The following is a 143,848-nucleotide window of genomic DNA, read 5'->3' on the forward strand; positions in this document are numbered from 1 at the left end:
CGGTCGTTATTTTAACGACTGCCTCAGACTGCTAAGTGCGTCATTAGATGTGCCCCCCCCCACCGTGTCACTTTATACACATCCACTACACACAGAATCAAGCTGTTCATCTGCCACTGTGACCACCAATAACTTCGGAACAAGTTACCTGCAAATTATCAAGCGAAAGTTAAGATGCTTTAAATTAAAACCGAGATGACTGCATCAAAAAGTATACAAAACATTTTGAACAGACGCTCTTTCCTTGACAGACTGACCAGGTTGAAAGCTGTGATCCCTTATTGAGGTCACTCGTAAAGATGAAGGGGAGGAGACAGATTAAAAGGAGGATTTTTAAACTTGAGACATGGACAAGACAAAATATTTAAGCCTTTTAACAGGGTATGTATGGTAGGTGCCAGACGCACCGGTTTGTGTCAAGAACTGCAACGCTGCTGGGTTTTTCCACACTCAAGTTTCCCATGTATCAGTAACGGTCTATCACACAAAGGCCATCCAGCCAACATGACAACTGTGGGGACCATTGGAGGCCTTTGAGGGCAAAAGGGGGTGGTGCAACTTAATATTAGGAAGATATTGAAATCAAATTTCATGTTCAGTCAATTGTTTTCTTTGGTAGGCTACGCTGTGCAAATATTTTTTATATTGTGGCGCAATAAGGTGCCAAATCAATGCAATTTAGTGCATCATTATAGGGTAAGTAATAGAATAAGCCACCTCAATAATTGCAGTCATAAGGTGATCTGTCTAGGAGCTGATCCGTCAGTGTTGTAGAATAATTATGTTAAAAGGTTAAGATTTGAATGTAGAAATCTGAGCAGAGCAGCAGCTCAGTCTTTCGAACCCGGAGTATCTACACATGCGCACTTACGGAACACACTTTTTGCGTGGTGTTTTGGGAAACGCATGTTACATCTTCGGCGGTTGTAGGAACAATGCATATTTATTTATTCTATATTATTTGTATTTTTTTTTTTTTAGATACTCGTAAGCCTACGTTGTATCGCCATCAGGAAACCGGGCCCCGCATGTTATCACTAACTAGTATCAATATAAAAAGGACTATTTTCTAGGTTGACAGAACAAGTAAAAGAAACGGAGAGAGCCTGAAGAAAGAGTAAACGAGACATGTTTATTATTTAAACTATCACTTAAATAAAAAAAGTGCATAGAAAATAAACATGATTAGAAACTTTTCTTTTTACAGTTATGTACAATTGTGTTTCCTAATTATACATTCAACCTTAAGTAGTTTGCTGTTTGCTCATGTGGTTCAACTTTCCTTCATTTCTGTGACACATGAGAGAACACTGATGTACAACTAACAGGGAAAAAAATATCATTATTCTCATGAGGAAGTGTTAATAAGACAAAGGTCTATTCAAGGCATAGGAAGAGAGCCGTTTAACCATTTCCAAGTCCTACCGCCAACTCCCCTTGATGCCACTTCTCATCTCAGGCTGATAAGTTCTATACACAAGGAACAATTATAAAATTACAAATACAGTTCAGTATTTTTACCCCACCAACTTCTTTCAAGCAGGTTCCAGCAACTACCTTGACCTGCAAATAAATTCATGGACGTTCCAATACACAAAATAAATAAATAAAACTTATTTTCATCATCACTTTCTATAAAATAGTACATAAGTACAACCAAAGCATCCGAAGAGGGGTGGTGAGGGAGACATGGAAGAGGGTAAAATAACATTTTTGGGTGGGATTCGTTTTTTCCTGGTCTCCACAAACTCAAAATCATACCACAATCAAGTAGGTAGTCTAAAATCCCTGTAAAAAAAAAAAATGTACAAAGAATAAAAACATTCACTACAATCAAAACACAAAATAAAATGGCTGACCTCAAGAAGTTCAGAACCACTTTATGCATCATTACATAAATACTGTTTATTTTTGAGAAGAAAAAAGAAAGAAAAGAAAACGGCAAAGCTCCTGCCAAAAGGAACATACACAGGCGCAGGACACCTGGTACTGGATATCAATATACAAAACCGTACATTAGTTATTCTAAACTGATACTGTAACACAAAACCATTAAGAGTACATTGAACACTGCTATTAACCATTATAAACCTGCTGTTTGCTACTGTAACTAAGTTTGTCCATTCTGTATATTGTATAGATACCGAAGTACGTGTTAATATTTTGATATAGATCTATTATAATTACAAGTGAAGGACAAGTGGCGTGGTATTATGAAGTCCAAGAAACAACAAGAGTCTTGCCATTTAAAAAAACACTTGACTAATGGGTTGTTGTAAAAACATCGGACACGTCACTGCTGTGGATCTGTAGGAGTCAGAAGCCTTTGGGATTAAGTAAAAGGATTACCAAAGCCATCTTCGAAGTCTGAGTTTATTCAGTGTGACCTTTCGATGTTAATTTAGAATGCTGTCCCTCAAATCATTTCCCCCTCTGAAATGAAACAAACTGTCCTGTGAGATCATCTTTCAGTCCGGTCTGTGTTTTTTTTGTTTTTTTTTAACTAAAGAAAACAAGTGGTTGATATCAGAAATCACCACAATTCCGTTTTTGTATATACATTCATTAAAGACACAGCAGCAGAATTCAGCATGACCCTGTGCCTCACCCTAAGGCTAGCCAGGATAGGAGGACAGCGAGAGCTGAACCAAAACTGTATCCCTGAATTAGCTGGCAAAACCCAGGCTGCAAGGAGGTGGAGGAGAGTGTTGGCCTCCAGAGTGGTCCCTGCACTCTGAACGTCCCTAACACACTTTGGGAGAAGGTCGAGCAGAAGTGCACTTTGCTGGGGGGGGGCACAATTCCTAAGGGAGCTTAAACAGTATCTGTGCTTGTGGTTTTTAAACATAGGAACCCATTGGGTTTACAAGGAGTAGAAAGTTGTTTCCCCATGTTAAGTCAGTGCCTCTGTCACAGTTGAAGTGCAATGTGTTGGCAAAGTTATTGTTTCACTTCACAGCCTGGGCAGGGTAAGGGTTGGCGAGATTCTGCGACGGCCTTACAAGATAAAGTCAACAGAGTACGAGGAAAAATGGATTACAAACCAAAAACATAACAAATAAAGTTACTGGCCTGAAGTGGCTCACTATAGGACAACTCGAGCCAGAGTTGCACAAAGCAGCAATTTGGTGAGCTTTGTTCGAGGTGTGCAAGGAAATACACACCTGTCATCAACCTAGCCACTTTTTGTACACCGATGTCCCACCAAAACTGGGACTACTACTGTCAATTTACGAGTCAGAGTTCTCTAAACAAAGCATGCTCAGTTACAACAAAAGGCAAAGCAAGAGATCAAGCGAGCGGACGAACCCCTACATCGGTTGCATTGTGGTCAATGGTAAAGCTTAGCCTCTAACCTTTCCTAACTTAATCAGCTTCTACCCAGCTTCTAAAAAGCTTTCCATGTGTAGCCGGTCTCATGTAAATGCCATAAAACATTTGACAGTATTAATATGAAGGCAACACTGACAGAAAGACATGGAGGTACAATCCATGGGGAACCTTGGCGCACTGATGTGGCTATGATTAGTGTCCTTGACCGAAGGCGTTAACTGTGTTTTATGTCCTTCAGTTAACAGATTTTGGAGCGCGTTTGATCCCTAAAGGGAGACGTTGAAATTTGTAGAGAATTTTTTTTTTAAAATTTTAAAGCTGAAAGTGAACGAATTACGCACAGCGAGCAGCCCCAAGTCTGAATGGACTGGCTGAAGCCTCCACGTAGTGTGGAATTAAGGCTGGGAAAAGGAGTTCAGACAGCTATTATAATAAACCAGCACTCAAATGGACTCCCTCAAGTGCATATAATAATGCCATGCTGCTAACAGGCAGTCATTAGAAATGTCCTTGATTAACAGATTGGCAAATAGAGCTACTGGTGGACTGGGCTCAGCAGGGAGCGACAGCTTCAGTCTTTGGAATCCAAAAAGAAACATTCAGGCTACAAAATAGATGTAAAAAACGCCAACGAAAAAAAAAACAGCTTGGAAAAAAGGCAGCTCAATAAAAATAGAGCACAAGCGTTAGTGTTTGAAAAACCTCTATTTCCTACAAAAAAAATGGCAATAAAATAAATACGATTTCTTAAAAATATAAATACAATTTCATAACATTAAGTGCTATTCACTATTGAGTGCTTTTTAGTCGTTTGTATAGAAAAATATACATATTATTTACATTCTCAAAGCAAGCGTGATATTTTTCTGCCCATAAAAAAAGGGACAGAAGAGACTTCAAACAAATTGGTTCGACACAAATAAAAAGACAATTCCTTTGCAAAAGTAATTCATGAAATAGGCCATAATAAGAATCATTTCGATCTTAAAATGGGATTAAAGGGAAATCAGATTCAGGGGGTGACATTTGGTTCTCATTGCTGTAATTCCGGACTCTGTCCTAACCTAATTTCAAAAGACAATGTGTGCATACCTGCGATACAAATCGACGGCTCTGCCTTTATCATTTTCCTATACAAAACCAACAATAACATTTACTAAAGCAAAAAAAAAACTAAATATAAGTTCACCCCTCAGCTGTCAGTCCACCAGAATCTCAGCGTAGCTTGCTAGTCACGGTCACAACTTTATCCAATTACCACCGACCGACTTCGACAACGTCTCTACAAGTACACTCGCGGTTATCATTAATTAACAATAACAACATAACACTTGAAAATAAATAACCTACAGGCTTCTTTCTATCGCTTTGACTACAGCTCCCTCTAGTGTTTCTCTTCCTAACACATCTTGCGACTTGTTGCTCTGGACGGGCATAGGAACTATTTACAGTGGCTGAACACACAGTGAAGCAGCCCCAAGCAATTCTTTATGATACTCGCGAGATACTCAGAAGGCTGCACAGAATGCACATTCCGACAGGCAGATGTGTACAAACAGATGAGGCCAAGAGAAAAGCGTTGTCTGATCAGTTATAATACGTCCTGGTTCTTTTTCTAAAATGCAGAGAAAATTCCCTTCCACAAATTGCACTTTGGTGTTTAAAATGGAACGTACAAGGTGGCAATTATTGTTGTGTGAAACATAATCAATGGATTCTATGCTCACACAGAATTTAGATATAATCTAGAAAAATAATGTGAGGTCATGTTCAAATTCAGAATGAAAGGGCAATTTGTGTATCATTCAGAGACAGAAAACGTCGCTAACCTCAGTTACCATTTCCTTGGACTTCCCAGAGTCTGAAACCATCCGATCCAAAAGTAAAACCAAAGGAGGCACAACAATAAGGTTGTTCTCTTTCAAAAATGTTCCTCCCCAAAACAGAGACCTGCTCGTATCAAACTTAACCGGGTCCTTAGCACACCTTTCTTCCCAAGCCTTACAGCAACAAGGGAGCGCATCATTCTGAACTAAGACCTGGCAGTGCATGGATGGCTTCGTGCTCGTCGAGGGGACCGCTATGGCAGTGGGAGAAAGACCGCTAACACCACTCCCATCACACATCAGAGTGGGGGGCTAGTTGAGGAACGTCCGGCACTTCTTGGTTCCGCAGTTGCATGGAAGCTTATTGCCCGGCTCCTCGATAGGAAACTTGTAGTCGTAGGTGAGCTCCTCGCCGCGGTAGATTTTACGTGTTGCGAAGATGACGATGTGCTTCTGCCCGTCCACGTTGATGACACGCGAGTAGCAATTGGGCTCGCACGAGTGGTTGATGAAGCGGGCAGCGTTGCCGTGCACGGTGGCGTCCACCACTTCATAGTCGTCGATGCGGAACATGTAACAGCCAACACCCTGTAGAGGAAGGGACAGGAAGAGAAGAGGGTGAGAAGCTATTGGCCCGAGGATTGCAGTCAACAAAACCCATTATCAAATGACTGAAGAGCCTGACCGGTTAATAGGGTGGTGTTGAAACATGAAAACCACGTTCAGCAGGGCCCCAACACTCAGACACAAACACCTTACGCAGAACAAACATGCCTCTGACAAGTAGAATAAGGACCCACGCAAGATCTAGTCATGACAGTTCTATGTGCAACATTTGCCTATTGACCGTGGCCCTGTAAAGACTCAAAGCGTATGAGCAGAGGACTGTGTTCCATTGAGGCCTCTCTTCTCACCTTGCCGTCGTAGTACTTCTCCCGTTTGTCGGTGAGGACAGAGCGGATGACGTTGCCCGAGTACTCGATCACCATCTCCCCCACGTCGATGCTCCTCTTGCAGAACAGACCTCGGCCGTGTATGGCTGACCTGTGAGGGGAGGACACAGGGGCTCGGTGACCGCTGGTTCACCAAAGGGTTTCACCTTCTAACCCCACTCTCTGGAACAAGCTATAGCAAAGCTACAGTAGTCGTTCATTTTCTTTTTAAAACCATTCCACTGAATTTGGGATTCGTGCTCCTGACTGGCGCAGCGGTCTGTGGCACTACATCTCAATGCAAGAGGCGTCGCCACAGTCCCTGGTTCGATTCCAGGCTGCACATTCGGCCATGATTGGGAGTACCATAGAGCGGCGCATAATTGACCCAGCGTCATCCGGGTTTGTCCATCATTGTAAATAAGAATTTGTTCTTAACAGACTTGCCTAGTTAAAAATGTAAACCCCCCCCTCCCCTCTTAAACGTTACGTAGCCAGCGTTTTCCTAACCTGTAGACCCCCACCGCCTCCTTGGAAGTTCTCTTCAGGTGTCGGAACCTCATGGGCATGGGGAGGTCCATGCTGGTGGCCCGGCTAAAAAACAACAGTAGCACAGTGTGTTAAGAGTTCCAATGAAGGAAGGATGGTCTACTAACACCGTGAAGCTCTGACCGGTGGATACGGGGATGTTGATCAGAAAACCCAGAGGAAAGACTACAAGTCCACTGTAATGATGAGATGGAGGAGAGAGAGAGATAGTCCTCCTGATTTACAGAAGTTAAAAATAAACAGGAATTGTGTAGCAGGGTGGAGTGACTCACCGAGCAGACTTGAGCTGCACCTCCTCATCCTCCTCGTGGGGGTTGTACTCGGGAGGCTGGCGGTGCTTGGAGGCCAGGAAGTTGAACATGTCAAACACAGACCTCCTGTGGCGAGGAACAACAGACAGGTCAGATGACGCAGGCAAATACAACTCAATGATGCAGACTCTCTAAAGCCTAGGAAGGACCTCTCCCAAATAGTGAGTTGAGATTTGGTAACGGGTATACACAATTACCAGCTCCAAAACATCAGTTAAGAGAGCCAGTGTACTAAACGGCTCACAAGATTTGCGTTTGCTGAAGTAGAATGCATAGATCACGTATCGACCTGGATTTCTTCAACAATCAAAGGAAAGCTAAGAGGCAGGGGCCCAGTTCAAAAACTGTAGAAATGCATCCTTCCTGAAGTAATCATTAGACATGATTCATCAGGTGAACGTAAGGTCTCCGCCACATGGTATTCACCTGTCCAGTCATGACTCAGTGATTACTTTAAGGACGGGATGAAGGAAGGATGCACATGGAGGCTGGTCCAGGCAGCCTCTTGTTATAATAAAGATAGAGAGTAACTGTACATTTGTCTGGATACCAATCTAACACCTTGCACTTTTTAAGTATTGGAAGAGGGCTGTGTGTGACTTAGCCACCCATCTTCTGGGAGTGTCCGTACCTGTGGTTGAGCTCGGCGCGGGCCGAGCCGTGGGGGTTGATCGGGGGCTCGTCGGCCTCCTCGGGCTTGTGGAAGCGAAAGCGGTAGTTGCGACAGTGCCTGGAACCATACAGCTGCTCCAGCAGGAACACCACAGCGTCGTGGAGGACCCCCAGCATCCGCAGACCGTTCACTCCTGAGAGAGAAGAAACAAACAAAAAGAAAAGAGATACGATCGAGAGAAAGATAACACAAAAAAGGAAGGAGTGGAGGACGAAAGGAAAAAAAAAAAAAAGTTAGTGATGAGTCACCATTTCATTCCTCAAAAGTTGTTGAACCTGCAGAAACAAAATACAATCTGATAAAAAAGGCACTTTACCTTCAAAGGAGAGCTCTTTGAGTCTGGCGTTGGAGCGGGCCTCCTGGACTTTATCTGTCAGGGACTTCCAGGCCTCTGTGGGACGGAGGGAGAAGACAACACATGTCAGCTTAGTGTCTCATCTCTGTGTAAGTATTAAAAATACACAGTTTACTTCAGCTGTATGAGGATTTTGAAATAAGAGATCTTTCCTGTTACACATTCACTTCAATAACTTTAGCACCATTTTCTGCCATCGAGTGTCATAACTACGCTACATGGAAACAGAACAAGAAGATTAGAACTGCGTGGACCTTCGATACTCTCGCAGCGGATCTGGAAGCCGTCGTCGCTGCAGATCTCAAAGAGGAGTCCCTTCTTGGGCTTGCTGTCCATAGAAGAGTCCCTGCGGCTGCCCAGTAGAGAACCAGCAGTGGTCTCGCTTTTCTCCTCAGGGAACTCACTGGTTTTACTGGTTAAAGAAGGAGGTTCAGCAGACTTGGCAGAATAATCACTGCAAATAAAATACATTTTGAAATTAAATCTCATTATCCATTGACATGTTAATAGTACTGAATGGAAGGGCTGACAAGCTTGCGTTACTCACTTTTTGCTGGTGCCCCTCTCTCTGGGCTTGCCTGTGTCCATGGGCTCGGGAGAGACTGTCTCTCTAGACCTGCAGTGGTAGAGGGAATTCAAATATGGATAAGCAGCAGGTGGCAACTGTAGTATGTTAAAGTATAGTCCTAGTTAATTATTTAATGAGTTATGTGAGAATATTACCCAGGAACGGAGGTGGGCCGGTCTCCCTGCATCTCCCGAGGAGGCTCTGCCAGCCAGCCCTTGTGTTTCTTCCCGCTGGCCTTGTCTGGACTCTGCCTCGTCCGCTTGGCTTTCTGCTTGCCTTTCCCCGAGCACGTGGATGCCGTTACGGCAGCGCTACACTTCAGCTCTTGTTTCTGCTCTGAGGAGGACCTGGATTTAGGCATGGTGTGTGAGCTTTGAGAGCTGGAACTCTGGGAGAGCACTCCGACCAGGTGTCCCTTGTCGGAATCCTGTTGGACCGGGCTGGGGGCCGGAGCCACATGTTGTCCACTGGCATTTGGCGGGTGCTGCTGCCGCTGGAAGACGCCACTCTCCGGGTCCACCTGCTGTCTGACAGACATGCTGATGGTCTGATGGGAGGGAAGCACGCAGATGCTGCTGGCAATGGAGGTCTGGGCGGGGCTGCACAGCTGGGACATCAGAGGAGCTCCAGACTGGAGCAGGTTGTGTGGGCTGGCTTTGAAGAGGAGGCTGCTGATGGGTCCTGTGATTTCGGTGGAGCTGAGCACCGGGGTGCTGAGAGAGACAGAGCCTGGCGTGATGAGGCCTCCGGGCCCGCTGGGCTGAGCCATGGACACCATGTTCAGCACTGCTGACTGGTTGGGGTTGAGCCCTGAGACTGTGCAGGGAAGCAGGTGGGTGGAGGAGGCGTGGCCCAGGATGCCAGGCTGCCCACTGGGAAGAGGCATCCTCTGCTGGATGGGTTCAAAGTACATGACTCCTGATTTGGGTTTCTTGATAATGTTGGGGACTTTGCGGTGAGAAGTGGTGGCGGCCGTGGTCAGGGTGCCCAGCTCGGACTGGGCCATCTGTGGCGAGGACAGGTTGATCAGAGTCATGTTGGGTCTCACTTCAGACGGGCCCAGGGTGGGCTGGCTCCTAGAGCGGGCCAGTTTTTTGGTCTTCCGTGGCTGGAGACGGGAGATGGGTCGCTTCTTGCCGTGTCCAGATGCGGGCACAGCCGAGGACGTGGAGATGGAGGCACTGGACACGATGGTCACGTTGGGGGCCAGGTCATGCCTCCGTCCGGCCTCGGTCACCAGAATCTGGGGCTCGTGGGAGGGCAACCCAATCAGGAGGCCAGAGGTGGTGCTGGGAATGCCAGGCTGGAAGCCCGTCTGGGTGGTGCCGGTGAAAGTATGGATCTGAGAGTGATGGGGCATGGTGCCCAACACTTTACCCCCAGCAGGAAAGATCGGCTGGGAGGTGGTTATCCCGGTGGTGAGCCCTGTGGTTAGAGTCATGGTATCCATCACTCCTGTTGCGCTGGACGATGGGGTGATCTGGATCTTCTGAGTGACACCATTGGGGAGCGTCTGTAGGACGTAGAGGGGCTGCAGATGCTGGTTGACCACAATTAGTTTTTCCGGGCCTGGTTTTAAATGGGAGGTGGTCTGGACGGCCGTGCTGGCCACATGGGAAGGTCCGGGGCTGACTGAAGATGGAGCAGGGATGTACTTCTGTCCCTGGAGAGGCAAGGTGGGTGAGCTGGGTAGGACTGGGGTCCCAGAACTCCTGGTCAGATCCTTGTTACCTGCTTCTACAACTTCGCCCAGGGAGGGACTGGTGATGTGCTCAAACTGCACCGGGGTCATGTGACCTCCTCTTACCTGAGATTCTCGGCTACCTCCACTTCCTTCCTGCTGGCTCTCGGGGGACATGCCGGCCCCTCCTTTCTGCTGCATGTCCTCGCCTCCTTTCTCAGTGATGGTATCGTCCGAGGCTGCCAGGGACAGCATGGTGCACTCTGAGCCCTCTGAGATGAGGCCACCGTGGTTCTGGTTGTTGACCGTGGGGCTGCGAGTGGTCAGGACAGAGAGGTCAGAAGGCAGCTCCAGAGGTAGACCGTACGGCTCTTCCACCGAGATGGATGTGTTCACCCTGCTCTCCACGGGCTCAGTGCTGGCCAGTGGCTGGGGGAAGTCCTCAAAGAGGATGTCTTTGCGGCGGTTGACGCCCACCCCGTAGCCCCCGTCCAGGGAAAGGAGCTCAGAGGAGGCGGCCTCAGGCTGCTGCCCCAGGGCCTGCATGGAGGGCGTGTTGAGGACAAACTCCATGATGTCCGAGGGCAGGATGTTGCCGCAGTCGTCGCTGTTGTTGTTGTCCGAGTCCGACTTAAGGTCAGTGTTAAGTGAGAGCTGGGCCTCTAGGGGGTCCTGTCCCTGTGACGACTTCACCCCGCCCAGAGGGAGGGAGTTGTCCTTCTGGCTCTTCCTCCCTTCTCGGATGTTGTTGCTGCTGCTACCGCTGCTCCCAGCCCCTCCACTGCCATGGTCTGCCTCCTTCCCAGAGTCATGCTCCAGCTTCTCCGTGTGCCTCTCTCTGCCCTTCCTCTTACCCGTACTCTTGTGGGAAGAAGTCGCCACAGTGGCCGTGGTGGTGGTGTTTGCGCTGGCGTCGCTCTCTGAGCTGTCGTCAACGCCGTCCAGCTGGCCGATCTGCTGGTGGCCCAGGAGGCTCCGGGTGGGAACACCCTCATCCACAGCGGCAACAACCCTCTCCTCCTCCTCATCCTTCAGGAAGCTCTGCAGCTGAGAGCCCCTCCCCAGGCACTGGCCCATCCCCTCGATTGAGGGCATCACGGGGCCGGGGTTGATGATGGTGCGGGTGAAGTTGTAATAGTACGGATCCTTGTTGGAACACTGGCTGAATCTCCCTTCCTCTTCTTCTCCGCTGTCCCCCGAAGAGGTACTCCTATCGTCCGCACCGTCCACCTGGCCTTCGGCCGAGCGCCTGCTGCCTCCAGCCTTCCTCTTCCCGGGCCCGTCCCCGCTGCTGCTGTAGAAGGGGATATCCTGCTCTCCATAGGAGCGCACTCCGTAGAAAGGAGTCAGGCCGAAGAACATGTTGGAGCGGGCTCTGGCGCTGCGCCTCGGGTAACGCCGCTTGGTTGAACCCACGCAGTCGCTGTCATCTTCGTGATGTTTATCCCTGTCGCCACCTTCCTCCTCCAGCAGGGCATGGTTGTCCCGGTCGCTGGTCCCCTCGTCCTCGGTGCAGTGAGCTAGGAGGCGCTTCTCCACGCAGTCCTCAGGGTGCAGTGGCGGGCTGTTCGACTCTGAGCGTGTCGGCGGTGAGAAGAGCATGGAGCAGGAAGACTTACGGTGGGGGGGTCCCTCCTGGCCCGAGGGACAGATGGAAGTGGTGATGCAGGAGTCAGAGGAAGAACTCACGGTGTTGGTCCCGTTAGGGTCGGTCTTCAGCGGCGTCAGGGACGCCTTGACTATAGCCCGCTTCTTGTCTCTAGCGGCGATGTCATTGGCTGTTACTCTTGCTTGAACCTGCAAAGCCCTCATGCTTCTCTCTGAGGCTAACCTGGGCTGCTTTATGGCCTCTAGGCTGGCGCGGTTCTTCTCAGGGCTCGAAAATCTCTCCCTGCTCTTTGCAGATCGCCCGCTTCCTTGATTCTCCAGCTTTTCCACCTCCTGCTTGCCAGTGGCTCTGGTGTTGTTGCTGAGAGTCGCAGCCTTGCTGTTGCTGTTCTGAGAAGTTGGGGTTGGAGCGTTAGTGGTTCCACCAGTCTCTTTAGCATTGTTGGGGTTCTTGTTGCTGTTCTGATGAGTCTTCTCCCGCTCTTTAGATGCCTCTCTGCTGTCAATGTTTTGGACTTTGGAGTGCTTGTCTTTGGTAGTGGGGGCCGCATGGCTGGAGGGGACAGCCGGGGTGGTTTGGGAGCTCCGTTTGACGGCGTCCTCCTCGGCCATAGCCTCTGAAGACCACAGGGGCTTCATGGCAGCGGCAGGGGCTTTTCCCAAAAGATAATCCTGGGACTTCTTCCCGACGCTTTTGTGGAACGGAGGCTGGGGAGACCCCAATTTTCCAGCATCTTTAGAAGCTGGCGCCAAGGTAACACCTCCCTCCTTGGCCAGGTTACTACTACCACCACCTTTGTCCTTGGACAGGGTCGTGGTGACGCGGTGGCGGGAGAGGAGCGTGACGCCAGCCGACAGGTCTGGGTCCTTCCCGTCCTGCTTCCCCTTCTCTGCTTGGGAGTTGCTGCTGCTCGCCCTTTGGTGCCCTGTCAGGACACCTGTACCTGGTGGTGGGGAGGCCTGGCTCGCTCCTGTCATCTCTGGGGCCATTGGGGAAAGTTTAGGGTTCTCACACATAGCCTGCTTGCCAGGCACGCTTTCTTTCCCACCGTCTGTCTTCATCTCAGAGATGCTGTGGCGGCGTCTGCTGTGTTGACCTCCAGGGCTGAGTGAACTAGTGTCGCGGCCCTGCGTTCGGACGCCACTGGCAGGTAGCTTCCCCTTCTCCCTCAGACCCAGGTCTCTGGAGGAGGAGAGGGGAATGGGTGAGGCGGAAGAGGAGAGCCGGGCCAATTGGTTCATAGCGGCCTGTGAAGAGGAGACCACCTTCTGTCTGGGCTGGGGGGAGAGGGAGGAGGTGCTGTGGCGACGGGAGCCGATGTTCCTCAGGCCGGAACTCAGAAGGGGGTCCCCCACCGTCACAATCTCATGGGCAGACTGGGAGGTACCATCTGCAAAACAACATGGACACAAACATTTGACCATACTGCATGTCTCCACGTGTGAATGGTAGTTTACAATGACAGTTTGAGGCAAATTGGGGTAAAGAGTTTGAAGATACCTGGGGATGGAAGTGGTCTGGAGCCAGGGGAGCGCTGGCACGGGGGGTAGCTGGGGTGCCTGTTCCGTTTGTAAACTTTAGGAGGATTTGGGCTGGAGGGCAGCAGGGACAGGCGATCGGAGGGCTTCAAGGAGTCAAACGGCTCGGGCACAGGAGACGGGACTTTCTCTGTCAATGAAAAGTTGAATGCAACCAATTCTTCAGAATACTGCATTGTTGAGAAAGAGCTTGCAAGTCAGCATTTACCATTTATACCTGCTGTACCCATAACAAATGTAATCAATGCGTTTACATGCCGGGCTACATACTAGACCAAATGTAGTGCAGGGTAAATTTGAATAATTAATAATGCAGTGATTCTGCATTCTGGCTCACACCTGAGATGGGAGTTAAAGGGCTGTGGGAGATGGTGCGGTTCTCCTCTGGAAGAGCACTCTTCAGGTCAGGCTCCACCACAGAGGGACGACACACCAGGATCCTGCAAGTGTAGACACAGCGCTTCCGGGCATCTAGAGTGCTCCAGTACACCCTGGAACACCTGCGGTGACAGAAACAAACCAATGAAAATCAGTCATGTTGCATTGACTCCTTCACATAAGCCGTGCGCACTGTGTGGTACTTACTGGTAGCCAACGGGGAAGAGTTTGCGCTCGCAATCCGAGAGCTCAGTCAGCATTCCAAGGCAATCGATTGTCATGGAGCCTGCAATGGAAGAAAGGAAGAGTTAAAAACCCTTAATCCAAGGAGGCTATTCAGAAACATGTTTGTTGGGCCAGCTAGTGTCTCAAAAAACTCCAGAGACTCCTGGTCATTTCACTACTAGCAGCTGATTTACCAAATTCAAGGGCTTGATGAGCAGTTGAACATTTGAAGCCGGTGTGCTGCCTAGCTCTGGAATAGATCAAATATGATCAGATAACGGTTTGGGACTCGACCATAGAGATCTCTATATATGGCTGTGAGGGGTTTATATGAACATACACACACCTATCATCATGTGGATGTTCTCCGGCTGAAGGCCTGTCAGGAACTTCCGCCGCAAGCTGATCCCCTCCAGGTCTACCAGGATCCTCCGCGTGACCTCGAAGCCAGACTCGGACACCACCTGGGCAAGGAAGTCATGCATTTCAAACAAAGTGCCCACAAGTGCACCCTTCTCCTCACTGCGACCTCATTTTGACCCAAGCAGGAATATGGTTTCTATAGATAATGGTTGGGCTAAATGCATACATGTTGTTTTTACCTTTTACGAGTAAGCCAGAGCATAATTTTTTTTGAAAAAGACAATAAAAATGGGTAGTTTATCTGTAAAGTTTTCGTATCTTATGTTCTAGATGTTTGTTTGTGATGCTGCAGGTGGGTAAGGGAGGTGGGCTGGAGAAGATAAGGGAGGAGTTCAGCTTTGCATCTCACCTCTCCTTTGATGAGGTCCCGGTGGCGCTGGCAGTAGACTTTCTTGTCCTCCAGGAAGACACAGTGGCGCTGCCGGGCGCACATGAAGTGGTAGTTTCTAGTGCAGGAGGTCAGGCAGCAGCCCACTGTTGCGCCGGGACGCTGGCAGTTCTCGCAGCGCTGCCGAGAGGAAAACAAACGTCACAAGACAGATAAACTACATTTTAGTAATAATAAATATACCATCAGTCTATTTTTAGCAAGAGGGCATGCATAATAGAATTTGATGCATTAGGATCCCCATTAGCTAGTCTTATTGGGGTCCGACATAACGAAGACACAGACAAAATACTTCACAATTTACATCCATTTAAAATCATTAACATGTAGTGTGTGTGCGGGCGCATCTATCAGTTCCACATACAAGTCAGAACATACAGATAACAAGTAGGCCACATGGGGGAGAGGCGTTGTGCCGTGAGGTGTTGCTTTATTTGTGTTTTGAAACCAGGTTTGCTGTTCACTTGCACTATATAAGATGGTACGTTTCCTTGAATTTGTTCTGGACCTGGGGACTGTGAAAAGACCCCTGGTGGCATGTCTAGTGGGGTAAGTGTGTGTGTGTGTGTGTGTGTGTGTGTCAGCGCTGTGAGTAAGTTGACTACGCAATTTCAAACAGTGTTTCTTATATAAAAAAAAAAACAAGTAAATCAGTCAGTCTTTCCTCAACTCTTAGCCAAGAAACTGGCTTGCATAGAAGACACATGTGTAAGTGCAAATTTACAAGTACAATAGCAACATATTTTCAAGGGAAACATACACTACACTACATGTCGAACATCTCACTCCAAAATCATGGGCATTAATATAGAGTTGGTCCCCTCTTTGCGGCTTTAACAGCCCACACTCTTCTGAGAAGGCTTTCCAATAGATGTTGGAACGCTGCTGTGAGCACTTGCTTCCATTCAGCCACAAGAGCATTAGTGACGTCGGGTGATTAGACCTGGCTCGCAGTCAGCGTTCCAATTCATCCCAAAGGTGTTTGATGGGGTTCAGGTCAGGGCTTTGTGCAGGCCAGTCAAGTTCTTCCACAACACTCGCGACAACCATATCTGTATAGACCTTGTTTTGTGCACAGGGGCATCGTCATGCTTTAACAGTAAAGGTCTTTCCCCAAACTGTTGCCACAAAGTTGGTAGCACAGAATATTCTACAATGTCATTGTATGCTGTAGCGTTAAGATTTCCCTTCACCGGAACTAAAGGGCCTAGCCCAAACCATGAAAAACAGGCCCAGACCCTTAATCCTCCTCTTCCAAACTATACAGTATACAGGTAGTGTTCTCCTGACATCTGTCAAACACAGATTTGTCCGTCGGGCTGCCAGATAGTGAAGTGTGGTTCATTACTCCAGAGAACGCCTTTCCTCTGCTCCAGAGTCCAATGGCGGCGAGCTTCACACCACTCCAGCTGACTCTTGGCATTGCGCATGGTGATCTTAGGCTTGTGTGAGGCTGCTCGGCCATGGAAACCCCTTTCATGACACTCCAAACAGTTATTGTGCTGATGTTGCTTCCAGAAGCAGTTTGGAACTTAGTAGTGAGTGTTGCAAGTGACAGGATTTTTACACGCTATCCGCTTCAGCAGTCCCGTTTTGTGAGCTTGTTATGGCCTACCACTTCACGGCTGAGCTGTTGTTGCTCCTAGACATTATCACAATAACATCACTTACAGTTGACCGGGGCAGCTCTAGCAGGGCTGAAATTTGACAAATTGACTTGCTGGAAAGGTGGCATCCTACAACGATGCCATGTTGAAAGTCACTGAGCACTTCAGTAAGGCCATTCTACTGCCAATGTTTGTCTATGGAGATTGCATGGCTGCATGCTCAACTTTATACACCTGTCAGCAACGGGTGTGGCTGAAATAGCCAAATCCACTAATTTGAAAGCGTTTCCACATACTAAATTAATATACACTATATATACACAAAAGAAAGAATATACATATAGTATGAATATGTATTTAGGATCATAAGTCTTACCAACTGTTTCCCTCGGATCACGGCCATGTGGACGTTTTTCAGAGAACCATCGTCATCCTCAAACACCTCGGCTGACCACAGGGCACAGTTCACGTGGGTCCACTCGTTCTGCCCGATGTACAGCAGCCTGCCGCCCTCCTGCAACCAGACACACAGCAGACGCACAAAGTACTTAGAAAACACCAAGATATATTTCAGTAACAGGGAATACGACCAAGAGCTGTACCACAACTAATAGCGACTGTTTAGCACAACTTTTACTTACGTTGATGTGATCATCTCCGTACTTGAGACACAGCACACACTGGCGGTTGTCGCTGACGCCAGGGGGTGGGAGCAGCTCAGGACTGTCTTCACGGCTCAGGTCTGAGAGAAATACAAGAATGTCAAACACATCAGCGTAATTTCCTGCAACTGAAATGGTATCAGAAAGTGTATCAATTGCATACTTAGTGTAGGAGTGTATCCCAAATGGCACCATATGAATAGTGCACTACTATGGTCCCGGGGCGTTGCCCTTGGTGTTGCCCTTTACTTGTGTTGAGTAGACTCACCGTGGAGCATAGGGAGTGGTGGAGGAAGTAGAGGTCTGTGCGGAGGGGGGGAGGTGGGGGAGTCTGGCTCTACATGGGTCTTGGAGCAAGGGGCCGGAATGATCTTCTTCCTGAGGGGCTGCTCAGCACGGGCGATCTCCTCGCGCTCCTGCCACTGGGCATAGTTGTGGTCCAGAGAGTGGGACAGCACGGCATTGGGGAGGAGGCCACTGCTGCAAGACAAGTATAGACTCAGACCCAGTTTGAATACATCCTTCCTGCCATCCACCCTTGAAGAAGTGTTAACATTGGATTGGGGAAAGCAGGTTTTCTACTGCATTGATTTCACCAATTTAGATCAGTGAACACAGTACTTCACAGTAAGAATATTTGAACAGGGTCTAACACATTGAGTGCAATAACTGCACAGGTCACACACACACAACCTGTTTTACCCCAAGTAACTCTACCCCAAAGCAGTGAATTCGGTCGATATTCAAGAGCATAAACGATCCAAAATGTAAACCCATTTCCAAACCGCACCGTTTATCATCTTCTGAACGACTGACTAATTGGGTTAACAACTTTAATGAGCCAAAACACAAAAAAGTCCAGGTAGCAAATAAGAGCCCATCAGATATTTATGTAGTAGGTTCCGTTTAACTAATATACATGGACTCTAATTGAACAATTATTTGTTAGTTTACAACTGTACAATTTATGCTCCCCACATAAAAACCGCGAGACTGTCATAAAGGTCTGAACCCAAGATGGTAATTTTGATGACTCACATGGTGAGTCTACTGTAGTCGATTGTACAATGTAAGCTGGTGCACACAAGTTGTACTTCATGTTTTAGTGAGAAAAACAGCTGTGAGGATTTTTCTACAATATTCACAGCTGACATAATTACAATCAAAGACTAAAATAAAAAATAACATTTTATTAATTACATATGGAAAAATGTATTTGAGTCAGGCCAGCAGCAGATGAAACAGAAAGTGAATTGTCACATGGCCAAAGCATTGCATTCCGGTTTAGCCCACCATCCGCACACCGACACAGTTTCGGCCCCAGCTACTGCGCTCAATACAGAAACGACTCATTTCCTATAGGCTTGTACCATCTATATTATGACAGCACCAGCAGTTAGCTACCAACAGCTGGCAGACGTGTTAAATTGGTTATTTTAGTGTTAATTGATATTTCGATAGAAGACACGAGCTAAATGCGGTAGCTTTACAGCTAGCATAGAGGTTGTAAACTAGCTCTTTCACTTACCCGGTGAAACCTTGAACAATTCTCTGTCTCTGCTGGCTGTTTGTAACACTTTATAAACCACGTTGTTGGTAGCGACAGCATCCACTTTGAAAAAGCAATGTTTCGCTAAATATTTCAATTAACAATTGCCGGTTGAACAGAGGGACTAAAATGGCGCGTCAAACGATTGTGCTACCGCAGAGGAGTGTTCAAAGCTCATATATCAAAAAGGGACACGGGGTGGCCCCTTTCTCACAATGGAAATGGGAGCATGCACAATGCATGAGCTATGGAAAGATGATATCCAGGCACTGGGGAGAAAGAGGAGAGGAGAACATAGATGGACTGGGCTCAGGTCAGTCAGTGTCATTTGTTTGCACAGATGCTCCCGTGCCTTGTAGGCCCCTATGTATCAGAGAGTACTTGAAAAGTTCACTTAAAAATTGGATTAAAACCTTATGGTATCAGGCAAATAAGAAGCCATCTCTTGATTCATCCAATATACTGTTACACATTAATTGAGTTAGTCAATATGAATCATCAATGCGACAGGCAGCATGTGTACCGATCTATTGGTCTTGTGTAATCTCATTGATATGTTGCTGTTCACACTCACTTGGTGGAGAATTTGTGCGTTTCCCAGAATCGGGACTCCTTGACTTTGAACCAAGGGAACACGCGCTCCATTTGCTGCAACAGAGACAGGGGGGAAATAGATGTTAAAAGGCCCAGTGCAGTCAAACAGATTATTCTGTGTTTTATACACATTTCCACACTATGATGTTGGAATAATACAGTGAAAGTTAAGCTAATGTCCTTTTAGTGTAAGAGCTATTTGAAAAGACCACCTTAAATGTAAGCCTGTTTTGGTGGGATGGGAGTTTTGGCCTTCCATGGTGACGTCACCATGCAGTAAATTAGTTAGACCAATAAGAAAGCGTTCCAAACCTCTGCCAATAACAGCTCATTTTCCCCACTCAGACCACTGACAGTCATAGCAAAATGTATGCTTGAGAAATTGCTCTTTGCTAATAACCTATTGTTGACCATTTTAATTGAAAACATAGTAAGGTACTTTATTGTTACACAGAAATGATTTGATATTGACATAAAAACAGCTGCACTGGTCCTTTAAAAAGGTTCAGTCTGAGACCTGGGCATTTGTTCAATAGTTGAAGAATGAATATAACTTGTGTCAAGAGCTTAGCACCACTGTCTTACCATACCCCAAAAATCACTCAAATGGCAAAAGAAAACAATGTATAGCTTCAAAATATGTTTATAACCATCCTGCAAATCTTGTGTAATGTCAGTGCATCCATAGCAATGTCTATTAACTGGAGAATTACATCTCACCTGCCGTTGGGCTGAAATAGACTGAGGACTCTGGCTTTAACAGCTATAGCTGCATACCAAATTGCACCTTGCACAGAGCCGTATGGCTCCTTGTCAAAAGTATAACCCTACTATTTGGGAAGCAGCCTGTGTCTACCAGTGGATTCAATCAGGGTGAATACTACTACTACTACTACTACTACTGAAGCTGAGCAAGTTCTCCATAGGCGGATTCCTGTAGGCTCTCCTCACCCGGATAAAGAAGGACTTGACCATGCTATTGGCTTTCCTGTTCTCTATCAGCCCGCCGTCTGAGTTGATGGCCGTCTGGATGATCTTCACTATGTCGTCACTGAATTCAAGCTGAAAGAGAGAAAACATCACACCGAGTGACACACTGCCTTCTATCTCATACCTTACACACACACACACACACCCCCCCCCTCCCCTCCCCTCTCTGAGAGTGAACTGCGTTTGAACTGAGCGAAGAGAGTTCCCCAGGGCTGAGCAACCATGCCCCTACTCGGGTGTCTGGATGATGTGGCTGTGTATTCATACACACATAGCTAGTGTTATCACACAATGCTGGGCGGATGCTGATAGGATGAAATAATTGAAATGGACTGAGACGACACAGTTTGAAAATATCAAAGCTTTCGCAGCGGGAAGTTGATTGAATGCGTTTCGAAGGCGTGAGGTTGTGAGAGTACACGAGTGGGATGTGATTTCAGACTCACCACAGACTTGTAGCGCCCCGCGTCCAACTTCTTCTCCACCGACTCCAGGTCCAGTGGGGAGTCATTGGGGGGCGCGACCTCGGTCAGGACTGGGGGGTCTGGCCCCTCGGGGGAGCGTCGGGTGGGTAAACTCTCCGTCTCAGGGTTCAACTCAGGCGGCTTCATCACAGCCTAACGAGAGATGGAGATGGGGGGGGGGGTTTACATCTGTTCATGTGCTCTCTCCTTACACTTTACAGACAAAACAAACAAACAAGATATAATCTGTAGGGCCAGGTGTTTTTCATGTGACCAAAAAGGACAAACTCTAGGCCCTAGTTAAAGCTGACATTCCAGGGCCAAGAGGTTTTCCTGACCCTGTCACATGAGCAGGAAAAACTTGGCCAGGTTCTACCAAACAGCCAGAGCTTTAAGTCTTTCCCAACCAATCCCCTTCTCACAGATATCCCCTCTCCTCACCTGTCTGTAGCGGAGCAGGTGTGTGGAGGTGCGGGAGTTGAGCAGCGCGGTGAGGACCCGGCGCACCAAGCCCTGCAGCTCCTTCTCCAAGGCCGTCCTCCACTCAGCCGGCTGACGCTTCGTACAGCTGGTGCAGGTGTAGGCCACGCTCTCTGGCAGATTGGACAGCAACTCATACATCTCGTCTAGTAGTGGGAGACAAGGGAGTAGAGGGGGAGGTTGACTTTATACTCATTTATCGGTTGGTTATCGGTCGATTCTCCGTATCAAAAGTGTTGACAACGGGTCCATGCGAAGTAAATTACTATGGAAAGACATTTTACAAGTGTTTTTGGGTATATCAACAGAAGTTGAAATTGATTAACACATTTAAGTAGTGAACATACAGCAGCCAAAAGAAAGAATGGTGCAGAGTTCAAATCTGTATTGCTTCATAACAGGAGAGGTGTTGAGAAACAGACAGACTGAAAGATGACATTGTTTCCAGTGAGTCGAGTTGTGAAACAAGAGCGCCCGCTAACCTGTGAGGTTCTCACACTTGGAGTGGACCCAGTGGTCGCATCTCCCACACTGCATCATCTTGCTGTCGTAGTCGTCGTCATCATAGCACTTATCGCAAAGGGGGCAGAAGTTACCTGGAAAACACAAGTCATTGTGTCATAGAAAGCTACCACACACACACACACTCCCCCCAAAACCTAACTCTTTTCATAGTACTGAGACAGATGCCAGGGTCGTGTTCATTAGGGACTAAAACTAGAATGACTGACCGGGCTACCTGGACTTTGCCAACAAGAAACGTGTGCTCTTAACTTTTTATTTTTTAATATAAACTCTTAATTTATAGTCCTGCTTGTGAGTTACCTTTAGCAAAGAGTTTGGCACAGTCATGACATCGGGAGAAGTCATGTGACCACTGGGCGTCCCAGGCCTTCCCAGGTTTTGTGGCTCCACAACTCTTACAGCGCACACACTTGGTGCAGATCTGGACACAACAAGGGCACAGAGGAGAGACAATTCATGACAAATGAATATGGCTAAACAAAAGGCAGTCGATATGAAATAAACGTTAAATGTCTCCAGGGTGCAGTTACTGTCTAAACCTTACCCTAAAAACGTATCCAATTTTCATCCCTACACCTAGCCTTAACGTTTGGGTCTACTGGCCCGAATATACACGAACAAAAACAAAAATACACATTTTAGTGCTTGGATGAGGAAGGATGACGTGATGCATACCCAGACCCGTTTCTTCTTGGTGGGTCTGGTGGGATGGTTGGGTCCCAGGCACTCAGGGTGGTAGCTGTTTCGGCACTTCTCACACTCCAGAAGTTGCTGCTGGGGAAGAAGAGGTGGAGACAAGCAAGTTAGCAACTTAATTACCCTGGCCTAAAATGTAAATCTCTACCTCTTGGTGGAAGACATTGAATAGAGCCAGACAAAACAGGGATAGTGATAAACCAAATAAAGTATTCTCAAACTCCCAAATCCCTAATAGCCTTTGTTACTCAGACTCAAATCGTTTGAAAGGGAGAGCCTTACTTTAGTCTTCTGGTGCTGGAGGCCACAGGTGTGGCAGAAGCGACAGCGGCGACAACACCAGTTCTCCCACTGCTCCTCCAGAGGGCGCTCAGTCTCCCCCAAGCAGAAGAGATGGAAGGGCTCACAGCACACCTGGCAGAAGACAAACTGGAGGAGGATAAGAGGGAGGACAGTCAGTGCAGCACAGTCAGTACGGTTGAAATTAATCAAATGGGTACTAAAGTAGGATATGTGGTTAGAAAACAGGTATTGGACATACCGATGGGGGGGCTGCAGGGGTGCGTGCTACACGGTTATAAACTATAAATTAACTATCTAAGATGTGCCAAATAAATTATATCCAGCTCGGGCTCTAGCTATGCATTTAGTTTGCGAACTTGCTAGTTAAGTGGCTAGATCAAGCTTCTTGGTTACAGCGGAGACAATCAATCCACTCCTTGATTAAGATCCATGTTGCAAAAATTGCTTTGGTAATACAGTATACCCCGGTATGAAAAATCGGTATACCGTCCAACCGTAGTCGTAGCCTTTGATATGTCATATGTTGAATGCTTGAAGTGGGCCCGCTGGTGCTGTCCGGTACAAGGCCAGCGTGTTCTCACCTTTGTTGTTATGTGTGAGTGAGAGGGTGTGCACAGGAGTAGAGAGAAAGAGGCTCTCGTGACTCACCTCGACGTTGCCACTGCTGGCACAGAGGAAGCAGACGACCCGTGGAGTGATTGGCACAGAGGTGAGGAGGCTGAGGCCGCCCGTGGCCCACACGTTTTCCACATCATGGTCCTTTTTAAAATCTACTCTGATTCTGTGCACTCCGTCGCTGGGCACTTTCTGCTTGGCGGTGCCCCCAGTCGAGGGAGTGCTCAGCAAGTTTAAAGTACTGGTCTCAGGTTTGGTGGCTAACGGCTTCTGCTGCTAGGGAGAGGGAAGTGGATGAGAGAGGGGTCAGGGATGAAGGCCAAGGGAGCATGCATGGGACTTATGGAATATAAATTGTATATCATTTTATTGTCCATCCAATGATAGACATTTGCCTTTGGCATCGCCTTACAAAAAAGGAACTGCAGAACATACCTTCTCTTTTGGTTTGGTGGGTTTAGGTTGTGGCGGGACAGAGCAAGGAGTCTGTTTCTTCATTTGCTTCCCTTCGGGTGCTGAGGGGACACAGGTTATAAGAGTACCAACAATAGCTACTATGCCATTTAGAGCAAAACAGTGCTTTTCAACAGAGAAATGCAATTATATTATTTCATAGTGTTAACAGCAGGATATACTAGTGTGCAAGGGAAAATACAATGGAAAACAGCTATTTTCTAGCTATTTCACAAAGGGGTAATCCTAACCATTACAATATGGCTCCTCCTACCTGTGTCTGTGATGGGTGTGGCCAAGCACTGCTGCTGGGGCTTCCCCTTGGCTTCTGTGGGTGGAGACTTGGGAGCCCCTCCTCCCTCCTTTTTTGGAGGCCCCTGGGTGGGCTGGGGCCTCTGCTGAGGGGGCTGGGGTGTTGGTGGGGAGGGGGAGCTCTGGGGTGAGGAAGAGAAAGGGGAGGAGGGAGGGGTGGGCTGCTGAGGCTTTCGTTCCTTCCTACTAGCAGCACCCGTGGGTGCCGTTGCAAGATGTTTCTGGTCTTGCCCAAGGGTGGTGGCGCAGCTGGGTGTCTGGGGAGGCTGGTCGTTTGGGAGGGTAGGATTTTCGGCTGGGGGGGACTGCAACTGTGGCAGCGGCTGTTTATGCTTCTCCTCACCTGGCTTCGGGGGAGGGGTTTCACTCTTTTTGTGAGGGGGCTCCTCCTTCAAAGGGGGTGGGGCCGGTTTGAGACTAGGCTCAGCGCTTGTTGGGTCCTTGACGGGGTGTAGCGCCTCCTTTTTTTCTGACAGTTTGTTCTTCTTGTCTTTTTTGCCTAAAAATACAAATGATGCAATCCCGTCAATTACGCTGAGAACTGAAGACATTGTGGATTTATGGAAAAAGGCTTTATTAAAGACACTGACCTTTCCCTTGCTTCTGGAGAAAAATCTTAGAAGGCATCCACTGCAAGTTCTGACACTTTCGGACCCTGTGACGTACACGCATACAGTCAGTCACATATTCAATATTGTGGCGTTAAATGAGTGAGACTGTGGAATCGCTCAACTCAACATAACGGGATTCTCATACTTACTTGCAACACTGCTTCTTGATATTGCGGCCCCCGAACTTGGGCTTGTCCAGGCAGTTGGTGCAGACTCCGCAGTCCTCAGGGACCTGGCAGCCAGGACACTGCCCGCAGCGCCGCGACCGCCGCCCCTTCCTGGGCACCGCCCCTCCCTCCTGGATAGTCTTGGTGTGCCTCATCACAGGCTTGATGGGAGGGGACTGGGGCTCCGCCTCTTCCGAACCCGCCACTGAAGATTTGTCTATGGTGGGGAGACATTTGCAGCACACTATGGTGACACTCAAAATGTCCCAATTGGAAAATCACTCTACTACCAGGCCAGAAACATATGAAACAGAATAAGGTATGGCCCTTACCCTGAAACGCCATGACGTCATTGATGTGTTCGGGGAGCATTTGAGTATGCGAGTGGGTCCTACTTCATTACAAATATTCAAAAAGGGGGCGTGCCCATTTAACGTGGATCTTACCATCATTCCCCATGGAAGACAGGATCTTTTCTCTCTCCTCCCACGGCAAGGCACTGAGGGTGGGCATGTCGTCGGGGAACACGGCCCGGTTGCGGCCCAGGGCCACAGCGGCACGCCGACACACGTGCTTGATGCGCGGCCCCCGCACCGACGTCTCCGAAGAGTCGCTCTCTTGGCTCTGGCAGAGCAAAGCCAACGATATCAACACAGTATAACCTAACTTGATCGAGTTGAAGTGCCCAATTTCTGGGACTGTGTATTTCCAAGTACTTTTTAATTTAAAAAAATACATCTATATTAACTCTTATAAATCAGTCTCTGAAGGGGCAACTAATAGGGTTGTATCGTGGGAACGGAAACAAAATATGAAGCAGACTTAGTTGATGCAAAAAACACAGCCTTCTGTTATCACCCAGTGACACGTTAATTTTCCAAGCTATTGCCCATCTATACAATATCTTACATACAGCAGGTTATTAAAGGACTGTAGAGTTCAGTCTGCTTCAAATTTATTTTTGTGTGGTGGAAAATCAGGTATCATGACAGCTCTAATCTGTAAACCATCTTTCTCTAGGCCCTTTTCCCTCGACAGATACACATCTTTGTTTTCTGAAGGAGAGTACTTCAGCAGAATTTGTGCACGGCTGTCTGCATAATGTACAAGGTGGCTTGGCAGAATTCCCCTTCTATAACCCCCTTTCAGGGAGATTCCAGCTATCAAGTTTCAGTCTGTGTTCAAAACACTCGCAATGCTATTTATGGCAGCAAAGATTCTCAGAATCATGTCAAATGATTTTATCGTGGTTATGTTGAGACAGCGATGAGACAAAATAAACCAACCGAAATAGCATAGTCAGCGAAGGGGAGAGGAACAGGGGGAGAAAGAGGGGAACTAACCTGAACTTTAGGATGGTCTGGAGACTTCAGCGACTTGCTCTTCTCGATCTTGAACAACTGCGCTTTGGCCTTCTTCAGCAGGCCTGCCACCCGCTTGTCGGCCACAGGCAGCTTCTCGGCGTGCGCCAGCATGGAGCCCAAGGATGGGACCGCCGGGGGCTTCTTGCTGCCAGTCTGCCCCAGGGGAAGGCCTGTCTGCTGGGCAGGGGCACTTGTTTTCTCCTTCTCCCCAGGCTCAGCCTCTGGCCCCCTCTCCGAAGGCCGGGTCTTTTTGGAGGCGCGGCCCTTGGTCAAGATAAGGGGAATAGAGGAGTGGACTGCAGCCCTTTCTACAGGTGCTGCCTCTGTACCCGAGTCCACGGACACAGACTTCTTCCTCCCAGGTGTCTTTTTAGGAGCAACGGAGGTCAGAGACTCCTCCCCGTCCCTCCCCTCCACGGCAAACAGGCTGGGGGTCGTATTAGGAGAGGCATCTGGAGTGGTCGCCTTCCCTCTCCTCTCCCAATCTTTTCTACCTTCCCTTTTGTTCTCTTTCTCACGCTCTCTGCTTTTCTCAGTCTCCCTTTCCAGCTCCTTGACTGGAGCCGAGTCCCGGGAAACCAAGGTGCTCCTCTCTCTCCCCCTTTTCCCGGCACCGCGGCCCGTCTCCTGGGGGCTGGAAGTGAAGAGGGGGAAGAGTTGGGAAGAGGAGGAAGAGGCGGAGTTGCCACCTGTACCACCACCAAGGCTCCCGGCTGCTCTGTGTCCGTCAGAGGAGGAAGGCCCATGTGAGGAGAGGCCCAGGGAGCCCGGTGAGAAGGTAGTGAAAGGAGCAGGCGTTAAGGCACTAGTGGGCAGAGAGCTGGAGGAGCTACAGGTGCTGCTGGCACCAGTGGAGACAGAGCCTGTCAGCAGACACAGTTCAGAGGGGGCCTTTCCTGACGGGGCCCCTGGCTGGCTGCTCCGCGTGGTCATGGAGTGTGAGGGAGACCGGGGCTGACCACGCAGGGGTCCCAGGGTCTTCCTCCTCCTGCGTCTCACCGACCGGCCCGACTTGGGGGAGGACTGGAGGGGAGACAGCGATCCCGGGCTGCTCCCCGATGACGACTGCAAGGTGACCGACTCAAAGATGCGCGAGTGCGCCTCGCTGGGAGTAAAGCGTGGGGCGCGCAGCAGCGGGCTGCGCTTCTGGAGCGGTGACTCGAAGCGGGACGAGGGGTGCTGGTGGTGGTGGTGGTGCAGTGGGGAGAACAGACGGGTGCCCGCTCCGGACCCACCGCCTGGCGCGGGGTACCCCGCTGGAGCAACCCCTCCGGCACCATGGGGCATTAGACCTACGTCTTGGGCCGTGAGAGGGGGAGGGCGGAAATTGTCAAAGATGGGCTTGCGGATAAGGCCCTCCTTGGCGTACTTAGCGGAGGAGAAGTACTGCTGTTCGGTGCGAGACCGTGATGTCCAGCGGAAGGTGGGCTCTCTCAAGATGGACCTTCGCTTGTCCTGCAGGCTGGAGAGCACCAATGACGGGCCTTGGCGAAACGGGTGGGGCAGGATCCAAGGGGAGTGGGGGTGATGCTCCGCCGTAATGGAGCCTGACTGGGCCTGCAGCGGGGGACTAAGGAGAGGGGGAGGTGGGGGGGAAGAGGAGGCGGTGGAGGCAGCCTGTTGAGAGTTGGACATCAACACTCCTGTGGCTGGACTGATGATGGCCTTCTTCCCTCCGGTGGCCAGGCTGCCTCTTCCCCTTGCCCCAAGGCTGCCCCTGCCCACACCATGGCCTCTGCGGCCCCGCCGGCCCCTCTCAATCAGCACCCGCTGCTCCGGCTCGGGCTCCGACAGCGGCCTGGAGGTGTGCAGCAAGTCCCCCTCCCTCTCTCCCTGGGAGGACGGGGAGTGGTCTCGCTCGGACAGGGCCTGAGTGCCCTCCGAAGCCTGGGAGTCGCACGACGAGTCGTCCAGGCTGGGGCTGCTGGAGCGGGACGACTCGCCCGACGAGAGCTGGGAGGAGTGCTGGGACATGGCGCTGGAGCCACACGAGGCAGCGCTGCTGCTGAAGCGCCCGTTGCTGGTGCCGTTGTTGCAGCGGTTGTTGAGCAGACTGGCTGCCATGGCCGTAGCACTGCTGGCTGCGATGGTGGCGGGGGGAGGGATGGTGTCAACCGGAGCTGCGGTCACGGCTGTAGCAGCGGCGGTAGCAACTGCAGCTGTAGACGCCCGCATGGGGGAGGAGGCCAAGGCAGGCTGGGGGGCAGCGACAGGGTGCGGGACAGCATCAAACCGTGCCATCTTCATGTGGGGGTGAGGGGCCCCGAAGCTGCCCTCGTCCTCGATGAAGCGCTTTGGGGTTTTGATGATGCGCAGTGAGACGGTGCTCACCACGGGCATGATGAACTGCCTGATGTTCTTCAGCTGCGTTCTCCTCCTCTTCCGGATGCCGGCCTCCATGCCTGCCCCCCCCTGGCTTTCTATGGCCACCGCCTCCTTCTCTAACAGTTTCTTTTTCTGCGCACCTTTCTTAGCGCGCTGCAGCAGCTGCTTGGCGATTGTGGTGTCAGTGCGTTTGGAGGGGGGAACGATCCGTACGGGGTTAACGTGGCGAGGGCTGGTTCTCAGGTTCAGTGGCCTGCCCAGCTTGGAAGGAGAGGATTCGGCAAGCGGGCTGGAGGGCGGGGAGGAGCTGTGGACGTCGGGGCTGTCGTCGTCCTCAGCAACGTGGGGCACCCTTAGCTTAGACTGCTGTTGAGGAGTGTGGGGGTCCCTATACGTGTCCCGGCGGACCCTGAAAGCCTTTTGTTTGGTTTCATCTGAACCAGAGGCCTGGGCAACAGCGGCGGCTGCCTCGGCTTTGCGGCGCTCGACAGAGGGAGGCCGTCCTCGTCTGCGCCGAGGCACGCCGGACACCGGCAAACATTTCCTGGCGATGGCCTTGAGCCGCGACTTGAGCGGGCTCAGTTTGACCTCGCGCAGCCGCTTCAGTTTGGTCACCTTGGACACGCGGCTCGCTTTGAGAGGCTTGGCCTCTGTGTCGTGCTGCACGGAGCCCAGAGGCGTTCTCTTTGTGGCCTTCCTCTCCTTCCCGTCCTCGGCCCTTACCTTGCGGTGTGCAGCTGTGGAGGCGTGCTCCTGCCCCACCTGCCTGCTGTCATTGTTGTTGGCTGCATGGCTGCGGGCCTCCCAACTCCTCTGTGTGACAGAGGCTGGAGGACGGCCTCTCCTCTTCTCTCCGGAGCCAGGCGGCCTCCCGGGCAGCCGCTTGGCCTTCTCCGCAAGCCGTTCCTGGCCCTCAGGTTTCCCCAAGACAGACGAAGGGGAAGGGCCGGCGCCTGCGCCCCCTTTCTGTGCAGTCAGGGCTCGTGGGGGTCGGCCTCTGGGCTTCTTCTCCTGCGTGGGAGTAACTGGTATAAAACAGAGAAACAGAATGGGTTTCAAATAAGTGGGGCTACAAAACACTACTTCTAAGAGAACGAGATATTGATTGTGATTGTGTGTGTGTACACACACACACACACACACACACACACAAAACTATGTGAACACCTTCTACTAGATGTTGGAATATTGCTGCAGTGACTTGCTTCCATTCAGCCACAAGAGCATTAGTGAGGCCGGGCACGGATGTTGGGCGATTAGGCCTGGCTCGCATTCGGCGTTCCAATTAATCCCAAAGGCGTTCGATGGGGTTGAGGTCATGCTCTTTGCAGGCCAGTCAAGTTCTTCCACACCGATCGACAAACCAGGCCTAATCACCCAGCAGTGCCCTTCACTAATGCTCGTGGCTGAATGAGAGCAAGTCCCTGCAGCAATGTTCCAACATCTAGTGGAAAGCCTTCCCAGAAGAGTGGAGGCTGTTATAGCAGCAAATGGGAAACCAACTCCATATCAATGGCCATTATTTTGGAATGAGATGGACGAGCAGGTGTCCCCATACTTTTGGTCATGCAGTGTACATAAATAAAATCATCTCACCTGCCAACGTCCTTGGCGGACTCTGTTTTCGTCGGTGTTCACTGACTGTGCCAAACCCTCCAAATGCTCCTTCCTATGGAGGGAAAATACAAGAAACACATGAAATATGGCCAAAATGTTTTCTGAAATACTTCAACTGAATAAGAGAATGAATGTATTATTTTTTTACAGGTCAAAGTGATGAGTGAATAACAGATTCAGAATTCAAAAGGCTCCACCCAAACCACAATGTTCAGGCCTAGCTCTACACTTCAGTCATCCCATACTGAAACTACTCAAAAACAAGGACAGAGTTTAGTCCCCTTGACAATAACGGCAGTCCAATCTCACATTCGCCTGGCTGCTTACTCATTCCAGTTGGGTTTCAGTCATTTCGTTTCTCTATGCTTTCCAGATTTGCTGCCTAAAGCGGATGGAGAAGGCTCAGTCAGAATGCTAGACATTCTCAATTTGAAACTGTCCAACTCAAAGCTGAGTAACAGACGGTGCCGCCAAAACCACAAGTCAGCGAAGTGTGTTTAAATAATTTCTAACTTGTTAGTTTGTACTACCATGTGGGTTTTAGCTTGCTTGAGCCTGCTAACTGAGGAGTGTTAATTTACCTGTTTCCATACATTTCATTTTAAAACATCTATTTTACAAAGGAGTTGTTTAATCTAACTGCTTAACGATTTATCTGTGCATGGAATTGTTTGATTTTTTAACAAAAAAAATTATAATCCTTAAAGGAAAATGCCACGGGCACTGTCAGATGTGTGGAGACATTTTACTGCAGTTAATGTAGAAGGAAAAGCTGTGTACATTTGCAAATACTGTGACAAATCACATGTGAAGAATGCAAAGATGCATAATCTGGCCAAGTGCTTTTTTTTCTGAACATAACTGGAAGATGTTCTAGCCAAGAGGTGTTTTGCAAACATATGGGCATTAATTCACTCGTTCCAATTTATTCTGTATCCCGAGAAGGTACCAAACAAATTAATCACATCAAGAATAGCTGGGATACTAGCCTGGGGTTCTGTTACATAGAGGAGAATGTCACCTGCATATAGTGAAATCTTATTTAGACTATCTTTAGTATTATAGCCGTGTATTGCTGCATGAGATCTGATCACCTGAGCAAGATGTTCAATAATTAGAGCAAAGAGCATAGGCAACAGCGCATAACCCTGCCTTGTCCCTCTGAAAAGGTTCAATCGGGGCGACAATAATTGGTTAGTGAGTATTCTCGCACAGGGGTTCCTATATAAAAGCTGGATCCAAATTATGAACCCATCTCCAATATTACATTTCTGTAGGACCTTGAATAGATAGGACCACTCAACTTGGTCAAAGGCCTTTTCGGCATCAAGAGATATAACGGCAAGGTCCATGTTAGGTGACCCCTACGAATACATAATGTTGAAGAGGCGCCTGAGATTAACAGAAACGTATTCTTCAGAGATAAAGCCGGTCTAGTCCGAATGGACCAATTTGCCCATTAAAATGCTAAGCCTGTTAGCCAGAGTTTTTGCACAAATATTTTAGCCTGTATTAAGGAGAGATATTGGTCTATATGACCCTACCTCTTCCGGATCTTTACCCTTCTTATGTATAACTGTAATGAACGCCTCATCCAAAGTAGGTGGGAGAGTTCCATCCTCACTGGCCTGAAACAACATTTTGTGCAGGTAGGGAGAGAGCATGTTTCTGAATGTTTTATAGACTTCACCAGGGTATCCATCTGGGCCCGGGGTCTTGCCACTCTGTAGAGATTTAATTGTTTCGCAAATTTCTCCAAGAGATATTTCCTTATTCAGGAAGTTGGAATCTTCCTGGTTCAGGGCAGGGAGATTACAGTCCCTCAAAATTTTTTGCATAATTAGGGGTTAGGATCCGCTTTAGATGTGTATATAGAGTCTCGTAAAACTTACGGAATCTGTCATTGATGTCTTTGGGGGAAGAGAGTAATTCCCCAGATACAGATTTAACATTGTGAATCAGTCGGTCACTCACATGTTTTCTAAGTTGTCTGGCGAGTAATTTGTGTGGTTTGTCACCAAACTCAAAATATATTTGCTTGGCATAGAGAAAAGATTTAGCAATTTTAGCTGTGAGAACCTGATAAATTACCTCTTTAAAATTGGAATATTATGTTTCTCCATAGATGGATGGCTAGCTAGCACTTTCACTATCCAGTAAGTGAATTTGTTGTTCCAATTTCTCAGTTTTGCCTACTCCTGGCAGCCTGAAAGGAGATGATAGAGCCTCTCAAATAAGCCTTCAGTGTTTCCCACAATAATGCTGGGGAAGTCCGTTGTCATTGGTATCAAGGAAAAATTTAATTTGGTCTAAGATGTTCACAGAATGTTGGTTCTGTGAGGAGCTGAGGATTCAACCTCCAGACCCTCTCGTTTGGTACGATGTCACCCAATCTCAGGGAGAAGGTGAGTGGACTGTGGTCAGAGATTATAATGTCATGATTCCTCACATTACAGGTATAGGGGAGTAATTTCACGTCAACCAAAAAGTAGTCAATTCGAGTGTAAACATTGCGAACATGAGAGTAAAAGGAGTATTCCCTACCCGTAGGTTTAGAGATCCTCCATATATCAAATAGGTTTGATTTTTTTTAATGTAGGTATTCAAGAATTCACTTGAATAGGAGGTAGGGGTACCCCAGGTAGAGAATCTATCCAAATATTGGTCTAGCACAGTTAAGGTCCCCCTCAATGACCAAGTTAGTATGGGAGATATCTGGAATCAGGGCAAGGACTGTTTGACCCATAGATATTTAGTAGAGTTACAGAAGTAGAGTGGATCTCTCCTATTACGATCACATAACGACCCTCTTTATCAGCAATAGTAGTTTTAAGTAGAAAGGGAATTCCTTTCCGTACCAGAATCACTGTGCCTCTCGTTTTGGCGGAGAATTTAGTGATACACTTGCCCCACCCACCTATATTTAAGTCTGCTATGAGAATACTTTTTCAGATGGGCTTCTTGCAAATATATAATATCAGACTGCTGCTCAAGTGGGCTAGGACCTTGCCTCTCATAATTGGATAATTTAAACCCTTGACATTCCCGGAAGTAAATGTAAGCCCCGCCATCCTCTCATTTGTAGTTCCAATGGTGGCCTGCATAACATGTAACTCAAAAAAGGTAAGTGAGGGGCCTCCCGGGAGGCACAGTGGTCTAGGGCACTGCAGTGCAGTGCTAGCTGTGCCACCAGAGACTCTGGGTTCGCGCCCAGGCTCTGTCGCAGCCGGCCGCGACCGGGAGGTTCGTGGGGGCGACGCACAATTGTCCGGGGTAGCCAGGCAGCCAACCAACGGTGTTTCCGCCGACACATTGGTCGGGTTGGAGGCGCGCTGTGTTAAGAAGAAGGTTGTGTTTCGGAGGAGGACGCATGGTTTAGACCTTCGTCTCTCCCGAGCCCGTACGGGAGTTGTAGCAATGAGACAAGATACTAATTACTAACAACTGGATCCAAAATTGGAGAGAAAACGGGGCACCAAACCATCACGATCAGTTTATGTAGCACCTACACCCGAGCAGTATCCAACTGACCACTGACACACCCCCCCCCCCCCCCCTCAACAAATTGGAGAGGAAAAAATAAAAAATAAACTGGCCGATGCCAGAACTATGCACTTTCGACCTCAAACAAGAGGTAAAACAAAAATAAAATCCCAACTGTACGTAGAATCTCACAATTCTAGAAATTCTAAGGAGTATCCCACGAATAAAGTGTTCAATTAGCATCTAATAAACCTAAACAGAATAAGTTGCAACTTAAGTGTCATTTTAGGTAAATCCCTGAGATAAGCATAGCAAGCATAGCAAGATTATATTGCTAAGCAATGCTGGTCTAAACATAAACCATCAGCAACCTCTTCTGTACATTTACATATTGTGGGTTAGGAGATCGGAACGAGGATTTTCCTAAATTTAAAAAATTTACCCCCCCCCCCAATTCCAAAAATAATTAATTACATACAAGTATAAAGGTTTATGTTTCTGTCTCCATATGATATGGTAAATATATCCAATGCAAAAAAAACATCTACATTTAAATTTAATTAATATGCATATAATATCGTTAATTTCCACGGAAAGTTTCCACCTCTGATTATTCCCCAAAATGTGCAACCCTACATTTCCAAAACGCAGACCATACATTAAAATCATGTTTTTATCTGCATTTTAAACCATTTCACCTGCGTTTTATATTTTATTAAGCCATTTCACCTGCGTTTTATATTTTATTAAGCCATTTCACTTGCGTTTTATTAAGCCATTTCACTTGCATTTTATTAAGCCATTTCACTTGCATTTTATTAAGCCATTTCACTTGCATTTTATTAAGCCATTTCACTTGCATTTTATTAAGCCATTTCACTTGCATTTTATTAAGCCATTTCACTTGCATTTTATTAAGCCATTTCACTTGCATTTTATTAAGCCATTTCACTTGCATTTTATTAAGCCATTTCACTTGCATTTTATTAAGCCATTTCACTTGCATTTTATTAAGCCATTTCACTTGCATTTTATTAAGCCATTTCACTTGCATTTTATTAAGCCATTTCACTTGCATTTTATTAAGCCATTTCACTTGCATTTTATTAAGCCATTTCACTTGCATTTTATTAAGCCATTTCACTTGCATTTTATTAAGCCATTTCACTTGCATTTTATTAAGCCATTTCACTTGCATTTTATTAAGCCATTTCACTTGCATTTTATTAAGCCATTTCACTTGCATTTTATTAAGCCATTTCACTTGCATTTTATTAAGCCATTTCACTTGCATTTTATTAAGCCATTTCACTTGCATTTTATTAAGCCATTTCACTTGCATTTTATTAAGCCATTTCACTTGCATTTTATTAAGCCATTTCACTTGCATTTTATTAAGCCATTTCACTTGCATTTTATTAAGCCATTTCACTTGCATTTTATTAAGCCATTTCACTTGCATTTTATTAAGCCATTTCACTTGCATTTTATTAAGCCATTTCACTTGCATTTTATTAAGCCATTTCACTTGCATTTTATTAAGCCATTTCACTTGCATTTTATTAAGCCATTTCACTTGCATTTTATTAAGCCATTTCACTTGCATTTTATTAAGCCATTTCACTTGCATTTTATTAAGCCATTTCACTTGCATTTTATTAAGCCATTTCACTTGCATTTTATTAAGCCATTTCACTTGCATTTTATTAAGCCATTTCACTTGCATTTTATTAAGCCATTTCACTTGCATTTTATTAAGCCATTTCACTTGCATTTTATTAAGCCATTTCACTTGCATTTTATTAAGCCATTTCACTTGCATTTTATTAAGCCATTTCACTTGCATTTTATTAAGCCATTTCACTTGCATTTTATTAAGCCATTTCACTTGCATTTTATTAAGCCATTTCACTTGCATTTTATTAAGCCATTTCACTTGCATTTTATTAAGCCATTTCACTTGCATTTTATTAAGCCATTTCACTTGCATTTTATTAAGCCATTTCACTTGCATTTTATTAAGCCATTTCACTTGCATTTTATTAAGCCATTTCACTTGCATTTTATTAAGCCATTTCACCTGCATTTTATTAAGCCATTTCACCTGCATTTTATTAAGCCATTTCACCTGCATTTTATTAAGCCATTTCACCTGCATTTTATTAAGCCATTTCACCTGCATTTTATTAAGCCATTTCACCTGCATTTTATTAAGCCATTTCACCTGCATTTTATTAAGCCATTTCACCTGCATTTTATTAAGCCATTTCACCTGCATTTTAATAAGCCATTTCACCTGCATTTTATTAAGCCATTTCACCTGCATTTTATTAAGCCATTTCACCTGCATTTTATTAAGCCATTTCACCTGCATTTTATATTTTATTAAGCCATTTCACCTGCATTTTATATTCTATTAAGCCATTTCACCTGCATTTTATATGCTATTAAACCATTTCACCTGCATTTTATATTCTATTAAACCATTTCACCTGCGTTTTTTGTTGTTGCTTCGATAGAGTGATTAGGGACGTGCAACTATACTTTTCCCTTAACAGAAAATACATTAGTGGAAAACATTCGGCAGAAAATAGCTTCGTTTTCATCAGGGGCGGCAGGTAGCCTAGTGGTTAGAGTATTGGACTAGTAACCGAAAGTTTGCAAGATCAAATCCCCGAGCTGACAAGGTAAAAATCTGTCATTCTGCCGAATGTTGTTAGGCGGTCATTGAAAATAAGAATTTGTTCTTAACGGATTCTTAACGAAATTAAATAAAAAACATGAGAACAGAAGTGCAAAGCTATTTGGCCATCAGCCACATAAGTAAACGAGCTTACAATAAAAAAGCAAATCCAATGGCCAGGATATTTCTAATGTTACCAAATTTTATTTGTCACATGCACCGAATAGACCTTAGTCAAATTCTTACTTAAAAGCCCTTTTAACCAACAAAACATTTAAGGAAAAATAAGAGTTGAGAGAATGTTTCCGGTGCAGAACAGAAGTTACAATAAGAAGCATTTAAGATCTGTGTTTACAAAACGCAGCAAGATATTTCTTAGCCATTCTTTTTTTTTTTTTTTTTTCCCCGGGTGAAAAACTAAATTCTGCATTAACAGGACCCCTGTCAATTAAGGGCTTTTTAGTAGCCTATACCTCAAAAGGAAAATTGCCCATATGCCCAACTAGATAAATGTTGCATGTAGCATATGATGGTCACAGACAGTTATAAGGCTACACAGATGTATTTAATGATGTCTATGGCACCGTTGAGCATGATATTTGTTTTTCATCACTTCCAGGAAGTCCCATCAGGTCACACATGTAGCCTTAGCAGTAGCAGTTGCTAGGCTGCCTGACATCAGCTGTGATGTCACCCACTCAGTCATGTAATCTTTGAGAGGACCTGATGGTACTCATCTCCTGACAACAGACACACACTTACTTATTTTAATTTCCTCAAATGTTTCACTCTCGCCTAATGTTGAGGTAAGGCACAGTGAACGAGGCCATCTCTAGCGATAAGAGTTACCTGAAGGCAATAATTCCAAAGCTACGCAGACAGACCATTGCTTGCCAATTGGGGTTTTAGGCTGGGTTTCTGTACAGCACTTTGAGATATCAGCTGATGTACGAAGGGCTATATAAAATACATTTGATTTGATTTACTTTTGACCAGGGCCCATAGGGCTCTGGTCAAAAGTGGCACACTAGATAGGGAATAGGGTGCCATATGGTTCCCTTGTCTACAAGTATACATGATGATGGTGGACCTAATCAGTGCAGTCTCTACAGTGGGGTGTGGGATGTTTTATATCAGGATATAAAACGAGTCACTCATATGACCAGGAAGTGTGTCCTTGGATTGATTCAATTAAAGATCTGCTCAATTGGAATTGGACAGAAATTGAATATTATTCGGTCTCCAGGACCCTCCATTTGTAATTACATCTGGGACACAGGATGAGTGTGTAACAGTAATTATAGATAAAACAGGAAGCAGACAGAGTCAATGTCCTCCAACACCAAGGTGGGACCCCGCTCATCAACCGCAAAATGACTAAGTTTAACAGCAAACTTCAATTTATATAGCACAAGTATTGTTGTTTATGACTGTCAGTACTACAGACCATTAGACTTGGGCAACTGGGCAAGTTGAGAGGCCAAAGATATCTCATACATGCAGGTCAGACACATAGGCCTTAGATGCCCACCTTTGCATGCCACCGTAGCGAGGCCTTAACCCAACTAGCCACAGTCCATAAAGCATCCCCAGCCAACCAACCCCGCAGGGCTGGTGAGATGATTAATATCTCAGAGTTCCTCTGGAAGTCTTTAGTGTCACTTCTCGTGCCAGAGGGGTAGGGGTGTGTCATTTCATAATCTTTATTTATAGCAGAATATGGGGCTGCAGTTTAAGTCCCTTCGGCCCCATTTGTAGAGCAGCTGCTGTCGAGGAGTCCACACTAGTCTTAACTCCAACCTGAATAGCACTGCCAACTTGTTAACGTCCCATATACTATTAATATTGTGATCAGACAACATTCAGTCAGCAGCAATTTCATTTGGAATACAGCCTAGATTTTTGGTGATGACGACAAGTGTCGATAATTTGCAATATTTTAGCAGTCGCTAATTTTGTTAATCATGTTGCCCTCTGATACCAGAAACTTTCAATCTAGCCAGCTCTTACTTCAACTCTGACACTCTGTGCTAGAGTTCATACAGGCAGCATCTCTCAGAATCTTCTCATGCAAGTTGCTATAGGTGTTGGTTGGAGAGTGCTAAGGGGGCGGAACGTGACACAGAACGGAACGCGAGTAGCTCGATGACATCACACACACACTCCTCCCTCCACGTGAACCACACCGCAAGATGTAAACAGAGCCAAAACAGGAGGGGGAAGGAGGATGGGCAGAAAAGCATGGTGTGTGAAGGGGGAGCAGCATCTTGACCACCTGGTACAGCAACTGAGCCTGTGCATGCTTCCAGGGGGACTGCGAGCATGAAAAGGGGATGAACACGCTCGCACAGACGCAATCAAAATCCCAATCTAAACAAGCCTCCCCCACACACACACACACACACCTCTCACTCCCCCATGCAGCCAGCCATGCGCGAGAGACGTACAAACTCGCTCCATGCCCACGGGCAGGCCGGGGAGAGCAGTGTGCTGCAAAACCAAAAGGGCCTATGGGCTCGCTAGGACAGGGGTGGCAGGTAGCCTAGCGGTTAAGAACATTGGGCCAGTAACCAAAAGGTAGCTCCCCAAGCCGACTAGGTGAAAAATCTGTCTATGTGCTCTTGAGCAAGTCCTTAATTGCTCCTGTAAGTTGCTCTGGAGCATCTACTAAATTAATCAAATGTAAAGTGTAGTAAACAAAGAAGCAGGCCAGGGAGAGAAAGGGGATGAAACCTAGTCAGAAGAAGGTGACAAGAAAAGCTTGTGTAGTGTACTCAAACTGTCCATATTTTTTTACCCCCTGCTTCCTTTTGTTTCCCCATCCACAACATGCAAATTTTAACCTACACTACCACATCATGCATTGCCAAGCTTTTCCTCATAGATTAGTTCAGACAGAGCAACAGGTCCGACTCATAGCGGAGATGTTCATGTTTCGGTCTGCTAGTTGGGCCTGTCCCCTGCAAGCGCAGAACCATCAGACCGGATGTAGAAGTGGTTTGAGGTATTCTGCTATGCATCACTAGTACGTGGGTGTATATTTGGCGAGGTGAGAAGCCCAATTATGATTGTTCTATAAAAATCAGATGATAACCTGAAAAAAATAAAACCCCAGTTAGTGATGTTCAGCTAAATGTTTATTAAAATGTATTTGCCTAGTTTCAAAAATTTAATTTCAACGATAATTTTAAAGACCAGGCAAAGAAGAAAGGTCCCTGTAGTAGCTCCCTTTAAAAAGCAAGGTAAATAAGAGTCACAGACAGCTGCTCTGCTCATCAGGGCTGCTGATCCACACACACTCCCTGTAACCTCCACATCAAGTAGAAAAACTATTCATTAACTCTCAGCCCTGGGATATTTAAAAGCGGTAGAAATCAGCTCCAAACATCCAGGGATTCTAAATGTCTAGAGAACCTCAAGTCCCCTTTAAATACAAGCACTGTTAAGTTAGTTTTAACTTTGATGCTTTCCTCATAATTCAAAACAATTCATGCGGTATAATCTTGTGAGACATCTGCCTTTTGCCTGTCCTTGTATATCAGGTGATGTACATCAGACTGTCCTTGTACATCACTGCACTAACCTGGGACTGTGATGTTTAAACCCAAGTCAGTGGCGAGAGACATCAGAAAAAAAATATGTATGCCGAGATAAAATGTGCAAAGAAAGTCTCGAAATTGTGAATGTGGTCAGGGAATAAGGTCACGATCACAGGGAGAACTCAATCTGTTTATTTAACAATTGAGATTGATGCAATGAATGTCGGGCAGAATAAAAACGGCATGATATTTTGTACTTCACAACTGTATTATTTAATGTAGACTATAAGACTAAATCCAACCAAAAACCAATTAATAAAAAAAATGGCCTGGAGCTGGGTATGGACAAATTGGCCTAATGATCATATTCTCATGATAGTAATTTGGAGCAGCCAAATTAAGGGCTAGAGGCTTCACTCCGATTTACATTCGATACTCCATCCCTCCTTTGAACTTCAATTGGGGAGATCATACTGTATATGCCCTTCCGGTGACACATTCCTACTAACAGGCCACTGGGGAATTCCTCTCAGGTGGCTCTGGCCAATGACTCACAATGGTGGGCCTCTGAAGAATTTGACAAACTCAAGAAAGAAGAGGAATTCTGAGTGTCCCACAAAAAACGTGATATTAGTCTCTCTCGGGTGCCAAAACACTAGGTAAAAAAAAAAAAAAACATTGGTTCACATTTGCCCACACACACACTGACAAGGAGATGGATCGATGGCTCATGTTCCCAACACCTCACTCCCACGGGGCAGGGAGAGGCAGCTCCAACCGGCACCCTAATAAAAACAAAGATGAGGACAAACCTCCTGCGAGGTGGAATAAGGGACATAAAGTCTGGGGGACCAGCCCCAAACAGACACACAATTGACGGCTTTCTCACAGCTCTGAAAGCAGAGGCAAAAATCCTTTGGTCGCCTGCTAGAGCAGAATAAAGCCGTGGATGGGAGGGCCTGTGACTAATTCTCCTCCCAGCATAGTCCCTGGGGGAGGAAGCTTCGCTCGTCCCCTTTGATATCCGTGCCTGTGCTCTTTCAGCCGTCTGCACTTCATGAAAGCTGGAATAAAAGCAGACAAAGCTCTGCCATATAAATAGGGCAAACACCTGCTGGACCCCTTCCTCCAAACACAAAATTTAGCAAAAACCAGTGGGGCAAAGTATTCCCTCTGATAACATCTATTCAGCTGCACTTGTGTGAGGGATTGACATCGGTCTTAATCTGAGCCAAGAGAGAGACTGGTTCAATTCCAAGACAAAACGACAGCGAGACTGATTTTTTTGGGGGGAGGGCAAACAAATGTCCCCAAAAATACAACTATGACAAATGGGCGCTTAAATAAACAACCATCATTTGACTGGATCAATAAAATAAATTGTTTTTTTAACAGTAAATTCAATAGCCTACAAACGCTGCCATTTGAACAACAATGGTCTACAAGCCCTCTTTTGAGGGATTCCAAAAGGCTTGGCTAATATATTCCAAAGTGGCAGCTGTCAGAAGAAAAGTTGAGCTCAGACAGCCCCTGTGTGGCTGAAGTGGATACGGGTCTGCCTGGAAGGAGGGGCTCAGCGTCCGGCTGCTCTGTGAGCTCAGCATGCTGTGATGAGCCAGAACAATCCTGCCCAGGCGCAACATCCACTCTGAATGAAATCACAACTCTGTGTCTACAACTTCCACGAGCGACAAGTTCCACTGGGATTTTGGCCCTGTCCCACCGCATCCCAGATAGTGCGGTTCCCCCCCTCTTTGTGTGTCTTGGGATAGAGGGAGCGGGACATGTTAATCCCCCTTCCTAAAAAGTGTTAGCCCAGGCAGGGGGACTCATTTTTTACATCAAAGTAAATTACATTAACCTTTCTGGTAATCTACTAGTGATGGTACGATGTGTACACACACACAGGACAGAATAGGCGTTTCCAGTTTCACAATAGGTCTTATGATAAATGGCTCATTGAAATCACACACATGAGTAATGGACTGGAGAACACTCAGAATATGATCTAAACATCAAATCTGAATAACACCAATATGTACTCTAATATAACAGTACGTCTTACAACGTTGATAAAGTGGTGAGTTAACCTCCGTGTCCCGATCTACAACACTAGGGTCTACACTTTATTCATGAAAAAATAAAGATGGTAGTGCGCTAAACCGAACGCACCCCCACAATCACAAGGTCCGTCAAAAAGGCTCCTTATTGTAGCTTGCGAGCTCACAGTACTAGAAAGATTACATTTGGAGTAACACGCATCAAACATACATGATACTGGCGAATCCTTCAGGGCACCAACAATTGTAGTTCGCTAGCACGTCATCATATGTCCACAATTCCGACATTATTTTGGTACTACGCACTGTGTGTAGAGGGGGGTCGGGGGGAAACATGTCCACCTCCCATTTTCCTATGTATCAGCGATAGCTAGTTACGCGTAGTAAGTGCGTAGCGTGGTAGAGGTTCATGAGCTAAACACTTAGCCAAAATGTGCGAGTTCTACTACAACCTAAATCCATCACCTAGCGAGCTAAACAGACCATTAGTCAAACCCAAATCGCTAATAACGTCGTTTCCAACTAGCGCCTAGCAACTTTAGATGCGTGGATCAAGGCAGTAAGATGAATACATGTTAGCTAGCTGATCATTTAGGCAAGGTAAATAGCCTCGTTCTAAGGTTAGCCAACATTAGCATTATGCACTGACACCTCGCAGCAAGCTAGTGACAACCGTAGCTTCTTGAACGTGTCAATATCGGCGTTTAATGCTAAGCTAACTAACGCGTAACGTTACCACGCTAGGGCAATTCAAACGAGGTGGGTATAAATGACGTTAGCTAGCCAGGTGCCTTAGCAAGTATCAAAAACATTAAGTTCAGGTTCCTTGTCCTCCCCAAGTTGACATGTTTTGTTTTCAAACAGGAGCCTCGCTCGCTAACCGGGAGGTCACATGCGACTGTAAGTCAATGTAACACTAACATCACAGACAGTTAAAAAAAACGGAGATAACGTTAGCTAAATAACGATGAAGTTAAAGCTGTTAAGCTAGTTATACTGTAGCAAACTGGCTCGTAAGACCTAATACTGAAATCTGAAGAGTTGATTGTGATATATGATGCTCTCTCTCTACAAGTCACCACCCCACAATTAAGCCAACGAACGATGGCTTAGCTTTGGATCCCATCCTTCAATTTTCGCTTCTGTGGCAATATTGGACAACCAGAGAGTCAATTTATTCACTTTGGCCAAAGTGTGGCTAGAAAGAGAGCAGGCTACTTTTAACTCTTTGCAACATCAGCACCGTTAGTGCTTCTCGGCTAACTAACGTTACTAATCCTGCACGGGCATCCTTGTTGTGACTTGTGTGGTTCATCACTGTAAAAGGGGTAGTAACAGCAGCACATGGATTGAAGCATGTTGATGGGCTTGATACCCAGTGAGGGGATGAAGGCCAAACAAAAAGTTGGCTTATTGGCGTTGACAAGTTAGGTCACACTCCTAACACCGCATACAGAGGCAGCATCATCCAACTCCTTGGTACTAACGTTACTGTTTAACATTGCTAGCGAGTGTGGGCACTTAAATGTTACCTTCCTCCTTGAAGCTATTTAACGCTAACAACCAACCACAATCAAGTTGGTGTTTCGCTTACCTCCCCGCTGCTTGAACCACTCGACTCCCCCAAAACATCCCGAAATGTCTGCAGGTTGCAACCGATAGCAGATGAGACCTGTAACGCTGCATCAAAGCCGGGCCCGAGCCCAGCCGTGTTCGGGTGGGTCCCAGTGCCACTTCGGAGGGAGGCCGTGACCCGGATTCGGCCCGCTCTCCTCCCGGTGCCTAAGTTGCTGCTCCCTCCGGGCCGAGCGGGGAACCGCCACCGACAGCTGTGCGCCATTTTACACTATGCCTGTCTGCCCTAAGATCAGAGAACTCAGTGGGCGTGGCCCTGAACCAGCATTTCGCATAACCCCCAGCCACTCACCAACGTGAAAAACATCCGTAACCATGTTGCGGGGTGGGCATAAAGTGGCCCCGAATACGCATTTCTTCAATGTTCCTAGTCAATGAGTTTATAGCCAAAGCTTAACTAAACACGTTCCAGGGCCGTGCCGGAAAAACACATAACAGTTCTAAACTACCGACGCTTGATCAATCTCAAAAATCGGATTAAATTACTGAATACTTATTGACTCAAGACATTTCGGCTCATTAATTTGTAAAAAAAAATGCCACTTTGACATTATGGGGTATTGTGTGTAGACTAGTGGCACCATTTTTTTTAAATTCATTTTAAATTGAGGCTGTAACAACAAAATATGGAAAAATTCAAGGGGTGTGAATACTTTCTGAAGGCAAAGTTTAACTAAACACGTTCCAGGGCCGTGCCGAAAAAACACATATAACAGTTCTAAACTACTGACGCTTGATCCATCTCAAAAATCGGATTAAATATTGAATATTTATTGACTCAAGACATTTCGGCTCATTAATTTGTTAAATAAATAAATAAAAGCCACTAAAGAGAACAGTCGATGTCAAATATTCAGTAGGGATTTCATCATAACCAATACAATGAATAATCAATCCAGTCAATGTATTTGTTCATAATAGAAAAGTCCACAATATTTTCGAAAGAGGTGCCATACTTACCATACCTGGCAAATAACTAGAAACAAAGGGGCAATTGCAACGAACAACAAATTATATGGTTTAAAATCATATCCAACAAATCAACAGGGTTCAATTAATCTCGCCTGGGCGCCCGTGTAGGCTGTTTTGACCGGCTAAAAGTTTATTGCGTTCAATTTGGAACCGGCCTGCCTCCTGGGCCTGAGCCAGATGCCCCTGTCAGACTTGTACCTTAAACATGGTTGCTTTTGACCAATAAACATTCTTGGCATACAGTGGCAAGAAAAAGTATGTGAACCCTTTGGAAATACGTGGATTTCTGCACAAATTGGTCATACATTTTGAACTGATCATCTAGGTCACAACAATATACAAACAGTCTGCTTATACTAATAACACTCAAACAATTATACGTTTCATGTCTTTATTGAACACACAGTGTAAACATTCACAGTTTAGGGTGGAAAAAGTGTGAACCCTTGGATTTAATAACTGGTTGACCTTCCTTTGGCAGCAATCACCTCAATCAAATGTTTTCCGTAGTTGCGGATCAGACCTGCACAATGGTCAGGAGGAAATTTGGGCCATTTCTATTTACAAAACTGTTTCAGTTCAGCAATATTCTTGGGCTGTCTGGTGTGAACTGTTCTCTTGGTCATGCCACAGCATCTCAATCAGGTTGAGGTCAGGACTCTGACTGGGCAACTCCAGAAGGCTTATTTTCTCCTGTTGAAGACATTCTGTTTCGGGTCGTTGTCCTGTTGCATCACCCAACTTCTGTTGAACTTCAATTGGCAGACATATAGCCTTACATTCTCCATCAGGTTGAGGTCAGGACTCTGACTGGGCAACTCCAGAAGGCTTATTTTCTCCTGTTGAAGACATTCTGTTTCGGGTCGTTGTCCTGTTGCATCACCCAACTTCTGTTGAACTTCAATTGGCAGACAGATAGCCTAACATTCTCCATCAAAATGTCTTGATAAACTTGGGAATGCTGTGCTCTTGCAGTCATCTTTGCAGGACAACCACTCCTAGGGAGAGTAGCACCAGTGCTGAACTTTCTCCATTTATAGACCATTTGTCTTACTGTGGACTGATGAACATCAATGCTTTTAGAGATACTTTTGTAACCCTTTCCAGCTTTATGCAAGTCAACAATTCTAAATCTTAGGTCTTCTGAGAGCTCTTTTGTTTGAGGCATGGTTCACAATGCTTCTTGTGAATAGCAAGCTCAAATTTTGTGAGTGTTTTTTATAGGGCAAGGCAGTTCTAACCAACATCCCGAATCTTGTCTCATTGATTGGACTCCAGGTTAGCTGACTCCTGACTCCAATTAGCTTTTAGAGAAGCCATTAGCCTAGGGATTCACATACTTTTTCCAATCTACATTGTGAATGTTTAAATGATGTATTCAATATCGACAAGAAAAACTAATAACACAAATTATTGTATTTAAGCACACAATGTTTGTCTTTTGTTGTGACTTAGATGATCAGATCAAATTTGATGACCAATTTATGCAGAAATCCGGATAATTCCAAAGGGTTCACATATTTTTTCTTGCCACTGTAAATGCATATAAATCAGTGAAGGATATTCATATTGCAACACAATTTGGTACACATGATGCTAACACTGTCAGATCTGACAATTGGCACACATGCTCAGGGATATGCCACGCGATATCTCAGACACCACTGGCCCCATTTTGACGAAACTTGGGTGAATGAAGGGATTTGGCATAGAGATTCGTCATCTACAAAATTACACTGTTTGGCCCAATGGGTGCACTACATCATTTGTGGGGGTGACATGTTAACTGTTGCCTTGTAAAGTTTGATATGATCTTACACCACTTAAAATTGAAATCACCCCCTGATACTGTTTGCTAAAACCTGAAAGTGACCCGCAACGTTCAGTGTTGATTTCCCATAGGGCCTCAGAAAATGGTTAAAACCAAGGTAATAGTGATCTTTGTAAAATTACACAAGACTCATGATAAACTGAGTAATTTGGTTGGTCAAGTACACGCTTCAACACACTTTTTTTATTGGTCGACATTTGTTTTCTATTCCAATTTTTGTACAGATACCGTCGAACAATGAAAAAGTGTGTGTAGAAGTGTGTATTAGAACAACCAAATCACTAAATGGCTGTACTTAGCTACTCGGAACAAAATTATAAACGCAACATGCAACAATTTCAAAGATTTGATTACTTTACAGTTCATATAAGAGAATCACTCAATTGAATCAAATTCATTAGGCCCTAATCTATGGATTTCACATGACTGGGAATACAGATATGCATCTGTTGGTCACAGATACAGTGCCTTGCGAAAGTATTCGGCCCCCTTGAACTTTGCGACCTTTTGCCACATTTCAGGCTTCAAACATAAAGATATAAAACTGTTTTTTTGTGAAGAATCAACAACAAGTGGGACACAATCATGAAGTGGAACGACATTTATTGGATATTTCAAACTTTTTTAACAAATCAAAAACTGAAAAATTGGGCGTGCAAAATTATTCAGCCCCTTTACTTTCAGTGCAGCAAACTCTCTCCAGAAGTTCAGTGAGGATCTCTGAATGATCCAATGTTGACCTAAATGACTAATGATGATAAATACAATCCACCTGTGTGTAATCAAGTCTCCGTATAAATGCACCTGCACTGTGATAGTCTCAGAGGTCCGTTAAAAGCGCAGAGAGCATCATGAAGAACAAGGAACACACCAGGCAGGTCCGATATACTGTTGTGAAGAAGTTTAAAGCCGGATTTGGATACAAAAAGATTTCCCAAGCTTTAAATATCCCAAGGAGCACTGTGCAAGCGATAATATTGAAATGGAAGGAGTATCAGACCACTGCAAATCTACCAATACCTGCCGGTCCCTCTAAACTTTCAGCTCATACAAGGAGAAGACTGATCAGAGATGCAGCCAAGAGGCCCATGATCACTCTGGATGAACTGCAGAGATCTACAGCTGAGGTGGGAGACTCTGTCCATAGGACAACAATCAGTCGTATATTGCACAAATCTGGCCTTTATGGAAGAGTGGCAAGAAGAAAGCCATTTCTTAAAGATATCCATAAAAAGTGTTGTTTAAAGTTTGCCACAAGCCACCTGGGAGACACACCAAACATGTGGAAGAAGGTGCTCTGGTCAGATGAAACCAAAATTGAACTTTTTGGCAACAATGCAAAACGTTATGTTTGGCGTAAAAGCAACACAGCTCATCACCCTGAACACACCATCCCCACTGTCAAACATGGTGGTGGCAGCATCATGGTTTGGGCCTGCTTTTCTTCAGCAGGGACAGGGAAGATGGTTAAAATTGATGGGAAGATGGATGGAGCCAAATACAGGACCATTCTGGAAGAAAACCTGATGGAGTCTGCAAAAGACCTGAGACTGGGACGGAGATTTGTCTTCCAACAAGACAATGATCCAAAACATAAAGCAAATCTACAATGGAATAGTTCAAAAATAAACATATCCAGGTGTTAGAATGGCCAAGTCAAAGTCCAGACCTGAATCCAATCGAGAATCTGTGGAAAGAACTGAAAACTGCTGTTCACAAATGCTCTCCATCCAACCTCACTGAGCTTGAGCTGTTTTGCAAGGAGGAATGGGAAAAAATGTCAGTCTCTCGATGTGAAAAACTGATAGAGACATACCCCAAGCGACTTACAGCTGTAATCGCAGCAAAAGGTGGCGCTATAAAGTATTAACTTAAGGGGGCTGAATAATTTTGCACGGCCAATTTTTCAGTTTTCGATTTGTTAAAAAAGTTTGAAATATCCAATAAATGTCGTTCCACTTCATGATTGTGTCCCACTTGTTGTTGATTCTTCACAAAAAAATACAGTTTTATATCTTTATGTTTGAAGCCTGAAATGTGGCAAAAGGTCGCAAAGTTCAAGGGGGCCGAATACTTTTGCAAGGCACTGTACCTTACAAAAAAGGTAGGAGCGTGGATCAGAAAACCAGTCAGTATCTAGTGTGACCACCATTTGCTTCATGCAGCGTGGCATATCTCATTTGCATAAGAGTTGATCAGGCTGTCGATTGTGGCCTGTGGAATGTTGTCCCACTCCTCTTAAATGGCTGTGCCATGTTGCTGTATGATGTTGCTGTATATTGTCAGGAACTGGAACACTCTGACGTACACGTCAATCCAGAGCATTCCAAACATGCTCAATGGGTGACATTTCTGGTGAGTATGCAGGTCAGGGAAGAACTGGGACATATTCAGCTTACAGGAACTGTGTACAAATCCTAGCAACATGGGGCTGTGCATTATCATGCTAAAACATGTTGATAATGGCGAATTAATGGCACAGCGATGTGCCTTCAAATTGCCATTGATAAAATGCAATTGTGTTTATTGTCCTTAGCTTATGCCTACCCATACCATAAAGCACTCTGTTCACAACATTGACATAAGCAAACCGCTCGCCTGCACACTGCCATACAAGCAGTCTGCCATCTGCCCGGTAGAGTTGAAACCGGGATTTATCTCTCCAGCGTGCCAGTGGCCATCTAAGTCGGTTATGACACCGAACTGCAGTCAGGTCAAGACCCTGGTGAGGATGACGAGCACGCAGATGAGTTTCCCTGAGATGGTTTCTGACAGTTTGTGAAGAAATTCTTCAGTTGGTCAAACCCACAGTTTCATCAGCTGTCCTGGTGGCTTTATCTCTGATGACTCCCTAGGAGAAGAACCTGGATGTGGAGGTCCTGGGCTGGCATGGTAACACATGGTCTGCGGTCGAGACCGGTTGGACGTACTTCCAAATTTTCTAAAACAACGTTTTAGAGAAGTAGTAGAGAAATGAACATTCAAAAGGAGAAATGCTCACTAACAGGGATGTTAACAAATTTGTGCACAACATTTGAGGGAAATACGCTTTTTGTGCATATGGACAATTTCTGGGATCTTCAATTTTAGCTCATGAAACATGGGACCAACCCTTTACATGTTGCATTTCTATTTTTGTTTAAGTGTAACTGGATAGTGTTAATTAGGAAGTACTTTCTTGTTCAGTGCCTAATACCATTCAATTATTGTTATGTTATGGTAACTTTAGTATGTGAGTATTAGGAATAAATGAGTGACTGTTGGCGTACAAACATCTACCAATTAATAACCATACTTGGTACTGGAAAAAGTAATGCAAACTCTTGTTGAAAGCTTGATACTGTAACACATCAAAGCTTTTTATTTATTAGACATACTGTACATTCCAAATACATTTTGACATTTAAAATATTGCATTATAATTTCACCCTGGTAATCATTAAGTTGATAGATATGCCATATACAAATGCATGCTATCAAATGGGTATTCTTTCCCAAGTTCTACTCATTTCTTTAGCAAATCACAATTTACTTGAATTAAGTCTCAAATTCCAAACAAGAGCAACTCACACAAGTTTGTAAATAACCAAAGCAAGTGACACCCTGTCTCCTCCACGGTCTATACCATCTCTTGTTTAGGATATAAGACATATCCATTGACGGCGCATTTAATATCATAAATGGAACAAAGACACAAAATAATAACTTGAAAAATGTCTGGTCTCATTTGATGAAATTAAAGCAAGGCTGGTGGTTTTAGGCACCGATTCTTTCAATGAAGATTGGTTTAACCACATTTTATTTTATGGGTATTATATGCTTGCATAACACATTATTTTAATGGTAAATGCTAAATAACATCAGATAATCTTGTTTAGGTTCATAGATGGATGGTGCATATAGACTATGGTTACTATAGAGACAAGGGGAAATTAATAAGACATTATTTTGTTCTGAACTACAAGTTTTCAGTATACTTTGCCTACTTTTAAAATATAAAACATTTGGCAGAGCTGATGATCATTTAGGAATTGCTAAACGACTATTTTCCAGTTAGACCAATGGTTCTGACCAGACTGCAACCACTGATAGTAAACAGTATATTCTCTGAAGCAGGGGGCAGAATTCCAAACCACCATAGAGCATATCAATGTAGCAGTGCAACTCAGTTTTCAATTGTACCACTACCTGCTCTCCTGACAGTTTCTGAGACCTGGGATCTTCCATTGACTGGGGAGGGTTTTTAAGTGACATGTGCGCTGCATGAGAGGGAGATAACAGTCTCTCATGTGGTTTGAAGTCCGAAGCTTGAAGGCAAGCACACATGGATGAGTCAAAGCGGAGCATACTACTGTCGGTAAGGAGGTGAGGGAAGGTATGGTACAATCATAGTTTATTTGAGAAGTTCCCAGGGCTAGCCACTAGGGCCCATCTGTAGCCGCTCCTGCTGGGCCAGCCACTGTAAGATCTGTTGCTTCAGCTCCTCGTTGGGCCGGATCTGGTCCATTGTGAGTGGGCTGCGGTTGAATGGGTCTGTCTGATCACTGTAGGGAAATTAAAATTGATACCCGATATCTTACAAAAAACGTGATCTCGGGCCATATGTTTTAAGCATCTCAGAGTAAGACTGCTGATTTTGCATTTTAGATCACAATGAATAAGACTACATGGACAAGGGGAGACCTGATCCTAGATCAGCACTCCTACTCTGAAATGCTTGATGCATACAGCCCCTGGAATAAACCAGCAGCACGTAGACATACTACTCCTAAAGGAATCACTCACCTGAGTAAGTGCCGTGCTATAGTCGAGCGATCGACCGTGACATTGGAAGAGGGGAGCAGCACAGGGTCGAGCATCAGCGTGGACATAATGGGGTCCAGGAACTCGTCCGGGGCGTCCGCGTATGTTTCCTCATCCTGTAGCTGTCGGTCTGCATGAGACTAAGACAGGAAGTAGTTATTCATTTAGGGTTATGCTATGGAGAGGGCATAGTGGTACAGTATAATATGATTTTATACTACTACAGATCTAACCTTTATTTTGTCAGCAAGGAGCCCGAAACCCACAATAACTTCTCCGGGCTTGTTGATCTTCTTCAGGACTCGGACAGTCTGAGAGAAGAGCGTGGGAGAGTAGGAGCGCCCGTCTTTTGGGACAGTGGCACAGAAATTCTCTTCATCACTGCCAAAGAGAAAACAGACATTGTTAGAATCACTAAAAACCAAATAGCCACCTCATATGCCACACATGGATTCAAATGGTACTTAACAAAGTGTACAAACTAATTTAGCTTTGCCTGACTGTGCTTGCCTGGCACAATAGAACCAATGGAACCATGCAAAACATGCAAACCCGTCCCACCTGGCACTTCAGGCAGACGCTCAAAGTATTTGAAGGATTTCAAATACTATCAGTTTTGCACATCGAGAGACTGACATTTTTTCCCATTCCTCCTTGCAAAACAGCTCGAGCTCAGTGAGGTTGGATGGAGAGCATTTGTGAACAGCAGTTTTCAGTTCTTTCCACAGATTCTCGATTGGATTCAGGTCTGGACTTTGACTTGGCCATTCTAACACCTCATTCCATTGTAGATTTTACTTTATGTTTTGGATCATTGTCTTGTTGGAAGACAAATCTCCGTCCCAGTCTCAGGTCTTTTGCAGACTCCATCAGGTTTTCTTCCAGAATGGTCCTGTATTTGGCTCCATCCATCTTCCCATCAATTTTAACCATCTTCCCTGTCCCTGCTGAAGAAAAGCAGGCCCAAACCATGATGCTGCCACCACCATGTTTGACAGTGGGGATGGTGTGTTCAGGGTAATGGGCTGTGTTGCTTTTACGCCAAACATAACGTTTTGCATTGTTGCCAAAAAGTTCAATTTTGGTTTCATCTGACCAGAGCACCTTCTTCCACATGTTTGGTGTGTCTCCCAGGTGGCTTGTGGCAAACTTTAACCGACACTTTTTATGGATATCTTTAAGAAATGTCTTTCTTCTTGCCACTCTTCCATAAAGGCCAGATTTGTGCAATATACGACTGATTATTGTCCTATGGACAGAGTCTCCCACCTCAGCTGTAGATCTCTGCAGTTCATCCAGAGTGATCATGGGCCTCTTGGCTGCATCTCTGATCAGTCTTCTCCTTGTATGAGCTGAAAGTTTAGAGGGACGGCCAGGTCTTGGTAGATTTGCAGTGGTCTGATACTCCTTCCATTTCAATATTATCGCTTGCACAGTGCTCCTTGGGATGTTTAAAGCTTGGGAAATCTTTTTGTATCCAAATCTGGCTTTAAACTTCTTCACAACAGTATCTCGGACCTGCCTGGTGTGTTCCTTGTTCTTCATGATGCTCTCTGCGCTTTTAACGGACCTCTGAGACTATCACAGTGCAGGTGCATTTATACGGAGACTCTGAAGTACAGATTGAAGAAACAAGCGAATTTCAACCCAAATTACTTGAGCCTTGTCTTAGCCTTGAAATATTGCAGTTTTGAAACGTACCCCAGGTTAAGGTAGATGTTGCAGATATCGGAAACTAGTTGTTGGGGCTTGAAGTCAAACTCGCTGAAGTCTTTCACCTTCAGGGCGCCCATCTTGGGTCCGACCAGGTGCTGCAGGAAGTGGTTGAGCATGGAGATGATCCTCTCGGCCATGAAAGGGTGAACAAAAATACCCTTGATCTCTGGGATATCATGGAGAGGGAGAAGCGAGTATGAGTTTCAATATATTCATATACACTGTGTGTACAAAACATTAGAAACACCTGCTTGACAGAGACTAACCAGGTGAATCCAGGTGGAAGCTATAATCCCACTTGTTAAATCCACTTCAATCAGTGTAGATGAAGGGGAGGAGACAGGGTAAAGAAAGATCTTTAAACCTTGAGACATGGATTGTGTGTGTGCCATTCAAAGGGTGAATGGGCAAGACAAAATATTTAAGTGCCTTTGAACGGGGTATGGTAGAAGGTGCCAAGCGCACAAGTTTGAGTGTGTCAAGAACTGCAATGCAGCTGGGTTTTTCATGCTCAACAGTTTCCCATGTGTATCAAGAATGGTCCACCACCCAAAGGACATCGAGCCAACTTGACAACTGCGGGAAGCATTGGAGTCAACATGGGCCAGCATCCCTATGGAACGCTTTCGACACCTTGTAGAGTCCATGCCCTGATGAATTGAAGCTGTTCCCGAGGACAAAAGGGGTTGCAACTCAATATGAGAAAGGTGTTCCTAATGTCTGTATCGTCAGTTGTACAACACAATGCCATCAAATATAAATTATTGCCATTCACCTTTAACAGGGCAATCTCTTAATTCTGCTTATGGTTTCACTAACAATGAATTGGACAACGATATCAACAAAAATACACAAACACCCATAGTGTGTGTAGCTCTAGGTAGAGACGTATGTCCAAGACGTTATCCAATCATTGCTATTCATTCATCCTCCTTCTCCAACTAACCTGATGTGAGGAAAGCCAGTGTGCCGATGGTCTCGTTGGACATGATGTTATGGAAGCGTGCCAGCTGTCCCAACATCTGCAGACTGGACTCCTTCTCTCTGAGGGCATCAGGAGCCAAGCCCTCCCACTCGCCATGGTCCTTCTCCAGCTGTAGTAGCTTGATCTTGCTCAGGTACTACCACCGACAAGGACCAGGTCAGACAGAAGTAGTGACAACATCTGACACAGTTGAAATGTAGGATCTTCTTGTAAACTAGAGGACATCAACTAGATTCAATCGCGGGCCAATTTCTTCTTGAGCGGATGGCAAATTGCAGATGGCAAATTGACCACAAGAAGCCCAAACATATATAATATTTGACTAAAACATAAGCATTTCAAAACTTCGCTTACGAGTATCTCTTTAGTATGCGTGGGAATACTTTGGAGCAGATTTCCAAAATGAAAACCAATTGTAGCTGATTTGCTGGTGTTTTTACAGTCTTTTATTTGCCTCCGCCCCCCATAAAAAAAGATGGATTAGTAGAGGCTGTTAAGGTGAGGACGACTTATAGCAATGGTCGGAATGAAATGAATAGAATGGTATCAAACACATAGAAATGTGTTTAATACCGTTTGTTGGCTCCATTCCAGCCATTAAAATAAAACCGACCTCCAATTTAAAGTGGCACCAGCCGCCACTGAGATGGCTATAAGTCAATACCAGGAATGTCCTTTTCATAAAACGAGAGCTAAACGCTGACAGTTTCTCACCTGTATAGCTTCGTCGAGTAGGAAGATGGCGTCGTTCATCAGGAGATTCAGATACCGCAGGAAGAGTGGAGGATTCATGGCTTCGAGGTTCTCGGAAGCATAAACAGCAAGACTCTGAAGTAAACAACATTCCACATAAGCATTTTGGTACATAATGGTGCAGAACTGAAGAACAATACCGTGTGTCTTCAATAAGGACGACTCCACATGTGGTACCATCTAGGTAACTAAGAAAGAAAAAGGGAAATGAGCTTGCCTTAATGCTCTCTCTGTAGCTCTCCTTCCCCCACATGTACTTGAGGATGGGATACATAGGTCTCCTGTAGTTGAACTTCTGTTCAAACTGGTGAGGATCACCTGAGGAGAAAAGTCAATAACATAAGTGACATCACGCATGCACTTGAGCTTCATCACAAAGGTTTAGATTCTAGCACGCACAAACGCATGTGCGCAAGACACAAACACACACATATGCCGCACGCACACACTAAACCCACCAGTGAACTCAATGTCCACAAACACAGCGATGAGCGCCTCGGCCAGGTGAGGGGCGTGGCGGTAGGAGCAGAAGACCCTTTGACGCTGGAACATGACTGGCTGGGCCGAGCCGGCCGATGCCGGCTCCATGTGGGGCATCACCGCCTCCAGCACCTCCGCCAGCTTTGCCCGCAAATGAGGGTTCTTCATCCTGGGTACATGGGTAAAGGGTAACACAATAGGAACATAGATGAGTCCAAATGGTAGACACATAAAACCCTTTAGGAATATCACATCCAGAAGAGTGACTGTGGTAACAGCCGATGGGGATCCACAATTGAGATAAACAGACCTCAAGGCATTGTGTGTACCAGGACACATGGATATTATGCACAGAGGTGTAAACATGTGGCCGGGTACTGTGCATGTGTGCGTGGATGAACTCAAGGCATCTCCCTCTCTTTCCCCTACCTCTCCACGTTTCCCATGAACACAGTGATGAAGTTGAGGACCTGCTCCAAGCTCTCGGCAGAAGACTCCAGGACCTCGTCGGCGAAGCGGCGGAGGAAGACAAAGAAATCTCCCAAGTTCTCCGCAAAGAACTCTGCAGACGTACAAGAATCCTTGTGATAACCAACCCCTCCTACTAGTCATCCTTTTAATACACTCTCCACCAGAGGAGGCTGGTGGGAGGGGCTATAGGAGGACGGGCTCGTTTTAAATGGCTGGAATGGAATCAAACATTTCCATGTGATTGATGTGTTAGGTGTTTCCATTAATTCCATTCCAGCAATTACAATGAGTCCAACCTCCTATAGGTACTACCACCAGCCTCCTCTGCTCTCGACATATGTGTTATTCTCTCGCAACTCTTTTATAGCACTGTCATTTTATAGCACTGTCAACAGCCGCTACAGACGAGCGGTTTTCTCCATTGTACTTGTGCAACCACCGCCACAACGCCATGTTCCGTTTGTTTCTATGGCAGCAGCTGTTATACAGCTAAGCCTAATCAGACTTGTCTGTGCTAATGGTTCTCACAGGTAAAGTAAAATGATACAAATGACTTTGCTCGTGATGCGTGCCCCTCAAATGATACAAATGTAACAACAGCCTGAGCTAACTGGACTTGAAACAACGATACAGATGTAACCATGTGCCATTCAATGTTTTATCTGAGCGGCACTGGTGCGCCCACTCCACAGGTCATGTTAATAAGTGAGTGTTCCAAACAATTATCAAGATTAGGAAAACATTTGCGGCACACCTGAGAGTCCCTGCAGTGGCACACTGGTTGAAAACCACTGATTTAGCACCTCTATTGTACGCACTGACTGCAAGCCAGCATAAGAGCATCTTTCAAATGACTGAAGATATGGTGTCAACTTTGAAATGACTGCCAAAAGTTGAGTTCTTGATGGCCTGTGCTCCTCATGGGGCGATTGGTCTAAGTAAGTAAGGTTGACGGAAAGTTTGACCTGCAATGACTGTGATACTTGGTTGTCTTTCCTACCTTAGTTAAATGTCTTGACTGTAAGTCGCCCAGCTAAATAAAATCAAAAAAGTAAAATGACAGAGGGAGGGAGGGCTAGCTACCTGGCATGTGACAGAGCAGGCTGTTGTGTAGCGGCGGCAGGGGGAAGGAGAGCTGGGCGTGCTCGGGCCCCTGGTTGCTGAGGCCCAGTTGAACCAGGAGTGTGGCGCTGGACGCCTGCAGGTTGAGGCAGCACTGCAGCATGCCCGGCTGGGTGGCTGCTGCCTTGGTCGACAGGTAGACCGTCATGAGGCGCTCGAACTGCTCGCGGAGCTGCTCGGCCGCCGGCCCGCCCGTGAGCTGGGCCTCCCGCCACGTACCCTGCAGCCGGTGGAGCGACTGGTTCATCTTCACCATCTGCTCGTGGAGTCTAGGGAGAGGCAAGGAGAAGACACAATACAACTTTAACCATATGTTAGAGCGAACAACGGAAATTTGTCAAGGTCCAGTTCACAACATTAGATACAGTACACATGGCTCAGCTGTTATGAAGGATTACACTATGAGAATGGACCTGACATGATTCCCTATTCTACTTGAAAGACAATCATATCTATCCTATAATTTGCATTATATCTGAATGTTCTCTAACGTTGCACCCTTCTGAACAGGGCCAGTTAGTTACCTGTGGAAGCCTAGGTGCAGGGTCATCTGGGTGAGGATGAGGTTCTCAGTGAGGAGGCTGTATGACTGGGCGTACTCCACCGACTGCTGGGGGGGAAGGGGGACGAGACACGTCTCTTTGTCCAGACCTAATAAAATAGAGATTTTATTATGTAAAAAGGATATCCAATGACCCAGACACGCATGCACGCATATACACACACACCTCTGGCATGCACGTTGCGGTTGCGCCGCTCCTCCTCGCTGAGCTCCTTGAGGGCGCAGTAGGTGGGGTTGAAGGTGAGCAGCTTGGGCGAGCGCGGCCGGCAAAAGGGCTGGCACAGCTTGAGCAACGCGGCTCCCAGGTTGAGGAAGAAGGCATCTGAGGCATACATCTGGAAGAAGATCTCGGGCATCTGGTTGGCCCAGATCTTGGCGCGCCCGGCATTGGCCTGCAGGCAGCCGCCCAGCCAGGAGAGCAGCAGATGGCGCGTCTCACCTGACTGCTGCAGCAGGTTCTTCAGGAGCTGGTGCAGCTTGTCATGAAACTGGTCCATGAACTGGGAGGAAAGGAGAGCAGAGTAAGTGAGCGAAGTTGAGTGGTCGGAAATCCCGCTCATTACTCATGGAGCAAGCTCCGGCACTCCATGTCATTTTCAACCACTTCGCTAAAAACCGTTCCGCGCTCGCTGCTATTCCAAATTCGCTCCATTCATTAAAATCACAATTTAACCAACACCCATCTAATTTCGTGACTATCTGGATCTACCATTTGGTTTTGAAGTATTGAAACCAAACCATATGATTTGAATGACAAGTAATTTAGAAGCGCTCACCATTTCAAATAGGCTACCTGTCTATTAAACAGCATATAAAACTCTAAATAGATCAGGATCCAGACAGGGAGCTTAAGAAGGAACGAAAATTAATTATTTAGGCTATATTATTTCAAGGCTATAGCCTACAAAGAAATATATTGTGAAGCATTTGCGAGTACGACACCATAGGCTGGTAGGGACATGAAGCTCTCAACATTTAAACATTTGTTGTATTAAATCATTATAGTCTATAAATTGTGCATATCGGCTCTGACTTCTCTCAAATTAAATACAAATTTGATGAAAAATGGCTTATTAGGCTCAGTGTAATTAATTAACAAAATGAGTTTGGCCAGTCTGTGGCTTCAGGCTCATGCGATGGTGCCTGGAGAGCAGACCAGCAGCAGAGAATACCCTCTCCACACCTGCAGAGCCACTGGGGATGCTAAACACCCTTTTGGCCACTCTTGCCAGGCTGTGGATGAGATGGAGTTGTTTTTTTCCTCTTCTATTAGGTAGGCCTATAGGTTTTTAGGCAAAATAACCCTATCAAAATGGAAAGCTCCTCGAAAGTGGGAATATGCCAGGATTATTGCGCCAAAATAAATTATGGATATAGATAATAGAACAAAAATTAACTAAACTTTTAAGAGATCGAATTGGCGTCACGAACTGTATGATTGATTCTGCCTGCGGAGTTTTCCAGTGGGGGGTGTGCGAGGAAAACCGGTGGAGCATAGGTCGGCGCACAATTGGCCCAGCATCATCCTCGTTAGTAGAGGGTTTAGCCGGGGGGGGGCATTACTTGGCTCATCGCACTCTAGTGACTCATGGCGGGCCGGGCGCCTGCAGGCTGACTTCAGGTTGTCAGTTGAATGGTGTTTCCTCCGGCACATTGGTGCAGCTGGCTTCTGAGTTAAACGGACGGGTAGTTGCAGCAATGAGACAAGATCGTAACTGGATCGCAATTGGATATCGCAAAAATTGGGAAGAAAAAGTGGGCAACATTCTTTTTTGCAAAAAAACTAAAATGAAGGAGGATTTGACCCCACGGGGTGAGATCTTGCGTGGAGCCTCAGATCGAGGGAGATTATCAGTGGTCTTGTATGTCTTCCATTTCCTAATAATTGCTCCCACAGTTGATTTCTTCAAACCAAGCTGCTTACCTATTGCAGATTCAGTCTTCCCAGCCTGGTGCAGGTCTACAATTTTGTTTCTGGTGTCCTTTGACAGCTCTTTGGTCTTGGCCATAGACTGGCTAGGCCACTCCAGGACCTTGAAATGCTTCTTACGAAGCCACTCCTTCGTTGCCCGGGCGGTGTGTTTGGGATCATTGTCATGCTGAAAGACCCAGCCACGTTTCATCTTCAATGCCCTTGCTGATGGAAGGAGGTTTTCACTCAAAATCTCACGATACATTGCCCCATTCATTCTTTCCTTTACACGGATCAGTCGTCCTGGTCCCTTTGCAGAAAAACAGCCCCAAAGCATGATGTTTCCACCCCCATGCTTCACAGTAGGTATGGTGTTCTTTGGATGCAACTCAGCATTCTTTGTCCTCCAAACACGACGAGTTGAGTTTTTACCAAAAAGTTATATTTTGGTTTCATCTGACCATATGACATTCTCCCAATCTTCTTCTGGATCATCCAAATGCTCTCTAGCAAACTTCAGACGGGCCTGGACATGTACTGGCTTAAGCAGGGGGACACGTCTGGCACTGCAGGATTTGAGTCCCTGGCAGTGTGTTACTGATGGTAGGCTTTGTTACTTTGGTCTCAGCTCTCTGTGGAGTTTGGAGTGTGACTGTTTGAGGTTGTGGACAGGTGTCTTTTATACTGATAACAAGTTCAAACAGGTGCCATTAATACAGGTAACGAGTGGAGGACAGAGGAGCCTCTTAAAGAAGGCTCCTCACAGGTCTGTGAGAGACAGAAATCTTGCTTGTTTGTAGGTGACCAAATACTTATTTTCCACCATCATTTGCAAATAAATTCACTAAAAATCCTACAATGTGATTTTCTGGATTTTTTTCTTCTAATTTTGTCTGTCATAGTTGAAGTGTACCTATGATGAAAATTACAGGCCTCTCTCATCTTTTTAAGTGGGAGAACTTGCACAATTGGTGGCTGACTAAATACTTTTTTGCCCCACTGTACCTATTCAGCTTGATGGGTAAGGTGTGGCCATTTTGTTTGTTTTTACCCTACATTTTTTTACCACACATACGCCAGCACCCACACACAACCCACCTGTAAATGAATATTTGTTAGCGGTTAATACGCGTGTTTGATTTATTGTGTGGGGTCTTTTTATTCTGTTTTCGTGGATTTTTCACGGGTTAGAAATGATGCAACTTAAAGGGTACACAAATGAACATTTCTAATGTCAGAGTTTTGGTTGCACACATATAAATTATATTGATAACAAATGCACTGAAAACCCCAATGTAAACCTAATACACAAAATATCTTTAAATAATGTCTGATTTACAGGGAAACAAACACTCACTTAATAGGGCTGCCTGACCTCTGATCTGACTTTCTGGTGAGGCCTGATCACCCTCACTAGAAAGACTTGAGACATTGGGTGAGATTTAAAATCGGCTATGTAAACACTAGATAATTAGGAAGAAGGGTATAATTTATTAACAGTCCTATGTGTGATTCGGAACAAGAGACAGAGAGAGAGATGCCCCTGAATGAGGGACACCTGTCTCTAGTCTATTTTACCATTACCTTATGGGATACAATTAAGTTAAGATGGAGTCATCAAGGGTCGTAATTCTAATTTGATTTGTTATTTTGATTTAACAGGCTAGTGTTTTTTTTGTGATGCATGAATCACGGTTAGTCATGTGTTTCAAAGGGAGAATTACCAGTCCCCCGGGGCTAAGAGGATGGAATGTGATGGACATGTTTATGTTTGTGCTTTTCTAATAACCAATTTCTGTGTTCATGCAAGTGACTGATTGAACAAATCTTCACTATCAGTATCTGCAATTTGGTAGTACACCCAGAACCTTGTTTTGAGAAAGGGATATCTCAGTTTCAAGGTCTCAGCTTAGAGAGAAGAAGCCTTGTGAGGTATTGGTCGGTCACATGAACGACGCAAACTTAATGATGAATAAGCTAAATCATGAAAATATAACTATAAGAGAACTAAATGGGACTTCCCCGGGTAGAGCTGTGTAATTGGTGCATTGAGTTGGTTGGAACCTCTCCACTCACATACTCTGGACGGGAGGTAATCACTTAACAACGCTGTAACCTACACTTGTTGTTCTACTGGTGTGTTTATAAGATCTTGTGGTGAACTCTCCGGACAAAGCCCCATGTTATGTTGTCAGTGGATCATTTCAGCATGCCATTTCTTGTTCAATTCAGATTTTTTTATTTTTATAAATACCCCTGAATACTATGATACCCTGTTTTTGTCTGAAATGGATCAAAATGCTGTTTAAAACAGGGGTGCTCAAACTTTTGGTCTTGGTGTGCCAAAATATAATCTGAGTAGTGGGCCGCGGGCCGAAGAAATAGACATGATTTAGAAATATAAAAAAGGTAAACAATAGTTTTTTGGGGATCTTTAAAACAACATCTTCGTAGTAAGCAATCATAAAATCAAACTTAGAAATTACTGTGAGGGAAAAATGATGTATTCACCTTATTTGTTGGCTCTGTAACAATTATTTACTTAACGAACAGTAAGATATTTCTGTCTTGCAAATGCTGTGTTTTATGCTCTCCACTCTAGCACCCTGCAGCTAGTCTGGGTGTTGAGGACATGGGTTCTACTAGAGATATCTTGAAGCAAACAATTGACTTGTGTTGTAGTAAGTAATCATAAAATCACACTTAAAAAATTACTCAAATTGTAGCCATATAACTTGACACCAAACAACACATTCTGATTACCAGTATTAAAGATGCATAAAACATTATTGAAGCGTGGTGGCACAGAAACTTTTACCAAGTTTATATGTTCATAAGGCTAATAACTTGAATATGTTTCAAATGACTTAAATATGCACTACGCAGAAATCGCTACGCCATTTACTGGTTGCTAAAATTGCTATGAAAACGCTATGAATGCTATGAAATACATTTAGCATAATCCAAAATATTGAATTTTCAGCTGGTGCACAAAACCGAAATTAAAAGACGCAAAAATGAAATTTAAGACCGGGAAGCATAAAAGTAGTGCACATAGAACATATATACCGCTTCTTTATACCGCTTTCAATGAGAATGACAGATCTATAACTTACATTTCTATGTTAATTTGGTTGGGTAGCCCAAAAATATTTAAATATGGGAAAGGTGTTGGAAAGTTCCGGTAAATTTCAGGGAAGCTCATCAGGCAGAAGCGATCTAGCCTTTCGGGGAGAAACAAAACATTTTAGTGCCCGCCCTCTTGGCAGTGGATAATTGTTTATGCATTGTTAAAGTAAAACTTTCAGCAATTATCCACATTTTTAAAAGTAATTTCATGCAATTCTACTCATTTTGCCATGGGGTGGAGAGAAAATATTGCAGTTTCGAAGGTAATATCCTCAAATTCTACACATTTTGCTATGAGGTGATTTTGTATTTATTTTTTCAGTTTAAAGCTAATTTCCTGCAATTCTACACATTTTGCCAGGACTTATGTCATGTTCACATGATATCTGAGGTAGAGTGACTCAAACATAAGCTTAGACTAAGTTAGTGTCTGACCCTTAGAATCTGTCTGACTCTTGGCAGTAAGCTGGATGTAGGCCTAAGTGGGGTTTTGGAGACACAGAAGATGATACGGTTAGGGGTCCATCCCAAATAGTACCCTATTCTCTATATAGGGCAATACTTTTGACCAAAGCCTCTATTTCTAGAGCCCTTACCTGGTGTATGTTGGATTCCTGGACCTTCATTTCCTGTGGACTGGAGCGTGACGGGTTGAGGAAGAAGCCGTGACCCTCCACCACCCCCGGGGTCTTCAGCAGGCAAGAGATACTCAACACAGTGCCAAGGAGGGTCTTCTGATACTGAAGCCCATTGTTGGGATCTTTGGGTTGGATGTGCTCCACCAATACCTGGAGGAAGACAATTTGAAGTATATTATATTAGCAAAGAGTAAACTACTTTTGAGATCAAGGTTGTCCATCGTAGACATTTGAATGCAGTTGTTAAAATAATAATAATCTTGTTATAAATAGAACAGCATAGAATATAATCAGGGTTGTAGAAAATAGTCCAGAGGAGTGATGACAATGCATTACGGCCCCTGACCGTAGCGATATCTTTTTGCCGGCTGAAGTAGAGGAGCAGGTCCAGGTAGGAGAAGAGTAGCAGCTGGCAGAGATCCAAGTCTTTCACACGGCCTTGGAAGATATCGAGCACAGGCCCGATCACCTCGCTGAAGGTGCGCACCTCCTGGTCAGCCAACAGGCCAGCGATCACCTCCTCCACGAACTCCACCACCTCCTCCAGCTCTGCAACCCACAACAGAAACCACACTTAATGTCAGGGTACTTCTTGGCTCAAAAAGGGGCATAGGTATAGAAAAGTAAAAACCCTGTATAATAGGCCTGTTTAATGCAGAGAATATACTGTACTTTACAGAACCATACATGTACAGGGATTTTCCTGGCTCATAAAAGGGTTTAGGCATACAGTACCAGTCAAATGTTTGGACAGACCTACTCATTATAGGGTTTTTCTTTATTTTTTACTATTTTCTACATTGTAGAATAATAGTGAAGACATCGAAACTATGAAATAACACATATCATGTAGTAACCCCCAAAAAAGTTAAACAAATCTAAATCTATTTTAAATTTGAGATTCTTCAAAGTAGCCACCCTTTGCCTTGATTACAGCTTTGCACACTCTTGGCATTCTCTCAACCAGCTTCACCTGGAATGCTTTTCCAACTCTTGAAGGAGTTCCCACATATGCTGAGCACTTGTTGACTGCTTTTCCTTCATTCTGCGGTCCAACTCATCCCAAACCATCTCAATTGGGTTGAGGTCGGGTGATTGTGAAGGCCAGGTCATCTGACGCAGCACTCCATCATTCTCCCACTTGGTCAAATAGCCCTTACACAGCCTGAGGTGTGTTGGGCCATTGTCCTGTTGAAAGACAAATTATATTCCCACTAAGCGCAAACCAGACAGGATGGCTTATCGCTGCAGAATGCTATGGTAGCCATGCTGGTTAAGTGTGCCTTGAATAAAATGAAAATCACAGAGTGTCACCAGCAAAGCACCACAACACCATCACACCTCCTCATCCATGCCTCATGGTGGGAATCACACATGCAGAGATCATCCGTTCACTTACTCTGCGTCTCACAAACGGCAGTTGGAACCAAAAATCTCAAATTTGGACTCATCAGACCAAAGGACAGATTTCCACTGGTCTAATGTCCATTGTTCATGTTTCTTGGCTCAAGCAAGTCTCTTCTTATTATTATTGGTGTCCTTTAGTAATGGTTTTGTTGCAGCAATTCGACCATGAAGGCCTGATTCACACAGTCTCCTCTAAACAGTTGATGTTGAGATGCGTCTGTTACTTGAACTCTTAAGCATTTATTTGGGCTGCAATTTCTGAGGCTGGTAACTAATGAACTTATCCTCTACAACAGAGATAACTCTGGGACTTCCATTCCTGTGGCGGTCCTCATGAGAGCCAGTTTCATCATGGCATTTGAGGGTCTTTGCAACTACGCTTGAATAAACTTTCAAAGTTCTTGAAATGTTCCATATTGACCGACCTTCATGTCTTAAAGTAATGATGGACTGTCGTTTGTTTTTGCATGTTTGAGCTGTTCTTGCCATAATATAGGGCTATCTTCTGTATCCCCTACCTTGTCACAACACAACAGATTGGCTCAAATGCATTAAAGAAAGAAAGAAATCCCACAAATAAACATTTAAGAAGGCACACCAGTTAATTGAAATGCATTCCAGGTGACTACCTCATGAAGCTGGTTGAGAGAATGCCAAGTGTGTGCAAAGCTGTCATCAAGGCAAAGGGTGGCTAGTTTGAAGAATCTCATACTTTTTTGGTTTCTACATGATTCCATTTATATTCCATAAATAAAGAAAATCCCTGGAATGAGTAGCTGTCCGAACTTTTGACTGGTACTGTATATTAGGAAAAATAACAGATCAGTAAAGTATATTCTCTGAATTGTACAGGCCTCTTTCCCACCATTTTCTGGACACAAACCACACAACAACAACACATAGCAAAGTGAGGATATTGTACTCTCATAAATGCAGATCGACAAGTTCAAAGCAGTAAACAGTAACAGTTATTTCATCAGCAGGGGCAAACTAGCCTAAGTTACAGCACATCCTGTCTTGGGAGGCCTCAACAGTTGATACCTGAGCAGCAGACAACACCATTTTCTTTGGCTACTGAGATAGAACAGAAGAGGGATCCTCAGACAGTTGGGCTGCTTTAATCATTGAATGGACTCACGGGCTCCGCCGACTCCCTCCAGCAGCAAATCCAGTAGCTGCTCATACACGTTCTGGTTGATGTAGATCTCGGGGGTGAGCAGGACTGTGCGCGTGTTGGACACCGTCAGGTTCTTACAGCGCACCGCATACGACAGCAGCTTCTCCGGTACTTTGGTGACCTGGGGGTGTGTAATGTCAGGAGGGAGCAGGGAGGTTAGGAATTTGTCACATCATTGTCAGCGATGGAGCACAAACTAAACATGCTTTATTTTGCCTATATGCAGACTGAAATGATCTAGAAATAAACAGCAGATTTATCCTTAGACAGGTCATTCGTTATGTTCAGTAAAACGATTTACCTTTTCACACTATTGTGGCAAACCGAACTGTGCAGGCTCTGATATTTTCATTTTACATTGTCCTATACACCATGGTTTAGGCACTGAGTGTAGAAAACATTAAGGGCACTCGACTTCCATATCCCGCTCAAAAGCACTTAAATCTTTTGTCTTGCCCATTCACCCTCTGAATGCCACATGTCCATGTCTCAATTGTATCAAGGCTTAAAAATCCTTCTTTAACCTGTCTTCTCCGCTTCATCTACACTGATTTTTTTATTTTAACCTTTTTTTCTACCCAATTTCGTGGTATCCAATTGGTAGTAGTTACAGTCTTGTCTCATCACTGCAACTCCCATACGGACTCAGGAGAGGCGAAGGTCGAGAGCAATGCGTCTTCCGAAACACAACCCAACCGCACTGCTTCTTGACACAATGCACATCCAACCCGGAAACCAGCCGCACCAATGTGTCGGAGGAAACACCGTACACCTGGCGACCTGGTCAGCGTGCACTGCGCCCGGCCCGCCACAGGAGTCGCTAGTGCGAGATGAGACAAGGATATCCCTGCCGGCCAAACCCTCCCTAACCCGGACGACGCTGGGCCAATTGTGTGCCGCCACATGGGCCTCCCGGTCGCAGCCGGCTACGACAGAGCCTAGGCTTGAACCCAGAATCTCTGGTGGCACAGCATACACAGTGCTCTTTCCATGACGGACTTGCCAGGGGAATCCAGGTGAAAGCTATGATCCCTTAGACCACTGATGATGATCCCTTAGACCACCGCGCCACCCGCGAGGCCCCATCTACACTGATTGAAGTGGATTTGACAAGTGACATCAATAAGGGATCATACCTTCTTTCACCTGGATTCCCCTGGCAAGTCTGTCATGGAAAGATCAGGTGTTTCTAATGTTTTGTACACTGTGTATGCCTGTTACAGCACACTTTTCCTGACTGAATTCTGGCTGGCAATTCGTGGAGGAAGAAATTGGGAATGAGAGTGAGTGCTGTGTATGTGACCCCACCTCTTCCTTGGCTCTCTGGTAGCAGGCGTAGAGGAACGGTATGGCGCACTTGTCCCCAGCGTCTCGGTCAGCAGAGAGATTCACAGCATTACACGAGGTCATGTAGATGAGGTGGTTCCCTGGCTCCAGCATCAGTAATCTGTTGAAGAGTGCCTAATACAGGATAAAAAAATAAAAAAATAGTCAAACTAAGCCAACATTCTGTGCTATGAACATTATGTACTTATTTACTGATCTCTGCTCCCTGTGGATCATAACGTTCCTATGAACATTGCACGCTATGTATTTTTCACTATACCATCTTCTTAGAGCAGACGATGAACTGTGTATATATAATAGACCTAGTCCCCTGAAAAGCCAGCCAGGAAATCGTCATGAGAAGAGGACACAGTACGGTATGCCGTATGCGAATCTCATGGCATAGAGGTCAACTGAGCTGACCAGCGAACAGTTCGCTACCATCATTCCCAAAGTCCAATCCTATTGTACCTGCTCGATGTTGTCCATGTCCAGCCAGTCTTGCCCGTCCATCTCTGCGGCCATCTCCTCCAGGAACACACAGCGTGGCGGAATCCCATTGCCTCCTCTCAGACTGGGGTCACCTGAGGTCAAACAACAGACATGTTGAAGAGCAGACTTAAGACCATTTTACTTTTCACTTACAGCAGAAACGGTCATTCATGACTCATTCCAGTATCCAGTTAATGAGTATTAAGTTGGGGTGAGTCATTTATTCTTTACTGGACGGCCCTGAAATGGAATACTAAGAGGCCAGCGGTCCAGCAGCACCAAAGAGCACGAGCCGATTAGATTTAGACTAGAAATTGACAGAAAGGGGCTCCATCATCGGGGCACTTTCATGCCAGTCAGTGAGGGATGATGAGCAGAGGAGGATGACAGTAATCGGGGACCTGTAGACTCCCTTGATGACACAGCCTCTGAGTCAGTCAGTTGGCTGATGCTCTCCATCTAATCTAGTACAGCCACAGAGAGATGTCATGAAGAAAAGACTGCCAGGAAGGATGGTTGTACTGAATTCCCTTACAAAGGAGTTTAAGAAAGCTGTAATCACACATTAACCACGTTTCAAAAAAAGCACCTCAGATCAATCAACAGAAAACACAAGGGAATAAAGGAGACAGTCAGAATGGGGATGTTGATGGGTGATGAATCGGGCCGTTGCTTGAGTATGGGCACATAAATGGTTGCCTGGGAAACAGACTGATTTGCTTTACTTCATATCACTACGCTACATCAGATAAAGCCAGCCAGGAAACAGTAAGGGTTGTTTACATGACAACAAGATTCAGTAAACTAGAAGAAGGGACAAGTGGCATCACGCTGCTACTCCAATGGGGGGGAAAAGTGCCTTAAACAAAGTAGAAATAGTGTAAAAACCCTAATACGCTCCAATCTAACTTCCCGCACTTACTGTTGTCTAAGGTGATGAGGAAGATCCTCTGGATCATGTGGTTGATGTTGAGCTGTTCGCACAGTTCCTGCCGCGACAGAAAGGAGCGGCTGATTTCGGCCACCGAGTCGTCATTGTCCTCGATGCTGTCCGAGTTCTCCGACTCTGACTGACTCCCCTCAGAGTCCTCCGCTGCAACACATGACATAAGCCAGCAGATATATGAAACCGTATGAGGTCATTGTCGAGCATCAAGCCAGTGAGCGAGCCGCATCATATCAGTAATGTTTAAGTTAGACACAGACCAAAATGAGTAACACAGTGGAACTATTAGAGCTGGAGTGGCCAACCTTGGGGAGCTATAAGGTTTGCAGGCCTTTATTCCAGCCCAGCACTAAAACGCCACCGATTGAGATAATCAAGGTCATGTCATGCAGCCGATTAGTCAGGTCACGTGTGTTAGAGCTGGGCTGGAGCAAAAGCGTGCACGCTTTGTAACTCCTCCTTAGGAGGGTTAACTCACAGGGTGGTTCACCATGGTGCGAAGGTGGTTTCTGGCCCGATGCAAACTGCTTTGCGTCGGCGAGGGAGCTGAAAAGGGCAGCGAATGGGTTGCGGGAGATGTGTTGGTTGTTGTTGCCCTGGTCAGTCATCTCACTGGAGCATAGACTCCATCCACAGGTGCTGGCACCAGCCTGGACAGAAAGTTACACTGTGGTAATGCACTGGACTAGATTAGTTCAAACAAATCTACAGAAGTTGTTTCAAGTGTTAAACGCCGTGTCAGTCTGTGAGGGCAATCTGGGGATGCAAGGGAACCCAGATTCTAAAATCCAGAACCTATTTTTCTAACTATCCACTCCTTATATTATACTCCGTGGCAAGAAGTGGAACGATAACTCAAACAGAGCGGTACCCCTAGGCTAAACCCATACAGTATGAATTTTCATTCAGACCTGAGGAATAACAAGAACCCAATGTTTTAATTGATTTAATAACACTTTCTATTGAAAACTGTGAATCACAGAATGACTGATTAGCTTATTGATAGGGCTCTACAGTGCTACCATTTTGGAGGCATATGATCTTAAATATTTTGCTGTGCTACATGGAATTTGAATTTGGTAGAAACAATAGAAAAAGAAAAACTAGAAAAACTAAATCACCCAGGTAATAATTGTTGTAATGATTTCTTCCCTGTCCCGCTGCCCGCCGCCTTAGTAGTATGCAGACATGTAGGCTATATCCCAACCTTTAAAAAAAAAAAAAATTCTGGTTCTCCTAAACCCTGTATTTTGTGGCAATTGGTATAATTAAAGGTGCAATCTGCATATACTACATCAATTTTGTTTTACTTATAAATATATTATATAAACCCATTGATTCTTGAAAAGTATAACAAATGACCCATGAGCCCCATTAGAAGCCAAAATATAAGCCTGTTTTTCCACATTGTTTGTAAACAAGGTACATGTAAACAAACACTGTATAACTTCAAACCATAGTTAAAACAATAATTTGTTTATCATGGGTGGTAAGTCGAGTGTGGTTACATTTCTCCAGCAGCATCTCTCAAACTTTGACAGTAACCGTGGCGGGGCATCTTCTTTGTTATTGTTTCTACTACGGATTGTCCCTTTAATACCTGAAATGTTTCTTTGCGCTCCTATCATTTTTCAAATTTGGCTCACGTGTGCACCCTGTAAAACATTTCACAGTAGAGTCCTGAATGAATGAGGATGTTTACGGTTTGACTGAAATAAGGCAGCATAGACAGACTGTCAACAGATGGACGTCTTCCATCTTACACTCTCATTTGGCGTAATGTAACATTATTACCATCATCTTGCATAGGAAAGGTTCTGTCAACTTCAAGTGTCGGTGAACTAACATTGACACCTGTCAAACGCGCTCGTTAGTAAACATAGCTAGTTAGATTGCTGACTAGCTAGCTATAGCCTGGTTGGCTAATTAACGAGTTGTCAAGTGATGGTGACTTGATGAAGCTTTATCACAACAAACGAATAAAGGGTGTTCCGTGATGTTTTATTTGAAGGGAGGGCACATAGCTAGCTACTGTTACGCATCTTTAAATACCTAGAATCAATTACAGAAATGATTCAATAAGCAAGATGATGATGATGTAGCTAGTTGTCAGTGAATCACCGGTTCCGCTCAAGTAGTTAGCTAGCAGTCGCTCGCGTCGTATTTAGCTGGCTATCTTGCTAGCTAACGTTAGGCTAGCAGCTGGACTATATTACATTAGCCAGGTAAATTGTTAAGACCGCTGTACTTTTTCAGTTAAGGGGCAAAACCCGACTCTTTTGACAAATGTCAAACACAAAAATATCGGAGTATTGTCATACCTGAAACAACAGCAGATACGTGTATTTCAATTAGCTAGAAATGCTTTATTTCCTCTACTGTGATTCTGGCACCGCTCTGAAAGCAGGCAGGATAACTAAGTACTTCCGGGTCACGTATTTTTTAAATCTTTCAGAATGAAAGTTCCACCCTGTAAACTTTGTAAATAAATAATTAGTGCGAAAATGATGGATCATTTGAACAATTATCTATACATTTTATACTAGTATCATACAAATAATAATTAAAACGTTTATATAAGATATGATGTAATTTATTTGTTTATTTGTAAAAAAAAAAAAAAAAAAAATGTCAAGCTTAAATGGTCAACAATGTTTTTGTGTGTGTGCAGGGCCGGCGTTATGGATTTAGGGGGCCTGGCCCGCCCTAGCGTACCTCCTTGTCGGTCCAAATCAAATATTGAAATATTTATCATTTATTTGACCAAGACGCGCGCCGACAGAAAGAAGAATCAAATCATATTATTTATTGGACGCATACACATATTTTATTGGTCGCGAAACAGCGCCCCTTTGTACCAGAATCTGTAGACCATGTATCTGATTCTGTCTGGACCAAAAGAGTATGACATGTCATACTATTTCTGGCCAAACAGCATCAGATACATGAACTACGTATAGTAAGATTTGAGAGGGGCGCTGTTTTGGACAGAAGGAGAATCGGAGGTGGTAGGTGCGGTGAAGTTATCAGAGACCGAGGTATGCACCGAGGATCAGAAAAAATAAGTCTGTGTCTGTGACAGTAGGAGTGAAGTTTATGGAAAAAGTGGACTCTTGCCTTTTGGCTGATCCATTTGTGGTTTCACGGTGGGTGAAAAAAATAGTTGGGTCATGTGGAATCGGTGAGGGTAACCAGAAGTGGTCTAGTAATCAACGTCAACAAAACTAAGGAGATGATTGTGGACTTCAGGAAACAGCAGAGGGAACACCCCCCTATCCACATCGATGGAACAGTAGTGGAGAGGGTAGTAAGTTTTAAGTTCCTCGGCGTACACATCACAGACAGACTGAATTGGTCCACCCACACAGACAGCATCGTGAAGAAGGCGCAGCAGCGCCTCTTCAACCTCAGGAGGCTGAAGAAATTCGGCTTGTCACCAAAAGCACTCACAAACTTCTACAGATGCACAATTGAGAGCATCCTGTCGGGCTGTATCACCGCCTGGTACGGCAACTGCTCCGCCCACAACCGTAAGGCTCTCCAGAGGGTAGTGAGGTCTGCACAACGTATCACCGGGGGCAAACTACCTGCCCTCCAAGACACCTACACCACCCAATGTCACAGGAAGGCCATAAAGATCATCAAGGACAACAACCACCCGAGCCACTGCCTGTTCACCCCGCTATCATCCAGAAGGCGAGGTCAGTACAGGTGCATCAAAGCTGGGACCGAGAGACTGAAAAACAGCTTCTATCTCAAGGCCATCAGACTGTTAAACAGCCACCACTAACATTGAGTGGCTGCTGCCAACACACTGACTCAACGCCAGCCACTTTAATAATGGGAATTGATGGGAAATGATGTAAAATATATCACTAGCCACTTTAAACAATGCTACCTAATATAATGTTTACATACCCTACATTATTCATCTCATATGTATATGTATATACTGTACTCTATATCATCTACCGCATCTTTATGTAATACATGTATCACTAGCCACTTTAACTATGCCCCTTACACTTGGTAGTAGTTTTTGAATTGTTAGCTAGATTACTTGTTGGTTATTACTGCATTGTCGGAACTAGAAGCACAAGCATTTCGCTACACTCGCATTAACATCTGCTAACCATGTGTATGTGACAAATAAAATTTGATTTGATTTGATTTGAAATAATTGTTTGGGTTTCTGTCGGGCAGAGGGAGAAGGCGTTCGGCGTTAGACGAATGGGGGAAAGAAAAGATAATTGTTTCGCTTTCAAGAAAAGGGCACCAATGAAAGGAGTGATAACTGGGGTAGCAGTGAATATAAAAGTTGACCAGTAGAGGGGAAAGGTTCCTGGTGTTTGTAACATCCTTTGCTTCACTGAAACATGGCTCACTGGAGAGACTCTATCCGAAGCGGTGCAGCCAACGGGCTTCTCCACGCATCGCGCTGACAGAAACAAACATCTTTCTGGTAAGAAGATGGCCAACGTGACATGGTGTGATGAAAGAAACATACAGGAACTCAAATCCTTCAAATCCTTCTGTTCACCTGATTTAGAATTCCTCACAATCAAATGTAGACCGCATTATCTACCAAGAGAATTCTCTTCGATTATAATCACAGCCGTATATATCCCCCCCCAAGCAGACACATCGATGGCTCTGAACAAACTTTATTTAACTCTCTGCAAACTGGAAACGATTTATCCGGAGGCTGCATTCATTGTAGCTGGGGATTTTAACAAGGCTAATCTGAAAACAAGACTCCCCAAATTTTATCAGCATATCGATTGCGCAACCAGGGGTGGAAAGACCTTGGATCATTGTTACTCTAACTTCCGCGACGCATATAAGGCCCTGCCCCGCCCCCCTTTCGGAAAAGCTGACCACGACTCCATTTTGTTGATCCCTGCCTACAGACAGAAACTAAAACAAGAGGCTCCCACGCTGAGGTCTGTCCAACGCTGGTCCGACCAAGCTGACTCCACACTCCAAGACTGCTTCCATCACGTGGACTGGGAGATGTTTCGTATTGCGTCAGATAACAACATTGACGAATACGCTGATTCGGTGTGCGAGTTCATTAGAACGTGCGTTGAAGATGTCGTTCCCATAGCAACAATTAAAACATTCCCTAACCAGAAACCGTGGATTGATGGCAGCATTCGTGTGAAACTGAAAGCGCGAACCACTGCTTTTAATCAGGGCAAGGTGTCTGGTAACATGACCGAATACAAACAGTGCAGCTATTCCCTCCGCAAGGCTATCAAACAAGCTAAGCGCCAGTACAGAGACAAAGTAGAATCTCAATTCAACGGCTCAGACACAAGAGGCATGTGGCAGGGTCTACAGTCAATCACGGACTACAGGAAAAAATCCAGCCCAAATCCAGCCCAGTCACGGACCAGGATGCAGCCGAGGTGAGTAAGACTTGTGTTAACCCTCGCAAGGCTGCAGGCAGACTAAATAACTTTTTTGCCACTTTGTTTACATACTCATCTCATTTGTACATACTGTACTCGATACCATCTACTGTATCTTGCCTATGCTGCTCTGTACCATCACTCATTCATATATCCTTATGTACATATTCTTTATCCCCTTACACTGTGTACAAGACAGTAGTTTTGGAATTGTTAGTTAGATTACTTGTTATTACTGCATTGTCGGAACTAGAAGCACAAGCATTTCGCTACACTCGCATTAACATCTGCTAACCATGTGTATGTGACAAATAAAAATTTGATTTGATTTGATTTGATGCTCGTCGTTTGATGCGAAGCAGACAGGGTGGGGAGACAGAAGTGTCCTTGTCTGTTCTTTAGAGTTTTGAAGTTGTCTTTCCCCTACAAAGTGAAGTTAGGATATATAAGTTATCCTGTATGAGCGCATGTGCCGAATACATTACGATGTTACAGGTGTCAAGCTTATGGTCATGTGGCAGCAGTGTGTAGGAGGGAGGGTGCAATGTGTGAGAAATGTGCAGAAGGGCACGAGACAAAGGAATGTGTAGTATTGGGGAAAGTAGTGGAATGTGTTAATTGTAAGGGTGCCCATGGAGCTGGGGATCAGACATGTCCCGTGTGGGAGAGGCAGGTTGAGGTTTCCAGGGTTAGAGTAGAGCAGAGTTTGTCATATGCTGAAGCAGTGAAGAAAGTAGAGGAAGATGGGTTAAAGGGGAGAAGTGGTGAGAGTAGTAGAGACATACCAGTACAGAGGGAGGAGTGGTGAGAGTAGTAGAGACATACCAGTACAGAGGGATAAGGCAAAAAGTGATATAACTTTCAGGAAGATTGGATTTTTAGCATTTATAGCAATGGTTATCAATTGTACTGCAGGGAGGGATCAGAAGTCTCAGAAAATGGAGGTTGTGGTGGCAGCTGCAGAAAGGTATTTGGGTGTGTGAGACTTGACATCAGAAGAGTTACAGGGTGTTTAATTTTTTTTTGTTTATGTCCCATCCTTTCAGGATGATGGCATGAGGTAGGAATAAATACATTTAATTCGTGGAGCAGGGTGGTGTTATTTTTATTGTATATACTTTTGAAATTAGTGAGTGTAGTGTTAGATGGTAGGATATTTTATTTAGTACTTTTTTATTATTCAAGCAAAGAATGAAGGAGTTGTACTCCAGTCTAGAGGGTGGCGGTAATGCAACGAATTGAAAGCCAACCACCGTTAAACCTCTTAAGAAGAAGAAGGGCGCTGTTTCGCTCATCCGATGCTTCCTACGGTAAGAGAGTTTTAGCAACGAGGAAGAGGCGAAGCGAGAGAGCTCAGTCTCGCCAAAATCTGTCCAGAATACGCCCAATGCGTTTGTATGGGCATAATATACAGACCTAAACTTGTCGCCTGCCTTCCCACCTTTGGGACAACTACAGCTATTGTTAGGATGGAGACATAAGCATCTTGTCATTACAGATCTCTGGTTTCAGCCTCTTGCGAATTGGAAAGGAAAGTTAGCGAGTGCACTGATAAGGATGCGGTCTTCCCTTAAAGTAAATTGATGTTTTGCCAAAATTATATAATTACTCCTGTCTAAATAAAAATATTCAAAGTACTTCACCAGAAAGCATGACTTAGTCACAGAGGATCAGTAGCTTTTAAAAAAAAAAAATAGTGTGCATTGCAATATGTCGGGCTGATTGGGTTGCAGCTGTCAGTGAAAAGCGTCTAAAATATGTGTGAAGGTAGTGTGTCTTGAGTATAATTTGAAATGTTGCAACAAAAAGACGGGGAGGGGTGTGTGGCGAAGATATGGAATGGCTCAGGAGTCTCCCGCCAATTTTTTGCAATTTGATCGTAAAATGTTATCAATTTCACATTACATATAGTATGTATACCAGTAGGCCTAGTAAATGTACCGTTAATCACCCATCATTTGGTTACATTAATTTCTATTAATGCATGTATTAATTAGCCATTTACAGTTTTCATTCTCAGTGAAAAGTTGTTTGCGGAGTTCACAACCTGCTACACTTGCGAGAAACAAGTTTTGGTGTATTTCATAACCATTGAGTTTTTGTTCTGATTTGTTAATTGTCTTTTGTTTGGAAGCTCCATATGAGCATGTGTCTGGTTCCTCTGCCCTGATAACTTTGAGAGAGCTCCTGTGCCTGAGCATACATAGAAGTAGGCCTTCCTGGCCTGCTGTATGCAAACATCAGAAAGTGCCCAAATACCAATGTCTGATTGTCTTAACTCGCCATAAACTGAGCTTCAGTAATGTTTCTTCACCTCACTGAAAGTCAAGTCTGTTTTTTTTAAACAGCCATTGAAAAATGACAGTTCCTCAGTATTTAAAAAATATTTCCAACACTCCCAGCCTTGATAATCACCAAGCCTTGGTGTGAAAGAGCTAAATATCATGATCTGATGATTCCATATATCCAGTGGAAACATTTAAAACAGCTGTCTATCCTGTGCTCGCTGGTGTGGGAAACGCGCAGTGCCTGAAATAGGCTTGTTGATCCAGTGTTGTAAGTTTGCTAGAGACAGATTCAGGCTGGATCTAGTTGACAATTTGATACAATGTTTCATTATAGCAATAGCTCAAGTCAAGATGAATAGAAAAGGGAGGCAGAGTAGAGAGATGAATGGGATTGAAAGAACCTGAATTTGCATCAGGATATTTGACTGTTTTTATTTGTCAGCTTTAGCCCTATGCATTTTACTTAGTTGACATGGAAGTTATAGGCCTACTGATGCATTGGCCTATAGGCAGGCTCTCTGGGAGTTCTATGCACTCACTCCTTTAGCTCCACAGTGTGTACATTTTTATCTAAGTAGTCAGTTAAGAACAAATTCTTATTTACAATGATGGCCTACCAAAAGGCCTCCTGCGGGGACGGGGATTAAAAATAAGAGCTAACACGTTATAGCAATGTGTTCATATGGCTGAGGCTGGTGCTCTAGCCTTGGTTGAATTTGAACTTTGTATTATTTTAGTTCAGTTTTTTTTTTTTTGATTAAACACATGACAATGATTGAGAAACCAAACGGATGGCGGAGATGAAAACCCGGATGATGTTGGGATCAGGAACCACCAGCCTGCTGAGGGAAACATGAAAGGAGGGTGAGATCCGGTAGTTGGTGGGGAGCTCTAAAGGATAGGTTACTTCATTGACCCTCAAGGTTCCCACAAACCGAGGGCTCAGCTTCTGGCAGGGCAGGAAGAGCGGGAGGTTCCTGGTGGAGAGCCAGACGTGATCACCAGAATGGAACACGGGAGCCTCACTGCGGTGGCGGTCCGCTGATCCTTCAGAGGGCGGTCTCCTTAGGAACCTCCCCAGCTCCTGGTTGGTCCTCTCCACCTGCCTGTTAGACTGAGGCCGGCACCCAGATGTGAGGCTGACCGTGCCCCCCCCCCCCCCCCCCCCCCCCCCAGCTTCTCTATAAAGGCTTTCCAGACCCGCAACGTGAATTGGGTTCCACGGTCAGAAACAATGTCCTTAGGAAAGCCATAGGGCCGGAAGACTTGCTGGAATAGTGCCTCAATGACCTGGAGAGCGGTAGGTAGAACAGAGCGAGAGAAACCCCCAGGCTTTAGAGAATCAGTCAACAACCAGAATAGTGGTAAAACCATCAGAAGGGGGGGAAGAGACATTAAAGTCAATGAACAGATGTGACCAAGGCTGCTGAGGCACAGGAAGTAGTTTCCCTGCTGGGGTGTGCCGGGGAGATTTGGATTGAGTACATACCAAACATGAGTTGACATAGTGTGCGTAATTGTGCCGGATCCCAATAGTCGCATATCCAGGGCTTGGACAGGAAAAAGGAGAGGAGAGCAGGTATGAAGTTCGGTTAAGGGAGGAGGCGAGGACCTGGTCGAAAAAGTTCCCTGCGGCACCGGAGTCCACTAGAACTGTAGAGAAAACTCTTGCCAGCGAAATGGGAACCAAAAAGAGTTTGTCGGAAAACGATGATAATGGAATACTTACGCCTACCCTGGGAGACGGAAGGTCACAGGGCCGTCCCTCTGCTCTAGTGGACCCCGAGTTGGGACACCATTGAAGCTGGTTCCCCTTCCGGCCGCAATAGGGACAGCTGTCTACGGCTAGGCCATTGTGCCGCCGAGATGTGTGGCCCCTTTACTCCATGGGTTCAGGCTCTGCTTCAGAACAGCCAAAGGAGGGAGGTGAGTGGCTAGGTGGACACCGGCACTCCCGAAGAAGGTTATCCAGACAGATGGCCATCGCGATGAGAGCATCCAAGGATATATTGTCATCCCAACTCCGTCTGGACCTCCTCACGCAGTTCACCGTGGAATAGAGTGCGGAGCATCAGCTCATTCCATCCAGGAGGAAACCACGGCATTGCGATTCAGTGCCATCATACTTTTCCAGAAGGGACAGTCGGGCATCGCTGACCTGGGGGGGATGGCTGGGGGACTAGCTCACAGTGACGGCCCGTGGTAGGAGACCCTCACTGGTGGTGTCAAGGCGGTAAAGAACGTGGAGGACCTCCTTCATGGTCGTACCCAGTAGAGCCAGCTGGTCGTGGTGTTGGTGGAGTAGATGACCCTGTTCCTCAACCGTAGGGAAGATGGTGTAATCTTCCACTGCTTCCATAATTTCTGAGGCAGTATTATGTAATGTATACACAGAGTCAGGAAGCAGAAGGTTTAATAATAATTAACATTACGAAAATGTGACTCCTGTGGTGGGCCGAGGGCAGTGCACGCTGACAAGGTTGCCAGGTGTAGGGTGTTTCCTCCGACAAATTGGTGCAGCTGGCTACCGGGTTAAGTGAGCATTGTGTCAAGAATCAGTGCTGCTTGGTTGGGTTGTGTTTCGGAGGATCACGGCTCTCGACCTTCGCCTCTCCCGAGTCCGTACGGGAGTTACAGCGATGAGACGAGACTGTAACTACCAATTGGATACCACGAAATTGGGGAGAAAAAAAGGGGTACAAAATAAACACAAAAAAAAGGTGTGAGTTCTTGTTCAAGCTGCGTTCTACCACACCTGATTCTACTAATTATCTTATTAGTTGAAAAGTGTATGCTAGAACTGGGCTAGAACAAAGGCTTGCACACCCTGTGGGTCCTTAAGAGCAGGTTGGATTAATAAGTACTAGTTCATAAGTGTGATTATTGTAGGTTTGGCTTTAAATCGGTTTTTAAATACATTTCAGTGTAACTAGTTGAGTTATTGTTAGTGATATATGTATTTCCAGGAGCTTGCCCGATTGTTTTTTTTTTTCAGTTTCTCCAACATCGGCTTAAATTAGTTTCTGTGTTGTTTTTTTCCATTCCCTCTGGAAAAGAGGTATTTCAAAGTAGCGTCAAATAAAAACTAGCATTGACATTATTTCTGTTTCCATGTGTCATTATTTTGCCTTTACTACATTACAGCTGACCTTCATTTATGTTCATCAACACCTCACTTAAAGAGCATAGCCAGCTCTATGCATTGAATAGCAGTTTTATGCAACTTTTCCACAGACTAAGGGCCAGTATAATAGCAGAAGTTGTATACAGTGCAATATGTACAGTATGTTCAATGTAACACTGAACGCTACAAAAAAAGGCACATTTCCATCGTTAGTCAGGCTTTTAAACGGTCACTAGATGGTGTAGTTGTTCAAAGTGAAATGTTTTCATGAATATGTTTCTCTTAATCAATTTAATTAATTTTCTTATATACGCTACATGACCAAAAGTATATGGACACCTGCTCGTCAAACATCTCATTCCAAAATCATGGGCATTAATATGGAGTTGGTCCCCCCCTTTGCTGCTATAAAAGCCTCCACTCTTCTAGGAAGGCTTTTCACTAGATGTGACATTGCTGGGCAGAAATGTTACGAACTGACTTCTTGGAAAGGTGGTATCCTATAACAGTGCCACATTAAAAGTCACTGAACTCTTCAGTATGGGCCATTCTACTGCCAATGTTTGTCTATGGTGATTGCATGGCGGTGTGCTCGATTGTATACACCTGTCAGCACCAGGTGTGGCTGAAATATACAAATCCACTCATTTGAAGTGGTGTCCACATGTAGTGTACTGTACATTGAGCTAGTTTTATGCAATTGTATGGCTTATCAAGTACTTAATAATAGATCTTTACACTTTGTACACCTTGAATCATCACATACAATAATGATCATAGATTCTCAACTGAGCCCCACTATTGTTTTTCCCCATCTTTTTTTAGTTTATCTTGATTTCACCTTAGAATAAACCTAAACTTCATTATCCCTTTCTCACACACAAGTGATATCAATAATTTAAACGGTGTGCAATCTACTCTGCAAATCCTATTTCGCAAGAAGCAGGTCCTTAGCATAGCTCTGTCGGTAATAGTCCTCAAAAAGAAGATGTGAGATTGGGAGATGTGTAGAGAAGGGATTAAATCCTCTGACATGTTTCAGATGAAAGCAGACTCACCATGGCTATGCCCCAAAATGGCACCCTTTCCCCTTTGTAGTGCAATACTTTTGACCAGAGCCCTATGGGTCTGGCCAAAATATTGGCATCTAATTCAGCCCTTCTCTTTCAGGTTGCATTCAGAAGTAGAGGGAACAGCTTCATTTATTTCATCCTGCGTTGTTTTGCAGTGTTATCACTGGCACATGAATTAATGATTGCAGCTATGTTGTTGTTGATGCTGTGCTAATGCCAGGTCCTCCTCTGTTAGGTGAGATGTTGTCTTCATAATGACTTTGGTCACTTCTCAGCATTCCTTCACAAGAAAGCATAATTTGTTTTCTCTAAAACCTGCAACGCATTCGATTATTAAATATTATTGATCTGTAGGTTCTGTATTAACATTTGTATCTTTCTGTGTGTGTGTGTGTGTGTGTCTGTGTGTGTGTCTGTGTCTGTGTCTGTGTGCGTGAGTACATGTGAGTGTTCCTCTCCTGTGGAGTATGACCCCAGGAGTGATTGGAAGCCCACTCTGTTTGAGTCTCTCATACTCTGACCTCTCCGCAACCGGTAATTTCAAAGTCGTCGTGCTCTTCTTTATCAGCGTCACAACGTCCTCAAGGTACTCATTCTCCACATTCTGGCCATTCACCTCCACAACGACATCCCCTTCCCACAGTCCAGCCCTATGACCTAAGCCCTTTACCACCACCTGCAGGACAAAAGAAAACTGCAGTCATAACCGTGCCACTCATTTCTCATAGGAAACATCTTAACACCTACCCTCGGTCATTATAACAATGCTTGTGGAAAACACAGCAGATCAATATCGAGAACTTTTGATTGATGAAAGCTGTTACTCATTACTACAACTTTGATTGGGAATTTTTCAAATGGCCTATTTATGTCAGGAAACATAATGGTAGAGATGACAACAAATAGATGAGAGAGAGCTAGATGACCATGGTGTTATGTTGTTGATGTTCAAAAGAATCCCTGCCCTATGAAAGTCCCTGGCTCATGTTGAACACAACCCAGATTAAACCCAAAGCCTGATTCTTCTCTCTCTCTCGAGGACACAGAGTCTTGGACAGGGAAGTGAACCGTGCTCATTTTTACTCAGCCCATCCTGAATCTCAGTGCCAAGGGGACTGTGTCTTCCTCATCCCCTCTCCTTTTGGCAGACTGTCCTCATGGAATAGCAGGGGAGATAGACCCAACTGCAGTAGGAAAAAGAATAGACAGTGTTTTTTGACCGGGAAGGTATTTTTAGAACTCGCTTAACTCCTATTCTCCAAACTGCACATGGCCTCCGTCCGCTCACACACCTGCGTGTAGAAGTCTCTTCATGTATGGGTATGGTGGTGAGGCTAACCCACTTGCCACTCTTCCTCACTTTCCTGACAATATTCTCACGCTCCATGGACTCCGAAGACTGCCCATTGACCGCCAGCAGCAAGTCTCCATCCTGCATACCAGCCTCTTCTGCTGGACTCCCCACATCCACCTCACGGAGTAGGTGAGCTGGAATCGACAGCAACAAAATGTAGCCCAGCCAGCAGGTATAATGCTTATTATTTGTTCTAAGCACGTATGAGTCTTTCTAATGTCCTATTACAAGGTTTGTAGCGTGTCGAGTATGTCTGTCTATGCAGCACATTTTCCACAGACTTAGTCAGGATCATTAAGATATGACAATAAGAAATGATACGGTGGTCATAGTAGGTGCGTGTAACATGGTCATGCATGCAACAAATGGAAGTTTCTAGCAAAAGAGAAAACATCACCTGATGTGTGCATCATTCTCACCATTACGACCCCCCGATGACAACCTCCCTTGTCGTAATAGGAAGCCGTATCCATCTGACCCCTGGACCACATGCATCGTTTGAGGTCTGTGTGGCAGATTGTGAGAGCCAGCCATGATAGGCAAGATGGGCAGTTTCTGCCGGATGTAGCTCGCTTCACTTTCTCTGTTGATGACTAGGACGGTAACATGGACGCTACATTTCTTCACCTGAGCAGTACAAATCGCTAAACGTGAGGGGGAAGTGAGGAACATGCTTGGACGTGCACACACACAGACTTACTAAGACATATACAGAGACACACATCTGTCAAGAGCATTTCTGAGAAGGAGGGCCTGTATGCTTACCATTTTACTGATAGCTGAATGGGTGAGCGTTGATACCATGGCACCGTTGATCCACACCAGTCTATCTCCACTACGCACCCCTGCCCTCTCTGCAGGGCCCTCACTTACTGTGCTCAACATGTATCGACCCTTCTGACCTGGAGAGATACAAACAGGCACAATCAAACGCCTTCACTGAGATCCTCTCGTAGGTAATCAAATCAAATGTTATTTGTCACATGCGCCGAATACAAAAGATGCAGACTTTACCGTGAAATGCTTACTTAACAAAGCAGAGTTAAAAAGTATGAAAAAATGATCAAATAAGAAAAATATGAAATTATAACACAATATACACTACCAACAACGCTTTGAAGAATCCTTTTTGATTCCAGGTAGAACACTTTTGGTTCATGGTAGAACCCTTGACACAGAGGGTTCTACATGGAACCCAAAAGGATTCTACCTGGAACCAAAAAGGGTTCTCCTATGGGGATAGCCGAAGAACCCTTTTGGAACCCTGTTTTCTAAAATTGAAGTCAAGATGCTCCCAACAGTGCATCTGGGGCCCATGACAAATCTTTTCAGCCTCATAATCGTACTATGCAGGCCTAAACATTTACATGAACTCTGCACAAGATTTTGATATTTAAAAGATGAGATGCCAGCGTTTGATTGAGTGGCAAACATCACCATCTCTCGACCGTCTCTCGACTAACCCTATATCTATAGTCCGCCGTTTCTCAAATTGGACTCCACGCTTATCGGCCTCACCATCTCCCCCTCTCTCCTTCCGACTCTCTAGCAAATGATCTGCCAAAAAAGATTACGGAATGAAAAACTTGTTTCTACCTTCAATGGGGATGATGCTGATCCCCAGACCTAAGACAGAGTCTCTGGTGATGTGACACAGCCTGGGTCGGGAACACGTCTCCCCTCGGTAAGCCCTGGTCAGAGCCTGGAGGTCCAGTCCCTGGGCCAGCGCCTCCTTATACTCCTCCCCCTTCAGAACCAGCAGCAACAGCTGCAGCCCACATGCCTGGATCCTCTGCACCACATGTCAATCAGAGCAGAACATGCTGAAGCTAAGAAACAAAGACTCTGTTTAGACCAAGTAGGTCAGCCGAGCCAGAACAGCCCATAGGGAATGAGCCTGTTTATGTAGCGCAGGGCAGTTTGGTGAGCATGTACACCACCTGGACAGGACGCTAGTCTTTCACATTGAAGCCACATATTGTACATTTTGAACAATGTGGCTCATTTTCAAACGAAAGCGAGGCAGAGGACACCGTTGAAGACCTTGTAACAGAAGAGGTTCTCTCCGGTCTCTTAAAGTCTGGTTCTGCTCCACGTGATGAATTAGACCCACATTACATACAGCTCTCAAATCTGTGTGCCAAAGCTTTAAGAAGCGATTCCACTTTCATAACGGGACATCTGGTTCACACCCTGGGGAGAAGTCCTCATTGACCTCCAGCACACGGTCCCCGTCCTTGAGCCCACTGAGCTCTGCGGGACTCCACGGATCCACCTGGCGGACAACATAGCCCCGGCAGCTCCTCTCCATACACAGATGGAAGCCAAAACTCTGGCCCTCCTTGCACTTTAGCAAGGAGGGTCGGACTCGGGTCTGGCTCTGGAGGGCAAGACAAAACACTGTCATTGACATAGGATGGGCATTGTGCGGGGACACCTAAAGAAGTCAGGCTTATCTTGATTATATGATTGATGAACTAATGTTAATCAGACCATCTTCCATGCATTGGAAAATGACGGATCATTTTAGATCTGTTCGTTCTCAAACCAGGATTCTCCGAGATGACTAAAGCTGGATTGTCGGTCCCCTCTTTCGGATTTAAGGTGAATCTTGGAGTGAGGAAAATGGAGAAAAGTCAAAGTTGAAACATGAAGTGGCATTAAGGATGCCCAAAATGTGTAATCATGACAAATTCGCTAATGTCCTATTTTGTATTATGCACGTTGTCTCTAGTACAATTTGTAGCCATCAAAACATAAACAATTATGATCACTCCTCTTACCGTGGAAATTCCACTGCATCCTCAAAAAAGATCATGACAAAAATCACTCGAGTTTATTTTCTCTGCAGTAATGATTCCAGGAATGACCCGTATGTCCTTGATCCAAAAATCCAGGTTACTCATCTCCAACTGAGATACAGTGCCTTCAGAAAGTACTCACACCCCTTGACTTTTTCCACATTTTGTTGTGTTACAGCCTAAATTTAAAATGGATTAAATTAATAAAAATGTCACTGGCCTACTTACATTACCCCATACAGTGGTGGCCAAAAGTTTTGAAAATAACAGAAATATTAATTTTCACAAAGTCTGCTGCCTCCGTTTGTATGATGGCAATTTGCATGTACTCCAGAATGTTATGAAGAGTGATCAGATGAATTGTAATTAATTGCAAAGTCCCTCTTTGCCATGCAAATTAACTGAATCCCCAAAAACATTTCCACTGCATTTTAACCCTGCCACAAAAGGACCAGCTGACATCATGTCAGTGATTCTCTCCTTAACACAGGTGTGTGAGTGTTGATGAGGACAAGGCTGGAGATCATTCTGTCATGCTGATTGAGTTTGAATAACAGAATGGAAGCTTAAAAATGAGGGTGGTGCTTGGAATCGTTGTTCTTCATTTGTCAACCATGGTTACCTGCAAGGAAACATGTGCCGTCATCATTGTCATCAAATACCTGGGTGTCTGGTTAGACTGTAAACTCTCCTTCCAGACTCACATTAAGCATCTCCAAACCAAAATTAAATCTAGAATCGGCTTCCTATATCGCAACAAAGCATCCTTCACTCATGCTGCCAAACATACCCTCGTAAAACTGACCATCCTACCGATCCTCGACTTCGGTGATGTCATCTATAAAATAGCCCCCAACACTCTACTCAACAAACTGGATGCAGTCTATCACAGTGCCATCCGTTTTGTCACCAATGCCCCATACACTACCCACCATTGCGACCTGTACGCTCTCATTGGCTGGCCCTCGCTTCATACTCGTTGCCAAACCCACTGACTACAGGTTATCTACAAGTCTCTGCTAGGTAAAGTCCCCCCTTATCTCAGCTCACTGGTCACCATAGCAGCACCCACTCGTAGCACGCGCTCCAGCAGGTATATCTCACTGGTCACCCCCAAAGCCAATTCCTCCTTTGGTCGTCTTTCCTTCCAGTTCTCTGCTGCCCATGACTGGAACGAATTGCAAAAATCTCTGAAGCTGGAGACTCACATCTCCCTCACTAGCTTTAAACACCAGCTGTCAGAGAAGTTTACAGATCACTGCACCTGTACTTAGCCTATCTGTAAACAGCCCATCTACAGTATCTACCTACCTCATTCCCATACTGGTATTTATTTATTTATTTTTGCTCCTTTGCACCCCAGTATCTCTACCTGCACATTCATCTTCTGCCGATCTACCATTCCAGTGTTTAATTGCTATATTGTAATTACTTCGCCACCATGGCTTATCTATTTCCTTAACTTACCTCATTTGCACTCACTGTATATAGACTTTTTGTTTTCTTTTGTTCTACTGTATTATTGACTGTATGTTTTGTTTATTCCATGTGTAACTCTGTGTTGTTGTATGTGTCGAATTGCTACGATTTATCTTGGCCAGGTCGCAGTTGCAAATGAGAACTTGTTCTCACCTAGCCTACCTGGTTAAAATAAAGGTGAAATAAAAAAAAAAAAATTGCTTTGCACGTAAAGGGCTTCACAGGCAAGGATATTGCTGCCACCTAAATCAACCATTTATCGGATCATCAAGAACTTCAAGGAGAGCAGTTCAATTGTTGTGAAGAAGGCTTCAAGTGAGGCAAAGACTTTTGGAGGATGGCCTGGTGTCAAGAAGGGCAGCAATGAAGCCACTTCTCTCCCGGGAAACATCAGGGACAGACTGATATTCTGCAAAAGGTACAGGGATTGGACTGCTGAGGACAGGGGTAAAGTAATTTTCTCTGATGAATCCCCTTTCCGATTGTTTGGGGCATCTGGAAAAAAGCTTGTCCAGAGAAGACAAGGTGAGCGATACCATCAGTCCTGTGTCATGCCAACAGTAAAGCATCCTGAGACCATTCATGTGTGGGGTTGCTTCTCAGCCAAGGGAGTGGGCTCTCTCACAATTTTGCCTAAGAACACAGCAATGAATAAAGAATGGTACCAACACATCCTCCGAGAGCAACTTCTCCCAACCATCCAGGAACAGTTTGGTGACGAACAATGCCTTTTCCAGCATGATGGAGCACCTTGCCATAAGGCCAACATGATAACTAAGTGGTTTGGGGGAACAAAACATCAATATTTTGGGTCCATGGCCAGGAAACTCCCCAGACCTTAATCCCATTGAGAATTTGTGGTCAAACCTTAAGAAGCGGGTGGACAAACAAAACCACACAAACTCTGACCAACTCCAAGCATTGATTATGCAAGAATGGGCTGCCATCAGTCAGGATGTGGCCCAGAAGTTAATTGACAGCATGCCATGGCGGATTGAAGAGGTCTTGAAAATGAAGGGTCAACACTGCAAATATTGACTCCTTGCATCAACTTCATGTAATTGTTAATAAAAGCCTTTGACACTTATGAAATGCTTGTAATTATACTTAGTAGTATTCCATAGTAACATCTGACAGAAATATCTAAAGACACCGAAGCAGCAAACGTTGTGGAAATTAATATTTGTGTCATTCTCAAAACTTTTGGCCACGACTGTAATGTCAATGTGGAATTATGTTGTTTTTTTAAAACATTTTTACAAATTAACAAAAGGTGAAAGTTGAAATGTCTTAAAGTCAATACGTATTCACCCCTTTGATATGGCTAACCTAAATAGGCTTAGGAGTGAATAGTTGTTTAACAAGTCAAATATGTTGCATGGACTCACTCTGGTTGCAATAATAGTGTTTAACATGATTTTTGAATGACTACCTCATCTCTGTACCTCACACATACAATTATTTGTAAGGTCAGAAAGTTTCAGATTTTTGCAATGTTCCGTAGATGGAAAAAAGCTATCCTTGAAATAGTCTTGATATGTTTGTCAAAAGAGATCACAGGGTCCAAAGTGATGCCGAGGTCCTTCAGTTTAATTTGTTATGACTGTACAACCATCAAGCAAAATCCTAGAGGAAAAGCTGATTAACTCAGCTGGGAGATGTATTCACCTTTCAGCAGGACAATAACCTAAAACACAAGGCCAAATCTACACTGGAGTTGCTTACCAAGAAGACGGTTAGTGGCCGAGTTAGGTTTTTGACTTAAATCTACTTGAAAATCTATGGCAAGACCTGAAAATGGTTGTCTAGCAATGATCAACAACCAATTTGACAGAGCTTGAAGAATTTTGAAAATAATCATGTGCAAATGTTGCACAATCCAGGTGTGGAAAGCTCTTCTAGACTTACCCAGAAAGACTCACAGCTGTAATTACAAAGTATTGACTTAGGGGTGTAAATGAGATATTTCTCTATTTTATTTTCAAAAAATGTGAAAATAATTTAAAAAGCATGTTTTAACTCTGTCATTAGCATGTATTGTGTGTAGATGGCTGAGATAAAAATAAAAATAAATAATCTTATGAATTCAGGCTGTAACACAACAAAATGTGGAAAAAGTCACGGGGTATGAATGCTTTCTGAAGGCACTGTATTTTCCCCCGGTCCTGTCCGGATGCATGAGCATCAATGGGCACAGTCACAGGTGATCATTAGCTCAAAGATTTCATGTGAGGACCCGTGTCCCAATATAGCATTTGATAGGCACAGTCAATTCCATTCATTACTTATTAATGTAATGTCATTCTAAGGTTTGGCTCCATCTTTCACCATGAATATCCTAACCTGACTATTATTATGAGAAGGAGGATACTCACACACACACGCCACAGCATGCCAGCCCTTATGAACATTTCTCATTTATATGCAGAATTCATCCCTTCCTGCTCGACTGTTGCACACACCATACACACACACTCACTGACAACACATACCTACATTCAATCTCTTGGCAAGGAGAGGTCTGTGCAGTCTTTCAGGTTGTTAGTGGTGATATCTGCAGTGTCATGTTCCCAGCTATCTGCTGACTGTCATTATTCTAGCTGTGGAGGGACCGGACAGCTTTTATCAGAGGGCCTTTTATTACAGGATTGCTGCCTTTTTTCATTCTCTATTTTCGGTAGACCTAGCAAGGACTGCCCATGTTGTATGTTGACTATCAACATGTTTATTTTGGATACAGCAGTCAATGTATGCTGATGGTAGCGGTTCAGAATTCATTATTCATCCCCCCAAAAACGCTCAAACGTATAATCCAGTCATTTTCATTTTAAAATCAAACTTGTTACTTCGTAAAAGGTAGAGACATTCATTTCCAGCACTGTCACATAACACAGAAGGCCACCTTTTAATCACCAATGATTAAACACACTTTAGAACACACTCACACTGACTCAAAGAGAGAATGCCTGTCAGAATATACCTATAGGCTATTGTAACGAAAAATGCTATTTGAATATACAAATCCCGTGTACTCATTCGAATTCTGAAGCAAGACCAGCCTAGTGAAGCGGAGAAGCACGTCGGTGTCTTAACAATGGAGACTGGTCTTGAGAAAAGGCTTTGTGCCAAAACGTATACATTAAACATGATACTCTCTTGGACGTTAAGATTCCTCTGTTTTGTCAGCATTCGAGATGGTAACGCCTTCTTCCTCCACCATAACACTAGGCCTCCTAGGCTTAATGTTTAGCTAACCTGTGACCAGACCTGGTAACCCATCACAGAACTAAACACTCCCCAGGTTTCTTAGATAAGTGTTATCATACAATGGTTTGCGAGCTTGAACAACTCTTGAGTTGATACCAACAAGTTGAATGTATTGGCTATACTGTCAATGTAAGGCCATCGGGGTCATGAGTGCTACACTGCAGGTGAAATAATGGTTGATTATGGGCACAATGAGACTAAAACAGCAATGAGCCTATCTGGAAATACTATGAGGATCTAGGTTAGGGATATGGTTTAAATGTGTTGTTGTGGGGACCTTGAGTACATCATTGTCCATTCTAAACCTGATGTAATGAATTTCAAAATAGACTTAACGTAATGACATTGATTTTGACTTTTTAATTGAAATGAATTTAATCAAAGCGCACATACAACAGATTCACATTGCTCCTCTATCCTGTGCTAGAGCAAAACAGTCTAAAAGTCTATCATTTCCAATACAAGCACTGAATACCATATTCAATTCTATCACACAAAATAGTATCCAGTACAAATGAATGAAGGACAACCTTCAAGTACATCAATAGGTAAACTGCTATGAAAATATATATATATTTTTTGAGTAAGCAAATTGTTTGATGCAGCACAGCACACAGCCTGCTATTTAAAAAAAAATCGAATAATGTTTAAGTCCCATGAGGACATCGAAGCCATTGCTTGGAGCATTTCATCTAGTGAAGGTTATAGAAAAGTGTTGCAACCAATGGCTTTCGCAGTACATGCAACACTAGATGTATTTTCAAGTATCGATCCACGTTGACTTTATCAACTGATTGTTCCTATTAAAACAGCAAAACACTTAATAATAATAAACACAAACGGAACACATTTCCTTTTAAACCTGCCTGAATATATTTATTAAACACAGACATCCTCAAGCAAAAAACAAGGAGAAAATACAAGATACTACACATTTTGCACACAGGTACATAAGGAGGCCCAAAACAAATATGGCTATGTGCATAACTGATCATAACTGATCATAACTGATCATAACTGATCATAACTGATCATAACTGATCATGCAACACATTCCTACGCAGTCTTGAAAAGGACACTTTCAGTTTCATACCATTTCATATATTTTATTCTGTTCATTTTGCATAGATTTGGCTGTCCCACATCTCACTTGCTACATTTCTTCAAGGCGATGGATACATGGGTTTATGCTCTGGTTGGAAGACTGGGACATACTCATGAATGGCTCATGATAAAAATAAAAAAAAACGCAGATATGGCTTGAACATTACTTGGTACTCCCACCGGTCCTCGTCGGGATGTCCTTCTGAAGCATCTGCAGCGTCTGCCTGACGCCCTTCTCCACCCTGCGGAAGTGCATCTTTTTCCAGAAGCTTGGTGCCTGCTTCCTACCCCACTCCAGGTCTCGGAGGAAGATCTGCAGCTGTTCCCTGACGCGTTCGCGCTCCCAGGACGAGGCGTTCTTACTGATGACGCTCAGAATGGGGTGCCAGTCCTCCGAGATGTTTGAGCCCTCGGTGACCGAGGCCAGCACCTTCACGCGCCGCCCCGTGCCGCCCTGATCCGGCGGGACTCCTCGCACGTACAAGGACTGCTTCCCCACATTGCTGAGAGGATTCAGGTACAAGCTGTGAAACACAATGGAATAGATTTATACACAACCTACATATAGACACATTCAAACGCCACTTCATACAAAGACAATGCATAATAAGTGCATGATGAAAAGAAAATAGCCTGAATAAAAGTATTAAAGAAACCATAGTGGTCGAGTCATGCAAGTTCATTTTTTGTGTGTATATAGGAGTCTGCAAGAGCTAAATCTGGCCCCCACAAAACAATTTATTGCCCCGCCTAACCCCATGTAATTCCAGGACATGTGGGTACGGTGCTGCTTAGCTTACTGCACAGTGTGGATGCTGGGGTGCTCTCTGCAGGCGTCCACCAGGGTCAGAGCAGCGTTGTCCCCGATGTTGTTGTAGGCCACGTTGAGCTCCTGCAGGCCCGTGTGATGCTTGAGCCTCTCGGCCAGCTCGCAGGCCCCCTTGTCGCCCATGCCCGTGTGCATCAGGGACAGCTGTCTGAGAGACTGGTTCCCTAGCAGGGCGTCCAGCAGACAGCGAGCCCCGGACTCTACCAGCGGATTATCACACAGGCTACAGAGGGACAGTCACAGGGCACTGTATCAGCATTCAGACTGGACAAGTGAAGGCTGGTTGAAGCAGCATATCTGTTAGTTCGACATTAGACCAACCCTCATTTGGATCTCTTATTTGAAGTGTAAAGTGAGCAAATTCTCAAATGAGAGAAATTGTCCCTTTCTGACCAAAGCAAATAAATATGGCAATATTTACTGATAAAGTATTAGTTATCATACTTAAAGGTAAGTGGTAAATTCCTTTGAGTTAAGTTTTATTATTACCAATACCTACCTTTTGAGCCATAGAAAAGGCAATAAGGTCATAAGCTTGGTAAAAGAGTCAGCGTCTTACTGTAGAGATCTAATAGTACTGTTGGGGTCAAGTAGTAGATCTCGCAGGAGAATGCAGGACTCAGGACCCAGGCTATTAAACTGGAGACTGAAGACAACGGAGAAAGAAAAAAAAGCATACACAGCTATCACAAACACACGCCCACACACATGCGTTAGCCTGCAATCCACGAACCTCAGGTACTGTCAATAGAACGACTATTAAATACAAAGAAACAAACATTGAACACAGATTACACTCCTATAAAACTTGTGAACTCCAGATTAAAAAGACATTGAACACAGATTAAACTCCATGTTGCAGTTCTTAATGAAGTAACACCATGCTTTTTAAATTTTTTACAACCACAACCAAAAAGCCGGCAAGACTGAATAACCTGATAACACTAAAATAGATAAAGGATATATTATGGGTAATAAGGTCTCCCTTTACTACCAATGCGCCTTCCTTTAATAGCATGAGAATACCCTGTTCTCAATGCCCAAGTCAAACAAGCAAGTCAAACATATTTAGGCTATAATGTCAAACCTACCATGAATAAACCCATGAATGTCACTGGATGGATCAAGTTAGGGACCTGATATGTCACTTGGCAGTTAATGATTTTAAGGCCTCCCTCGCAAACACTAACTAGCAATAAAAGCCAAAAAGGCTAATATTCCTGCATGTTTGGAAATCTCTCAGTAAATAGAGGAGTTAAGATTGTTGAGGCGATTGTTGAGGTGTTAAGGCTTTGTGGTCCACTTAGATTTAGATTTACCACCTGTATTCTGAAAATGATAACAATTCAATGAGGTGAACAGAGGGTATATGTAACGTAATAGGTAAAAATACACTAGTGATATGACCTTTTTACTGTGGTAAGTAGTGACTCTTACCATGGAAAGATACAAGAGGTCAATCTTGTGAGTTGGTGAGAACTTTGAAAAAAAAGTATAAATAAATCCTAACACAAAAAAGTTTACTTGACTAAAGGCCCAGAATTCAAACCTTCTCTCACTTGAGGTTGTGCGTGTGGCGGAAGGCGGGCCACAGCATGGTCAGCAGGTCATTGGTCAGGTGACAGGAAGAAAGGTCCAGCTCCTCCAGGTGGTACCTCGTGGGTGCACAGGCCAGCACAGAGCTCAGGACAAAGCATTTGAGGGGCGTCATACGCACGGTGGACAGCTTGATGCTGCGGATGGAGAGCAGGACCTCTGCCGTGAGCCGGGGATTCTGGAACTCGTAGAGGAGCACCAGCAGGTCCATGAGCTCCTCGGGGGGCTGCCACTTCACGATCTCCGCCGCCAAGTGCCTCTTGAGGGTCCGTGTGATCTGAGCCACCGTGGTGCTCTTGATGCTGCAGCCCAGCTGCTCCAGCAGAACCCGGTTCTCGTAGTGAAGCAGGCCGCCCATGAAGATGGGGTAGAGCTCGAAGGCCCGGCTGTCCAGGCGCTCCTGGGGCTGGGGGCCGTGAACTCCCAGCAGGCTCTGCTCCACTTGGTCCAGCACGTCCTCGTTGAAGCTGTCCTCGCTGCGGAACATCTCTGCCGCCATGGTGCGGGCGATGCGGCCCTTGCTGCGGCTGCTGATCTTTTCAAACAGGCTGGGAAAGAGCTTGAGCAGGTTGAAAACAGCAAAGACCCTGAGGGGGATGAACTTGGAGATGATGCTGATGAGCGTGTTGACATCTTCGCCCACTTGACCGATGACCACGTTCACCTCTTTGCTCAGTTTCTCCAGAGCCGTCTTGTTCTCGCCGAGGACGACGTACAGGGCAGCCAGGTACTCTTGCATGGCGGGAATGGCAAACACGTAGCGCTTCTCCTTTTCATCAAGCTCTGACCTTTTGGTCTCGACGCAGGGCACCAGGAAGAAGTCGAGGACGTCAGTGCGGAACACGGCCAGCTGACGCAGTTCCTCATCTGTTTTGGTCTTACCCCCCACAAACTGTTCCAGTTCCTCCTCGGAGAAGGAAGTGCGCTTTTTGGAGACTCCATCAAAGGCCAGTTTGCCCACAGTGCGGACTACATAGAGCATCAATGAGTTCTGGTCATCTGGAGAAGATACAGCCCCACCCATGTCCAGCACCTCCCCTCCAAAGTTGAGTCTCAGAAAGCTGGTATAGATACCAGTTAGCGTACGTATGGGTGCCTGGGCATCGGTGAAATGTAAAAAGTGGAGTATGGCACAAGTCAGCCAGCAATAGGAAGGTAAAAAGCAGGCGGCTGCCAACTGGCTCTCCCTCTGTAGGTTGAGGTAAAGCAGCTCGATGAGGGACTGGGCCTCCTGGTTTCTCGGCTTCTCTCCAATCTGTTGCAGCAGTCGGCTTGTGAAGTATGCTCGCTGGCGATCTGGGTCATTAAAGCCATATATCTGTGCGTAGCGTTTCACATACTTTGTAGGGATGTGGTCAAGGGCAGACAACCTTGTGGTGACCAAAATACTGGCCTAAAAAAAAATGTTGTTAAATTATCAATACATGTACATTACTAAAAATGTTTCATCACAACTTGCTGGGGTTGGAAATAGACATACTGAACCTGATTGAAGTTGATAACCTTGAATGGTAACATACTGTATTTTTCTGTTTGATTTTATGGCAGCATCTGCATTGCTTAAACAGCACTTTCCTTAGCACACAGCACATTTTACTGTATGCAACTGACTAAATGTAGGTTGTGGGCCAATACCTCAGGCAGCAGGTACTTCCTGAGCAGGTTCACCACCACTGCCCCAGAGGGGAGGGCCTCGTCTGGGTTGCTGCACAGCTCTGTGGAGCTAATGCGGAAGTCCAGTTTCATCTTCTCCATGCCGTTAAACAGAAACAGCACATCCTTGGCCTGGTCGTTCTCTCCACTCAGCATGGGGATCTTTTTCAGGTGCAGGTATTTCCTGCTGACGAGGTCTCTCAGAGATGTGGACTTGGATAACTGGGAGAGGTCCTCGCAGGAGAAGGGCACCAGTAGTTTGAACTGGGTCAAAGTGAGCCCGGCACACCAGTCTAGAACCAGCTTCCGCACCACTGTGCTCTTCCCTGTCCCGACCGCCCCGTACAGCAGCACGTTAAGGCCCTGCTCCCTGCCTCCTTGCTGAGTGGGCTCAAAGAGCTGCTCCATGGTGACCGAGGCACTCTGGGGGGCCTGGGATGGCTTGAGGAGAGGGGTGATTAAGGGCCCTTTCCTATCTTCTGGCTTCCTCTCCAGGATGAGCGGCTCCACGTGCATGGTCTCGGGGGTGAAGTAGCCCCCGAACTGCTTCTCTTCCTGAGGTAGGTGGCTGAACCATAAGGTCAACTTCTTCTTGTGGATCTCAATGGGATCTGTGAAGGAAAGGACCAGTATTTAAACACAGCAATGAACGAACAAATTCTCTTGAATTATCAAGAGCATCAGGATTACTGAAATACCTATGGCAAAACCTCTCGTTGAAGGATTAGTATGGCCACACATTACCTTCAGTAGGATTAACTATCTTCTTATAATCTACGTAAACACCCTATAACAGACCAGTAAGTACAGAACAGTAAGGAACATGCAGTTATGGAACACCTTGCTTTTTGTTGCTTTTTAATACTTGTCTGTTTATTGCATACTTATTGTCCTTATAGTTCGTAATACATAGCGGGGACCTACACAACAGATGGTGTGAATTACGAGGACCAGGCTTCAACCTTACGTGATGGGACATATGTACAAACTCGGTTTACCTGTTTGATTATGGACTAGACTGGAGCAAAAAAATCTTGAATGAAATCCACTGGCTGAATAGGGGGAGGATTTCAACCTCCTCCATAGTTCTCCTGGAAGCCTCAGCTGTCTGTGGGGGTGGACACAGAGAGGCTCACTCAACAACACTGACTATTTCTCTACTTACGGGTCACAACAGGTAGCAAGTCTCCAAGACACACACACACACAATACTGATCGAGCACTAAGACTAGCACTTTTTAGTCCAGTATTAGGCTTAATCTGTGTCTGGGAAACTGCCCCTGTGTTGTCTGTCTACACTGTGTGTAGGGGTGGAACTGTAAAATGTCAATGTCTGGGTAATGAGCAGTTGGTTTGGTGTTTCTGTCAAATGTGCACGTCTGTGGAAGAGAATGTTGACTCACCTGTGACATGAGCTCATCTTCCTATAAGTGAGGACTCTGCTTGCGAGTCTGCTGAGATTCACATCTAAAGACAAACACAGTCACTACGCCATTTAATTCTCAGTGGTTATAAGGAATACATAACACATACAGTATGCTGGAAATATTCCCTCCCTCAATTTATTACAATTGTTATACAGAGATAACAATACTGTTATGCTACACAGACAGTTTTTCTTACCTCTTTGTAAAATAGAGATGTTAGATTTGGAGAGGACATCATTGAGAGTGCCTCGGCATCTCCTCCTGAGGACCCCTGAGCCGATCCAACACTGCCACATCCTCCTAGTAGGCTTTCAACACTGTCAAAGGAAAGAAATCAGTAAATGAGCCAATAACTGTCTCTAATTTCATTGATTAATTTGGTTGTGCATACAAGGAAACAAAGTAATTTATTCAGAAGAAAGCTTGAATGCATGACTCACTTGTTCCAACTAGTTTACATCTTGAGGAAACTTAAACAGTGCTTCCACTTCCTGATCCTAAGTCTTTGTTTCCCGTGGGTCTTGGTTTACTGTAGTTTAACGTGAACCTGCAATGCAACATGACACTCAACTTAGTGCAGTATATCATATCAATGACCTCAAAAGCACAAAGTCACCTAGTAAGTCAATTACACAGTAAGTGTTTTTGACATTGTCAACACTGTCTTAGTTACATCGAAGCTAAGTAAGTGTTAGTTCCCACGGGACACAGACGTCAATGTTGGTTCAACGTAATTTCATCGAAATTATGTGGAAACTGTTGATTCAACCAATCTGTGCCCAGTAGGTTATCACTCGGATATTAGCATATTCACACAAATCTAATTTCACTAAAAAGCATTCATACACACATGAAGGAAAGGAAACACTATACCCATCCAAACCTATGAAAAGTTTGTCCCAGTCCCAATGCGTTTCCTCTGTGTTCTCTCAGGATCAGACATGTAGTTAATAGGCTAGACTGTGCTGCTCCACTTTCCAGCTGCTTGCTCTTGACTGGCCAAACAAGCTGAGTCATGACAGAAATAAGAGATATGCACTCCTAGAGGCAATGTGAGAGAGAGGCCCGGAACATAGTCTTCTCCCAAACCACCACACCATTACCCCTGTCCAATCCCTACTCAGCACAGCTAATTTACACTGTGTAAGGCCCTCCCCCTTTTCATTTATCCACCTATCCCTCTCCCACTCTCTTTGGTCCTCCCTCAATATATGGAATCTCAGCCACTCCTAAGGAAGGTCAACAATTTTGGAACATATGGGCAGTCTATCAAAGGAGGCTTGTGGGAGGAGCTATAGAAGGATGGCTCATTGTAATGGCTGGAATGGAATTAATGGAACGGAATCAAACAAATGGAAACCACATGTTTGACTCGGTTCCATTTATTCATTTCCAGCCATTACAATGAGCCCGTCTTCTTATAGCTCCTACCACCAGCCTCTTCTGCAGTCTGAGTCTATTAATGCACTGGTGTGCCCCATAAGACGTTTACATTATCTGTGTTAAAGGACAAGGTCACAGGGTTGTCATTTCAGCTAAAGCTAGGGTATGGAAAAGTGTCAAGTCAAACAGCAGTGACCTAGCCAAAGCCATCTACTACAGCCATCTTTACCTCTGCAAATGTGCAGTGGCGTGTATTCATGGATGCAAGTGTCAATGGGAGCCCGTTTGGATTTGGCTTCACACCAATCACATCAGAAGCCAAACGTCAATGCATCTCGTTGTGTTGTTGCGATCCGGTGGGTGGCTAGCTAAAATTGGCCCATTCCTAAATTAGCCATGGATGGAGAAAGGGATTTGGACTTAATTCTCCGCACTGGCTAATGATTATAATGTCGATTGTGATCCAACCACAAACGTATACATTGTGCCCCTGGCCTGCGATGATGGAAGTTCAACATGGAGCTAAATGTAATAGGCCTAGCACATTGTTGCCCATGAGAGGAAGTTAGGCAAACGAGCAAGCATTTTAGCCAGGTAGCCTAGAACAGAAACTAAAAGCATGTACTGTATGACAGAGTCATAGACCATTTAAGCAACATGAAAAGTGGAGGATGGCATTGCTGATTTATCTCAACAAGTGGGGTGAATCAAGATGGTTTTTTCTACTTGCAAACACACACACACACATAAATCAGTACAATGGACAGCCACATCATATTTAGTTTACGTTGATTGGACTAAATTGTTTTTGGTATCTTTTAGCTGTCTCTGTATTAATCGAATCACCTATGCTTAGTCTGTTAAAGTTGAAATGGTGCTGGATTAATGGAGGCTGCGCCTGGTTTCTTTGCGACAACTCTCCATGGTTAGTAGTCTGAAAATAACAGGAAAATGTACTTGCTTGATTATGCTGTAACTGTTTGTTACATGCAATATGTTTTGTGGACTTAACCAGACAGATGTTTCTCTACGGTTTTTGCGATGAAACAAAAGATATGGTTGAATTTATTCTGCCACTGTCTTCTTATTGTCTCAGCCTTAGGGCTATATGAACTAACAAGTTATAGAGCAAACATCGCAATTATCACAACACATAGGTTGCCATAATTATGGCTTTTTTCCCCCTGGCTTGCCTACTTTGGTCTTGGCACCTGCGCTCTAGCCAACAGCTCGCAGATACAGCACGGTTAGGCTGTGCAGGTATAGTCTGAGATTATTATGGAGAAGGGTAAGAATATTTGTATTTGTCAAACGGATGTCAAGCATCGATAATCATGTCACCAGAATAAGACCCTCGATATGTATTGGAAAGGAGCATCAAGATCACAGTGCACTTTCACCACCCTGTGATGTTCCTTAGGGATGCACGATATATCGGTAGCTAAAAATGCCAACATCGGCCTGATGTCTAGTTTAACGCCGATGTGCAAAACCAATGTCAAAGCTGACGTGAATACCTATTTAACGTGAGTAGATGACGTAATGATGCCACGAAAAATAAGGTGCTACACAGAACAAAAGCAGAAAAATACTAAGCGCGCACTTCCAACTACTAAACAAGTTCAAGTCGAGCAGTCATTTGAAAGAGTAAGAACATTTCAGCGAGACAACTCAAAGGCGAAATCCATTAACGCCAAGACAATGGAATTCATTGCCCTTGACAATCAACAGTCTTCGTCGTGGATGATGTCGACTTTCGTCAGCTGGTCGAGCCCTGGTACACACTATTTTTCAGATGTTGCCCTACCGGAGTTACACAGTACTGTTGAAACGTACATCCATGAGCTATTTGCTATGGGCGTCAATGCTATTATCTTCACGACTGACATTTGGACCAGCGATGTCAGACCCATGAGCATGCTGACTCTGACAGCACAGTGGGTCGACGAGGATTTCGTACTGAGGAAAGCCATTTTGCATGCTCAAAAATGTGCTGGTTCTCAAACAACTGCTGCGATTTCAATGACATTTGAGAACATGTTTGAAACATGAACACACTCCTAGTGCCATTCGAACAACTGACTTAAAAATAAGCTCATCAGCCTAGTGGATAAAGCGTTGGACTAGTAACCGAAAGGTTGCAAGTTCAAATCCCCGAGACGACAAGGTACAAATCTGTCGTTCTGCCCCTGAACAAGGCAGTTAACCCACTGTTCCTAGGCCGTCATTGAAATTAAGAATTTGTTCTTAACTGACTTGCCTAGTTAAATAAAGGTAAAATACATTTTTAAAAATAAACTGTGCCTGCAGCAGACATGACACCCTCTGTTATGGCATTGAAATGCCTGCTCAACGTTAAACCTTACAAAAGCTCTTGAGGCTGTGAACAAGCGATTCGGTGGCATTCTCTCTGAGCCTCTTTACTGTGTCGCCACCATGCTCGATGCTAGGTACAAGGACCGCTACTTCGATGTAGACAAGAAACAGGGTTTACGTGAAATGTTACATACACAGCTGGACAAGATGGAAAAGGACACAGTGACAGTGTGCACCGAGGAAGAGTGTCCATGGACAGACATAGCTGAAACTTCACAGCTTGACATGTATGATGAAATCCTGGTTGAGAATGAAACGACTGAACAAATGAACAACGAAACAGCTCAGCAAATAAGTGAAAGAAATGGGTTTTTATTGTGTTTTCTGGTAATGGGGACATACGTAAAATGAATCTCTCCGGCGCCGACAGAGATGGCCGCCTCGCTTCGCGTTCCTAGGAAACTATGCAGTTTTTTGTTTTTTTACGTGTTATTTCTTACATTGGTACCCCAGGTCATCTTAGGTTTCATTACATACAGTCGAGAACTACTGAACATAAGAGCAGCGTCAACTCACCATCAGTACGACCAAGAATATGACTTTCGCGAAGCGGACCCTGTGTTCTGCCTTTCACCCAGGACAACGGAATGGATACCAACCAGCGACCCCAAAAAACGACTTTGAAAAAGGGGAAAACGAAGCGGTCTTCTGGTCAGACTCCGGAGACGGGCACATCGTGCACCACTCCCTAGCATTCTCCTCGCCAATGTCCAGTCTCTTGACAACAAGGTTGATGAAATCCGAGCAAGGGTAGCATTCCAGAGGGACATCAGAGACTGTAACGTTCTTTGCTTCACGGAAACATGGCTCACCGGAGAGACGCTATCGGAGGCGGTGCAGCCAGCGGGTTTCTCCACGCATCGCGCCGACAGAAACAAACATCTTTCTGGTAAGAAGAGGGGCGGGGGCGTATGCTTTATGGTTAACGTGACGTGGTGTGGCCAAAACAACATACAGGAACTCAAGTCCTTCTGTTCACCTGATTTAGAATTCCTCACAATCAAATGTAGACCGCATTATCTACCAAGGGAATTCTCTTCGATTATAATCACAGCCATGTATATTCCCCCCCAAGCAGACACATCGATGGCTCTGAACAAACTTTATTTGACTCTTTGCAAACTGGAATCCATATATCCGGAAGCTGCATTCATTGTAGCTGGGGATTTTAACAAGGCTAATCTGAAAACAAGACTCCCTAAATTTTATCAGCATATCGATTGCGCAACCGGGGCGGGAAAAACCTTGGATCATTGCTATTCCAACTTCCGCGACGCATATAAGGCCCTGCCCCGCCCTCCTTTCGGAAAAGCTGACCACGACTCCATTTTGTTGATCCCTGCCTACAGACAGAAACTAAAACAAGAAGCTCCCGCGCTGAGGTCTGTTCAACGCTGGTCCGACCAATCTGATTCCACACTCCAAGACTGCTTCCATCACGTGGACTGGGATATGTTCCGTATTGCGTCAGACGACAACATTGACGAATACCCTGATTCGGTGTGCGAGTTCATTAGAACGTGCGTTGAAGATGTCGTTCCCATAGCAACGATTAAACCATTCCCAAACCAGAAACCGTGGATTGATGGCAGCATTCGTGTGAAACTGAAAGCGCGAACCACTGCTTTTAATCAGGGCAAGGTGACTGGAAACATGACCGAATACAAACAGTGTAACTATTCCCTCCGTAAGGCAATCAAACAAGCTAAGCGTCAGTATAGAGACAAAGTACAATCTCAATTCAACGGCTCAGACACAAGAGGTATGTGGCAGGGTCTACAGTCAATCACGGATTACAAAAAGAGAACCAGCACCGTCACGGACCAGGATGTCTTGCTCCCAGGCAGACTAAATAACTTTTTTGCCCGCTTTGAGGACAATACAGTGCCACTGACACTGCCCGCAACTAAAACATGCGGACTCTCCTTCACTGCAGCCGATGTGAGGAAAACATTTAAACGTGTCAACCCTCGCAAGGCTGCAGGCCCAGACGGCATCCCCAGCCGCGCCCTCAGAGCATGCGCAGACCAGCTGGCCGGTGTGTTTACGGACATATTCAATCAATCCCTATACCAGTCTGCTGTTCCCACATGCTTCAAGAGGGCCACCATTGTTCCTGTTCCCAAGAAAGCTAAGGTAACTGAGCTAAACGACTACCGCCCCGTAGCACTCACTTCCGTCATCATGAAGTGCTTTGAGAGACTAGTCAAGGACCATATCACCTCCACCCTACCTGACACCCTAGACCCACTCCAATTTGCTTACCACCCAAATAGGTCCACAGACGATGCAATCTCAACCACACTGCACACTGCCCTAACCCATCTGGACAAGAGGAATGCCTATGTGAGAATGCTGTTCATCGACTACATCTCGGCATTTAACACCATAGTGCCCTCCAAGCTCGTCATCAAGCTCGAGACCCTGGGTCTCGACCCCGCCCTGTGCAACTGGGTACTGGACTTCCTGACGGGCCGCCCCCAGGTGGTGAGGGTAGGCAACAACATCTCCACCCCACTGATCCTCAACACTGGAGCCCCACAAGGGTGCGTTCTGAGCCCTCTCCTGTACTCCCTGTTCACCCACGACTGCGTGGCCACGCACGCCTCCAACTCAATCATCAAGTTTGCGGACGACACAACAGTGGTAGGCTTGATTACCAACAACGACGAGACGGCCTACAGGGAGGAGGTGAGGGCCCTCGGAGCGTGGTGTCAGGAAAATAACCTCACACTCAACGTCAACAAAACTAAGGAGATGATTGTGGACTTCAGGAAACAGCAGAGGGAACACCCCCCTATCCACATCGATGGAACAGTAGTGGAGAGGGTAGTAAGTTTTAAGTTCCTCGGCGTACACATCACAGACAAACTGAATTGGTCCACCCACACAGACAGCATCGTGAAGAAGGCGCTACAGCGCCTCTTCAACCTCAGGAGGCTGAAGAAATTCGGCTTATCACCAAAAGCACTCACAAACTTCTACAGATGCACAATCGAGAGCATCCTGTCGGGCTGTATCACCGCCTGGTACGGCAACTGCTCCGCCCACAACCGTAAGGCTCTCCAGAGGGTAGTGAGGTCTGCACAACGCATCACCGGGGGCAAACTACCTGCCCTCCAGGACACCTACACCACCCGATGTCACAGGAAGGCCACAAAGATCATCAAGGACAGCAACCACCCGAGCCACTGCCTGTTCACCCCGCTATCATCCAGAAGGCGAGGTCAGTACAGGTGCATCAAAGCTGGGACCGAGAGACTGAAAAACAGCTTCTATCTCAAGGCCATCAGACTGTTAAACAGCCACCACTAACATTGAGTGGCTGCTGCCAACACACTGACTCAATTCCAGCCACTTTAATAATGGGAATTGATGTAAAATATATCACTAGCCACTTTAAACAATGCTACCTAATATAATGTTCCCTACATTACCAATCTCATATGTGTATGTATATACTGTACTCTATATCATCTACTGCATCCTTATGTAATACATGTATCACTAGCCACTTTAACTATGCCACTTTGTTTACATACTCATCTCATATGTATATACTGCACTCAATACCATCTACTGTATCTTGCCTATGCCGCTCTGTACCATCACTCATTCATATATCTTTATGTACATATTCTTTATCCCCTTACACTTGTGTCTATAAGGTAGTAGTTTTGGAATTGTTAGCTAGATTACTTGTTGGTTATTACTGCATTGTCGGAACTAGAAGCACAAGCATTTCGCTACACTCGCATTAACATCTGCTAACCATGTGTATGTGACAAATAAAATTTGATTTGATTTAATTTGATTTGACAAACAAAATAACTTTTGGTGTGGTGTGTGTAACCTTTATTTAACTAGGCAAGTCAGTTAAGAACAAATTCTTATTTACAATGACGGCCTACCCCGGCCAAACCAGAACCATGCTGGGCCAATTGTGCACCGCCCTATGAGACTCCCAATCACGGCCGGATGTGATACAGCCTGGATTCAAACCAGGGACTGTAGTGACGCCTCTGAACGGAGATTCAGTGACTTAGACCGCTGCGTCCATGTGTGTGTTAACTATTGAACTGTACTAGAATGCTTAAAAGGACGCAAACATTTTAAATATCGGTACTGTTTTATTGCAAGGAAAATATTGAATATCGGTATCTGCCAAAAATGTCATATCAGTGCATCCCTAATGTTCATCATAAGTTATGTCATCTGTAGCCTAATAAACTGCATGGTTTTCAGAGTCATAGTGAGAGGAGGACCACACACCATATCAACACGTTACTCCAAGTGAACTTTGATTTGATGGTTATTATATCAATATTTGCACATAAAGGCGTTTCCACTTGCATAATTAATTTTACAGACAAAAAATGATCCCACCAAGCTGAAAGAACAAATTCTGTAGTATCGAAACTAACTGTTTCCATCACAACTGCCATGTTTTTTAAAATCCTGTATGATTTACTAGCATAAAAACTGTGGATGGAAACGTGGTTACTGTTTCTTCTTGTCTCGCACTTAGGCTTATGTAACACGGTGGCAAGGCATATGAACTAACAGGTTATAGTGGAAACAACACAATTATCACAACACATCGGTTGTAATATGGATTATTTTTATGGTTTGGCTTCTGTATTTGCCTTTGAAATCGGGATTGGAATGGTGTGGCCATACCCAATTCGCCCACGACTGGCTCCTGTGAACTACAATTTCGCCCACGACTGGCTCCTGTGAACTACAATTTCGACGCTGCGTTTGAACGTTTAAAAACGTAAATAATCATGCTTGCAATACCACTTTCGACACATAATGGTCTGTATCTTTCATCAGCGAGAAAGAATCCTTTATATAAAAAAGAAACTGCTACAGTACGTGTTGCACAGATCCATACATGGGTGCCTCCATCCAACTACACTTCTGCACAGTGTTGTTAGATTCTCCTAACACCGAGATATCCTGCAATAATTGGGTGTTCTATACTTTTTTTTTTATTCACTACTGAGCTGTATTCTAGCTCAGGTGGTCGCCTCCATCTTCAATCTGTTGTCTGTAAACAAGCGCTGTAACATGGACGGCCATGTGGGAACCCTAATCATGAACAAGGGCATAATATTTTTCTGGACACACACCTAATTTGATTGGCATAGTTCAATGTCCCTTTGCATAGTCATTAAAATGTAAACTGGGTGATTCCTAATTTCTTTACAGGAACTATTGGAGAGACACTAAGTACAGTAGATAGAACTGCTTCAACGAGCAAAAACGTTAGGCTAAAATTCTGAATCGTAGGCTACTCCTCAGTTACGCAACAAAACTGTGCCATGCGCACTCCCAGCAATTCTGATTTGATACATTGTAGCAATGTGGGTAAGCGAAACAGGCTACGTTGTTGCTCAATAAAAGATATGTGCAATGGCGAAATACACATATTCCGTTGCATAAAAAGAGCTCAGTCGACTGGTGACAGTGACAGACAGCCCCAAAAACAAACAAAAAAAAGCAAAAAATAATAAAAGACAGTGACAGACAGCCCCGACGACGGTGTCCTTGGAGAGAAAATGTTCCTAGTTAACATACATGCGTACAAAAAGAAGTCACGAATTGAAGCGTAGCCATAGCCAAGTTTGAGGCATATAATGTTATTTAAAACTGTTACCAAAACTTTCATGATTGAGTCGACGACGTTTAATATTTGATTTATTTTAGCCATTAGATAGCCTAACGTATTCAGAGTTGCTAATGCTATCGCTTACCTCTCTTTTCAGAAGAAGTCAGTCATCATAACATACAATAGATATTTTGTTGACTCGGTCTAGTATCCGGAATGATTTGCGCGTTCTAAAATGCTCGTGCAGAAGAAGAAAATATGACCGCAATCATTTTCATGTGGCGCAAAGTAGACTAGACCGCTTCCTCAACTGAGCTGACTGTGTACAAATGGTGCTGTCAGTATGTAGCGCCTGATGCCCATTACCCTTGTGCGAGAAAGCATGGTGAAGCCTACTTTGGGTGACTGGCAGTTATTTAACCCTAGGCTATAGTCAAGTCAAGGGTATTGCATCTAGGGGTGAAAAATGTATTCTACTATAAATCTCATTTCAAATTTATAATTAAACATAATACGTTTCATCTTTCTTATTAAAACTGTGAGTCTTGTAAACGAGTTAATGCCAACAAATCCAATAGGCCTACATGCAGTGGCGATTTGACTATGTAAATGTTGGTGGGGCAAACAAACCAAATGTTTTTTAGAAGCATGGCAGCAAAGCCACAACACTAAACAATACATTAATTGCACTATAACGGTAACAAACGGTGCAAACAAACTGTTAGGGCCTACATAAAGCTGTCCCAACACCTTACCACTGCTGCACCTGGCTATCAGCAGAGCCTTGCCTGGCAGTGAAACAATTAATTCAGTCTCATATCTCTGCCTTTGAAAAAAACATAGCTAATATGGCTGACTTGCTTAAACAAATGTGGTTTCTACTGACAATTGAGGTTAACACACTATGGCATAAGGGTCGACAAGCGGATTCGAGGCAATCCGTAATTTTGATTAAGACAGTAATGAGCGAGCTAGGACGGACGCAGCCAATATACAGTTGAAGTCGGAAGTTTACATACACCTTAGCCAAATACATTTAAACTCATTTTTTTCACAATTCCTGACATTTAATCCTAGTAAAAATGCCCTGTCTTAGGTCACTTAATTTTAAGAATGTGAAATGTCAGAATAATAGTAGAGATAATGATTTATTTCAGCTTTTATTTCTTTCATCACATTCCCAGTGGGTCAGAAGTTTACATACACTCAATTAGTATTTGGAATCCTTGCCTTGAAATTGTTTAACTTGGGTCAAACGTTTCAGGTAGCCTTCCACAAGCTTCCCACAATAAGTTGCGTAAATTTTGGCCCATTCCTCCAGACAGAGCTGGTGTAACTGAGTCAGGTTTGTAGGCCTCCTTGCTCACACACGCTTTTTCAGTTCTGCCCACAAATGTTCTATAGGCTTGAGGTCAGGGCTTTGTGATGGCCACTCCAATACCTTGACTTTGTTGTCCTTAAGCCATTTTGCCACAACTTTGGAAGTATGCTTGGGGTCATTGTCCATTTGGAAGACCCATTTGCGACCAAGCTTTAACTTCCTGACTGATGTCTTGAGATGTTGCTTCAATATATCCACATCATTTGACTCCCTCATGATGCCATCTATTTTGTGAAGTGCACCAGTCCCTCCTGCAGCAAAGCACCCCCACAACATGATGCTGCCACCCCGGTGCTTCGCGGTTGGGATGGTGTTCTTCGGCTTGCAAGCCTCCCCCTTTTTCCTCCAAACAAAAAATGTAACTGTTTGGCCATAATGACCATCGTTATGATGGTCATTATGGCCAAACAGTTAAATTTTTGTTTAATCAGACCAGAGGACATTTCTCCAAAAAGTACGATCGTTGTCCCCATGTGCAGTTGCACACCGTAGACTGGCTTTTTTATGGCGGTATTGGAGCAGTGGCTTCTTCCTTGTTGAGCGGCCTTTCAGGTTATGTCGATACAGGACCCGTTTTACTGTGGATATACAGTGGGGCAAAAAAATATTTTGTCAGCCACCAATTGTGCAAGTTCTGAAGCCATGGCATCATTTTCTGGAATTTTCCAAGCTGTTTAAAGGCACAGTCAACTTAGTGTAAACCTCTGACCCACTGGAATTGTGATACAGTGAATTAAGTGAACAATTGTAAACAATAGTTGGAAAAATTACTTGTGTCATGCACAAAGTAAATGTCCTAACCGACTTGCCAAAACTATAGTTTGTTAACAAGAAATTTGGCAATGGTTGAAAAACGTGATTTAATGACTCCAACCTAAGTGTATGTAAACTTCCGACTTCAACTGTACCTACTTGTTCAGCACTATTGAAATGTACAGCGACAGAATTCAGAACATGGGCTATTCTTACAGTATTCTCCCTATACACCAAGTCAGAACCGTGGGATAAATAAAGGGGGCATATAAGCAGACAATAAAAGCTCTTACAATATTTGATGATTACACCACCACCAAGCCAGAACATTATTACGGTGAGGCACATGGGCTGCTAACAGCTTACTACACAACATACACTTAGTATTACTTTCTTAGCTACTGTACACTTTTCTCCCTGGCATATGACATAATTTATGCAGCAGCATACAATAAATGTTTTGACTCCGCTTGTTGTGCTGTGCTCACTTGAACAGGAAGGTGGCGCAGTGTTCCTTCGTGGGCAAACTGTCATCAAAATTTGTCATCAAAGTCTGTCATTCTCTGGGTGTATGGTACTTTCAAGACAACTGGGAACTCGTAAAAAACAAGGTTGAATCATGATGACGTCAGTGATCTTCAAGTTTGGGGTCTAGGCTGTATTTCAAACACAGAAAATACACACCCTCCTCCACTTACCCTCGCCTTATGCCCTTGGGGGAATCCCCGCGGCAATCTTTGTCATCGTTCCAAATGATTAGCAAAGCATGGGAAGTTGGCATCGTAAGTGCCTCAGCCCTCGTTTTTGATTTGTGTTTGCGAGTGTACAATTATGTTCACTCGGGGGCCTGAAACACCCATAATTCAATTTGCGATGATTAATGAGAATATGAGAATATTAATATGGAGAAGTCAACATACAAGTGTAAGTAAAAACAATTGTAAATACGTTATACATTGTGTTACTAATGCACATGAAGGCTCAAACAAAGTATCATAAAAGTAATTCTGTTTTTGTTTGGTTAGCTTTTGGAAACATTAGCTTGCGCATACAACTTTCCCTGACATCACATTTATACATTGTAATTTTCAATGTTCCTGATATAGTCGGATGGCTAACATTCGATGTCTGCGGATGCATTCACTGTCTTCTAGCCAAGATATGAAATGCAATCATAATTGACTGTAGCTCATATAATGCACACGCAACAGCTACCAGTGGTTCCATGATGACTGAAAACACAACCATGGGGCAAGAGCGGTTCATTTAAATGTAATTCTTTCTTCCCTCGCCCTGCAAGTGTTAACTCGTCAGCCGTCATGATACATCATCAGAAGTGTCCACTTAATTTGAGGGCTGAGGGGAGAGTGTCCACTTAATTTGAGGGGAGAGGGTGCGTCTTTTAAGTGTTTGGAATGCAGCCCTAGAAAGAGGCCTGAGTTCCCAACTTGCAATTCCGAGTTGGATGACCATTCAAAACGTGTTTTTTAGCCCGGCAGAAGTCATGCTGGATTGACAGCATGGCCAATGTTGAATGTTTATCCTTTTAAACTTGTAAAAGAGACCATTAAACCAAGACTTGGACCACACATTCACTCCACTGAATAGCGTGCTAGTGATTACTTTGCAATGCTTGCAGTTAGCTACTTATTCCGTCCAATTCACTTATTGTTGAATTTGCGATTTCCAACTTGTTGGGTAATGTTTATGGCCGATGAGCACCGATACATTTTAATCTATAATTTCTCTTAATTATTTACCTTCATATGACAAGGATTGAAAAGGATTTGCCAGTAGATTGTCGACTTGATTCATGATGATGACTGCTAGCTAAGATTTTTAGTCCAATCAGTCCAATCAAAGCTACTGTAGATATAACGTGATTTGATGTCATTTTATCTGTGGCCAATGACCTTGAGCCTTCTTGGATGGCACTTCTAATGTAACTCTATGGCAGCACTCAAGGGGCTTGAATTTTCGAGCTCTATGGAGTTTGCGGTGACGTAGTGTCCCCATGAGTGACAGAACACTGAGCCAATCACGGCGCAACTAGAGAACATTACCAACCCCTACGCTCATACCTAGTCAGTTGTACAACTGAAATGTGTCTTCTGCATTTAACCCAACACCTCTGAATCAGAGAGGTGCGGGGGACTGCCTTAATCAACATCCACGTCTTCAGCGCCCGGGAACAGTGGGTTAACTGCCTTGCTCAAGGGCAGAACGACAGAGTTTTACCTTGTCAGTTTGGGGATTCGATCCATCAACCTTTCCGTTCTAACCATTAGGGTTCCTGCCGCACATGCTCAGTCCGCAATCAAATGACAGCTCCACCAGCTGATCCTCTTCATTGCTTGGTAATGTGACGCTTCCCATCTTCATTCGAAAGGTTGTGTGAATCTGGGCCCAGGTACATATCCATTGTGTTAAAGACAGCCTCTGCAGTGGAGGTGGTAAAAAAAGGAACTGGGCCCAGATTCACAACCTTCTTAAGAAGAAATGTCTTAACTGCCATTGTTCCTTAACTATTTAAAGTTAAGCAAAGTTGCTATTCCTCAAAAACGTTCTTGGAAATGTCCTTGCGCCATTTCTTATGTTTCTCCTTAAGCAAAAAGTTACGAAGAAATTCAATTCTTGAAAATAAAGTTATTGGAAATGTTCTTAATTCCAAGATAGCTAAACCCTTGTCTTAAACTCTCGAGTTGCGCAGTGGTCTAAGGCACTGTATCAGTATTGATTATTTTTAAACCCAATAACATGTTTTAGAACCTTCATCTCAGTAAGAAACGTGCAAAAATTCTTGCCATTGCTAGCTAGATGGCTAAAACGGTTGCCTTTTATTTCAACAATTTCCAAAAGATAACGAAACAAACTTATTTACTTTTTACGAGACGTGTTTGTTTCGTCATATGCATTAGTAGCACAATTTCTAACTTATTTGCATTGGTTTTTACTTACACCTGTATCTTGACTTCTACATTGATGTTTGTTTTTAAGTTTTGGCGGACTTTTCTTACGGATGTACAATTGTCGCGAGTTGAGTTACGTGGAGTTTCAGGCCCCAGAGTGCAGTATAACTTTAGTACACTCGCAAACTCGACTAAAAATGGGGGCTGAGGGGTTTACGTTGCGAATTTTCCTTGCTTGGCTAATAATTTGTACCGCCCCCCAAGATGGTGACGGGGATTTCCCCAAGGGCATAAGCGAGGGTAAATGGACGAGGGTGTGTCTTTTATGAGTTTGAATCGCAACACAGACGTGTCTGACATAGACCATTTAGAATTGCATGATTACGGATTCAACAAGCTGCAGTGCATAATGGCCATTTGCACTGATGCGTTCTTATGTCTGGCATGTTATTTCCTCAGACATGTCTAATATTCTCCTCATGGTGTCATTGGATAGGGGTATGGTGTTACTTTTGTTTGCGTCTGACTCCCAAGTTTTCAGTGCACATATCAATCGCACCAGGGAGTATGAGATCCTCTGCGCTGGTGTGGGCTTTTTTGCACTTACTCCAATGCGCTGGTTCACAAGGTATGACGCGCGAACTAAGTGCCTTTTCTTGTACCGTGCATACGTTCTTCAAATAATCTTGTGAGGCCTCCAGATATTGACATTTTCTTTTTTTTAAAAGTCAGCTGTATTATATTTGTGGGTTGGATGCTTGGTGTCCATATGCCTATTCATTTTGGAGGGTTTCAATGCTCTCATTAGCTAACAGCTCGTTGCATAGGATGCACTGTGGTCTACGCTCACCCTGCCTGTCTTCTATATATGTAAAACCTATTTGGTAAAGTCGGGTCGTATTTTATTTTCTTGACAGGGACCGGGTTGTTTGCCTTGTTGTTGACATTGGAAGCCGCAGTGGATGAAGAGGGAGCTGCACGTTTTATAAACGTGTCCATGATTTTTCTCTGACAGATACAGTATCCTACATGAGTTAAATGACAGCTAACTATCCATATGTTCTATACAATCCATTATGTACAATTGCACTAAATATGATTTGAATAATGCAAGTTTTCAAATCCCAGCAGTCTTTTATAAAATTACATTAAGGAGCAAAAGGTTTTCAATAGTTCTTTTTAATTCATAAAAAAAAATATTATTTGGAATATAACATGAAATAACATTGGAATATAACATGTAATAACAATAACTTAACTAATTAACATTGATGTGGCAACTATTATGCTCTGCTATTGCATGATTCTAATTTGTACTTGTAAGTCACAAATAAAGCTATCCCCAGTGTAATTGGAGCACAACTCATGAGCACACCTCCTGCACTACTCACACGTAATCGAGGCCACAGCTGTGACTGAAAACAGGGGATGCCAATTGGAAAGCTCTCTCTTAAAAACATAGATAGCCATATGACATAAAATGCTGTGTAAAATAGCTAAAAGCTATAAAGTTACATTAACTGTAAATGTATCAGTCACTAGTGGAAACATTTACAACAGAAATTAAGTTATCTTTTTTTTTTACCCCCTTTTCTCCCCAATTTCATGCTATCCAATTGTATCCAATTGTTATGTTGCGGAGGAAACACTCCCGAGCCCGTACGGGAGTTGTAGCGATGAGACAAGTGCCTTTTCTTGCACGGTACTATCTTGTGTTTCGGAGGAAACACTCCCGAGCCTGTACAGGGAGGAAACACTCCCGAGCCCGTGAGCTCGGGAGTGTTTCCTCCGAAACACAACCCAACCAAGCCGCACTGTTTCTTAACACAGCGCGCATCCAACCCGGAAGCCAGCCGCACCAATGTGTCGGAGGAAACACCGTGCACCTGGCGACCTGGTTAGCGTGCACTGCACCCGGCCCGCCACAGGAGTCGCTAGTGCGCGATGAGACAAGGATATCCCTCCCGGGCAAACCCTCCCTAACCTGGACGACGCTAGGCCAATTGTGAATCGCCCGATGGACCTCCCGGTCGCGGCCGGCTGCGACAGAGCCTGGGCTCGAACCCAGAGTTTCTGGTGGCACAGCTAGCACTGCGATGCAGTGCCCTAGACCACTGCGCCAGCAGCTTATGGGCGGCGAGTTGCCCACAACACACTCATCCAACATATTACTACTTTATTAAAAACATCTACATTTTTATCTCTAAAGAAGTGGATTTCTCTTAAGGCTTTCCTACTTGTATATTTAAAAAAACTTCATTGGAATATATCTACAACGTTTTAAAAATGTACCACAAAATTGTTTTGTTGAAATATCTCAAAGTTGTGATGACACATAGGACATGTTTTGTTCAGCAAGAACAGTGACAGCCAGGAAAAGTGTTGGGGAAATAATTTGGTGACATCTTGTGGTCTTTATGTGAATTACAGGGGGGCAGTTACCCCAGAGGGCTAGTTACTTCTTAATACCCTATCTGATTAGATGTGTCACATTTAAAACAAAACAATGTTGCAGAATACTTTTTTTTTTGCATGTGTGTGTGTGTGTGTGTGTGTGTGTGTGTAGCTAGCCATTTAACCACCGTGGACGTGCTGCATGTGTAAAGTCAGAAACAATAAGCGGTGTAGCGGTTGTCTTTCAACAACAAAAATATTTATATATATATGCTTCCACAAGTCCTGTGAAAATCCTGGCTAGGGTGGGGGAAATCAGGGCCAGGGGTTGGGAAAGCATACAGGAGGACGTGTAGCCACTCTCATTGGTACATCCCGATCCCTCAGGGAAAAGAACTGTGGACACTTTATTCTCCATTGATGCATAAAGATCCACTGATGGAATGCTGAAGTGCATCCAAACAAACCTAGGAAAGAGACTGTCTGCGTGGGAATCAGAATGCTCTTAAATGTGTTTATTCTGATACCTAGAAATGTCAGGTGTTCCAAGAGCAGCTGACTGTGTTCCAAGACATCTTGCCTCGATTGAGCACACAGCAGCCAGTCATCTATGTATGTCCTCAGCTGAATGCCCCTCTCCCTGAGTGGGGCTATGGCTGCCTCAGTACACTTCGTAAAAACCTGTCGAGGGGAGGGTGTACGACAGTCCCTGACGCACTGTGTATGCTCGGTTGGCCTGCACCAGGAGAGCGCTTATGTGGCCTACCACCACAGAAGGAGCGTCTGGGGATCCTAAAGGTTGAGGGGGATTGACCTGCTGCAGCCTGCACAATGGTGCGGCGAGGCACAGGGGAGGCACTGGGCTGTGTCTTCCTGGGCAGACAGAAGTGGGACCAAAGAGGTCTTTAGGGTCTACTGGAGCATCTAGGATCTTCAGCTTCTCACTATCAGACACCGTGGATAGATTGAGCCATCGTGCCCTCTCCTGGGATATCATGAGTGCCATCGCTCTTCCTGATGCCTGGACGGCGGCTTTAAGCCTCTCCTGTAGCTCAGCTTGGTATGCCAAAAGCATGAAGGCGGTGCTGAGAGCCCTCACCGCTGTGGCAACTAACTTGTAGACCTTCTCTGTCACGGAGGACTGGAAGCGCACTTACTTGGTTGGTAAGGTGGGTCCAGTCGAGGTCATGGAGGACTTCTGGCTGGGATGTAGATGGGAAGCCACCAGTGGTTTGATAGGGGGCATGTGAGCAATCCCTTCCATGTCAACGCAGTCAAATACCAACCCACCTTGGACAGGGTTCTTGAATGGAGAAGCACGGGCAACCTCCAGGCATTCTGGGAAGACTGGTAGTAATTGCTTGGCCGTCCGTTTGGCTTTGGCTATCCTTTTACCCTCGTAGCGGGATGTGGTGGTCTCTGCAACTGTATTGGGCCAGTGAATCACCAGTTTATTCGAAGCTTGTTTGCACATGTCCCGCAGGTCCACACCGAGAGCTGGTGGGGGTGCTCCCACCATCAGGCCATTTCAGTCAGATGATTTTGAAAGGAGGCTGTTGGAAAACTCCATGGAGTCGTTGTTGTCTTCAATCAGGAAGCCCGGCAGGGGGGTTGTGAGGTCGTTGCTGGAGTCCTCCAACAACAGGGCAATGGCATCGCGGTGGTCACCCCCAGCCTAGTGCTAGCCGTCGCTCCAGGATTCCCTGTGGGCATATTCATGGCCTCTGATGAGTAATTGGGGATGCCAGCCCCCATGTTAGAGTCCTGTTGACTCAGGCTAGCTTGTCGTGTGAGCCTGCGACGGAAGCTCTTTACGGTGAAAAGGGCACAGTGTGGACAGGTGCCGGGGGAAGCTGACGCTTCCTGGGCATGTTGCAGCCCAAGGCAAGCCGATCACACCAAGTGGGTGTCCTTGGCCGATATCTTGTTTCCACAAGAGCATATTCGTGCCGAGAGCTTCTCCTCATTTGGGGTGGGAGATGCTTTTGTCACCATAGCTGGGATGATATGTTTTTAGCTGTCAGAAAATAACTAGCTTGGGAGTCTAGTCAGATAACTAGCAATTAGTGGGTTATCTCCGACGGTGGCACCTGGTGTGATGGCCAGATATCGTTTCCGAAAATACAGATTAGAAAAGATAGCTTATGTAGCTAGTAAAAACCTTTCCTTTCAAAGAAAAAAACACAAAAGCTAGCTAGCGTGGTGACTAGCTTGCTAACAAATAGTTTAGATACAGCTAACTTGGTCGTGAACGAGTTAGCCGTGTTACAGCTGTATCCGTACCACGATGTTGTGTGACTCAAAATGGGTTGAAATTTTACCAAGATACAGCAAACAAATAGGACCATATGCATTTCAGGTACTACAACATCCCATGTTTATCTTCCAGGACACATTAGCGAGCAACAGCAAGCTAGATACAGTTGAAGTCAGAAGTTTACATACACCTTAGCCAAATACATTTAAACTCAGTTTTTCACAATTCCTGACATTTAATCCTAGTAAAGAATCCCTGTCTTAAGTCAGTTAGGATCACCACCTTATTTTAAGAATGTGAAATGTCAGAATACTAGTAGAGAGAATGATTAATTTCAGCTTTTATTTCTTTCACATTCCCAGTGGGTCAGAAGTTTACATACCCTCAATTAGTATTTGGTAGCATAGCCTTTAAATTTTTTTATTTGGTGTAACTGAGTCAGGTTTGTAGGCCTCCTTGCTAGCACACGCTTTTTCAGTTCTGCCCAGAAGCTTTCTATAGGATTGATGTCAGGGCTTTGTGATGGCCACTCTAATACCTTGACTTTGTTGTCCTTAAGCCATTTTGCCACAACTTTGGAAGTATGCTTGGGGTCATTGTCCATTTGGAAGACCCATTTGCGATCAAGCTTTACCATCCTGACTGATGTCTTGAGATGTTGCTTCAATATATCCACATCATTTTACTTCCTCATGATTCTGTCTAGTTTGTGAAGTGCACCAGTTTCTCCTGCAGCAAAGCACCCAGACAACGTGATGCTGCCACCCCATGCTTCACGGTTGGGATGGTGTTCTTTGGCTTGCAAGCCTCCCTCTTTTTCCTCCAAACATAACGATGGTCATTATGGCCAAACAGTTCTATTTTTGTTTCATCAGACCAGAGGACATTTCTCCAAAAAGTACGATCTTTGTACCCATGTGCAGTTGCAAACCGTAGACTGGCTTTTATATGGCGGTTTTGGAGCAGTGGCTTCTACCTTGTTGAGCGGCCTTTCAGGTTATGTCGATATAGGACCCGTTCTACTGTGGATATAGATACTTTTGTACCTGTTTCCTCCAGCATCTTCACAAGGTGCTTTGCTGTTGTTCTGGGATTGATTTGCACTTTTGTTCTCACTCTCCTGTTTTACAACACCAACACTTGGAATGGTTTTTTCGGGCTTGTCACAGACAGCTGGTGTGTTTTGCACTGAAGTACACAAACAACGGGAAAAGGTGAGAGGAGAGGGCCTAGATGCGAAAAGGAATTACCGAAAAATCAACAGGGCTCATGCTGTTTGTATGTGGCTGCTATGAAAGCGTTTTAATATGCCACAATAGATGTTGGCAAAATACCTACCTGCACTTTCAAACTGCAAAAGCTGCAGGAGCAGCACGCGGAGGGGTGGGTGTGTACGTGCCTCTTTGTGTGTGTCCTCAACTTGCAGCCGGTAGCCAAGTTGCGCATTCGTTTCATGTGTTTTCCCTACCCTTTCCCCACTTGTTAGATATTACGCATATTGTTAGCTTGATAGCAAACGTCCTCCTCATGTGATTTATCAGAATAGCAGGCAGCAGCGACCTAAATGATCAGACCGAAAACATGCGAAGAAATGTTATCGGGTGAAATTATGAAGCGAGTAGACGGAGAAATACAGCTTCATTCTACCCAACAAGAGCAGCAGGATCAACATACAGCCCGCACTTCTCTTTACAGACAGGCAAACTAGCAAGTTGTGTTATTTAGACCGCACAACAACGACTCAAAGACAGGAGGAGTACAGCATGGTTTAGAAACTCTGTGACTGACTGGTGTTATATAAATATTCATACACATAGCTCATATAAACAAAGACATTCCGTCGTAAGAACACATACACCCAGCCAGAAGACTGACCCCCTCTTCCTTATATAAACACACATCTCATCTCCCTCTAACTGGCCGGTCCCAAGAGCAAAGAACTTTTGCTGTGCACCAATGGGGCCCGCTCTGGCTAGAGCAAGGCCCGCCTCCAACCCTCCGACCAGTCAAGAAGACCGAAACGACAAGACTCCACCTACTTTATTCTATGTATAAAAATGTGTGTAACCATTGTATAGGCCTCTTTTTCACCTGGCTCCTTGCCGAGTTATGTGAACTAGGTCCGTGCACGTAAAACTGCGGGACAAGATATCTCTGACTCATTAAAACTGTCTTTCGTTACAACTGAAATCCACTCTGTCCAGCGTCCGTGATTTGGTCTCAACTCTCCAGTATTTGAACACTAACAGAATTGGTAGCAGAGTTTGGTTGTTCTTGAATTCGATCTATTATAAGTTAGTGTGAGAGGACGAGACTGATCACGGCTAAAAAATCAGACGGAAGAGTGACTTCCCCAGCCATTCATCTTGCCTCAGGAAATCTGATCGGAGCGCTCTATATAAAGGTGAGCAGAGCCCGTTATATCGAAATCTGCATATTGTATTATAGCCTAAACCAAATTTTGATCAGAAAGTACTGGGCGTGAGTATGAATCGGTGCCCAAATTTTTTACATAAGAACCTAAGACATTGATCGGGGAGATCTTGTTTTGCTCGTTTTTATTTTTTATTTGTATTTTTATTTTTTATCAATTGGCCTATTATTAGAAGTGTAGTATGTAAAAGCATGTAAAAGTTCCTATTAAATAAGTGCTTACTGTTTAATTGGTTTTGTTTAGAAGTGTAGTATGCACGTAAAAGTTCCTATTGAATAAGTTCTAAACTGTTTAATTGGTTGTGTTTAGAGATTTAGTTAATTAATAGATCGACTGAATCTGCATGTAAAAGATCCTATTGAATGAGTTGTAAACTGTTTAATTGGTTATGTTAGAGGTGTAGTCGAGTAGATACAGGATATGTAAGTTTGGCGTTCCACAAGACAGAGATCGGGAATGATGTGGCTATTGCACATCAAACAATAAACATAATATGAACCAGAGTTGACATTCCATGATTTGGAGATGGGGGAAATTAAATTGAAAGAAACGTTTGTCGCGGAGTAGGTTGGGATACGTAACTGGGCTATTAGGCACACGTGCTGAAAGACAAAGCCACCTTAGTATCGAATGGCCGTGCAACTTTGACAGCAGCCGGGCTGGAATACTGATTTTCGTTTTTTTCATTCCTGTTGATATTGCCTAAAGTTTAAAATTATTCTGACAATTGCTATAGAATCGCTGGAATTTACTGATATAAGTTCATAAAGGAACTTACTGAATTGTTTCTAGAAAGTATTTAAATAAGCCGCCGAGCTTAGTACAGACTTTGTTTTACAGACGCTAAAAGCTACACACTGATTTTGGGGTTTTTTCTATTCTATCCATATTTCCTAAATATATAGAATTATTCTGACAATTGCTATAGAATCGCTCGAATTTACTGATATAAGTTCATAAAGGAATTTACTGAATTGTTTACAGAAAGTATTTAAATAATTCACTGAACAACTCTTAGTTGTCTAGAAATTCTATCTATATTTCCTAAAGAGCTAGAATTACTCTGAAAATTGTTATAGAACCGCATATATTCACTGATATATTGTTCCAAAAGGAAATCGCAGAATCATTTATAGAAAATACCTAAACGAATCGCTGAACAAATTCAAATAAAATACCGGTGAAATACACACGTGGCGGGCGTCACATACTGATAACCCCCTTTGTCTCGACCAGGGACAGGCTAAGCATACAACGATAGAAATAAACACCACATAGTAAGGATTGAATATACCTAAATAACGCATTATACACATTATCAGACGACTTAGATAAAATGTCTGCAGCCATCACGCCCAAACAAATGATTGCAGTAGAAACTCAAGACCAAGGGGAGCAGCCAGATAACACTCAGATCGTGGCACAGACTGTCTCTCAGATGATCCAACAGCAGGCAGCCCCACCACCCCATTACCCTCCCCCACAGCGGTATATCCTGCAACGGCAACGGGCTCAACGAGGCCCCTACACTGGACCATACAGAGGGGGAAACTACCAGTGGTATAACTGCGGAAGTCCCGGTCACTATGCCAGATATTGCACGAAACCACTCTCCCCGCAGCAACAGCAATGGAGAGAAAGAGGAAGAGGATGTGGAGGGGCACCAGGAAGAGGAAGAGGACCCTCTCCTAGACACATGCAGCAGGAGCAGCAAGATTACAACCAACCCTCCCACTTCAACACCTGATCACCCAGTAAGAATGATGAGGATGCCACTCCTGCCGATGACCACACTGTCTGAAGCCCAAGAAGTATACTGGCTAAAATGCCTACCCACAGGGCCTGCCACCCCTCACATCCAGTTTAAGTTCAACCAACTGAAAGCTCAAATCTACACTCTGCACCCATATAAGACTCCCCAAGCTGAGATCCATTGCACACTCAATGCAACAGAAACTGATGACTGCCTCTACACTGCAGACTGGGACGAAGACATGATGCACCTGACCCCACCTATCAGGTGTTGTACCATTGGGTGTGGCCCAGAGGGGGTGGCAGCACCGGTCATCCTACGATCAAGGAACCTCCATGCACCCCTGGCCTGGACGGCTGAAGCATCAACAGCCATAGCACTCCTGAAAACAGATCTATCAGCGGCAGCAGCTCTGACTGCACCTGACTACAAGAACAAGTTCCATTTGGATGTTTCTGGAAGGGAAGGATTCACCTCATCCGTCCTATTCCAGAAACAAGAGGGGGAGAGAAGGGTCTTGATGTACTACTCTTCAAACTTGACCACATTGAGGTAGGACAGTCAACATGCTCCAGATACGTTGCTGCAGTAGCAAAAGCTATTGAAAAAACAGCTCACCTCGTGATGTCACCCTTCAATCAGCCATCATCCCTCAACCAGCATCGGCCAAATTAGCTGAAATCATCGGATTGACGCAGGTCCTCATCAGAGGAAAAGGAAAGACTGGATATCTATACAGACTCAGCCCATGCCCATGAAGCAGGCCACACTGATGGACCCAGAACTTTTATGAGAAACACATGGCCCCACACACGAAGGCAAACTAAAGACCCTCCAAAAAGGCCTCGCACATCTGGTGGCACCCTCACATAAAAAATATGACTGACTTATTTGATGACGATGATTTATTTTGTGACGAATGCAATGGTTGTGACAGACACAACCCAAAGAAACCATATCAAACACCAATGGGCTCATACGTAATTCCTAATGCATGTTTTCAGGATATTAGGATAGACTACACCGACATGGGCCCCGAAAATGTATCTAAAGGCAAACTCTATCTCCTAGTCATAGTAGATAGGTTCTCCAAATGGGTAGAGGCAATACTAACAAAAGGGGAGGATGCTAGGTCAGTCTTTTAAGTGGCTACAAACCAAACTAATACCCAGGTATGGCATCCCAAGACAAATCAAATTTGACAAATGGCTCACATTTAACAAACACCTGAGACAGGTGGAAGAAAGATTTGGCATAACCCACAGATTTGGATCTGTGTACAGGCCCCAATCCCAAAATCTGGTGGAACGTCAAACCAAAAGCTAAGATAGCTTTGGGATAATGACTGGTAGAGTCATGCATGGTCCACCAAGGGAGGGAGGTCATATGCCCGCCCTTGATGTACAACAAATTGTAATGTCTAATTATGTGAAAAAACTGACGGTTCTCTCTGCAGCACTCTCTACCCAGGTTCACAAGGTCCAGGAGGGGGAGCTGCCGGGGGACACGACACTACTGAAGGTAAAGGTTGGTGACGGGGTGAGGGTTACAGTCCACAAGAGAAAGTGGCTGGAACCCAGGTGGACTGGACCGTACGAAGTGAAGGAGGTTACTTCACACTCAGTCCAGGTCAAAGGTAAATCAGGCACACCTTGACACCGCCTTACACATTGCACCCCAGCCCCAATTCCTTCTAGAACACTGACTGAAGTCAGAGCTGATTTGAGCGGCCTAAATTCGATTCCAAATGAAGACACTCCTTCCTCAGGTGATGCGGCATCAAACTCCGCCTCCCCTGAGAAGGGAACCTCGCCCAGTTAGAGGGAAATTTCTCCCTCTCTGGGTGAGGCTGGGGATATCTGGTCCCTTATTTGTGATATTCATACTGATATTTGGAGTAACCCTAGGACTTTCACATGGTTAATTGAACAACTATTTCACCCTGCCACATCACATACACCAACCCCTACACATGTCCCTAACTCCTTTCCTGATATCACTCCCTCCAATCACTCCCGTCCCAAACGTAGCACTACACCTACAGACCCACCATGCAAATCAGACAAGGTTAGGAGCACCACCTTATGTATACCCACGATTGCAACCGCCACCTTTCTGCTATAGTTTTCACGTCTAATAGACGTGAAGAGGGGGATTTGTTATATAAATATTCATACACATAGCTCATATAAACAAAGACATTCCGTCGTAAGAACACATACACCCAGCCAGAAGACTGACCCCCTCTTCCTTATATAAACACACATCTCATCTCCCTCTAACTGGCCGGTCCCAAGAGCAAAGAACTTTTGCTGTGCACCAATGGGGCCCGCTCTGGCTAGAGCAAGGCCCGCCTCCAACCCTCCGACCAGTCAAGAAGACCGAAACGACAAGACTCCACCTACTTTATTCTATGTATAAAAATGTGTGTAACCATTGTATAGGCCTCTTTTTCACCTGGCTCCTTGCCGAGTTATGTGAACTAGGTCCGTGCACGTAAAACTGCGGGACAAGATATCTCTGACTCATTAAAACTGTCTTTCGTTACAACTGAAATCCACTCTGTCCAGCGTCCGTGATTTGGTCTCAACTCTCCAGTATTTGAACACTAACACTGGCATGACAAAGTTGCTTCCTGGTACCTTAAAATACGTTTTCTTCCGATCAACAAAATAATAGGTTCATCATTGTATCCAGAAAACTGCCCATCTCCGTTAAGATACTCGTTTTGTCCGACTACTCGGCACACCCCTATATGAAAGTGAACTGTGTTTGCGTGTGATCAGGGGTGTATTCATTCCGCAAATTCTGTTGAAATACATGTATTAGAAGGAAGCAAAAAGAATGGGGATAAACATATTTAACTAGGCAAGTCAGTTAAGAACAAATTCTTATTTACAATGGAGGCTTACAGCCAAACCCTAACCTGGAAGACGCTGGGCCAATTGTGCACTGACCTATGGGACTCCCAATCACCGAAAGTTGTGATACAGTCTGGAATCAAACCAGGGTCTGTAGTGACACTTCTAGCACAGCGATGCAGTGCCTTAGACCTCTGAGCCACGCAGGAGCCCAAAAACATACCTGAATTTGTCAAAGAGAAACTTTCGTTTGCAACTGTTGGATTAATGATTACACCCTATATCAGCTAGATGTTGGCAATATTGTGAAGTGTGTCAATGTCTGTCAACTTGATTATTCAAATTTCTCTCCACCTTTGCACCTGCGTTGTAAACTTTCATTCATAGACTAAGTTGAGGCAACCTCATGGTCGGTAAAGGGAAAAGTAGAGCATCATGTAGTAGCCTAAACCTGTCAATGTTAATTTGAGCTGGGTGAATGGGATATTTATAACAGTCATCCAATATGCTGTAATTGAAATAAGGCCATGCTCCTAAAAAAAAAATATTGTCCTCCCTCATTTTACACGGAATTGACCACCACTGCAGAGAAACCTCTATGGCCATAGCCACTATTATACTAACAATCGCTTGTATACATAACCAGAGCCACTATTCAGGTTACATTAAATGGACCACAGGTAGCATGACCTTGTTTGGATGGATTAACTACCTTAGTTAATGTGATGCTATTCTATAGCAGGGTTCACAATATAGTGTGATTGTGATTTTTCTTTACTTCAACTGAACTTTTTATTTGCGCTGTCCCTTTAAGACTGGCACCTGTTCCAGTGAAGCTGATGCTGCTGATTCAGGTTTACTTTGGGTGAGGCTTGAGATTATCAGTTCAAACTCCTTCTCAAGTGTATGCTTAAGCAATAAGGCCAGAGGGTGTGTGGTATTTGGCCAATATATCAAATCAAATCAAATCAAATGTATTTGTCACATACACATGGTTAGCAGATGTTAATGCGAGTGTAGCTAAATGCTTGTGCTTCTAGTTCCGACAATGCAGTAATAACCAACAAGTAATCTAACTAACAATTCCAAAACTACTGTCTTGTACACAGTGTGAGGGGATAAAGAATATGTACATAAGGATATATGAATGAGTGATGGTACAGAGCAGCATAGGCAGATACAGTAGATGGTATCGAGTACAGTATATACATATGAGATGAGTATGTAAACAAAGTGGCATAGTTAAAGTGGCTAGTGATACATGTATTACATAAGGATACAGTCGATGATATAGAGTACAGTATATACGTATGCATATGAGATGAATAATGTAGGGTAAGTAACATTATATAAGGTAGCATTGTTTAAAGTGGCTAGTGATATATGTACATCATTTCCCATCAATTCCCATTATTAAAGTGGCTGGAGTTGAGTCAGTGTCAGTGTGTTGGCAGCAGCCACTCAATGTTAGTGGTGGCTGTTTAACAGTCTGATAGCCTTGAGATAGAAGCTGTTTTTCAGTCTCTCGGTCCCAGCTTTGATGCACCTGTACTGACCTCGCCTTCTGGATGATAGCGGGGTGAACAGGCAGTGGCTCGGGTGGTTGATGTCCTTGATGATCTTTATGGCCTTCCTGTGACATCGGGTGGTGTAGGTGTCCTGGAGGGCAGGTAGTTTGCCCCCGGTGATGCGTTGTGCAGACCTCACTACCCTCTGGAGAGCCTTACGGTTGAGGGCGGAGCAGTTGCCGTACCAGGCGGTGATACAGCCCGCCAGGATGCTCTCGATTGTGCATCTGTAGAAGTTTGTGAGTGCTTTTGGTGACAAGCCGAATTTCTTCAGCCTCCTGAGGTTGAAGAGGCGCTGCTACGCCTTCTTCACAATGCTGTCTGTGTGAGTGGACCAATTCAGTTTGTCTGTGATGTGTATGCCGAGGAACTTAAAACTTGCTACCCTCTCCACTACTGTTCCATCGATGTGGATAGGGGGGTGTTCCCTCTGCTGTTTCCTGAAGTCCACAATCATCTCCTTAGTTTTGTTGACGTTGAGTGTGAGGTTATTTTCCTGACACCACACTCCGAGGGCCCTCACCTCCTCCCTGTAGGCCGTCTCGTCGTTGTTGGTAATCAAGCCTACCACTGTTGTGTCGTCCGCAAACTTGATGATTGAGTTGGAGGCGTGCGTGGCCACGCAGTCGTGGGTGAACAGGGAGTACAGGAGAGGGCTCAGAACGCACCCTTGTGGGGCCCCAGTGTTGAGGATCAGCGGGGAGGAGATGTTGTTGCCTACCCTCACCACCTGGGGGCGGCCCGTCAGGAAGTCCAGTACCCAGTTGCACAGGGCGGGGTCGAGACCCAGGGTCTCGAGCTTGATGACGAGCTTGGAGGGTACTATGGTGTTGAATGCCGAGCTGTAGTCAATGAACAGCATTCTCACATAGGTATTCCTCTTGTCCAGATGGGTTAGGGCAGTGTGCAGTGTGGTTGAGATTGCATCGTCTGTGGACCTATTTGGGCGGTAAGCAAATTGGAGTGGGTCTAGGGTGTCAGGTAGGGTGGAGGTGATATGGTCCTTGACTAGTCTCTCAAAGCACTTCATGATGACGGAAGTGAGTGCTACGGGGCGGTAGTCGTTTAGCTCAGTTACCTTAGCTTTCTTGGGAACAGGAACAATGGTGGCCCTCTTGAAGCATGTGGGAACAGCAGACTGGTATAGGGATTGATTGAATATGTCCGTAAACACACCGGCCAGCTGGTCTGCGCATGCTCTGAGGGCGCGGCTGGGGATGCCGTCTGGGCCTGCAGCCTTGCGAGGGTTAACACGTTTAAATGTCTTACTCACCTCGGCTGCAGTGAAGGAGAGACCGCAAGTTTTCGTTGCAGGCCGTGTCAGTGGCACTGTATTGTCCTCAAAGCGGGCAAAAAAGTTATTTAGTCTGCCTGGGAGCAGGACATCCTGGTCCGTGACTGGGCTGGATTTCTTCCTGTAGTCCGTGATTGACTGTAGACCCTGCCACATGCCTCTTGTGTCTGAGCCGTTGAATTGAGATTCTACTTTGTCTCTGTACTGACGCTTAGCTTGTTTGATAGCCTTGCGGAGGGAATAGCTGCACTGTTTGTATTCGGTCATGTTACCAGACACCTTGCCCTGATTAAAAGCAGTGGTTCGCGCTTTCAGTTTCACACGAATGCTGCCATCAATCCACGGTTTCTGGTTAGGGAATGTTTTAATCGTTGCTATGGGAACGACATCTTCAACGCACGTTCTAATGAACTCGCACACCGAATCAGCGTATTCGTCAATGTTGTTGTCTGACGCAATACGAAACATGTCCCAGTCCACGTGATGGAAGCAGTCTTGGAGTGTGGAGTCAGCTTGGTCGGACCAGCGTTGGACAGACCTCAGCGTGGGAGCCTCTTGTTTTAGTTTCTGTCTGTAGGCAGGGATCAACAAAATGGAGTCGTGGTCAGCTTTTCCTAAACGGGGGCGGGGCAGGGCCTTATATGCGTCGCGGAAGTTAGAGTAACAATGATCCAAGGTCTTTCCACCCCTGGTTGCGCAATCGATATGCTGATCAAATTTGGGGAGTCTTGTTTTCAGATTAGCCTTGTTAAAATCCCCAGCTACAATGAATGCAGCCTCCGGATAAATGGTTTCCAGTTTGCAAAGAGTCAAATAAAGTTCATTCAGAGCCAACGATGTGTCTGCTTGGGGGGGGATATATACGGCTGTGATTATAATCGAAGAGAATTCTCTTGGTAGATAATGCGGTCTACATTTGATTGTGAGGAATTCTAAATCAGGTGAACAGAAGGATTTGAGTTCCTGTATGTTTCTTTCATCACACCATGTCACGTTAGTCATAAGGCATACGCCCCCGCCCCTCTTTTTACCAGAAAGATGTTTTTTCCTGTCTGCGCGATGCGTGGAGAAACCTGTTGGCTGCACCGCTTCGGATAGCGTCTCTCCAGTAAGCCACGTTTCCGTGAAGCAAAGAACGTTACAGTCTCTGATGTCCCTCTGGAATGCTACCCTTGCTCGGATTTCATCAACCTTGTTGTCAAGAGACTGGACATTGGCAAGAAGAATGCTAGGGAATGGTGCACGATGTGCCCGTCTCCGGAGTCTGACCAGAAGACCGCCTCGTTTCCCTCTTTTTCGGAGTCGTTTTTTTGGGTCGCTGCATGGGATCCACTCCGTTGTCCTGTTTGTAAGGCAGAGCACAGGATCCGCGTCGCGAAAAGCGTATTCTTGGTCGTACTGATGGTGAGTTGACGCTGATCTTATATTCAGTAGTTCTTCTCGACTGTATGTGATGAAACCTAAGATGACCTGGGGTACTAATGTAAGAAATAACACGTAAAAAAACAAAAAACTGCATAGTTTCCTAGGAACGCGAAGCGAGGCGGCCATCTCTGTCGGCGCCGGAAGTCTATATACCACGGCTAAAGGTTGTTCTTAGTCAAGACACCACGCGGAGTGCCTGGATACAGCCCTTAGCCATGGTATATTGGCAATATACCTCAAACCACCAAGGTGCCTTATTGCTATTATAAACTGGTTACCAACGTAATTAGAGCAGTAAAAATACATGTTTTGTCATACCCGTGGTATATGGTCTGATATACCACAGCTGTCAGCCAATCAGCATTCAGGGATCGAACCACCCAGTTTATAAAATAGACCAACACACTATCTAATATTCAATTATTATCCAATCTACTATATTGTCATATGTGTATGAATAGCATAAGTTCATATGGAGATATTGTAAAAGGCTGTTAGGTTTGACATTACTCATATATTTAATTTAATCAAAAGGTTCAATTTCCTAATTTAAAATACATTATTGAGCGTATCTCGATTGGTTTGTAAGCGTGTCCATATATACTGTACTTTCCCTTAATTTTTGTGGCCCTCATTCTAAATAATTACTTAATGGTTACCCCTGGTGGATGAACAGCGAAACTAAAGATCCTCTACAGCAAGGCTGCCCAACCTTCTTCCTGGAGATCTACTGTCCTGTAGGTTTTCGATCCAACCCTAATTTAGCATATCTGATTAATCTAGTTAAGATCTTGTTGAGCAGCAAATTCGTAGACTCAAGTGTGTTAAATTAGGGATGGACTGAAAACCCACAGGACGGTAGATCTCCAGGAAGAGGGTTGGACAGCCCTGCTCTAAAGGCACTGCAGGCATCTCACAATTGAGTATTTGGCATTACAATGGTGACAGTGAGTTGGCATGATAACTTGAGAACAAAGAGAAGAGGAAATACATTTCTTTCCTTGTCAGAAACTCCCCAGATAAGGAGTGGCTACCGGTTCAACATAAAACGTAATGTATGAAATGAGTCCTGGACACTTCCAACAGAACCTGAATACATGATGAGTATGATCATGGCATCTTTTCTCAGCAGCTCTGCTATTGCTGGTTCCTGTGATCTTTGTCTTTGTAATGTCATCTCTATCACCTATACACTACAGTATAGTTGACATTGTAAATGACAATTTAAACAGAGTCTTCCATTGAGTTGGTGGTAGTCAACAGCATCTCAAAAACACCCAATAAGACCTACAGTACTGATGTCGCATTCAAAGGGGTCCTTATCGGTGCCATGAGACGACTGCAGGAGACCACTGCAGGATTCAAGTTAGTAGATTATTAAGTTAAATTGTCTCATTGTTGGATGCTGTTTCGTTAGATTCTCGGCAGTTGGTGTGTCAGGGAATTTATGTTATGTTGTCAGGTGTCATTGGTGAGCACTGTTGTTTTTGCAGTTTCACCTACACAGAGGACCGCAACTATGGTCCCTTCCTGGTGAGTGTGAATGGTGTAGCCGGGAACAATACTGAAAACACTTTCTGGGAGCTCCTTGTTCAGACTGGGGGGAATGGGACCACAATCAGACCTGATGTGGGTGAGTAATGATGGAAAGCCTCTTCTCTCTCTTACTCATTTTTTTGTGGTGTATTTGCTGAGGGACAAATCACCCAATTTAAATGAGGGGAAAAGCATGCATGTTATTTACAATGGCATTCATAATATATAACAACACCTCTGTCACACAAATGTTGCACATACTGTACAGTATAACTACTCACACATTGACCTATTTGGACATTATTTCTGCAGGTATTGGCTGTTACATCCCTGAACCGAATGACCGCATCATCCTAAGATTTACTGTGTTCGTCTCGGGCTCGCACTCCGTGAGTGGCAACAGTTCGAATCCTGGGAACCTCACAGCAGGAAGTACTGTAGCATTTGTTTACTTCTAGAACATGTTTACCTCTTTGCAATGTCATCACCACAGTATTGATATTGCAGGCAACATGGTTTTTCAACAGACACTTCCAGACTAGATTCCATTGGTAGTCAACATCTCAAACACCACCAACAAGACCTACAGTACTGACATTGCATTCAGAGGGGTCCTTATCGGTGCCATGAGGAGACTGCAGACCAATTCAGGATTCAAGTTAGTAGATCATTAGCTTCCATTGTGTCATTGTCAGATGCTGTAGATTGTTAGGTGTGCGTTGAAATCATTACAGTTTGAGCAATTGTGTAGAACCTTTCAGTGACCATGAACAGACAATATTATGTAGTGCAAGGTGTCATTCATTGCATGGCATGGAGTGATACTGCATTTTGCACCTTGTTCACTGTCAAACGTAATTGTGGTATTCTGGCATTTCACAAAGACTCAAATTAAAATCAATTCATTATTCTGTTGTTTTTGCAGTTTCACCTATACAGAGGACCCCAACTATGGCCACTTCCTGGTGAGTGTGAATGGTGTGGCTGGGAACAATACTGAGAAGACTTTCTGGGAGCTCCTTGTTCAGACTGGGGGGAATGGGACCATAATCAGACCTGATGTGGGTGAGTAGTGATGGAATGTCTTTTGGTCGGTCAATACGATCTGTCGGACCGTCTCTCTGTCTTCATCTTTCTCTTTCTCTGCAAAGCTAGAGAAATACAGTAAGGAAAAAAAGCACGCAGGAGTTATTTTCAATCATTTACATTCATAAAATATAACAACTGTCACCAAAAGGTTTCACATACTGTATAATTACTTTGTCCTATTTTGATATTATTTCTGCAGGTATTGGCTGTTACATCCCAAAACAAAATGACCGCATCATCCTGAATTTTACAAAGTTCACCACAAACTCTGCAAGTGGCAGTTATACGAATCCTGGTGTGTTGTTGTTTTTGGTGGGTTTGTTTTTTTGTTTTCTAATCTAAGCTTAACCCTTGCCTCAGTGACTACCATACATAACCCTAAAACACTATCTAACCCCATACCTTCGTCACTACTATACCACACCTTATTAAGTCACTAATTAACTCCATATCTAACCCTAAGTCACTTACTAACTCATTAGCAGGGAAGTTCACTTGCTTAATACATCTAAATCGGCAGATAAATATGTGGGGTTTTGTTGTTTTCTGTGAGTATGATTTTCAACCAGTGTAAAAGTTATTGTGTGATCATGTTGGAATAGACAATAGCTCCTGATCAATACTGTTTTGTGATTTGAAAATGTGCCACAGTTTTGTTTTAATACAATTTGTCATTCAAATAAAAAAACATGTTAATGAAAAAATTCTCTCATTGTTTGAATTACCTTTAAAATTCATGAGGCTTTACCCTGAAACCATAGCAAATACGCTACAAAGGCATGTGTTCCTTGTAGTGTTGGAAAAGTATGCAATTGTCATACTTGAGTAAAAGTAAAGATACCTTAAAAGAAAATGACTCAAGTAAAAGTGAGTCACAGAGTAAAATACTACTTGAGTAAAAGTCTAAAAGTATTTGGTTTTAAATATACTTAAGTATTAAAAGTGAAAGTAAAAATGATTTGAAATTCCTTATATTAATAACCTGATGACGGGTTAGGGTTCCCTTTTGGGAACGACCCCTCCCACGTTCAGCTGGAACGTGGCGCATGGAACGCAAAAATATTCTTAGAAATATTTAACCTCCACACATTAACAAGTCCAATACCTCAAATGAAAGATAAACACCTTGTTCATCTACCCAGCATGTCAGATTTTTTAAATGTTTTACAGCGAAAACACACCACATATTTATATTAGACCACCACCGAAACGAAGACAAGAGGCAGCCATTTTGTCCCAGAAAATATAAAATTATAAAAGCAGGATTAAAAAATAAATCATTCACTAACCTTTTGAAAATCTTCATCAGATGACAGTAATAGCACATATTACACAGTACATTTTTTTTTCTCAATAATATGCCATTTATATCCATAAATGTCCATTTACATTGAATTCATGTTCAGAAAATACTGAAAAATGTCCGCAGAAAATATAGGTAGCGCCGCAAGATAACGTAAATAGACATCATAAACTTTGACTAAATATACATGTTCTACATATAGTTAGAAAGATACACTGCTTCTTAATGCAATCGCTTTGTTACATTTCTTTTTAACGTTACAGAAATCGCTCACTATTCAATATTCTGAGACGGCGCTCAGACATAAGCAATATTTCTCCGCTATGTTGGAGTCAACAGAAACACACAATTTCAGCATAAATATTCCCTTACCTTTGATGGTCTTCGTTCAGAATGTACTGGAAGGGTTCATACTTACCCAAAACATCGTTTGGTTTCTAGTCTTGTGTCTTTGTATTAGCATCTGCTAACAATATCAGCTGAAATGCAGCCAAAATGTCCTCTGGTCCCGAAAAGTTGCGCATCAAAACTTCAAAATTACATATTATATGTCGACTAAACAGGTCAAACTAAGTGCAGAATCAAGTTTTAGGATGTTCTAAACGTACAAAACAATTTTAAATTCAACCGGTCATTGTTAGTTCTCCTCCGGAGAGCTGGAACAAAGGAATGGATGGGACCAATTCGCGCCCTAATGCACAGGTATTTTCTCGCGGCACTCACTCAATTCCCTCCCATAGGGCCAAAACTCGCGGGATTTGAACGATTAAACGCTCTACTGAATGAGGACATCTAGTGGAAGACATAGAAAGTGTCCCCAGATCCATAGCTGGTTGGGAAGGGTGGGGGCGATCACGTCAAAGTTGCCCCAACTTTCATAATCCCAAAACTAGTTTGGAAGAATGCCTGCCCTGTGAGTTCTGCTATACTTACAGACATAATTCCAACAGTTTTAGAAGCTCTAGAGTGTTTTCTATCCAATAATAATTATTATATGCATATATTAGCAATTTTTGACAGATTTTTTTTCAGTTTACTATGGGCACGCAATTCCTCCAAAGGGGGCAGTATTCTGCCTAGCCTTAAGAGGAAACCAGACGGCACCATGTTATTGTATTTGTATTTACAGATAGCCAGGGGTACACTGCAAATCTTAGACATCATTTACAAAACTAAGCATTTGTGTTTAGTGAGTCCGCCAGATCAGATAACCAGGGATGTTCTCTTGATAAGTGAATGAATTGGACGATATGCCTGTCCTGCTAAGCATTCAAAATGTAAAGAGTACTTTTGTGTGTCAGGAATGTATGGCATAAAATGTACATTATTTTCTTTAGGAATGTAGTGAAGTAAATGTTGTCAAAAATATGATTAGTACAGTAAAGTACAGATAACCCAAAAAAATACTTAAGTACTACTTCAAAGTATTTTTCCTGAAGTACTTTACACCACTGGTTCCTTGGTCTTTCTTGGTAACGACTAAGAAGAATGAAGATGGAAGATGAGGATGAAGAAAATGAAAACACCTCTCGAAGACTGTTAAACAAATGTTAAATGAAGAACTCGGAATCAAATAAATATAAATTAGACATACAATGAATGAAGGTAGTTAACCCCCTGAACCTGCCGAAAAGGTATGTTTTCAGTTCAAGGTAATTAGGTTGTACTCATAGAACAATTAATATTTGTGGGCATGGACACCAGAAAATATTGTGAGAATGGAGAACATTAATCTGAGATCTATGAGACAATCACTATCAACCTTTCTTGTTTTCAAAAATATTCACAGACATTATACTGCAATAGAAGCTCCATTGTTTTAGACCGGTTCCACTCTTACACAACAGAAGAGGGCACACGCAGAGAAAAACACAGATCAGGAACAATATATACTTGCACTGTCAATAAAGATGAAATTCAGTACTTTACAACTAATTGCAACAAATTGCACGCATGCCTCTATCACTTCCATTGATTTTTAGCTAGCAGAGGCAAAGGTAAACTGAAGTTTGTATTGTCAAAACCATGGATTACAGTTTCTCCTGGCCCATAGACTACTGTCAGGGTGAGGAACCATCTATGTAAAATTCTGAACTTCCCCTTCAAATCTTCAGTCTCACAAAATAAAATATTGTGGGAATAGAGATCCGATATCTTTCTAAAAATGAGTCAGAGACTATCAAACTTCCTTGTGTATCACTGGTTTCCCGACTTACTGTCAATGACGGGAGGAATGTTCATTTGGACGTCAAACTGAGTAGTTGGGTGGATCAAAAGGAAAGCTTGATCCACCCAACTACTCAGGTTTTGTTTTACATTCTCCAGTCCATTTTTTCTTTTTTCAGCTCTAGCACTGGTTCCTTGTCTTTCTTTTTCTCCTCATTCACTCTCTCCTCTCCTTCCATAATCTCTCTCACTCTCTCATTTTCTCCCTCCACCTTCTCTCTCACCAACTCCATTTCCTTCTTGACCCTGCTTTCCATGTCCTTAACCCTCTACCTCTTTCTCACTCTCCTTCATCTTCTCCTTCGACCCTTCCAACTCCTCCATCAATCTCTTCATGTCTTCCGCTTTCCTCTCGATTTCCTTTCTCGCTGTTGTCTTCTCTTCCATTCTCTTAATCCACTCTATGACTCTTCATCTCTATCCTCCACTTCTCTTCCAACTACACCTTTTTCCGCTTCACCTGCTTCTCTCTCTTCTCCTCTATTTCCTTCCTTCCCAGCTCCTTTCTTGTTTACCTTCTCTCCCACAACCTCAATGAACTCTCTCACTTTCTTCATCTTGGTGGTCCACATTTCCTCTGTCCCCGCCTTCACAAGCTCCACCTCTTTCCCTTTCTTCTCCTCCATCTTTGCCATCACCCTCTCTACCTTCATCTTCAGCTTCTCCTCCATATCTAACTTCACCTACTCCACCTCTTTCTCTTTCTTGTCCTCCGTCTCTATCATCACCCCCTCTATTTCCATATTTAGCCTCTCCTCCATATCCTTCTTCACACGCTCCACCTCCACCTTCCTCTCCTCATACTCCCTCTTTCCCTCCACTTTTTTCTCTCCCCTTTGCTGCCCCTCTTTTCCCTTTTTTATCTTCTCCTTCAATCCCACCAACTCCTCTCTCACTTTCTTCACCTCCTCCCTTGCATTCTCTCCCATATCCATTTTAATTCTGTCCATCTCCTATTTCTTTTTAATCATCTCTCCTGTTCTCGTCATCTTTTTCAAACTCTCATCCACATCCACAATCTTATTCCTCCACTCTAACTTTTCTTTCTCCTTTTCCAACTGCAACTTTCTCCACTTCATTGACCTTCTTCCTCACCCTCGGTTTGTCTTTCTCCACCTCGTCTCTCTGCTTTGTCACCTCCTTCTCCTTCCCTCTTTACCTCCTCCTTCCTCTTCTTCATTTCATCCTTTGCGAACACCCCCTCCTTTATTTCTATCTTCTCTCCCTTCTTCTCGATCCTCTCCAGCTCCTCTCCAGCCATGTGTAACAGGGTTATATTGGTGATTCCCCTTGCCACTTTATTGTTAAGCCAATGGGTTTTTGGTTTGAGTTTGTCTTGCCTTCACCTACCCAACATGGCATCTTATTGTCTGGTTTGCGTAGCTTGCTTACGAGGGGGGATGTTCCAGTTAGAATCGTCCCAGTGAACAAGCACCAAACCAGCGTGCGTGAGTGCAGAGTTGGATGGTGAGATGTGCATTGCATGACGTGCAATTTTGTGCCATTCCTATCAGAATAAATCTACATGACTGGTGCTACATGTTGGAGTTCCGTGTCGATGACTGATTGTACACAACGCAAGAAGAGTACTGTTACAGTGGTGCCGTGACCGTTCTTCTGGATCGGATCATCCTTCGCTGGATTTCCATCTCAGAACTTCGCCGTGGTTGCTGTTGAAGAATCAGATAAGACGTTGCTGGTGCAGTTTATGGCGATATTGCATTTCGCCACAAGAGGGCGCCACTAGAACGTTTTCTTATCGAAATTGATGATTTCTTTGACTGAGGCTCTTCACAGATAAACGATAACTTTTCTGTTACTTGTTTATTTGCAATTCTAATGTATATCTGATATAAGTAGGGTGAGTTTTACCAGTGTACTAGATATAGGTTAGATTTTGACGTGAGGTTTAAAAAAAAAATATATATATACATGTTTTTCTATTTACATTTTTATTAGGGTGTTGATTTCCCATTGTTAAAATGGAAGGTGTTGGGAGAGGTAGGGGGTTCCTGTCATTTAATCTGTCACCATCTGTTGGTAGGGGTTCAGCCAAAATTCCAGTTACTTCTACACCTATGCCCAAACTGGAGGGTTTTGATGATAGTTTACCCATGGACACGCCCAAGGATGTGTATGAAAGAGTTTTGCCAAATACAGGGAGTGGGGAGGTCTCCATGGATTTCATGGCAGACATAGCACAGCAGATTGGTCATTCCATTGGGGAGAACATTGCCTCCTGTTTGGAGTCAAAGGCAATTGTTGGACATGTTGGGGACAATGTTATGGGGAGTGTATGCAGCTCGAGGGGTATGGATGTGTCAGGCCTGAACCTGGTATTGAAGTCTGATATCAGGGAACCGGTGTACTTTCAGGGGGATGGCTCTGAAAAGTGCACAGTGCATGAGTGGGAGGATATGGTAATGGTTTACATGCGTAAGAGGGGCGTGTCTGTGATGGACCAAGCAGTTGAGGTTATGGGCAGGCTTATGGGAAGGGCCCGCGACGTTGTTAAAGTTGGCATACGCAGCAATCCCTCCATTGATTTATCTAAAGGCCCGAGTCCCATCTTTGACATACTGAAACAACATTTTAGTGACACTGTTTTTTCAAGCATGCCCCTTGCTGACTTTTATGCCACATTACCTCTGACTGATGAACAACCATTTGAATATTGGCTCAGACTGAACAGGGCTATGGAGGTTGCTGAAGATTGTCTAAAGAGACAGGATAAAAGTGTTGAAGACCCATCTCGTGAGCTCACAGTCATGTTAATCAGACATTGCCCTAATTCTGAACTGTCGCGTATCTTTAAGTGCAAGCCATTACAGCAGTGGACTGCTGCAGATGTTCATGAGAGGCTGGATGATTACAGGAGGGAGTGGAGGTACTCTCACTTATCTAAGTTGACCCCAGCCATCGCAACAATGAAGCAGGAAGTTGGTGCTGTCATGCCGATCACCGTGCCTGCTGTGAGAACCCACATGGAAGTACCCAATACGTTGCCTTACCCAGCCCAGACAAATCAGGGCTCAGCTGAGCCGATGGAACGTATCCTTGCAATGCTGGAGCGTGTGCTGGAGCAGAGGCCACAACAGTCTGACCATAAGTTCCAAAAAGGGAATAGGAGCAAAGTGAAGTCTAATGGGCCATGTAACGTGTGCGGGGATACTGGACATGATACTTACTTTCACTGCAGGGCCAATCACCTCTGCTTTCTTTGTCATGTAGCTGGCCACGCACGCTCTCAGTGCCCCAAGGCCGCAGCTCTGAGCACAGCTGGTGGAGTCCCTACAGTCATCACTGCTCAGCTCCCGGAAAACTAGTAGGCCTGCATGTAGAAGGGGAGAGTGTTGGGCCTTTTGTAGAGTCCCCATCAGTGAGAGCTGTTGATTTGGAGTCTGTATATAAAAGTGTTTGTGACGAAATGGAGACTGAGAAGAGTATCATAATGCAGAACACACAGAGACTTTCCCCGTATGATGATTTATTCTATGCCAAGGTGTTAATAGGAGGAGAGGTAGAAGTGAGAGCTATGCTTGACAGTGGATCCATGGCTTGTACCTTGAGCTCTGGGGTCTTACCTGAACTGTTGCATGCAGGAGTGTTGAAAAGTCCATCATTGAGTCCTACAGAGGTAGTCTTGGTTGGTTGTGGTGGGTTGAAGACGAGGCCTTTGGGAGTATGTGAGCTGGAGATGGAGGTGTACGGATGTAGAGTTGCTGTGCCTACACTGGTGGTTGAAGGCCAGAGTGATGACCTCATCTTGGGCAGCAATCTCCTAAAGCACTTGATTCGCCACCTGAAGACAGATGGAGATCTCTGGAAGAGGGTTTATACTCTTGTGTGTGACGGGGGTGAGGAGAGCAAGCTAATCGATATGATGGCTAATGTGGAGAGATGGAGAGACAGTGAAGTACCTGACAAAGTTGGAACTGTGAGACTAAAAGGGGCTGTGACTCTAGAGCCTATGCAGGAGCACTTAGTCTGGGGCAGACTACGAAACACTCAGAATCTATCAGCTGGCAGTGCTGTTGTCATTGAGCCCAGCAGTTCAAGGTCAACACCAAGGTCAATACTGGTAGGGTTGACAGTAGCTCTATTGCGGGGGGATGGGTGGCTCCCTGTTAGAGTGATAAACCCTTCTCAGAAGACAGTGACATTGAGACGAAACGCCACTCTAGCCGATGTCTTTCCTTGCATGGCTCTAGAGGATTTTGACTGCTCATGTGTGAATGATGATTCATCAGCAGCTTTCCAGCAGCAAGTGCAGAGAACGGCTGATATACTCACTGACTACCAAGATGACTTGACACTGACTGACGGTTCCAGCCAACTTCACGATACTGACGGACCTGACAGTTCAAGCGATCCTGAGGTCGTACGTGACTTAGGTTTGACTGATATTGATGTCTCCTCCTATCAAGTGTCTCCTGCTGGTAAGAAGAAACTCATCCAGCTCATAGCTGAGTACCAGTCTATTTTTTCCAGGCACAAGTTGGATTGTGGAAAAGCTTCCGGATGACTTCACCTCATTCAACTGAGTGATGAGAAACCCTTTCGGATGCCCTACCGACGCCTTTCACCAAATAATTATGAGAAGCTCAAACAAGCATTGAATGAGATGGAAGAACGTGATATCATAAGGAAGTCTAGTAGTGAGTTCGCCTCTCCCCTTGTCCTTGTATGGAAGAAGTCTGGAGACCTGAGACACTGTACTGATTTTCGTTTGCTCAATGCTCGCACCATCAAAGACGCCCACTCACTCCCTCACCAGGCTGACGCGCTGGCTGCGTTAGGTGGAAATGCCTTTTTCTCTACAATGGACCTTACCTCTGGCTACTACAATGTGGAAGTGCATGAGGATGACCGGAGATTCACAGCTTTTACGTCGCCATTTGGATTGTACGAATACAATCGAATGCCACAGGGGTTGTGTAATAGTCCTGCACCCTTTATGAGGATGATGCTAAACATCTTTGGGGATCAGAACTTTCTTAGCCTGCTGTGTTACCTTGACGATGTCTTGGTCTATGCGCCCACTGAAGATCTGGCTATACAGCGCCTGGAAATGGTTTTTGAGCGTCTCAAGGCTCACAACCTGAAGTTGGTGCCAAAAAAGTTTAACTTTCTGCAGAGGTCTGTGATGTTTCTAGGGCATATCATTAGTGCGGATGGTGTAGCTACAGACCCTGAGAAGGTGAGGGCTATTACAGGAGTAACAGAAGCTGATCTGATGAAAGATGGCAGTGACATTCCATCTCAGAAGAAATTGAGGTCATTCCTTGGGATGGTGGTGTATTATCAACAGTTCATTGAAGGTTGCTCGACCAGTGCAAAGCCTCTCTTTGGATTGACTACTGGACACAAGGCTCCACGCTGGAAAAAGAAGCGAAGCTCACCTGTCAGGAAGTTGACGGCTACCGACTGGACAACAGAATGCAGACAGGCCTTATTCCAGCTAAAGCAAGCCTTACTGGACCAGGTTTTGTTGGCCCACCCCAACTTTGAAAAACCTTTTCTACTCTCGGTGGCTGCATCCAGCAATGGCTTAGGTGCTGTGCTATCTCAGGTGCAGGAACCGGGAGCTACAGCGAGACCTATAGCCTTCGCGAGCAAGTCCCTCAGTTATGCACAGTCAAGGTATCCTGCGCACAGGCTCGAGTTCTTTGCCATGAAATGGGCTATCTGTGACAAGTTCCACCACTGGCTATGGGGACAGCAGTTCACGGTATGGACGGATAATAATCCCTTGACATACATTCTGACCAAAGCAAAGCTTGATGCTTGTGAACAGAGATGGGTCGCCAAGCTGGCACCGTACGAGTTTGACATTAAGTACATTCCTGGAAAAATAAATGTTGTTGCAGATGCTTTGAGCAGAGAGCCCTTCGTACGACCCAGTGCACTCCATCGCCTGACAAGGGTCCCGTACAAGACCTTACTAGCTGAAGCCGACGCTGTGCGCACAGACAGAGTGCAAGATGTGTTTCGCTGGTCCAGCCACCCCTTTGACAAAGCCTCTGACTCCAACGAAGTGGTCATTAGCTGTCAGGCTACTGTTGACCCCCCATCTGGTGCTTTATCAAGACATGAAGTTGCAGCTGTTCTTCATTCACACAGGTGCTGGGTGGGTGAAGTGGGCTCACATGCACTGCTGTTGCCACAGCTCCCACAGGCTGTTATGCCATCAGAGCAGACCGATGTCGATGTTCTGCCACACGACCTACTGATGAGTAAGCAGCGTGATGACAACGTGATCAGCAAAGTCATCTTCTTTGTGGAGAGGGGGAGAAGACCATGCCGGAGAGAGCGTGCCCATGAGAGTGTTGAGGTTTTGTGTCTTCTCAGAAGTTGGGACAAGTTGACCATGAAGATGGGTGTACTGTATCGTGTTTCGAAGAATGTGGTTACAAAGAGGAAAATGTATCTGTATGTGGTTCCAGCCTCCATGAAAGCAATGGTGTTGAAGGGTGTCCATGATGAAGCTGGCCACCAGGGCCAACAGAGAACAGTCTACCTGACAAGACAGAGGTTCTTCTGGCATGGCCTGGAGAGGGAGGTAAAAGCTTATGTGAAGTGCTGCAGGAGATGCGTGGTGAGCAAGACTCCTGATCCGGAAGCAAGAGCTCCTCTTGAGAGCATAATAACAACTGAGCCTCTTGAACTAGTGTGCATAGACTTCTGGTCTGCAGAAGATTCTTCAAACAAATCCTTGGATGTGCTCGTTGTTACTGACCACTTTACCAAATTGGCTCATGCCTTCTTGTGTCCGAACCAGTCTGCTAAGTCAGTAGCTCATCAGTTGTGGAACAACTATTTCTGTGTCTACGGGATGCCTCGCCGTATACACTCAGACCAGGGAGCCAACTTTGAGAGCGCTTTAATAGCCGAACTGTTGAGTGTTGCAGGCGTTCAGAAGTCTCACACCATGCCGTACCATCCGATGGGGAACGGGTCCTGCGAAAGGATGAATAGGACTTTGGGAAACATGATCCGGGCCCTGCCAACGAGAGCAAAGCACAGATTGCCTCAGGCGCTGAAGTCCCTTACGTTTGCATACAATTGTACAATCCACGAGACCACAGGCTTTGCCCCTTTCCTGCTAATGTTTGGGAGGACGCCAAGACTGCCTGTTGACATAGTCTTTGGCTCTGTCATAGAGAACCCAGAAGTTGTCGACTATGACCAGTTTGTTCAGTCTTTGAGGAGAGATCTGAAATAAGCCATGAATGCAGCACAGGCATCTGCAGCGAAGCAGTTGAAGAGGCATGCTGACCTTTATGACAGAAGAGTCAGAGGAGCACCAGTGGAGATTGGGGATCGAGTATTGCTGGCTAACAAGGGGGAGCGGGGAAAGCGGAAGCTCGCTGACCGTTGGGAGGATACTGTCTACCTTGTCACTGGATTGAATGCTGACAGTCACACTTTTAAGATTCAGAACAGCTCCACTGGACGGGAGAAGACGGTACATCGCAACGTGATAATGCCAGTCAACTTTCTTCCTCTTCCACATACTGTTGTTGAGGAGGGAACAGACATGTCTGGATTAACAGAGTCTGAGGACATGAATGACAGCCTTGTGGTCTCAGCTGCCATGGACACTGCAGTGGATGATGGTGCTGAGTACAGAACCAGAGTGTGGGTGTCAGAGTTGTCTTCTGAAGGAACAGGTGACATCCTTGGATGCTCAGGATATTCCACCTTTGGATTCCGTGGATGATATACTGCAGCTGGAAGGTTTGCCTCGATCAGAGAGTCTTCAAGAATCTGACCGAGACTGTAACAGTGTAGTGAGTGAGCTAATTGACCAGTCTGCTTACGATATCCGTACTGACCTACCAAACGCGGACCATTCCTTACCTGATCAGTTACGTACTGACTGTGTTGACGGACACACTATTGCAACAGTACACAACACTGTTACCCCTTATGCAGTTAGGTCAAGGGCAGGAAGGCTATTTAAACCAGTGTCAAGACTGATTGAGATTAAGAATCAGCAGAAAGTTAGCTCTTGAAGGTTAAATATGTGAATAGAGGGTCAATGGTATTGACATCTTTTATTTGTTTTGCTTTTACATCATTGTGACCATGATTAGAGTTTGCAGGATGGTAATGTGACATATGATAAAGTCTCTTATGGTGGTTTATTTTATTACTTGGATGTTTTAAAGTCACTGAGTGTACTTAACATGTAACAGGCATGTTTACCTATGAGGGCTAAGGGGATTGAACAACCGCTTTTCACTCTAATTCTCAAGGAGAATAGTCTAATGACTGGAATATTTAGTGACTGATTTAAAGCAGGGTCTGCATCCTTGATATACACAGCTTTACCTTTTAGTTTTCTCTATTAGGTAGTATATATATTTTTTTTTCTCTGGATTATTCTGTACATATGTTGAGTGTCTCTGTATCTGGTATGTTTGCACAGTGCCATTTTGTTATTTTTCTTGGCAAGTGGAATTCAGTAGGGGGGAGTGTAACATGGTGATTGGTGATTCCCCTTGACACTTTATTGTTAAGCCAATGGGTTTTTGGTTTGAGTTTGTCTTGCCTTCACCTACTCAACATGGCATCTTATTGGCTGGTTTGCGTAGCTTGCTTACGAGGGGGGATGTTCCAGTTAGAATCGTCCCAGTGAACAAGCACCAAACCAGCGTGCGTGAGTGCAGAGTTGGATGGTGAGATGTGCATTGCATGATGTGCAATTTTGTGCCGTTCCTATCAGAATAAATCTACATGACTGGTGCTACATGTTGGAGTTCCGTGTCGATGACTGATTGTACACAACGCAAGAAGAGTACTGTTACACATGCATACAGATCCTTCACAAGGTCCTCCTTCATCTCTCCATCCAAACTCTCCTTAATCTCCCCCTTTCCATTTCCCTCCTCCAGCCAACATGTAGTTCACTACTCCCCAACACTGGGCATTATGATGCTTAAGACATTATTATCCTCCAGAATGTTAGCCCCAGAGTTGAAATGCAATGTTTCTGGTCCTGTGCCTAATCCCCTATGTAGACTACCATTGTGTCCTCATATATGTCCCTACATCAAATATTATTCTAAATAAATCTATAGAGTGGGCTCTTTAAATTAACTTCTCCACCAGGGGTCCCCATTCCAGTATGTAAAAACTTAAATGGGGGGCCAGAACCATTTTTATATCAAATAAGGGCATGCTTCCAAATCATTCATAGCACAACACACTGTTTTGCAATGAAGATCTACAGTAGCCTCAGCAGCACTCTGTAGGGTAGCACCATGGTGTAGCTGGAGGACAGCTAGTTTCCATCCTCCTCTTGGTGCATTGACTTCAATACAAAAGCGAGGAAGCTTGTGGTTGACACCCCCTTCCATAGACTTACACAGTAGTTACATGTACGACCACTTATGCTGCAAATCTACGTCCAAAATAACACCTTTTTTTTTACTGCAGTAATTTTGCAGTGTAACTGCAGTTACAGTGCAGTATACATGTTGTCCACTTGCAGTACACTGCAGTTATTCTGCAATCACTGCACCCAAAATATCATAGTCAACTGCAGATACTGCACTTTTACTGCAGCTTCAAAACTTTTTGTAAGGGCATGATTGTAGTGGTTTACTAACACATTCGTTCTAGTAGCTATGTTGACTTGAAGTTAGCTTATATGGCTACAACGATGCAGGCTGTGTGTAACAGTTAGCGGTCATGATATGATGGTTTGGCTTGGAATGGTTTTTTCGGGCTTGTCACAGACAGCTGATGTGTTTTGCACTGAAGTACACAAACAACTGGAAAAGGTGAGAGAAGAGAGACTAGATGCGAAAAGGAATTACCAAAAAATCAACGGAGCTCATGCTGTTTGTATGTGGCTGCTATGAAAGCGTTTTAATATGCCACAATAGATGTTGGCAAAATACCTACCTGCACTTTCAAACTGCAAAAGCTGCAGGAGCAGCACGTGGAGGGGTGGGTGTGTACGTGCCTCTGTGTGTGTGTCCTCAACTTGCAGCCGGTAGCCAAGTTGCGCATTCGTGTCATGTGTTGTCCCTTCCCTTTCCCCACTTGTTAGATATTATGCATATTATGCATAGCAAACGTCCTCGCCATGTGATGTATCATAATAGCAGGCAGCAGCGACCTAAATGATCAGACCGAAAACATGCGAAGAAATGTTATCGGGTGAAATTATGAAGCGAGTAGACGGAGAAATACAGCTTCATTCTACCCAACAAGAGCAGCAGGATCAACATACAGCCCGCACTTCTCTTTACAGACAGGCAAACTAGCAAGTTGTGTTATTTAGACCGCACAACAACGACTCAAAGACAGGAGGAGTACAGCATGGTGTAGAAACTCTATGACTGACTGACATGACAAAGTTGCTTCCTGGCATCCGAAAATACGTTTTCTTCCGATCAACAAAATACTAGGTTCATTATTGTATCCAGAAAACTGCCCATATCCGTTACTATACTCGTTTTGTCCGACTACTCGGCACACCCCTATATGAAAGTGAACTGTGTTTGCGTGTGATCAGGGGTGTATTCATTCCGCCAATTCTGTTGAAAAACATTTATTAGAAGGAAACAAATATAATGGGGATAAACATATTTTATTTATTTAACTAGGCAAGTCAGTTAAGAACAAATTCTAATTTACAATGGCGGCTTACCCCGGCCAAACCCTAACCTGGACGACGCTGGGCCAATTGTGCACTGCCCTATGGGACTCCCAATCACCGACAGTTGTTATACAGTCTGGAATCAAACCAGGGTCTGTAGTGACAATTCTAGCACAGAGATGCAGTGCCTTAGACCTCTGAGCCACTCAGGAGCCCAAAAACATACCTGAATTTGTCTAATAGAAACTGCCTGTCAACTTGATTATTCAAATTTCTCTCCACCTTTGCACCTACATTGTAAACTTTCATTCATATTCTAGGTTGTGGCAACCTCATGATGGGTAAAGGGAAAAGTTGAGGATCATGTAGTAGCCTAAACCTATTGAAGTTACATTGAACTGGATGAATGGATTATGAATGACAGTCATCCAATATGCTGTAATAGAAATAAGGCCATGCTCCTAAAAAAAATATTGTCCTCCCTCATATTAAACGGAATTGACCACCACTGCGGAGATACCTCTATGGCCATAGCCACTATTTACTAACAATCGCTTGTATACATAACCAGAGCCACTATTCAGGTTACATCAAATGGACCACAGGTAGGATGATCTTGTTTAGATGGATTAACTACCTTAATTAAGGTAGTTAATCCAGGTAGGTTAGGTTTGATCAAATTCATATATTTTAATTAATCAACAGGTTCAGTTTCCTAATTTAAAATATATTATTGAGCGTATCTCGATTGGTTTGTAGGCGTGTCCATATATACTGTACTTTCCCTTAATGTTTTTGTGGCCCTCAATCTAAAAAATTACTTAATGGTTACCCCTGGTGGATGAACAGCGAAACTAAAGATCCTCTACAGCAAGGCTGCCCAACCTTCTTCCTGGAGATCTACTGTCCTGTAGGTTTTCAGTCCAACCCTAATTTAGCATATCTGATTCATCTAGTTAAGATCTTGTTGAGCAGCTAAATTGTAGAATCAGGTGTGTTAAATTAGGGTTGGACTGAAAACCC

The 143,848-nt window shown here is 44.6% G+C and overlaps 4 protein-coding genes, 1 long non-coding RNA gene and 1 pseudogene across 12 annotated transcripts; 2 read left to right on the forward strand and 4 right to left on the reverse strand.

Moving 5' to 3' along the window:
• Nucleotides 1-1,112: 1,112 nt before the first annotated feature.
• Nucleotides 1,113-43,732, reverse strand: LOC139383158 (histone-lysine N-methyltransferase 2A-like). Of its 4 annotated transcripts, none has more exons than XM_071127525.1 (34): nucleotides 43,483-43,732; nucleotides 30,103-30,175; nucleotides 26,161-29,531; nucleotides 25,264-25,441; nucleotides 24,800-25,034; nucleotides 24,630-24,694; nucleotides 24,002-24,538; nucleotides 23,710-23,789; nucleotides 23,308-23,547; nucleotides 22,639-22,785; nucleotides 22,336-22,434; nucleotides 21,961-22,081; nucleotides 21,618-21,731; nucleotides 21,097-21,281; nucleotides 20,638-20,808; nucleotides 20,153-20,263; nucleotides 19,182-19,255; nucleotides 17,327-17,538; nucleotides 17,038-17,138; nucleotides 16,773-16,910; nucleotides 14,751-14,909; nucleotides 14,325-14,442; nucleotides 13,961-14,039; nucleotides 13,715-13,875; nucleotides 13,338-13,505; nucleotides 8,703-13,227; nucleotides 8,527-8,595; nucleotides 8,234-8,433; nucleotides 7,941-8,015; nucleotides 7,583-7,757; nucleotides 6,913-7,017; nucleotides 6,602-6,685; nucleotides 6,074-6,203; nucleotides 1,113-5,747 (listed from the first exon to the last, which is right to left on the reverse strand). In XM_071127525.1, the coding sequence occupies exons 1-34, from the start codon at nucleotides 43,726-43,728 to the stop codon at nucleotides 5,472-5,474; spliced, it is 12,822 nt and encodes a 4,273-aa protein (XP_070983626.1). In that variant the 5' UTR covers nucleotides 43,729-43,732; the 3' UTR covers nucleotides 1,113-5,471. The 4 variants fall into 4 exon arrangements, with proteins under 4 accessions (XP_070983626.1, XP_070983625.1, XP_070983627.1 ...); XM_071127524.1 differs by having other exon boundaries at nucleotides 22,336-22,431; nucleotides 23,308-23,550; XM_071127526.1 differs by having other exon boundaries at nucleotides 17,327-17,535; nucleotides 23,308-23,550.
• Nucleotides 43,733-49,648: 5,916 nt separating this feature from the next.
• Nucleotides 49,649-70,667, reverse strand: LOC139382770 (ubiquitin conjugation factor E4 A-like). 2 transcript variants are annotated; one of them, XM_071126906.1, is made up of 20 exons: nucleotides 70,567-70,667; nucleotides 68,724-68,895; nucleotides 68,222-68,392; nucleotides 67,279-67,391; nucleotides 66,790-66,942; nucleotides 65,443-65,602; nucleotides 63,244-63,446; nucleotides 62,856-63,047; nucleotides 57,385-57,718; nucleotides 57,181-57,307; nucleotides 56,618-56,925; nucleotides 55,493-55,625; nucleotides 55,042-55,232; nucleotides 54,801-54,901; nucleotides 54,545-54,658; nucleotides 53,792-53,966; nucleotides 52,831-53,011; nucleotides 51,363-51,510; nucleotides 51,112-51,269; nucleotides 49,649-50,870 (listed from the first exon to the last, which is right to left on the reverse strand). In XM_071126906.1, the coding sequence occupies exons 2-20, from the start codon at nucleotides 68,851-68,853 to the stop codon at nucleotides 50,741-50,743; spliced, it is 3,222 nt and encodes a 1,073-aa protein (XP_070983007.1). In that variant the 5' UTR covers nucleotides 68,854-68,895; nucleotides 70,567-70,667; the 3' UTR covers nucleotides 49,649-50,740. The 2 variants fall into 2 exon arrangements, with proteins under 2 accessions (XP_070983007.1, XP_070983008.1); XM_071126907.1 differs by having other exon boundaries at nucleotides 68,736-68,895; nucleotides 70,567-70,654.
• A 9,759-nt stretch (nucleotides 70,668-80,426) lies between these two features.
• Nucleotides 80,427-84,316, reverse strand: LOC139382219 (Na(+)/H(+) exchange regulatory cofactor NHE-RF3-like; annotated as a pseudogene).
• Nucleotides 84,317-89,385: 5,069 nt separating this feature from the next.
• On the reverse strand, nucleotides 89,386-105,401 carry LOC139382288 (NLR family member X1). Of its 4 annotated transcripts, none has more exons than XM_071126169.1 (12): nucleotides 105,173-105,401; nucleotides 96,538-96,649; nucleotides 96,095-96,201; nucleotides 95,851-95,971; nucleotides 95,631-95,694; nucleotides 95,226-95,335; nucleotides 94,210-94,838; nucleotides 92,538-93,967; nucleotides 91,538-91,624; nucleotides 90,950-91,201; nucleotides 90,074-90,673; nucleotides 89,386-90,032 (listed from the first exon to the last, which is right to left on the reverse strand). In XM_071126169.1, exons 4-11 carry the CDS (start codon nucleotides 95,948-95,950, stop codon nucleotides 90,313-90,315), a joined length of 3,033 nt encoding a protein of 1,010 aa, XP_070982270.1. In that variant the 5' UTR covers nucleotides 95,951-95,971; nucleotides 96,095-96,201; nucleotides 96,538-96,649; nucleotides 105,173-105,401; the 3' UTR covers nucleotides 89,386-90,032; nucleotides 90,074-90,312. The 4 variants fall into 4 exon arrangements, with proteins under 4 accessions (XP_070982270.1, XP_070982269.1, XP_070982268.1 ...); XM_071126168.1 differs by having other exon boundaries at nucleotides 96,538-96,662; nucleotides 105,173-105,364; XM_071126167.1 differs by lacking the exon at nucleotides 96,538-96,649 and having other exon boundaries at nucleotides 105,173-105,399.
• A 21,979-nt stretch (nucleotides 105,402-127,380) lies between these two features.
• On the forward strand, nucleotides 127,381-128,050 carry LOC139382220 (transcobalamin-1-like). Its single transcript, XM_071126098.1, has 3 exons — nucleotides 127,381-127,421; nucleotides 127,550-127,689; nucleotides 127,905-128,050. Exons 1-3 carry the CDS (start codon nucleotides 127,387-127,389, stop codon nucleotides 128,048-128,050), a joined length of 321 nt encoding a protein of 106 aa, XP_070982199.1. The 5' UTR covers nucleotides 127,381-127,386.
• A 101-nt stretch (nucleotides 128,051-128,151) lies between these two features.
• LOC139382855 (uncharacterized) lies at nucleotides 128,152-129,332 on the forward strand. Its single transcript, XR_011628665.1, has 3 exons — nucleotides 128,152-128,250; nucleotides 128,518-128,657; nucleotides 128,881-129,332. It is a non-coding gene; the product is annotated as an uncharacterized lncRNA (long non-coding RNA).
• Nucleotides 129,333-143,848: the final 14,516 nt, after the last annotated feature.

The sequence above is a fragment of the Oncorhynchus clarkii genome, chromosome 24, assembly GCF_045791955.1.
Source record: "Oncorhynchus clarkii lewisi isolate Uvic-CL-2024 chromosome 24, UVic_Ocla_1.0, whole genome shotgun sequence".
Lineage (NCBI taxonomy): Eukaryota > Metazoa > Chordata > Actinopteri > Salmoniformes > Salmonidae > Oncorhynchus > Oncorhynchus clarkii.

Bases quoted from the DNA above. Each gene is read 5' to 3' on its own strand.
- LOC139383158 (XM_071127523.1), bottom strand. From the start codon at position 43,728: ATGGCGCACAGCTGTCGGTGGCGGTTCCCCGCTCGGCCCGGAGGGAGC. The intron at 20,809-21,096 runs GTGAGGAGAGGG...ATCTCTCGTTAG, and splicing joins ACCTGCTCCGCTACAGACAG to GCTGTGATGAAGCCGCCTGA. The intron at 20,264-20,637 runs GTGAGTCTGAAA...TCTCTCTTTCAG, and splicing joins CGGGGCGCTACAAGTCTGTG to CTTGAATTCAGTGACGACAT.
- LOC139382770 (XM_071126906.1), bottom strand. From the start codon at position 68,853: ATGACTGACCAGGGCAACAACAACCAACACATCTCCCGCAACCCATTC. The intron at 54,659-54,800 runs GCAAGCTCATTT...TGTTTACTTCAG, and splicing joins GCTACAGAGAGAGCATTAAG to AGTCTTGCTGTTTATGCTTC. The intron at 51,270-51,362 runs GTTAGATCTGTA...TTCCTGTCTTAG, and splicing joins TCCTTGCTGACAAAATAAAG to TCTCATGCAGACCGACAGCT.
- LOC139382220 (XM_071126098.1), top strand. From the start codon at position 127,387: ATGAGACGACTGCAGGAGACCACTGCAGGATTCAA. The intron at 127,422-127,549 runs GTTAGTAGATTA...TTGTTTTTGCAG, and splicing joins GAGACCACTGCAGGATTCAA to TTTCACCTACACAGAGGACC. The intron at 127,690-127,904 runs GTGAGTAATGAT...TTATTTCTGCAG, and splicing joins CACAATCAGACCTGATGTGG to GTATTGGCTGTTACATCCCT.
- LOC139382288 (XM_071126169.1), bottom strand. From the start codon at position 95,950: ATGTGGCAGTGTTGGATCGGCTCAGGGGTCCTCAGGAGGAGATGCCGA. The intron at 91,202-91,537 runs GTAAGACGCTGA...GTCCCTCTGTAG, and splicing joins AGTACTATTAGATCTCTACA to CCTGTGTGATAATCCGCTGG. The intron at 90,674-90,949 runs GTAAGCTAAGCA...TGTGTTTCACAG, and splicing joins CCCAGCATCCACACTGTGCA to CTTGTACCTGAATCCTCTCA.